Source organism: Mobula birostris, chromosome 13 (assembly GCF_030028105.1).
Source record: "Mobula birostris isolate sMobBir1 chromosome 13, sMobBir1.hap1, whole genome shotgun sequence".
NCBI classification, from domain to species: domain Eukaryota; kingdom Metazoa; phylum Chordata; class Chondrichthyes; order Myliobatiformes; family Myliobatidae; genus Mobula; species Mobula birostris.
Window position 1 is genome coordinate 57,915,203 of NC_092382.1, and position 141,642 is coordinate 58,056,844.

A 141,642-nucleotide genomic window follows, 5' to 3' on the forward strand; every position below is an offset into this window, starting at 1 on the left:
AGCAGTAGCAATAATAATAATAATAATATTACTTAATAAACTCCTCACAAATATTGCCTGAGACTGCCAACGTTCCAACGATGTAGATTGGGTCAAATGTGCTTTGTGCCTCCGGGACTGCTTTGAAAAATGAAATGGTGATGATCATACTGAAAGTCAGACCATTGCACTCGATCGCTTCTGGGGGAACGAGACGGTTCAAGAGGCTTCTGTGTCAGTGCGGACCTCGTTTGGGACCAATGATCATCACTCTACTTGTTTCAAGGTTGTTGGAGAGAAGAGAGAACAGACATTTTAGTCAAAAAATTTGGTGGCATAAGGAAGGAGCAATGGGATCAACATACACGAAACAGCGTACCTCAACGCTCTCACCAGCGTTTTGGAGGATGTTAACCGTGCTAATCTGAAAAAAAATCACGAAGCAATTACCATCAACAGATCACTTGCAATACCAGAGGAACAACACACTGGACCACTGTTACACCACCATCAAGAATGCCTACTGTGCTATTCCACGCCCTCACTTCCGGAAGTCTGATCACCTGGCTGTACTTCTGCTCCCTGAGTACAGCAGAGCCCGAAGACTGCAGCACCAGCAGTGAGGACCAAGAAGGTACGGTGAAGGGAAGCGCAGGAGCGCCTACAGGTCTGCTTTGAATCGGTGGACTGGACTGTATTCAGGAATTCATCTTCGAATCTGGATGAGTATAGTGTGGCTTTTACCAACTTCATTAAAACTGTGTGGCTGAGTGTGTGTCTACAAAGAATTACTGTACATTCCCAAACCAGAGGCCGTGGATGAACCGGAGGATACGTCGTCTGCTGAAGACTAGATCTGAGGCATTTAAATCTGGCGATCTGGTCTGTACCAGAAAACCAGGTATGATTTGTGGAGGGTGAAGCGACAATTTCCAGCGAGGTTGGAGGCGACATCGGATGTACGACAACTCTGGCAGGGTTTGCAAGACATTACTCCCTATAAAGCAAAACCCAATAGCATGAATGGCAGCGGTGCTTCACTACCAGATATACCCAACTACGCGCGAGTACAACTATAGCTGTGCAGACCCCTGCTGAACGCGGTGACGCTCTGGTCTTCGTCTCAGTGGCCGATGTTAGGCTATCTTTAAAGTGAGTGCATCTTCGCAAGGCGAAAGGTTTGATGGAATTCCTGGAAAGACTCTGAAAACCTGTGCCAAACAACTGGCAAGAGTATTCAAGGACATTTTCAACCTCTCACTGCTGCGGGTGGAATTTCCCACTCCTCCAAAAAAAAAGCAACAATTATACCAGTGCCGAAGAAGATTCATGTGAGCTGCCTTAATGACTATCACCTGGCTGCACTCACATCGACAGTGATAAAATGCTTTGAGAGGTTGGTCATGACTAGGGAAAACTCCTGCTTCAACAAGCATCTGGACCCACTGTAATTTGCCTATCGCCACAACAGGTGAATGGCAGAAGCAATGTTAATGGCTCTTCATCCGCCTTTAGACCACCTGGATAATACAAATACCTATGCAGGATGCTGTTTGGTGACAATAGCTCAGCATTTAACACCATCATTCCCGCAATCCTGATTGAGAAGTTACGGAACCTGGGCCCCTGTGCCTCCCTCTGCAATTGGATCCTCGAATTCCTAACTGGAAGACCACAATCTGGTGCGGGTTGGTGTTAATATCTCCTCCACGCTGACGGTCAACATTGGTGCACCTCGGGGCGGGGGGGGGGCGGTGTGCTTAGCCCACTGCTGTACTCTCTGTACACCCATGACTGTGCGGTTAGACATAGCTCATATACTATCTATAAATGTACTGATGACACAACCATTGTTGGTAGAATATGATATGGAGACGAGAGGGCGCACAGGAACGAGATATGCCAGCTAGTGGAGTGGTGTCTCAGCAACAACATTGCACGCACCGTCAGTAAGACGAAAGGGCTGATTGTGAAATTCAGGAACGGCAAGACAAGGGATCAGATACCGATCCTCATAGGGAGATCAGAAGTGGAGAGAGTGGGCAGTTCCAAGTTCCTGCGTGTCAAGATCTCTGAGGACCTAACCTGGTCCCAACATATCGATGCAGCTATAAAGAAGACAAGACAGCGACTATACTTCATTTTTAGTTTGAAGAGATTTGGTATGTCAACAAATACACTCAGAAACTTCAATAGATGGGAGAGCATTCTGACAGGCTCTATCACTGTCTGATAAGAAGGGTTTGGGGTGAGGCAGGCTACTGCACAGGACCGAAAGAAGCTGCAGATAGTCGTAAATTTAGGCAGCTCCATCTTGGGTACCAGCCTACTAAGTACCCAGCACATCTTCAAGGAGCGGCTCAGCGTCCATTATTAAGGACCCCCAGCACCCCAGGCACGGCCTTTTCTCATTGGTACCATACAGAAGCCTGAAGACTCACAGTTAGCGATTCAGGAACAGCTTCGTCCTCTCTGTCAACCGATTCCTAAATGGACTTTAAATCCGTGAACACTGCCTGAATGTTTAATGTTTCTATTTTGCACCATGTTTTAGTCTGTTCGATACTCATACACTGTAATTGATTTATTTATCTTTTTCTTCTATAATATGTATTGCTAAATTAACACATTTCACGACTCATGTCGGTGATAATAAACCTGATTTCGATTCTGTAAGTATCTGTTTGCATTCGGAGAGAGCGAAGGACATGTCAAGGCATAGATAACCTCACGGTTCTTCACTGGGAACAAGAAAGAGGTCAATTTGTGACGGTTGTTTGTACCACTGGACACAGATCTCTGAGGTCGAGACAGTGGAACTGTCCCAATGCAACTGATTTTGCACTTTAAAACTCTCTCTCGCTCCCTCTCTCTCTCTCCCTCCCGCTCTCTCTCTCCTCTCTCTCCCCCTCTCTCTCAGTCTCTCTCTCTCAGTCTCGCTCTCTCTCTGTAAGCCACTCAAGCCACTCTGCTTTACAATCATAATGTTTCAAAAGTAATTTTTTGAAACAAATATCCTTTTCTTTTAAACGTGATTAATGAGAGAAAGTACACATTTTACTTCATCCTTGAATTTTACTAAGCCTCATTTTTGCTAAATCTGCTGAAAAATATGTAAACAAATTATGAATATATAAAATTTTAATGCTCGAAATCATTTGACAACAACTCTCATACCTGTTGCTCAGCTGTAATGCAAAAAGGGTTAACTGCGTCTGTCATTTCATTAAATGCCAACATCGTCATTTCCAAGGAGGGTTTTGGCGCCACAAGAGAGTTCCCCTCTGCTATTAGTAATCATCGGAATCACTAAGTTATCACTGAACAGCCGCTCCGGAACTCACAGCGGTTCGATGATCCACACAGCGGGACAGGGAGAGCACACTCTGCGGAAGGAAGGTTTGTTCGTTCCGTAATGGATCAGAATCCGGGAACAGCATCGTGGAATGCGACAGAAGCTCCGAAGAATGTCTTCTGGGATGCTCAATTTATCTTTGCGAAGTATGAATGGATGACCTTGGATTTTCGAATCGCTCACGCATTAAAAGTCATTCAAGTGATTTACTACCCTGGTCTCGCTATCATTGCTCTTCCCGCTGAGTGTCTCTTCAAAGCTCATCTATACAATGTTAAATTTACAATTCTAATGTTTATCACCCATTTGAAATTACTGCTACTGCCGCACACTCCAGGTAAGAAATCTCCAAACGTTCAAATTCTGCATTATGCTGTTCACTGTGGTTCTTGAAATTCTGCGGGTGTAATGGACAATGATCCAATTGGTAAACTCCGTTCTATCGTTGCTCACATCAGTTCACGAACGAGGTTCTGATATTTTGCCTCTGGATGCGTTGCTTCCTTTCAGTCGCTCCATCGACCGCTCAAAAATATCGACTTTTGAATCAAGTTGCTTCAAACTCCTTGTATTTGCAACGGAATTTAATCTGACTTCCAAATGCGGATTATTCTCGCAGACAACCCGTCTGACTATCAACTACCCGCCAAAGTCACTGCACACCCAGCGCCGCCAAGCTCCGTATGTGCCTGCCACGGCATCGAACAGAACATCCCGCCTTCCCACTTCTCCCAGAACCGACTGTCTATTCTAAAACTCTCGGGCTGTCCAGGTAATCCGTTGTCATTTCCTCACGGTTCACCACTGGCATTCGTCCTGTTGCAGCTCCATCTCCGCATTATCGGAATCGGTGAGCAAATATCTAAATTGTTTCACCTCTGTCCTTTCCTGTTGTAATTCACGTGCTTTAAAACAATCCTTCATTCGCTTTTCAAATGTCACTCTGAGGCTTTCGCAGAATTGGGTTATAATAATGATAAAGAGAAACTGCTCATTACCTGTCTTCTTCTGAGGGAAGTTACATTATGGTGAATATTCTCGACTCGCTTATTCTCTGGTAATTTCAAACAATATTCATCTGAATAACATTGTGCAGCAGAAAATGTAGTTGTCTATATGGATTGAATTCTGCAATACCGTTCGAAGTTTAGAATTCTTCCTTGAATTACATTGGCATTTTATTCAAAAAAAAGGAGAGATCTCAATTTCTACTATACTATTGTTAAAATATTCTTGCGAGTATTCGCTGTCCTCTGACTATCCTCCAAACGATGTCTCTATCAGATGTCCATACTGTTGTTGTTTTGAAATTTTCGGCCTGCTCATTTGACTGTGACCTCAGTGATTTAGAGAACTCCTTGTACAACAGATTCCATTCAAAAACGTTCTCCACTAATGCTTTTATTACCGTCGGCGTTTACATTTGGCTGTGAACGCTGTCGGTGTTCTGAAGCGAAAAAAAAATCCACAAACTGGAAAATTACGAACAGGCCATAAAATTCTGACAGCGATGCATTGCTTTGGGGATAAAAGAGGGACATTACTGCGGATAAGTAACATTTCAGCAGGAATGGAATAAATGCAAAGGAATAGAGGAAAATCTCTTTTATAAGGGCAGGAATCTGCCGCAGCAAAATCACATCTCCCGCTCAAAGTGTCCCAGAGAGTCGACCAGCTTATCCGAGTTTTATGTCAGCAGCTTCGAATCGGTTACAGGGTTGTGCGAAACTTGGACAGATTCCGCTGCTCTGAATCACTCGCACGTTGAGAGAATTCACCGGAGCTACTGCAGACAGGATGATCATTGACAGTACTTTATGTATAGCGAGGATGCCTGAGACCTTTGCACAGTACCGTAGTAATTGTGTGCATTCCACTGTACTGCTGTCGCAAGAATAACTAATTTCCTGTCATAAGATGTTGATGATAAACCTGTTTCTCATATGGGTCTCTGTTGTGGACTGAGAAATGGAAGAGGTCAGGCAGAGGGGATCATAGTTGGGAAAAGTGGGAGGGAGCGTGAAACACCGAGGAGACATTCTGTAATTGTCAATAATTCGCAAAATAGTTTTCTCCTGCCAGATTTGCAAGCTGGTTCTCCGCTCCACGTTGACAATACGATACTGTATAATATTCTTAGGCTCCCTAACTCTCTCTCTCTCTCTCTCTCTCTCTCTGTCTCTCTCTCTCTCTCTCTCTCTCTCTCTCTCTCTCTCTCTCTCTCTATATATATATATATATATATATGTGTGTGTGTGTGTGTGTGTGTGTGTGTGCAAAAGTCTTTTGCATGGTAGGGTATAATGATCAGGAGAGGGAGCCTGCTGTTGATCTAAAGAGTCATTGTTGCGGAAAGTTATTTAAGTTTCTGTAGAGTTTGTGTTTGATGTTCCATTTGCATCTTCTCCCCAAAAACGCCCGAAGTTGCCAATTATCAGTGATCGTTATCTGTGCTTTTCGCTGTTGCTTTTGGGTAATATCAGTTCGGAAATATTGCGTTAGATTTTTTTTCTCTGATTTCACTTACGATTTGAATGTAATAATTGATTCCCTCGATGCTGAGGATGTTCTACGAGTCTGCGGTGGCCAGTGCTATCATGTTTGCTGTTGTGTGCTGGGGCAGCAGGCTGAGGGTAGCAGACACCAACAGAATCAACAAACTCATTCGTAAGGCCTGTGATGTTGTGGGGATGGAACTGGACTCTCTGACGGTGGTGTCTCTGAAAAGAGGATGCTATCCAAGTTGCATGCCATCTTGGACAATGTCTCCCATCCACTACATAATGTACTGGTTGGGCACAGGAGTACATTCAGCCAGAGACTCATTCTACCGAGATGCAGCACAGAGCGTCATAGGAAGTCATTCCTGCCTGTGGCCATCAAACTTTACAACTCCTCACTTGGAGGGTAGACACCCTGAGCCAATAGGCTGGTCCTGGACTTATTTCCTGACATAATTTACACATTACTATTTAACTATTTATGGTTTTATTACTATTCATTATTTTTGGAACAACTGTAACGAAAATCTAATTTCCCCCGGGATCAGTAAAGTATGACTATGACTATGACTAGACTTACAGATGACCAATGATTTACTAACATGACAGACAACAAATCCGATAAATTGTATGTCCACTTCACAGAGAACGCTCCCTGATGTGTGTCCACTGATTTTTTTTTATGCTTCTCGCAGTGAACCTGGTGTCGATTTTAATCTTGTCCAGAGGAACGTGCGGTCTCTCCAGAGTTGTCACTCGCTACCTGGTTGCCATGGCAGCTGCAGATCTTATGGTCGTTGTCCTGGACCTGATATTGAACAAGATTCCGTTTAATTATGTGCGTGTGGAGCTTTTTCTCGGGGCTAGGGATACACCAGTGTGTAGAATCCATAGCTTCCTGCTTTACGCCGCCACCGATTGTTCGGTCTGGTTCACCGTCATTTTCACATTTGACCGGTTTGTGGCCATTTGTTGCCAGAAGTTGAAAACAAAATATTGTACTGGGAAAACTGCGGCTGTGATTCTGGGGACAGTGAATGTAATCAGCTGTTTAATAAAGACTTACTGGTATTTTCGGCTGTCAGGGCGTTATGCACTAATAATTGCTCCATTTATTTGTAGGGACACCGCATATTATGTGCCTTCATCTGTCGCAATACCAATGGATGTATTTAATTACCTTCTCACTCCTGTAATCCCATTCCTGCTGGTCCTGCTGACGAATGGATTAACTGTCCGGCATGTTATAGTCACCAGCAGAGGGCGCAGGAGACTCCGGTGTACTGACAAGGGACAGAGTGCCAGAGACCCGCAGATGGAGAGTCGCAGGAAATCCCTCGTTTTACTGCGATCATCTCTAGCAATTTTGTCCTGCTGTGGGCACCGTTCACTGTTTATACTGCTTGGAACCGACTGTCTGCTTTGTCTGCCGTGACGCTTCCTGCTGATTCTCTGCGAGGACTGGGCTCAATGTTGCAGCTTCTGAGCTGCTGCACAAACACGTCTCTTTACACCGTCACCCAGACCAAGTTCAGGGAGCAACTGAAGGACGCGATAAAACATCCCCTGGCTCTCATTACTGAAAGGATGTCATGAATTAGTGATGTTTCCCTGCCTGGCCCAATTAATTCACCACCCATTGCAGGCAATCTCTGCACCAACTGAGCCCGGCGTTGTCCTTGTTTGTCTCATTACTCACCGCTTTATCATCGCGAATGATTTCTCACTCCGGCTCATTGACGATTATTTTAATCTTTTTTTCCTGCATTCGCAGGTTGCTATCCCCCTCCCTTCCCAGTGAAAAGACCTACATTTGTTAGTGTAGACCAGCGCCCTCCTTGTGACCCACAGCTCTGCCGTCAAAGTCCCACTGTTCGCCCGTTCCAGCCGCACTGCTCCGCTCCAGCGTGAAACCTCTCCTGTGTTCCCGAAACCTCTCCCGTTTAACAGTGACTGCGGACGGTCCGGTTCACCCAGCTCGCAGGTCGATACTGGAAATTAGCTCTTGTCCCGGGTATCGCTCTGATAAATTATAGGATTCCAGAAACATCTTGCAGTCACAATGTTAAGGACAGTTTGAAAAATCGATGTTAGTGTTGAGGAAATTCGAATGCCAATCCGCACTGTGGGCGGGGGGGGGGGGTGGCGGAATTGCTCTAGTTTTTTTTTTGCCTTATCTTCGCCGATGGGACTTAGGAGAATAGTTTAGCACGACTACACGGGCCGAACGGCCTGTTTCCGTGCTGTATTTGTCCGTGTCTTTAGAAATTTCCACCCAACTTATCAGACAACGCCGTGGGATAAGATCGTTCTTACTCCGAGAACGATTCCGGGACTAGTTCTTAGTAAACAGAGCGATCACATCGCTGATGACGCATCACTGGTGTTTTCATTGCGTAGTCAGACCGGTCATTGGCCACACAGACAAGGTCACTCCCTCAATATCGGCAATCATGTGAGAAATGTTTTTTATCGGGTCCATGAATATCCGCATAGATCATCTCATTGCTTATTCAGAACTTCCCTCACTAAACTAACACTATTATTACATTTTCTGTCCCAACTCGGAGACAGCAGTGACGTTCGTATCTAAACTCGTCAATTAACTCAAGTTTGCTGTCAGTAATAATACCCGTCATCATTGACCACGGGCTGTGACTGAATATCCGAACACGATTAGCACGTTAATATTAGATTTAGTTCTAAATGCCCGGCCCCTAGTCTGCATATTAAATTATTAATTTTCCATCAAGAGGGAAAGGGTACAATCACGGGATTAACTTGTTACAAGAATCACCCCTTGTAAAAATGATCAGTGAGGCATAGAGAATATGTATATACCGAGAAGTAACCTTTATTATTTTAACTAAAAAAAAACAGGTGGATTGACACTCTTATCTACAGGTCTGCACCCTATTTGAACCCCTTACACTCCATGAACAGTCAATGAAGAGAAAAGGTATTACCCGGAAAAGGAGTCCACGATCTACGTGATCCCGGTCTCCACATGTCCGTGCGGTCCTCCCGAGTCGCGATGGTTGGTCTCTGGCTGCTCGAGCGTTATCGCCCCTGTCTATTTGGACTCCCGAGTCTCATACTGACCCTCACAACTTGAACTGTTGGATTCCCATCCCGTTGGCTCAAGGTCATCTGCCGTACCTGGGTCGCCCTCTTACTGCTCATTGTACAGGGCTACAGCCGACATTGCTTCATGGCTCTGCCCACCCCAGCCTTGTGCATGTGTGTTCTCACACTCTGACTGGCCCAAACCAGTTAAATGAGGCAACCCAGACAGAGTCTAATGAGGTTACCGATTGAAGGTCTGGCATTTTACATAACAAGTATCAACTCCTCTGAGAATGGTCTCAGGTCCATTGCTCTGATTAGATTCTCCCTGAGTCAGGCGTCAGTTCTGAGTCCACGGCCTTTACATAACAAATGGCTACTTGTTTGAGAATGGTCTCAGGTTTAGCAGATCATTACCTGAAGCTTCCAATGTCCACATTCAGTTGCTCTGATTGGATTATCCAAGAGCAAGAAACTGTTCAGTCCACAAAATGGGGGATGGGGTGAACAAAGGCAACTGACTTGCCTGCTTCCCCTGTCCTTGATCAGACTGCAGTTTCCTCTGGCCAACATTTCCCTCCTCTTGATCCAAATATATTTATCTTCGGATCATTATCCCCTCTCATTTCAGTTGACTGGCCATAAGACTGCTATGGATCCCCAGTCGGTGTGCAACACTTATATTCTATAAAAGTATTGACATTTACCAACTAAGTTCACACACTGTATAGTGACAATGGCCCCTGCTGTTTCAAAAAAGCGTTGCCCTCGATTTTTCGCATTATTTCAGCCTTCCGGCTTTTCAGTTGACATACATTGAGCAATACAATTATTAAGGTACATAAAATTAGTATTACAGCAACATGTGATACTATTCTTACCCATGGATGTATTTAAACATTTGTCCCCCAATTCCAAAAGCCTGGGTAACTCAATAGTTCATTTGCCTTACCAGCGTGTGTTTAATAAGCTTAGTGTGTTTAGTCCATTGATGCATTATCTCCCTTGCCTCCTCAGCAACATTTATCCAGTCTGCAGTCAAGTGAGGAATTGGTGGCAATTCAGTAGCAACATAGCCCCGCAGATATTCATCTGTATCAGTGTGTTGGATCTTGAAGTTCTCCTTTATTACTCTGCCTCCTGCTGACTGATGCAAGGTTCATCCTCCAATGGTCTTATCTAAAGCCACAGTCCCAATGGCGACGTTGTGACATTCCAAAGGGCATTGTTTCCATCCCTTGGTATAACTTGTGGCTCCTGTTGCGATATAATATGTCTGTTCCACCAATGTATATTGTCAGAAGGACTGATCATTCACAGGGAAAATAGAAAAAGAACAATTGTGATAAGTAGTGAAACCACAATTTCTAAGCTTCTGCCTTGTCATTTCTTCTGGACAAGACCAGTGGTCTCCCCCTTGACAGAATCTTGATAAATCTATTCCCTTTCTCAGTACAATTCATAACAATAGCATGTACTGGTGAGTTACTTAAAGATATCTATGTATTCTCATGACATTTCCCAACATTGTGAACCCTTTTCAAAAGGTAGGTTGACTTATTTCAATGTTGGGGGATGTGGATTACTGCTCCAGCATAAAACCTTCCTTTTCCATCATCGATGCTCAGGATGTTCTACGAGACTGTGGTGGCTAGTGCGATTGTGTTTGCTGTTGTGTGCTGGGGCAGCAGGCTGACGGTAGCAGACACCAACAGAATCAACAAACTCATTCGTAAGGCCAGTGATATTGTGGGGATGGAACTGGACTCTCTGACGGTGGTGTCTGAAAAGAGGATGCTGCCCAAGTTGCATGCCATCTTGCACAATGTCTCCCATCCACTACATAATGTACTGGGTGGGCACAGGAGTACATTCAGCCAGAGACTCATTCTACCGAGATGCAACACAGAGCGTCATAGGAAGTCATTCCTGCCTGTGGCCATCAAACTTTACAACTCCTCCCTTGGAGGGTCAGACACCCTGAGCCAATAGGCTGATCCTGGACTTATGTCCTGGCATAATTTACATATTACTATTTAACTATTTATGGTGCAACTGTAACGAAAACCAATTTCCCCCAGGATCAATAAAGTGTGACTTTGACTACTGAAGGAAGAGTTAGTAAGAGATTTGAAAGTGGGAGTGGGAGGGGGATATCCAAAATGATAAGGGAAGACAGGAGGAGCAGGGATGGAGCCAAGAGCTGGACAGGTGATTGGCAAACGGGATATGAGAGGATCATGGGACAGGAGGCCCAGGGAGAAAGAAAAGAGGGGGGGAACCCAGAGGATGGGCAAGGGGTATAGTCAGAAGGGACAGAGGGAGAAAACGGAGAGTGAGAGAAAGAATGTGTGTATAAAAATAAATAACGGATGGGGTACGAGGGGGAGGTGGGACATTAGCGGAAGTTAGAGAAGTCAATGTTCATGCCATCAGTTTGGATCTACCCAGACGGAATATAAGGTGTTGTTCTTCCAACCTGAGTGTGGCTTCATCCTTATGGTAGAGGAGGCCGTAGATAGACATATCAGAATGGGAATGGAATGTGGAATTAAAATGTGTGGACACTGGGAGATCCTGCTTTCTCTGGGGGACAGAGCGTAGGTGTTCAGCAAAACGGTCTTCCAGTCTGCGTCGGGTCTCACCAATATATAGAAGGCCACATCGGGAGTACTGGACACAGTATATCACCTCAGCCGACTCACAGGTGAAGTGCCGCCTCACCTGGAAGGACTGTCTGGGGCCCTGAATGGTGGTAAGGGAGGAAGTGTAAGGGCATGTGTAGCACTTGTTCCGCTTACAGGGAAAAGTGCCAGGAGGGAGATCAGTGGGGAGGGATGGGGGGGACGAATGGACAAGGGAGTCGCGTAGGGAGCGATCCCTGCGGAAAGCAGAGAGAGGTAGGGGGAGGGAAAGATGTGCTTAGTGGCTTGCCCTTACACTTCCTCCCTTACCACCATTCAGGGCCCCAGACAGTCTTTCCAGATCTGGGCTCCCAATCCAGCCACACCGCGGTCACTATGTGTGTGTGTATTGACAACATGCAGTTTGGCCACGGGGAATCGAAGTCAGAATGGGTGTGCAGGCCAGTGCTGTGATTACTGAGTGCCGGTGTTAGGAGCTAGTTAGTAGTGGAAAGCATGTAGGAAGCGGCGTTTAACAGGAAACAAGGCGGAGGATCCAAAGCGTCCTCATTGGCCTCACGGGGCCGGGCTGTCGAATCCGCCAGTGGCAACGAACCGGAACTCCTGACTGAAAGATATAACAGAAAGCTGAGGGAAATGTTCCTGAGAGTGGAACAGCAGTCCCTTTAATGAAGGGGCTGCTCCCATCATCAGTAAACCGGTCCCCCCTCAAAAAAATCGGCTGAGTTTAACCGAGCGAGTGTGGAGCAGAGGCGTCAGAGATACGACCCGTAATATATGCCTATAGTTTTCAACAGAGGATCTCCCGTATCTGCACCATGACTTCCTTCTCTCATGGGATTCTTTTCTACAGCCTCCCAAGTTTTATCATACCCCTTCAATATTGTACTTACCACAAATGTACACAAGCAGACAGGTGTGGACTAACCAACGTGATGAAGTGTTTTAAGGTGACATCCCGACTTTGGGTCCCAATGATGTTACTGTTTCAGGTCAATGGGTCATACAGCTCCTTCACCTTCTCTTTGTCTCTGTTTCCAATTTCAGGGATCCATCTGGCTTTATCTAAAGGTATCCATTATCTGTATAAGTTCTCTCCCGGATTAACTGTCCATTTGCACCACATTCTTCATGCCTGAGCCATTCTGTAACCTGCTTTCCCTGTTGACCCAGTTCCCAATTTTCTTCACTATCGACCACACCAGCAATTCTGGTGTCAACTGCGTACTTACTGATCATTCCACCTGCAGGTCTCCTCTCAGAATAACATCCCTCGTTTCCTGTGAATCTTCTCAGAGGGCCTACGTTGTATGCAATTGTCCAACTCACAACGGACCTACGTATTCTCATCCTTCAGCTAGCTTACCATCTGAGACCTTGTAAGACCTCTTGCTACATGTTCAAAACACCTGATCATATTTATAAAACGTGATTTTCCTTATACACCTGGATATGCCAAATCATTTTTAACTTTCAAATTAAAGGTGGATGTTGTCTCCCAAAACCCGCATCAGTAACTATCGCGCTTTCTGAACTCGAGTGGCATCTTGCAGACAAGTTCGATGGACGTGGCGGGGAACGGAGTATATAGAATCTGTGAGGAGTAAGCGGCCGAGAGCGAGGGAGTAAAGAATCTCGGAGAGAAGTTTATTTTCTCCACTGCTCGGGCAAAAGAGGTTAGACTGCACGGGCGCGTAACGTAGAGCACCAAAGGTTTGGAAAAAAAAGACCACCATATACAGCGGGCAGCGAAGAGAGCGTCAGTGGAGTGAGAGGGAGCAGAATGGGACGGCTTTAGCTCAACAGGCTTCGGCGTGAACAGGCAGAGGCGAGGGTCGGTTCCGGTAAGCTTTGTTTTGTTTGTTTAGAGTAGAGAGAATGCCAGACAGGATGTTGCAATGCTCCTCTTACAGGATGTGGGAAGTCAGGGATCCCTTCGGTGTCCCTGACAACGACACCTGCAAGAAGTGCATCTAGCTTCGGCTCATAACAAACCGCGTTAGGGAACTGGAGCAGGAGCTGGATGACTTCCGGAACATTCGGGAGAATGGGGAGTTAATAGATAGTAGCTTCAGGGAGGTAGTTACGCTAAAGGAGCAGGGCACAGGTAATTGGGTTACCGTCAGGCAAGGGAAGGGGAAGGGGCAGGCAGAGCAGGGTTCTCCTGCGGCTATACCCCTCAACAAAATGTATACCGATTTGGGACCTGTTAGGGGGACGACTTACCTGGGACAAGTTGCGGCAGCCGGATCTCTGGCACTGAGTCTGATTCTGCAGTGCAGAAGGGAGGGTGGAAGAAGAAGAGAGCGGTAGTGATAGGAGACTCGATAGTTGAAGGTACAGACAGGAGGTTCTGTGGTCGTGACAGAGAATCCAGGATGGTTTATTGCCTCCCGGGTGCCAGGGTCGAGGATGTCTCTGATCGATTGCATGACATTCTGAAGTGGGAGGGTGATCAGCCGGATGTCGTGGTGCACATCGGTACCAATGACATAGCAAGGAAGAGTGAGCTGGTCCTTAAGAGTGAGTATAGGGAGCTTGGTAGGAAGTTGAAAAGCAGGACCTCAAGGGCGGTAATCTCAGGATTGCTACCTGTGCCACGTGCCAGTGAGGGTAGGAATAGGATGCTCTGGCGGATGGACACGTGGCTGAGGCAACGGCGTAGGGGGCAGGGTTTCAGATTGCAGGACCATTGGGACCTCTTTTGGGGTAGGTGGCAGCTGTACAAGAGAGACGGGCTACACCTGAACTACAAGGGGACTAATATCCTTGCAGAGAGGATTGTTAGTGCTGTTGGGGAGGATTTAAACTAGATTTTCAGGGCGATGGGAACCAGAGTGCCAGAGCAGATGGTGGAGCGGGATCTGATTGGTAAGTGGGAGGCCTTCAAAGGAGAAATTTTGAGAGTGCGGAGTTTGTATATTCCTGTCAGGATTAACGGCAAAGTGAATAAGAATAAGGAACCTTGGTTCTCGAGGGATATTGGAACTCTGATAAAGAACAAAAGAGAGATGTATGACATATATACGAAACAGGGAGCAAATAAGGTGCTTGAGGAGTATAAAAAGTGCAAAAAAGTACTTAAGAAAGAAATCAGGAAGGCTAAAAGAAGACATGAGGTTGCTTTGGCAGTCAAGGTGAAGGATAATCCAAAGAGCTTCAACAGGTATATTAAGAACAAAAGGAGAGTAAGGGATAAAATTGGTCCTCTTGAAGATCAGAGTGGTCGGCTATGTGCAGAACCAAAATAAATGGGAGAGATCTTAAACGTCTTTTTTGCGTCTGTATTTAGTAAGGAAACTGCATGAAGTCAATGGAAATACGGCAAAGAAGTAGTGACGTCATGGAATCTATTCAGGTTGAAGAGGAGTATGCTTGCTATCATGAGGCAAATCAGAGTAGATAAATCCCCCGGACCTGATAGGGTATTCCATCGGACCTTGAAGGAGATTAGTGTTGAAATTGCAGGGGGCCCTGGCAGATATATTTAAAATGTCGGTATCTCCGGGTGAAGTGCCGGAGGACTGGAGGATAGCTCATGTTGTTCCGTTGTTTAAAAAAGGCTGTAAAAGTAATCCGGGAAATTATAGGCCGGTAACTTTGACGTCGGTAGTAGGTAATTTACTGGGTGGAGCACTAAGAGGAAAGATCTACAAGTATTTGAATTGACAGGGACTTATTAGGGAGAGGCGACATGGTTTTGTACGTGGTAGGTCATGTTTAACAACTCTATTAGAGTTTTTCTAGGAAGTTACCAGGAAAGTGGATGAACGGAAGGCAGTGGATGTTGTCTACATGGACTTCAGTAAGGTCTTTGACAAGGTCTGGCATGGGAGGTTAGTTAGGGAGATTCAGTCGCCAGGTATACATGGTTAGGTAGTAAATTGGATTAGACATTGGCTCAATGGAAGAAGCCAGAGAGTGGTAGTGGAGAATTGCTTCTCTGAGTGGAGGCCTGTGACTAGTGGTGTGCCACAGGGATCAGTGCTGGGTCCATTGTTATTTGTCATCTATATCAATGATCTGGATAACAATGTGGTAAGTTGGATCAGCAAATTTGCTGTTGAACAAAGATTGGAGGTGTAGTGGACAGAGAGGAAGAGTTTCAAAGCTTGCAGAGGGATTTGGACCAGCTGGAAAAATGGGCTGAAAATGGGAGATGGAGTTTAAAACAGACCAGTGTGAGATATTGCACTTTGGAAGGACAAACCAAGTTAGAACATACAAGGCAAATGGAAGGGTACTGAGGAGTGCAGTAGAACAGAGGGATCTGGGAATACAGATACAAAATTCCCTAAAAGTGGCGCCATAGGTAGATTTGGTCGTAAAGAAAGCCTCTGGTATATTGGCCTTTATAAATGAAAGTATTGAGTATAAGAGTTGTAATGTTATGCTGAGGTTGTATAAGGTATTGGTGAGGTCGAATTTGGAGTACAGTATTGTGAGCAGTTTTGGTTACCAAATTACAGGAAGGAATTTAATAAGGTTGAAAGACTGCAGAGAAGGTTTACAAGGATGTTGCCGGGACTTGAGAAAGTGAGTTACAGAGAAAGGTTGAATAGGTTGCGACTTTATTCCCTGGAGCGTAGAAGAATGAGTGGAGATTTGATAGAGGTATACAAAATTATGATGGGTATATATAAAGTGAATGCAAGCAGGCTTTTTCCACTGAGGTTAGAGGAGAGAGAAAAAAAAAAACAAAGGAAATAGGTTAAGGGTGAAGGAGGAAAAGTTTAAAGGGAACATTGGGGGTGGGGGGCTTCTTTGCACAGAGAGTGTTGGGAGTGTGGAGTGAGCTCCCAGAGAAAGTGGTAACTGCGCGCTCATTTTTAACATTTAAGAAAAACTTGGATAGGTGCATGCGTGAGAGATGTATGGAAGGATATGGTTCAGGTGCAGGTCAATGCGACTAGGCATAAAAATGGTCCGGCACAGCCAAGAGGGCCAAAAGGCCTGTTTCTGTGCTGTAATGTTCTATGGTTCTATGGTTCTGTGGTTCTCACCCTTTACTGAAAATAAACCAGAGTGGATAGTCCATCACTGAACTGGCTCCCCAACCCATTGTTTCAATGACGGTACAGCTCACTTATTTCTTCATTTTAATTATTTATGTATATTTTAATTTGTATTTCCTTATTGGGTAGTTGTCTATCGTTGAGTGCAGCATTTTTGCAGCTTCCCTGGTGGTCTAGTGGTTAGGATTCGGTGCTCTCACCGCCGCGGCCTGGGTTCGATTCCCGGTCAGGGAATTAGAATATTTCTTACTATAATTTATTGTACTCACTGTAACTTACCGTGTTTACCAACCTACTGTAACAACAACAGCATTTCCGTCTCTTTTTTGCCTACATCCTCCTGAATCAGGATCATAGGACCATATGATACAGTAGAATTACGTCGCTTGGCGTATCAGGTTTGCTTCGCCATTTCATGATGGATGATCCATTGTTTTCTCAGCCCCATTCTCTCTGTACCGTTTTGCATCCTGATCAATGAAATATCTATGAACATCTGTCTTAAATATACATACAGACCTGAACTACACAGCTGCTCGTGGCAACAAATTCCACAGATTCACCACTCTGGCTAAATAACTTACTCTTCATCTCCGTTGAAAAAGTATTCCCTCTATTCTAAGGCTGCGTCTTCTAGTCTTAGACTCTGCCACCACAGGAAACATCCCCTCCACATCCACTCTATCAAGGCCTTTCCCCATTCCATAGGTTTCAATGAGGTCACCCCTCATTCTTCTGAATTCCAGACACCACAGGCCCAGAGCCATCAAACTCTCTTCATATGAGAAGCCATTCAATCCCGGAATCATTTTCATGAACCTCCTTTAAACCCTCTCCAGTGGCAGCACATGCTTTCTAAGATAAGGGACGCAAATCTGCTCACAATGCTCCATGAGGCCATAAGGTCTCAAAATTACATCTTTGCTTTTATACTGTATTGTTTTTTTGAAATGAAGGCTGATATCGCATTTGCCTGCCTCACCACAAACTCAACCTGCAAAATTACCTTCAGCGAATCCTGCACAAGGACTCTGAAGTTCCTTAGCGCCTTCGTTTTGTTTCTCTGCATTTAAAAAAGTAGTCTACTCTATCATCCCTTCTACCAAGGTGCATGTCCATACATTTCTCTGCACTGCATTTCATCTGCTACGTCTTTTCCTGCTGTCCCAAACTAAGTCCTTCCTTGGTCTCTCTATTCCCTCAAAGGATGCCCTGCTGCTTTCACTCTGAGGAATCTGTGTATGTTGATTGGGGTGAGTCGATCATTCCTGGTGCCTGCACTGGAACTGTTGGAATGTTTCATTAATCAGGTCTGCTTTAGCGCTGGGATCAAAGACCGTTTAATGACAATATTCTGTGTCCATTTAGCGCTCGAGTAAGTCTCTTCATCTGATCTCTTTGCCATCCATCTGCATGTGCACCAGCCGGACAGTTTCATTAGAAAAAGGACAGTCAACATGCCTCTGTCCATTCTGATTCCGCCTGCTGGCGGTTGATCAAACTCTTCTTGTTTGCACATGTGTCCCGGTGATGAAAGTACCACGTGATTCCATTGCTCTGCATGGCCCATAAGAAGCGGAAAGTGAGTCACAGACAATCTGATTGCTCAGCAAAATGACAGCATCTCCATCTCCTGATCACAGCAGTAGTTGGCTTCGCAACCAAGCATTCTCATTTACCATTAACTTCCATATCATGTCTATCCAATGATACCTGACGCATTCCACTGATGAGAGTCGTGAGGAAATTATGAATTGATACAGGCTCTTCGGCCTAAAATCCATTCCGACCAACAATACCACCAGCGAATCCCAGTTTCCTGCGGGCGGCCCATATTCATCCAACCCCAGGCCTTCCGTGAAACTGTTATACCTGCCTAATCTTACTTCTGGCAGCTCATTCCACATATTCATGAAACCTCTTTGTGAAAACTTTGCTACTCAAGTTCCTTTCAAATCTTCCCCTCTCATTCTAAATCCATTTCCCGCGTTTTGGTCTCCCATGCTCAAGAAAGACTGCTATCACTGTCCTTATCTCTGCCTTTCCTCATTTAAATCGCATCCTCCTCCTCTTGTAAAGAACTAATGACAAGCTTGGACAAACCCTTAATATAACCCGATTCTTCCTGCCCTGACAACGTCATTGTATAACTTACTCACATTCGTTAAAGATTGTCGGGATATTTTCTCTCATACAGCGTCCAAAACTGTACATGGCACTGTATCCACAAGCTCAACAACGACCTATACAACTGCATTATAATGTCTCAACTTATGTTCCTTCCTGTTGCCCTGGATCAGGAAGGCCGGCGTGAGAAAACGGTCTATTCTATCGACCTGTGACGCCGAAATCAGCGAACTGTGCACATGTGCCCTGGGCCCCCCGTGTCATTTGCACTCTCTAATGCCATGCCATTTACAACACGAGTGCTTTGTAAATTTGATTTCCAGAACGCACCACAGTGTACTTATCTGCATTGAGATCCATTCGCCACATCTCTAACTGATCTAGATAAGCCTGTAATCTGCAATAATCATCAACAGCACCGCAAGCAGCAGGAAATCTGCAGATGCTGGAAATTCAAGCAACACACATCCAAGTTGCAGGCCAGGCAGCATCTCTAGGAAGAGGTACAGTCGACGTTTCAGGCCGAGACCCTTCGTCAGGACTAACTGAAGGAAGAGCTAGTAAGAGATTTTGAAAGTGGGAGGGGGAGAGGGAGATCCAAAATGATAGGAGAAGACAGGAGGGGGAGGGATGGAGCCAAGAGCTGGACAGGTGATTGGCAAAGGGGATATGAGAGGATCATGGGACAGGAGGCCCGGGGAGAAAGACAAGTGGGGGTGGGAACGCAGAGGATGGGCAAGGGGTATAGTCAGAGGGACAGAGGGAGAAAAAGGAGAGTGAGAGAAACGATGTGTGTAAAGAAATAAATAAAGGATGGGGTACAAGACGGAGGTGGGGCATTAGCGGAAGTTAGAGAATTCAATAGCACCGCCTAATTTTGTGTCATGCAGAAACCTCCTGATCAAGACGTGATTTCACATCAAATCTGCCGACATAGATAACGAATAACGAGTAAAAGCGACCACTGTGGCATAAACAAGTCTTCGATATCCAACTGACTGCCGCACCTCCTGGCTTGCACTCTCCAGTTCCTTCCCAACTCTTGCCCCATTCCCAGCTCCCCACACTGGTCATCTACCCTCTACCTTCAGCTCAGAGTCAGTGTGTGGATCCGAAATGTGTACTATTTCCGTCCACAAATTCTACCCGACCCGCTGTCCACTGTACCTGGAGAGATTTGTTCTGTATGACATTTGTTTGATAAGGAGAGCATGAATTTGAAAAGTATCCCAGGTTCGGAGTCAATAAACCCCAGAATAACTGTGTGAGATCTTACAGACAGTAACCTTCAAGAAAACACATTTGATCTTCTTCACTACTCACTGCATCTCAATCCTTCGCCTACTGAACACTCAGAGATGCTGTCTGTCTGTAGACAGGATGACCATACATTGTCCACATTTGACTCTAGTCCTAATTACTCACCACGACTCCTCTGGCCTCATCTGCTGAAATCTCAGTGAGTGCTATCAGGTCCAGCCGAGTTTATTGCCGTGTGCCCAGGGACGGTGAGGTACAGGGACGATGAAACACTTGCACCCACATTGCAGACGCGTAGAGACAGACAGTACGCGTAACATAAATTATACAATGCTGCATCATTAACAAAGGATAGATATAGTTTTGTACCATTTTCAGACTAGGAAATGATTCCTCGACAGACTATTGACATAGATTGTGAATAATTCATCTCCAAGCATCTGTCCCTATTATATCCACTGGGATAGCATGCCGGCCCAAGAAAGGCCTGCTTATTCCTTTTTCTTTAAACACCCAGACAACAGAAAGAAGGGCAGGCCTATCGTCCTCTTCAGCCAGCCCTGACATTCAATAGGATCAGCCTGGCCCAAACATGCTCTCAATCCCACTCCCCATTCCACATTTTCCCGTTCAAAGTCTTCCGGTGTCCTCCACCAAGTCTTCTTCCTTCTCCTGAGATGAAAGCATATAAACTTCTGTCCTCCGTCTTTAATTCGATGCTCTGATAACGCCCCAAACTTTGGACAGAAGCATATAGATGGAAATATCATTAAAAACGGGACGTTGTTGAGTTTGAGTTTCGCTCCGGATTGACAGGACTTAAAGCAGGCAGAACCAGTCAGAGTCTGCGGGAGAAAACAAGACCTGGGAGAAACTATTTCCGCATTGGTTAACACAATAGATTGACATCCACACACACCAATTGGAGTAAGCAGGTTTCACATCATTTGAGGAGTGTTGCCTTGTGCGTTGTTGGCTGATGTCCGGCGCGTGCACAGTCTGGACACCGCATCAGAGACAACCTGCGAGGGTGATATTGACGGAAGATCAGCGAACCTGCTTTTGTACGGCAACAGGCGGGTGACTCGTCGCTCAAGGGAGCAATGGAGAGTCTGTAGAGTGAGTGACATGAAACGGGAAAAGTTCTTCCCGGTCCTGCTTGCACCGGTCTGCGCAGTTCAGCGACAGTGTCATAATCCAAACATTCCCCTCCCCTTCAACCTCGGCTGGACAGCATTTCTTATTTAAATATGTGGATAGTTTATTGGTTCAATATTCAAGTTTTTTCAGCTAATTGAAAATTTTACACGGTGGTCGTCTCCTAAGGGAGCACTGAAGCAAAGTTCCGGGAACAGATTTGTTGGAAAAACGCGACTCCTTCATGTCCTGTCTCCTGTTCTCCCCGACATTTCAACACCAGTTCACACCCTCTCCCCTACACTCAACCCCAGCTGTCTTGTTTTCTAAACCTTTGCTTCAGCTTGTGAGGGAAGTGTGGGTGTGAGGAATGTGTGTGTGTGGGGGGGTGGAGTTAGAGAGAGCGAGACATGGAATAAGGCAGGGAAGAGAGGCACATTGGAGACATGGCAAGATTGATAAATGGAGTAGTGTGAAAGGAGGAGAGGGAGAGGTACAGGGCAATTTCCCAATTTCATGTTCATTTTGCGCCACCTTTCTCCGCAGTGTTTTCCTGACTATCAGAGAGCAATATTTCACCCCAACAACAAAACGAAGTTGATCTTTCCGTCCCTTTATTCAAAGTCGGAGCTGGTGGGCTCGTAAGTATTATCACCCTTCGGACTGAGGAGGGGAAATGGCTCATGCGTTTACACATGACCGTCCAACAGAGGGAGCGAGTGAGGGCGCAACGTTATAGTTATTGATACAAATCCAGTTTCTTCAACTATAAAAGCAATTAACATTAAATTGGTGTCATTAATTCTTAAAATTCCAAACTCAGCGCTGATTTGGGTGCAAGATAAATCGTCCGCACTCTAACTGAAGGAAGTACCTTGGTGAACGAAGTGAGGCGCTCTGCATCCATACAGCTGTAGAACACACCAACGTCAGTCGTCCTGTTTCTACTCAAAATCAATGGTTAGACACTCGGTTGCAAATTTAAAAAATACCGTAGCTAAATAAAGAGTTCTGGCTTGTCCATTTGGCTCGTTTCCACGTATCCCCACCTATCAGCAAGTAGATATTTCATTGCACTTGTGCGTTCACGTAGATGTGTACATTAATATAAATTCGTGTTCGCTTTGAGGTAATCACCAATTACCTATAATACATGTCCCCCTCGATTAGACCCGTCACCAGATGCGGGTGAATTAAATCACTGTCATTAAATTTTGCGCAGTGGGAACTCATCGGGTCGACCAGCATCTGCGGGTGTGGTGTGGAGGGGTGGGTGGGGGCTGTAATATTCAATATTTTCCTTTGAAAAACTGGATCAGGAACCTCGGTAATCTCGTGTTCATTCACATGATTGAACTGACAGAAATATGGAATGGTTATCAACTCCACGAGTTCTCGACTCTCGCCAGCCGAAGGAACAGGATTTATCGAAGAACGTGTTACCGGCTCCAGTGTTGTGCTGGAACTCAATACATCGGCATTCAGGTCGGTAATGAAACTCGGATCGGGAAAGTGCCGCGTCGGACAGAGCTTCGATCTCATAACCTGAGACACCCAAGTTGAAAACTAGTATCTGGTGCTATCTGCGTCGACGTTGCTCCTTTGCAGATTTGATGAATTTTGATCGGGAAGCGTTAGGACGGTCTAGTATTGTCCCTCATTAATGAGCTGTCCGTTCTGCTGAGCGTGTGAGGCTGATGACGTGACGTAGCCGGACAACGGGCTACAATGAGAATATTTAGGCTCCGACAGGTTAGTTGAGTGAGGGGCTCAAACTGGACGACAGCGTTTATTGCAGGAATGTGTGAGTCACACGTACTTCGTTGGGACTGGTATTAAATAAGGACGTAAGGTTGCGGTGAGACTATGAAGGGAAACTGTTCACGAAACAGTGATGGCGAGCCGGTAGGTGGATCAGGTAGTTTTTCAAGACAACTGCAGATTGTAGTTTATTGTAACTAGATTGGAAATTAGAAATAGAGAAACCATTGTCATATATTTGTACGGGGTTGCTGAGGTCGGCGCTGGTGCGGCGACGATAATTTTACTTCGCTTATTTGCTGAAAGGTACGGTAGCACTGGAGAAGCTCGGAACAATTTGAGTGACTTACCTCCCGTGATGAAGGTACGTGCTCTACCGAACAACTGAAGTTAAAACTATAAACTGCAGAAGAGAGAATTAGGGCTGAATCTAGGGTCATGGCTGAGACGTGCAGTCGAGGAAAATTAGTTCAAGGTATGAGGAATTATCATTTAAAACCGAGTTAAATGAGAATAACCACACATAGATTCCTGATACAATAAAATACTCCGCGAGATATGGTTGTGGATATTATAACACAGGATGCTACTTCAAATAGGACATGGATGCATTTCTGAAATATTAAGGACATCTAGGATTGTGAAAAAGGCAAAGAAGACAGTTTGAAACGTGGGGAAGCGCAGCCATGATCACACGGGATAACCGCACGGAAGCCATCTGTAACTGGCTTGGACCCCAGACTGGAAGGAACGTTTCGGAATTTTCTATTCAGTAGCTAATTAAACTCATGGGACTGACCTCCCCGGCTGACGTTCGTACAGAACGGCGATTAAAATGCCAGGACCCTATTATCAATTAAATAACCTCAGGCTGACGAATAGTATTGTTGTCAGCAACTGTACTGCATGCAATATCAGGGTTTGGGTCACCTGTAGTCAATGACACTGTTTGCCACTCGCCACACATTGCTCGCTTCTACCGCTTGCTGCCCATGATCGGCAACATCTCCAGGCGCAGAGACGTACCGGAGATTTGATCAGGGGGATGCTCCAGCTGCAGCTGAGGGAGACGCTAATGCTCTTGTGTGGACTCTGCCAGACCTGCAGTAACACTGGAATTGATTAAAGTCAGAGTCTGACAGATGATGAGAAGACGTCGTCATGTGTATCGTAAAGTGAAAGGATGGAGTCCGCTTCTCCCCGCTGACGCTGAAGAATCTGCTCTGCATAGTTCCTTCATTCAGTTCTATGAGACAGTAAATCTCCAAATTGCAGAGAGTTTAAGCTGCCTCAAGGAGATTGATCAGAATTGGATAGAAATGAACTCTTTACGGTGAGTAGAAATGCATTGGACTGAATTGTACTAAAGATTGTAAAAACCAAGTCTTTGCAGGAGTCAGCTCAGGGAAGATGCAGCGCTCAGACAGCAGGCAGGGGTTTAAATTTTATTGGCAGGTATTTGGACTTCTGGTTCTTTGTGCCTATAATGTGAGCGCTGCGAGCAGGGTTCGAACCTGCGTGGGGAAACCCCATTGGATTTCAAGTCCAACGCCTTAACCACTCGGCCATCGCAGCTCCGTGTAGTACCGTAGTACTGCACCTGAAATGATGATTGAACATGGTTTATTTTCAGTAATCGAACTTGATGAATCATCACTCCGATACAAATAGTACGATTGGACAGTTTGGAAATTTGTTTCAACACCATTAGGTGAGAATTTGAGTGTCAGGGGATGGTATTGGCGTCAGTGTCGCAAATGAAGGAGATTTCCACGGTTTGAGATAAAGGTCAGGATCAGAATCAGGGTTATTATGACGGACATATGTCTTTTTGTTCAGATTTATAGTAACTATACCGTGTAACACATATAGATTAATTATATAAAGTCATAGGTCCATAAGACAGAGGAACAGGAACAGGCCATTCGCCCCATCAAGACTGTCCGCCAATGTGGCAGAGCTGATTTATTATCCCCCTCAAACCCATTCTATCGGACATTGGCATTGACATTGACATCCTTAGCAATCAATAAATTATCAACTTTTGCTGCTAACACCCAATGTGTTGGCCTCCGTAACCGTCTGTGACAACTAATCCCTCAGACACACCACCCTCCGGTTACAGATATTCCGTCTCATCCCTGTTCTAAACCATCATCGTTCTCTTCTGAGGCCCTGCTCTCCAATCCTACATTTCCCTACGAAAGGAAACACCCTCCGCATTTCTACTCTAAGTAAGCATTTCAATATTCGACCAATTTCAATGAGATACCATTTGCAGTGAGCACAGACACGGAGCTAGCAGAAGCGCCTCGTTTAAACATGTTAACCCATGCGTTCCCGGAATCATTCTCGGTAACCTCTCTGGACCCTCCAAGTGTTTTCTGACCAGTATCTTATATCTGTCAACATTACATTGTTGCTTTTATATTCTACTTCTCCTGAAATGAATATTGAAATTGCATTTCCCTTCCTTTACCACTGACTAAGCCTGGAAGTATTAATTAGGGAATATTGCACAAGGTCACTTTTCACCTCTGATTTCTAAAAACTATCTTCACTTAGAAAAGTTTTTTCAATCTTTTCTTCCAATATGCATTACTATACTACAGTACACGATTATCAATTTGACAAATCTTTGTTCATTCTCCTCAAATGTCTTTGATCTTAGATGTGCTTTGAATTTTTGAATTTTAGAACACGTTAAGGTCAGGATACCTGGCATATAATTTCCTTTCTTTAGCCTCCCTTCATTCTCCCAGAGTGGAGTGACAATCGCAATTTTCCAACCATCAGGATCTATTCTGAAATGTAATGATACATGAAGGAGTACGACAACTGCCTCCAGAATCTCTTCACTTACCACTTTCAGAACCCTGGGTTGTAGTCCAACTGGTCCCGATGACATATAACTTCAGACCTTTCAGCTTCACAGGCGCCTTCTCCAGAGTCATAACATCTACTCTCACTGATGCACTCTGACACACGTTTATCGGTGCCATTATGCTGGTGTCTTCCACAGCGCAGCCTGGAGCAAAATATTCATTCAGTTCGTCCATCTTTTACCCGCCATTACTACTTCTTCCGCGTCATTTTCCAGCTTTCTGATATCTACTCTTACATCCCTAGTATTCTTCATATGTTTAAAAATGGTATTTTCTCTATTATTAGCCACTAAATCTTTCCTCTCATCAATTTTTATTTAGAAACAGAGAAACATAGAAACATAGAAAATAGGTGCAGCAGTAGGCCATTCGGCCCTTCGAGCCTGCACCGCCATTCAGTATGATCATGGCTGATCATTCAACTCAGAACCCCACACCAGCCTTTCCTCCATACCCCCTGACCCCTGTAGCCACAAGGGCCATATCTAACTCCCTCTTAAATATAGCCAATGAACTGGCCTCAACTGTTTCCTGTGGCAGAGAATTCCACAGATTCACCACTCTCTGTGTGAAGAAGTTTTTCCTAATCTCGGTCCTAAAAGGCTTCCCCTCTATCCTCAAACTGTGGCCCCTCGTTCTGGACTTCCCCAACATCGGGAACAATCTTCCTGCATCTAGCCTGTCCAATCCCTTTAGGATCTTATACGTTTCAATCAGATCCCCCCTCAATCTTCTAAATTCCAACGAGTACAATCCCAGTTCATCCAGTCTTTCTTCATATGAAAGTCCTGCCATCCCAGGAATCAATCTGGTGAACCTTCTTTGTACTCCCTCTATGGCAAGGATGTCTTTCCTCAGATTAGGGGACCAAAACTGCACACAATACTCCAGGTGTGCTCTCACCAAGGCCTTGTACAACTGCACTAGTACCTCCCTGCTCCTCTACTCGAATCCTCTCGCTATAAATGCCAGCATACCATTCGCCTTTTTCACCGCCTGCTGTACCTGCATGCCCACTTTCAATGACTGGTGTATAATGACACCCAGGTCTCGTTGCACCTCCCCTTTTCCTAATCGGCCACCATTCAGATAATAATCTGTTTTCATATTTTTGCCACCAAAGTGGATAACTTCACATTTATCCACATTAAATTGCATCTGCCATGAATTTGCCCACTCACCCAACCTATCCAAGTCACCCTGCATCCTCTTAGCATCCTCCTCACAACTAACACTGCCGCCCAGCTTCGTGTCATCCGCAAACTTGGAGATGCTGCATTTAATTCCCTCATCCAAGTCATTAATATATATTGTAAACAACTGAGGTCCCAGCACTGAGCCTTACGGTACCCCACTAGTCACCGCCTGCCATTCTGAAAAGGTCCCGTTTATTGCCACTCTTTGCTTCCTGTCTGCTAACCAACTCTCCACCCACACCAATACCTTACACGCAATACCGTGTGCTTTAAGTTTGCACACTAATCTCCTGTGTGGTACCTTGTCAAAAGCCTTCTGAAAATCCAAATATACCATATCCACTGGCTCTCCCCTATCCACTCTACTAGTTACATCCTCAAAAAATTCTATGAGATTCGTCAGACATGATTTTCCTTTCACAAATCCATGCTGACTTTGTCCAATCATTTCACCGCTTTCCAAATGTGCTGTTATCGCATCCTTGATAACTGACTCCAGCAGTTTCCCCACCACCGACGTTAGGCTAACCGGTCTATAATTCCCCGGTTTCTCTCTCCCTCCTTTTTTAAAAAGTAGAGTTACATTAGCCACCCTCCAATCCTCAGGAACTAGTCCAGAATCTAACGAGTTTTGTAAAATTATCACGAATGCATCCACTATTTCTTGGGCTACTTCCTTAAGCACCCTGGGATGCAGACCATCTGGCCCTGGGGATTTATCTGCCTTCAATCCGTTCAATTTACCTAACACCACTTCCCTACTAACATGTATTTCGCTCAGTTCCTCCATCTCACTGGACCCTCTGTCCCCTACTATTTCTGGAAGATTATTTATGTCCTCCTTAGTGAAGACAGAACCAAAGTAATTATTCACTTGGTCTGCCATGTCCTTGCTCCCCATAATCAATTCACCTGTTTCTGTCTGCAGGGGACCTACATTTGTCTTTACCAGTCTTTTCCTTTTCACATATCTATAAAAGCTTTTACAATCCGTTTTTATGTTTCCTGCCAGTTTTCTCTCATAATCTTTTTTCCCCTTCCTAATTAAGCCCTTTGTCCTCCTCTGCTGAACTTTGAATTTCTCCCAGTCCTCAGGTGAGCCACTTTCTCTGGCTAATTTGTATGCTTCTTCTTTGGAATTGATACTATCCCTAATTTCTCTTGTCAGCCACGGGTGCACTACCTTCCTTGATTTATTCTTTTGCCAAACTGGGATGAACATTTGTTGCAGTTCATCCATGCAACCTTTAAATGCTTGCCATTGCATATCCACCGTCAATCCTTTAAGTGTCATTTGCCAGTCTATCTTAGCTAATTCACGTCTCATACCTTCAAAGTTACCCCTCTTTAAGTTCAGAACCTTTGTTTCTGAATTAACTATGTCACTCTCCATCTTAATGAAGAATTCCACCATATTATGGTCACTCTACCCAAGGGGCCTCTCACGACAAGATCGTTAATTCACCCTTCCTCATTGCTCAAAACCCAGTCCAGAATAGCCTGCTCTCTAGTTGGTTCCTCGACATGTTGGTTCAAAAAACCATCCCGCATACATTCCAAGAAATCCTCTTCCTCAGCACCTTTACCAATTTGGTTCACCCAATCTACATGTAGATTGAAGTCACCCATTATAACTGCTGTTCCTTTATTGCACACATTACTAATTTCCTGTTTAATACCATCTCCGACCTCACTACTACTGTTAGGTGGCCTGTGCACAACTCTCACCAGCGTCTTCTGCCCCTTAGTGTTACGCAACTCTACCCATATTGATTCCACATCTTCCCGGCTTATGTCTTTCTTTTCTATTGCGTTAATCTCTTCTTTAACCAGCATCGCCACCCCACCTCCCCTTCCTTCATGTCTATCCCTCCTGAATATTGAATATCCCTGAACGTTGAGCTCCCATCTCTGGTCACCCTGGAGCCATGTCTCTGTGATCCCAACTATATCATAATCATTAATAACAATCTGTACTTTCAATTCATTCACCTTATTACGAATGCTCCTTGCATTGACACACAAAGCCTTCATGCGCTCTTTTAGAACTCTCTTAGCCCTTATACAATTATGCTGAAAAGTGGCCCTTTTTAATGCTTGCCCTGGATTTGTCGGCCTGCCACTTTTACTTTTCTCCATAGTACTTTTTGTTTCTACCCTCACTTTACACCCCTCTGCCTCTCTGCACTGGTTCCCATCCCCCTGTAGTGAACTAACCTCCTCTCGCCTAGCCTCTTTAATTTGATTCCCACCCCCAACCATTCTAGTTTAAAGTCACCTCAGTAGCCCCCGCTAATTTCCCTGCCAGGATATTGGTCCCCCTAGGATTCAAGTGCAACCCGTCCTTTTTGTACAGGTCACGCCTGCGCCAAAAGAGGTCCCAATGATCCAAAAACTTGAATCCCTGCCCCCTGCTCCAATCCCTCAGCCACGCATTTATCCTCCACCTCATCGCATTCCTACTCTCACTGTCGCGTGGCACAGGCAGTAATCCCGAGATTACTACCTTTGCTGTCCTTTTTCTCAACTCCCTTCCTAGCTCCCTATATTCTCCTTTCAGGACCTCATCCCTTTTCCTACCTATGTCATTGGTACCTATATGTACCACGACCTCTGGCTCCTCACCCTCCCACTTCAGGATATCTTGGACACGATCAGAAATATCCCGGACCCTGGCACCAGGGAGGCAAACTACCATCCGGGTCTCTGGACTGCGTCCACAGAATCGCCTATCTGACCCCCTTACTATCGAGTCCCCTATCACAACTGTCCTTCTTTTGTTTTTTGAAAGTGTCCCAAACCTCCAGCTTCCCACTAATGCTTGTTATATTATAAGCCCTCACTTTTCCCTTTATGCTGTCTATACTTTCCAGTATCAGACACTGTTGTCTCATCCTTCCTACCGAATATTTATTCTTATTGGTGATGCATCGATCCTGCGCCTTTCCAGTTGCCCCCAGAACACCAGCCCTGTTGGTTCTGCCGTTAACTCTCCTGGTTCCCCTTGCCAATCGATTTGGCCAGCTCTAGACTTAAGTCGCTGTTGTTCTCTGCGAGTGACAAGGTCAAGGACTGTTATCGTTCCTGATTTTATTTCCGTGACTAATGGGGTTCAGGGCTGTTATAGTCCCTGATTGTGTTTTTTTTCTGTGAGTGACGTGGTCGGGAACTGTTATTGCCGTTGCTTTTCCATGCGACTGACGCGTTTGAGGACTGTTATCGTTCCTGATTTTATTTCTGCGAGTGGCGGAGTCGAGGATTGTGTTCATCCCTGATATTTTTTTTTCTGCCAGTGACGTGTTCGGGGACTGCTATTGTCGCTATTTTTTTGCTGCGGGGGAACAGGTATTTTGGGGTCTGCGAGATTGTTTTCTTTTCGTTTCTCGTGCCGGGGTCGATGTCTGTCCTTGCTTCAACACCCATGGCCTCCCTGTGTTTCAATGCAGTCTGGAGCAGACAAATATCAGAGCTGTATTGTACATACAGGTTTTGGCAATAAAATTAACCTTTTGAACCTATTTTTATTCTGCTCACTCGTGCCACTGCAGTTCCACTTGCTGCATGAAATACTCATATGTCTAATTTTATTTTCCCGCTCTCAGACTGCAGGATAAATTCGATCATATTACAATCACCGCCTCTTAAGCATTCCTGTATATTACTCTACCTTGTCAAAGCACAACGCAACACACAATCCACAATTGCCTTTTCCTAATTGGTTCAACCACAATCTGTTTTAAAAACGCCATCCAGTAATTACCTCTCTGGGGATCCAGCGCCCACTAGACTTTCCCAAACTACCTGAAATCCTACAATGATCATCGTAATATTTCCATTTTTACATGCCTTGTACATCTCCTGTTGTCATTTGTACTCAAATCGACTGATCGAGGCCTGTATATAACTCCCATCCTCCGATCCTCTGTTACCTCTCTCTGAGGATTTGATTTATTTTCAATATGTCACTACAATAAAATTAAGTAAATAGGCATTTACAAAGGGAATTGTTAGGGGGTGTTCATGTGTTGAGAAATGTCTAAGCAGAGGGGAAGAGGCTCTTAATAAATTAAAGATATTTTCTATTTTCAGGATACTATTTCCATCACCCCACTCCCCATCCCGAGAGCAGTAGTGTGAAGAGGGGATGTTTGGTCTGGCGAAGGACCTGAATGACGCACGCAGCCTTCTTTTGGCACCGTGTTTCGAACATGTCCTCGATAGTGGCGAGATGTGCCCGTGATGGAACTGGCTGAGACTACAGCACTCTGCACCTCCTATGGATTGGAGCACCGCCCCACATCAGACTGATGCAACGACTGACAATGCTCTCCACGTACGTCCATAAAACTTCATTTGATTCTCTAAATCTCGTTAATGAACAGTAATGGCGTCTGGTCCATGTTGGGACCAGGACGAATCCTCTGAGATGCTGAGGCCCAAGAACCTGAAGGTATTCACCCTTCTGAACCCTCAGTGAGGATTTGAGTTTGTTCACCTGAAGCATTAATTCTCACCTGACAATTAATTCCTATGCTTTGATAAAATTGATTAGAAGGTTGTTGCTTCGAATCCACCCAACCAACATATTAATCTGATGCTTATACGCCTATTGGTGTCATTAGAAGCAGGATTGCATGCAGAGTGAACCCAAACTATGTGTTCCTTCAAGTTCCCAGTGCGTTGTGGTTAGCAGGGAAAGTCACTGCCTCCTGGGTGCTTCACCCGTCCCGGTCATTCCTCAGCAATCCAGTCAATGCACTGGCTTTTCCGCTGGACTACCCGGTGTGAATGACTGTGAGTAATCTGTTCTCGGTTGTCGCTGAAATGGTTCAGTATCTACAGAATGTAGCAACGAGCGGCGTCACGGGGAACGACACGCTTCATAAAGGGTTTGCACATTTCATTGCAAACACAAGATGGGCTGAGATTCTCACTTTCACGTGAATGGTTTTAGCTCGTTATGTTGTCAGGTATTCCAGGTATTCGACTCAGAGTTGGCTTGTTATTAGTGATCACACCAGTAGCCTCCAAACGGAACACAACCTAGTCGTGGTTTGAAGGTTTGTGTGTCTCAGTAACCTGGAGAGCGAAGCTGGCTGAGTTAGGAGTTAATGCTTTGGCTCTTGGTAGGGTCACTCATGCCAAACAAGTGAAATGGTAGAGGGCAGACTGAGAGTGTTCCACCGGTCCTACAATTTCGAGAGTTTAGCTCAGAGCTGACAAGCCGAACTGGTCAATAAAACTTTAGGGAAACGAAAATGAAGAGCCCATATTCATATGTATCTGTCAGTATTTCTGAATCGGTACCCGGGACTTTGGAGGCAATTGTGCAAAGCGAGAGAAAGCTACTGACACGATAAATGAATCCCTGAACATCGCCAATGAGCGAGATGAAGGATCTTCATTGCTGCCCGGAAAAGCCAGCGGCGAGACTGGCAGTAAGTTATGAAATTAGTCAGCTCCACCATGGGGACAAGCCCCCGTTGTATCCAGGACATCTTTATGTAGCGGTGCCCCAGAAAGGCGGCGACAGTCATTAAAGACTTAATCACCCAGGACATGCCTCTTCTCATTGTTACCATCAGGAAGGAGGTACAAAAGCCTAAAGCCACAGACTCAGCGATACAGGAACCAATTCTTCCCCTCTGCCGTCCAATGTCTAAATGGACATTGAACCTCTGAACACTACTTCACTCTTTAATCTGCTTTTGCTCTTCTTTTTTTTATTTAACAATTTAATATACATAATATGTTTACTCTAATTGAATGTTTGATTTACTTTTTTTGGGAGATTTATCGTGTATTGATTGTACTGCTGCGGCTAAGTTAACAGATTTCCCGACTTATGTCCGAGATATTAAAACCGATTCTGATATTGATTCTGAAATAAGTCACATCCGTAAGACAAATGTTGGTGTCCTGCCTCAACGACTACCGTCCCGTTGCACTCACATCCATCATCATGAAATGTTTTGAGAGGCTCGTCACGAGACACATCAAAGTCCTGTTGCCCCCTCACTGGACCCCCTGCAGTTCTCGTACTGTCTCAACCGTTCAACAGACGACCTCATTGCCACGACCATCCACCTGGCACTAACCCACCTGGAAAAAAAAGACACGTACTTTCGAATGCTATTCGTAGACTTCAGTTCAGCATTTAACACAATTATTCCTCAGTACCTGATTGGAGAGCTGAGCTTGCTGGACCTTAACACCTCCCTCTGCAACTGGATCCTAGACTTCCTGACTGGGAGTCTTCAGTCAGTCCGGATCGGGAGCAGCATCTCACTAAGCACGGGGGCCCCCCAGGGCTGTGTGCTCAGTCCACTGCTGTTCACTCTCCTGACCCACGACTGTGTTGCAACACACAGCTCGAACCACATCATCAAGTTCGCCGATGACACGACCGTGCTGGGTCTCATCAGCAAGAACGAAGAGTCAGCATACACAGAAGAGGTGCAGCGGCTAACGGACTGGTGTAGAGCCAGCAACCTGTCTCTGAATGTGAACGAAACAAAAGAGATGGTTGTTGACTTCAGGTGGACACGGAATGACCACTCTCCGCTGAACTTCGAAGACTCCTCCGTAGAGATCGGTAAGAGCACCAAATTTCTTGGTGTTCACCTGGCGGAGAATCTCACCTGGTCCCTCAACACCAGCTCTGTAGCAAGGAAAGCCCAGCAGCGTCTCTAGTTTCTGCGAAGGCTGAGAAAAGTCCATCTCACCACCCCCAACCCCATTCTCACCACATTTTACAGAGGTTGTATTGAGAGCATCCTGAACAGCTGTATCACGGCTTGGATCAGAAATTGTACCATCTCGGATCGCACGACCCTGCAGCCGATGGTGAGGACAGCTGAGATCATCGGGGTCTCTCTTCCCGCCATCACAGACATTTACATCACACGCTGCATCCGCAAAGCAAACAGAATTATGAAGGACCCCACATACCCCTCATATAAACTCTTCTCCCTCCTGCCATCTGGAAAAAGGCACCGACGCATTCGGGCTTTCACGACAAGACTATGTAACAGTTTCTTCCCCCAAGCTATCAGACTCCTCAATACCCAGAGCCTGGCTTTACACCAACCTTCTATACCCTCTACTGTATCTACTGTCTTATTTATTATTTATTATTATTAAATGTAGTGCCTGCACTGTGTTGTGCATTTTATGTAGTCCTGGATAGGTCTGTAGTCTAGTGTAGTTTTTGTGTTTTTTTCTTACGTAGTTCAGTGTAGTTTATGTATTGTTTCATGTAGCACCATGGTCCTGGAAAACGTTGTCTCATTTTTACTATGTTCTGTATCAGCAGTTATGGTTGAAATGACAATAAAAAGTGACTTGACTTGACCAGACTTGACTTGGTGAAGATCAGAATTGAGACTCTCAATCTGGATCAGAGAAAGTGAATTCAGTGTTAAAATTGCAGCTCTCTAAATTCCAAGCGTTTGGCAAAATAATGTGACCGGAGTGAGCGGTTTCTTTTGACACCTAATTTCTGGTCGCACCGATTTGAAACCCTAGGAAATGTATATGCCGATATTGTATGCAAGTTAGAGGCGCTTGTGTCCTGGTCAGAAAAAGAGAAGAGTTTAAGCAATGTAAAATCACTTGCCGATTTCTTGTTCTTCCACATAATTGTCTGCAGCGCTCGTCGACATGCAGATCCATCGTTTTCCAAAGACTGTCTGTGCTCTTTCCATTTTACACCTATTTCCACAAGAGAGTGTAACAGCAACGCGATCTCCCAACTCCTACACTGACCACCTAAGACCAGCGTGCCCAACACCTTTCCCACAGTCTCTCTGCATATGAGACGGGTTTCAGCAAACTATGCCCGTCTACCACTCTCACTCCCTGCTGATTTGCACTCCCCGGTGCTCTACCATTCATAGAATGAATACGCAGCTGGTTTGACACTCCAAAATGTGATACTTCAAACTTCCCTGCCTTAAAAACTATTTCCAATTCCTTCTTCAGTGTTTCTTTTTCATACAGCCAATTATCTCGTGCGTCAATTCAAAAATAGTGAAGCAAATCGCTGATAATATCCAATAACGGGGCTCGTCCGGGATTTGAACCCGGGACCTCTCGCATATTGTATGCTCATTCACCCGAAGCGAGAATCATACCACTAGACCAACGAGCCCACGTTCGCAGATTGCGTCACAGCTGAACTACGAAGCCATTTAAAGTCAATTGGTAGAAAACTCATTGTCCTTTCCGCTGTTGAGAGGAGAGCCTGATGTCAAAATATGTTAGGCCCGTATTCCTATGAGATTACGAGTATTCGCTACTTGATTCAGTCAAAATTAGAATATAACGGACCCTGATATAGTGCACGTCAGAATGCGTTTGCCAGTGGAAGGGACCCAAACAAGGGACGTGTGTTTAAAACTCAATTCCGAGCAGACTTTTCTTGCACAGGGTGATGCTCAGCGATTCCCTGCCCCGGCGGCTGGTGGACGGCTGATAATTAGAATGATTTCAGGCGGGTGTACAGAAGTATTTGTTTCATGAACAGCAGAGTCGTTTGATAAATGGCACACAGTAAGAACTTTATTCAGGGCGAATATTCACACGTCGATTGTACTCTTTTCCAGAGATGTTGCCTGGTCTGCTGAGTTCCTCCAGCATGTTGTGTGTATTTCGCAAGTTCGTCTCACATTCTGGTGAGTTACTTTGATTATCCTTTCACTGACAAGCATTGTTCCGTCACGTGACCTTTCAACTCATGCCACGTCACCTTCCGAATTTACTATCTGTATTTATCTCTTTTCAGTCCATCAAAGTCAAAATTCACAAGAAGGTTCCCATTCAAACTGTACAACCTACCATACACTTTGCCCCACTCCACATTGAGTATGCTTGTTATGGCCGATGCCATCACCACATTGCTGTTTGGGTAAAAAATAGTATGGAGATGGAATGAGAGAGTGTGTGAAGGATGTTTCATGTCTTGCTAACAGCCGAGGGGAAAAAGAGAAGATCGTGAAAAACAACATGATCGAGATATCTGCTGAATGACAGATAAATTCCTTCAGCAGAATTGGGTGTAAAATGAAGAAAACAAAGAACGGAAGGGAGGAAGAATGCCGAACTGTCATGGATAGAAACATAGAAACATAAAAAATAGGTGCAGGAGTAGGCCATTCGGCCCTTCGAGCCTACACCGCCATTTATTATGATCATGGCTGATCATCCAACTCAGAACCCTGCACCAGCCTTCCCTCCATACCCCAAGATCCCCGTAGCCACAAGGGTCATATCTAACTCCCGCTTAAATATAGCCAATGAACTGGCCTCAACTGTTTCCTGTGGCAGAGAATTCCACAGATTCACCACTCTCTGTGTGAAGAAGTTTTTCCTAACCTCAGTCCTAAAAGGCTTCCCCCTTATCCTCAAACTGTGACCCCTCGTTCTGGATTGGAAACTACCTCTCCAGTGGAAACTGCGATCTAAATACAAAATTTTAGACCACTGATCTATCCTGGCCATGGTGGATGAACTTGTGGTTAATTTCATTACCACAGCCAATCAAAGGTTAATGTGCTTTCAAGTTTCCGGGGATGGGATCCGAGAAAGCATTTTTTTTTCCAGGTTGCTACTACTGTTTAGAATGAGATGTCGCTCGTTTTGACAGAGAAACTGAGAATGGAATCAAATGGACTTGGTGCGAGCAGTTAGGATTAAAAAAAAAAGTTTAGGATTGCCTTTAGAGAAGACGAGATGTTTTGAAAGGTCCCACAGAAAGTGTTGACGATGTTAACTAACTTTACACGATTAGTTCCGCATATGGTGTAAACGTCGGATACATTATCATTGTTTGAAATACTCTCAGCAAAGTGATATTTCTCACAGTTTCACAGCGGGACTGGGATAAGATACACGGAAACACAGTGGTCTCACACCTCACACTGAACTCATACATCTCCGATCGTCCTTCCTTGAAAAGTAACCATGTTTCTGGATTCCGGTGAGAATTCTTTGCATCTCAATCAGGACCGTCCCCGCGCACAGTGCTGATGGAAGGGAAACGTGCGTTAAAACTCCTTTCCCAATAGTTAAGAAGTTCAATTGTTTCCTCTACTGCGGCCTGACCTGTGAATGTGCACCACACTTCGCCTTCCAATCAGCAGCTGAGGGAGCTCGAACGTGTTGTTTATGAGGGTGCTTTCCTAAATATATCACAGATAAAATATATAAAATTAAATACTGCGTGAAAGGAAGACGCGATATTTGGTTACTTTTCCCAGGAAGGCGGAGTAACCCAGTCATCTTATTCACGGCGCGTGACACTTCAAAATCGATGCAAGTAGCCATGACCTTCTGGTTAGCCACTGTTACAGGATTCGAGCTTGCAATCTTCTGATAATCTCACACCAAGAGCCGAAATCGGACGCCTTATCCATCAAGCCACACGGTCAGATTATTTGGAAATTGCCAATAGTATTTAGCTGCCGCCTTATCGTGACTGCCCAATCCATGAAAAGTTCCTATTTTAGAATCAGCTGGTGAATTCCTATAACGTCTGTTTACGTGAAGTCAAATAGTGTGAAAAGAAAACAACTGGACTTTGTTAATTTAAAATAATTTTATATTTTTCCACTATACAGTATACTCACAGGTTCTCTGAGTTACTGTGCATGGAGTAGGACACTTCTGCTCAAAACGACCACAGCGCCTAAGGGGCCTGTGATAGCTACTTCCATTTTCCTGTGTTTGGCCCATATCTCTCTAACCTTTCCATATCCATATTCATGAATTTTGCTGAACATGGGCGTACAATATCAATAGACATAGAACATGAAACACATGCGCTGAACATAAATGGAGAATGTGTGTGTTCTAAAGAAATACAGAACGCGGAATAACCTTCCAGGTGGTGGTGAGGTTAAAACGATGGACTGGGAATCCATTCTGCTTTGCAATCGTGCATCCGAGTACCATTCTTCCCACTTGTTCTGTTTTCACATAAATCTCTTCAAACTTATCATTCAAGTTCAGCTTAAAATTTACTGCCACTTAACCATAAACATGTATACATCTAAACGAATCAACTTTTTATCTGAAACCAAGCTGCGAAACACAAAATCTATACACATAGAAGGCATAAAATATTGTTACCACAATAATATTACCAGAGAGTAAACATATATCCTGGAGATATACTGTACAAGTTGACATTAAGTGCATATCCGGTACAACATATAGTTAAACATGTGTGAATAACACTAAATACATTGCCATAAATAATGTCTAATGGATGCCAAATAGCTGTTCAGAAGTCTCACAGGGCGAAGAAGATGTTACCCAGCCGAACAGTCGTTGTTCTTAGCCCGTGGTACATTGTGCCTGACGGTATGAGGTCGAAGACACTGTAGAACAGCAGGACTAATGCGAGTTGCCTTTGATAATGTCGAGGTCTCGGTGACCGCAGCCCCAGACGATTTCCTCAGCCGTTCTCACAAACCATTACAAATCCGGGACAAAATGGTCAGCATTTTCCTCCCTTCCAACAAGTGTCCGACTGGGTAGGGTCCGTTTCTCTGGATCTTCTGCTCATGCTGAGAACTTGACTTTGATGGCAGAGGAAGCGTAAGCTGCAGTCTGATCCAGCACTGGAGGTGAGATTTACCGTGCTGTCGCTGAACAATTTCTGGATTTCCGTGATAGCAATGGACACTTCGTTGCAGTTCTTTATCTTACATGTGTAAGCAGGAATCCAAGCATCAACAGCAAGGATAACGTCAGGCAGAAATTACCACACATTGAAACCCACCGAATACTGAAAGGACTAGACAAGGTAGTTGTGGAGAGGAGTTTCCTATGGTGGGGGTATCCAGAACTAGCGGGCACAGCCTCAGATTTGAAGGGCGATCTTTTAGAATAGAGGTAAGCAGGATATTTTTTTCTTTAGCCAGAGAGTAGTGAGTCTGCGGAATGTTCTGTCACACACTGCAGCGGAGGCCAACTCTGTGGGTATATTTAAAGCAGAAGGTGAGAGTTTCCTGATTGGACAGGGCATTAAATGATATGGCAGTGCTGAATGGCCTAATTCTGCTCCTACGTCTCATGTTCTTATGGTGGTATGGTAAGCGTGGACGCTTTATTGTTTTAAGGCTATATTACTGTGTAATACTATAAACATATAACAATTACAGCACAGAAACAGGCCATCCCGGCCCTTTTAGTCTGTGCCGAACTCTTACTCTCACCAAGAGCACACAAATAACCATAAGACCATAAGACCATAAGACAAAGGAGTAGAAGTCGGCCATTCGGCCCATCGAGTCTGCTCCGCCATTTTATTATGAACTGATCCATTCTCCCATTTATTCCCACTCCCACGCCTTCTCACCATAACCTTTGATGGCCTGGCTACTCAGATACTTATCAATCTCTGTCTTAATTTTTCTTGTGTTTTATTGCCAGTCAAACGGAACAGATGACTAACAGTAGAGCATTGGTCTATGATGACAAAGTCCGTGGAACCAAGGAATGGACAAGATCAACAATGAGTACCATGCAACCGAGGTGTGACCCTTCGCAACAACATTCACTGACTTCTCGCATGTCATTTCTTCATCTTTGTGATTTTGTAATTTCGTCTCAAGCTCTCCATACCTCATCACAATTGGGATTTTAATTGAATGACATCATTCTTATTTTTATACCAGCTGTTGTAAGGCCCGTCAGCCTTATGTAGCACTGAATATTCAGTGTGCTGGAGCGAGTATGAATGACCGTGGAGATTCATCAGCTTAAAGTTTCTTCAGCGAGATCGCGGGCAGCTAGAAGACAGACTGAATTTCACACAGCATGCTTCAAACATTTTACCATGTGAGAAAGACATATTACTTGACCGTAGCCGTTATCGGTGTTTCTGGTAAGAATATCGGCGAACTATCATTTGCAGCCCTGTGTGCCTGGTCTGTGATTTCGTTCAGTTACCGACAAAGTTGTGATGCTGCTGTATCGATGCAAGCACTGTGTCTAAACATCGTGTTTTTTTTTCTTTCAGAAATTCCCTTGCAGATTTATCTGTGGTGTCAGCTGAAAATGAACCGGCTGTTGACACAGATGTGCAGTGGAAGTTCGGAGAGACGGATTCATTTTGTGGATTCAGAGCTGGCAGTTTTGATTTGTCAGTGCAAAGCCGCTGTCAAAGTAAACTCCGGTAAACTGCGCTCGGAACCTTTACGGGTTAATTGGTGTTATCCGCGTCAATGGCGATACTGTACATGTATTAAATTTAAATTTTAATGTATTGCACGGTGTTTTAAGAAACTGCTGCGAGCTTCAAAGGAACACGGGAAGCGAAACCCCGGTGAAAATCAGAAGAGAGCGATAGACTACACTTCTGAGTTAGACTCCGAAATATCGGGAGTTTTCAAAATTCATATAGGGTCTGTGTGCGTTTTAGTGTACCAGGATTTGTTTCCACGCCCTATTATTCGTCAGCTGAAGAAAGAAGTAAGAGTCAACTCAGCAGTGTCCGTGGGAGGTCAGACCGGGTAAACGCGATGCTCCGCTCTCGAAGAAAAAGCATCGAAGCATTTAGTAAAATGCTGCAGAAATTTGGAGCAACCCCTAAAAGTGACAAATGTTTTGAAGTATCTACATTGGCTTTCCTTTGAAAATTAGATGGTTTAATCACCAACGTGCAAAATATTTTAAATTTCAGCGGGTCAGGCAAAATCTTTAAAAGCGAAAACTGAAACTTTCTGTTAAGATCCATTGATATAGTGTGAAGGAACCACGAAGAAATGTAGTTGCAGAATACAAAAGAAGCGAAAATAAGACATGCAACTGCAGGAAATAAAATTGTCTTCAACATAGAACTTTGGAAGTGAACAGAGACGGAGGGAGCAGGCCTTGGCTCTATGTGGAGTTTGCCAGAACATAAGTGACGAGAACTCGGGAATCGGCGTCGTTGAGACAGTTCCCGAGGTATCCAGGCTTTACACGCTACTCGAGTACCTTTGATGGGAAATTTATATTGATTTTCCCATAGCTCCCTTGGCCATCAATTGACAATGCTTCCTTCTCAAACAGCGTTCCGTACCCGTTCACCCAGCAGTTACGCGCTTCAGACATCGGTCATTCCCGCTTTACACTTGTCAACATCCAAAAATTAGTTATCTGCAAAGTGCAATTGTTCTCATTTTCCAGGTTATCCTTGCCCTGAGACCCATGGAAAGGCGAAACAATAATGCACTCTATCTCTCTGCTGTTTCCCCAGTGAACTTAGTGGCTATTACGATCCTGTCCCGGGGATAATGCGGCCTCTCCACCTGCACCCCTCGCTACCTGGTAGCCATGGCGATGACGGATCGACTAATCATCATCTTTCGGGTCATATTGTGGAGGATCAGTTATTATTACTTCCCCGGGACTTTCCTGGACATCATCCCGGTATGCAGTGTGATTTCTGTCTTGGATTTTCAGCCACAGACTGTTCTGTCTGGTTCACTGTCACTTTTAAGTTTGATCGGTTTGTCGCCATCTGTTGCCAGAAGCGGAAAGCAATGTATTGCACTGGGAAAACTGCGGTTGTGGTTCTGGCAACAACCGGCCTTCTGTTCTGCTTTTATAATGTGCCAAATTTCCTTACATACCACCCTACGAAAGTGATTGACAATATACCCTGGGACTGTATTCCAAAGCCCAGCAACGATACGGATCCCGGGTGGTTGAGATATGACTGGATTACTACCGTTGTAATGTCATTACTCCGGTTCGTGTTAGTACTACTGTTCAACGCCCTGACAGTCAGACACATTTTAGTGACTAGTCGCATCCGTAAAGGGCTGAGGGGCCAGAGCAAGGCGGAGAACCGCAGTGACCCGGAGATGGAGAGCAGGAGGAGGTCAGTGAACTTACTTCTCAGCATCTCCGGCAGCTTCATCATCCTGTGGTCGGTGAGTGTTGCCGAATTCCTTTATAACACCATCGCCGGACTGGATCAAAATAATTACAACGAATCGGAGTACGTATTTCTACACTCCGGACACATGCTCATGACATTAATTTGCTGCACAAACACGAATATTAATGGGATAACTCAGTCCAAGTTCAGAGAGCAGTTCATCAGCGCAGCGAACTATCCACTCACGTCAATTATTCAACTAATTAATAAACAAAATATCTAAGTTCTTCTCAGAGGCGGTCTCCGTGATTTCATTCTTGATACTGCAAATCTGGCGGTCACTCGGTGTAAATGGCAGCGGTGAGAATAAAACGGACAGACACACAACACGGAAACAGATCCTTCGGAGTCCAGAATCCGCGACTTCCACCTCTAACCAAAAATTAATCTCATCTTACCTTTTATATTTATGTTTTAACAATATTCCCTCTTTCGTTTCCGCCGCTGCGCTTTCGGTACTAACAGAGCGGGTCAGGGTCTGACGATATTGAGGACCAAATCGGCAGGAATGCAACTCATTTGTTAGTTTTATCTTCTGCATAAGAATGAAACGAAAAAGAAAATCAACAGTCCAGGCAAACTTACAGTCAAGGTTACACTTGCCCTTCCTATTAGAAAAACCTGTTATGAAAAAAATAACGCCAGAAAACTCGTGTATTCTGTTCACAATTGTGGAAATTTCTACGGATAACCCCAATGTCCAGTCTGCATCAAGGAGCGAATGTCGTTTTCCTGATTTCTAAAAAAATCTCCATCGGAGCAAAATATATGTTGAATCTCCTTTGCATTTACTCCAGTACAATCGCATGTTTATACTACTACAACTACTAACAATAATAATAATAATAATAATAATAACAACAACAACAGTAATCATCATCATCATCTCTGTTCTGGGTCTCTGCCCATTTCCCTCGTTACCTCGTTACTCCGATTTGTCTTCCCATCCCAAATCACTCTCCCCAACGCACATCCCTCGACTCACGCAGACATCCCTCCTCCTGGTCTGTTTCTACCTCTCCCCTTCGGTTTCTTTGTACTACATCGGCCTCTCTCCCTAACTCTCAATTCTCCTACCCTCAGTATCTCTCCTTGGTGCTCCATTCTCCTTCTCCCAGAGCCTCTCTGCTTCAGTCTTTCTTCCTCATATCACTCCCTTTCTCGCCACTCCCTCCTGTATCTGCCCCAAATACTCTCCGACCACACTCACTCATCCGTCTGTTTCTCTCCCCCTGTTTCTCTCTCTCTCCGCCTTATCCTCCAGCCTCTATATTGCTCCCGGCGTGGCCTCTCTCTATTTCTCTTTCCTCTACCCTCGTTACCCCCACTTTCGCGCTCCCCAGTCTCCTTCCCTGACATTCCATTCCCCTCGACTCTCTCTCCATTGGTTCTCTCTCTCTCCCTGTCAAACCTCTCTCTGCCCTATTCTGTCTTATTCCATACTCGCTCTACTTTTCACTAGCTCTCTCACCTCTGTATGTCTCACTCTATCTCTCTCTCCCTCCCAAACTCTCTCACACCGTTTCTGTCCCCAGTCTTTCGCTCCCCCTGTCCATGTCCCTCCCCGGTCTCTCTTCTACCAGTCTATCTCCCCAGGGTCTCTCTCCAACCAGTCTCTCTTGCCCAGTCTTTTTCTCCTAGACTGTCTCGCTCAATCTCTCTGCCAGAAGTCTCTCTCACTGGCCTCTTTCTCCCCTCCCTCCGGAATGTTTCTCCCCTTTTCCAGTCTCTACCTACCGATTCTCTCTCTCCTGCAATCTCTCTCCCTCACTCACTCTCCACACTCTCTCTCTCCAGTCCATCTCCGCCCAGTGATTCTCTTCCCCAGGTTCTCTCTGTCTCTCTCTCCCAACTCTCTCCTCAAACTCTCTCCCTGTTTCTCTCTCATACCTGTCCACTTTCTTGTCCAACTCTCACCCTCAGTTCATCTCCCCCTCTGCCGTTTTTCTCCCCATAGGCCATCGGCTCCGTCTTCCCCTCAGCTGTCTTCTCTCCTACGTCCCTCTTCCCCATCCTTCTCTCCTTAGACTCTTCACTCCTTTTCTGGGCACATTCTGCAGTCTCCCTCTATCCCCCATCATCACTCCCGTCTCCCACAGTTTCTGACCCTCCCATCACTTTCGTTTTCCAATCCCGCTATCCCTCCCCACCCCGTGTCTCTCTGCTCGGGACTATCTCCCTGTTATTTTTTTTCTCCCTTATTGCCTCTCAAGTCCCCCAGTTTCTGTCTATACAGTCTGTCTTCTTCAGTCAACCTCTCCCTCTCCGTCTCTTTCTTCGCCCCGGTCTCTTGTGTGACCCCAGTCTCTCTCCTCGCATGGGCTCTCACCCCACTCTTTTACCCACATTCTCTCTCTCTCTTCCCCCAGTCTATCACCCCCCTCAGTCTCTCTGCCCTCTCAGCCTGTTGTTTCCCGCCCAGTCTCTTTCCCTCTCCTCCCTCTCTCTATCTCTCTATCTGTCTCTCTCTCTCTTCCTCCAAGGCTTTCTGTCACCCTGTCTCCCTCAGTCCCGTTCTCTTTCCTTCAACTCTTCCTCTTCCAGTTTCTCTCTCCTCGTCACTCTCCTTCTACCTGTATCCCCCTCGTATCTCTCGCCCCGTACCTGTCACATGCACCTTCTCAACCTCTCCCTCTCTCCCGTCTTTCTCCCAATCTCTATCTTCCTACTATTCTCTCCTTCGCTCCCCGTGTCTCTCCCTATCTCTGCAAGACTGTCTTCCACTAGTCTCTCTTTTCTCCCAGTTTGTCTTTCCTCTGCCCCCTCTCTCACTCTATAAATCTACCACCCACTCTCAGTCTCTCTCCAGCCAATCTTTCTCCGCCATAGTCTGTCGAACCAAAGTGTCTGCTTCCTTGAAATTTCTTTTCCCTCACGTGCGTGGTTCGTTCGCGTTCTCTTCCCTTGCTGATCCTCCGTCTCTCTCTCTCTCGTTTATATCTCAGTTTCTCTACCGATCTCTGTCTTCCCCGTTTGTCTCCACTCCACTGCCCCCCATGCTCTTATTCTTCCGTCATTGCCTCCCCCACGTCTGTTTTTGCTTGGACTCCCTCCAAGGATTTGAACATGTTTGGACACTCCGGATACATGCTGATGGTATTAATTTGCTGCTCAAACGCGTTTATTTATGGGGTAACTCAGTCCGAATCCAGAGAGCAGATCACCAGCGCAGGGAGTTATCCGCTCATGTCAATTATTCAACCAATTAATTAACAAAATTACTAAGTTCTTCTTACTGGCGGTAGGAGGATTTTATCACCCTGACAGTGCAAAAACTGGCGGTTATTGGAGAATGTGGCAGCGGGAAGAATAAAGCTGGTTTAGAGCCCGAGAGAGACACAACACGACAACAGACCCTTCGGCACCCGCAACCTGCGACCTTCACCTCCGACCACTGATTAAATTCATCCTACATTTCATTTTTATTTTTGAGCATATCCCCGCTACCGTCATCGCAGAACCACGTTCAATAATAAATCCCGCCTGACAGTGTAAACACTCACCTCTCCAGTGGCGTACATAGCCGATGCTCCTCGCAGACGGATAGGAAACGGAACAGTTGCTGGAGATATCGTCGTCACAAGGAGAACGGACGGAATTCAGAGTGAGCACCCCGACGGTCAGATCGAGAGTGGTCCGGGCTCGCAGTGAGGAGGCAGCACGGCAATGAGATTTAGCTGATTTCACCCAACATCGGACCGGCAAGTCCGTCAACACTCGATGAGCAGACAACATACACAGTACACAGTTTGGCAGTGTCCAGTGAGTTTGTATCAGCTCAAGTGATACGTTCACTGGCACAGACAATTTCTTCACAGTGTCCAATTATAATCCGCAGAAAGTTAATTTCTAAAGGGGGCTTGCATTACTTTATGAGAAAGGCACCTTTCCTCCCCATTCCCCCAGCTGTTTGTGGGTTTGGGTGGGTAACAGGGACTTTTATTGACTCCTTAATGACTTCTAATGACTCCTCAATGGCAAAAAAATATTCTGACAATTCCAATAGTATTTAGTATTGTGGTTTCTTGCTCAACACTACGGAACATTTGCATTTTTTTTACAATTGTGCAAATTTCAATGGAAAATCGCAATGCCTCAAGGAAAGAATGTCATCTCACCTGCCGATTTCTGATAGATTTCCATCCCAGAAAACTACATGTTGAATCTCCTCTGCTGAGGTATACTGAAGTATAAAAGCATGCTTATTATTTTTTTTTCTCAGTTGTAACTGGTAAAACATGTGGTATGGACATAGACAATCACACTCGTTTTTCAGTTGCTGGGATCTTTCCTGCTATTCCAGTGATGTCTGGAGATTCACACAAGTATTGCCGTGTAGATATTACAATTGGGACGATGTATACCCTGTTCATGTACCATAGTCTTACAGTTTTATTTTTCAAGTCGGCATATCTCTGGTGTTTTTTTTTTTCACGTACTGATTTCTCTAAATTATGTGCATTTGGAATGACACACACATACCTGCAGATTTTTCTCTTGTTTGTTATTGGATGACTATTAAATAAATAGTTTTTTGCTGGTTTGTCCTGTGATATTATATCTGGACGTTTATCATGTGTTGCCTTATCGCTAGTAATGGACTGGTCGTAATATAGTTGTAGCATTCTGACCATAAAACTCTCTCGGGATTGTATTTAGAGTAATGGATCGTTTCTTCCATGAGTTTGCAATTTAAAACAAGATTTTAGTGAATGATGCTTGCCAATTGATTGTGCCTGTGTAAGTAATCAGATTGCATTGAACTGTTTCAGGATCCTGTAATGTGTTCAATACTTCCTGATTTCTCTTAGTTTCCGCTTTTATCGTCTTGAACTTGTTAGTATTTTATTGCGTATTTTTGATATTTTCGTGTTACCCACCTGATCCTATATTACCACAGAAGGAATGGAACTCCCTCAGCACCGTGTCTGAATGTGTGAAGCTCCCTGACCATCTTCTGCTTCCCCTCTCCACAGAGCAATCTATTATTTCGTCCCTCCCTTCCTCACCTTCACCATTCCCTCACCACTCCCCAATCCCTCAGCACACCCTCCTCTCCCTCAGCCTCCTTCCTCCATCCTCTCCTCATTTTGCCGTCTCACTCCTCTCACCTCACTGTCCTTCACTGTCACCTCTCTTCTCCCCTTTCAGTCGACAACCCTGCTCAACTTAATTCAATTTATTTCAATTCAAGTTAAATTACCATATGCGAATAGTCATGAATACTGCCAAACGAGACAGCACTACTACGGGGTCAATATACAAAGACATATTACCAACCAGGCCCGCTAGGCGACACCGTGGATATCGGGGCTATGGCTCTTCTCCAATACCGACTCCCGCTAGACGAATCCGTGGCTGCGAAGCCAAGTCTCGCCTATAAAAATACAACCAGACAAATACGTATGTACATAGTTCTGACGAAGGGTCTCGGCCTGAAACGTCGACTGTACCTCTTCCTGGAGATGCTGCCTGGCGTGCTGCGTTCACCAGCAACTTTGAAGTGTGTTGCTTCAATTTCCAGCATCGGCAGAATTCCTGTTGTTACATATGTACATATTTCAGACAACTCAGTCCGTTTTCAATCTTCAGTCTTCAGTCGCCACGATTGCGCTACGCCGTCCCCAGCAGAGCGCGATGGATCAAACGCCTCTCCTCCCGCGGCTGAATAGCAAGCGACACCGCAGCTAGAGGCCCGAGACAATTGAGTGTCGCTAAGAAAAATCTGCAGGCAAGACAGAGAAACGGGATGAGAAAGACGGGGTTTGATAGACTAGGATGTAATGACGGTGGGGCATTGTCATCAGGGTGAGTATCAGTTCATTAGGGATGCAAAATGGACAAGTGTTGGGACCGCTTTTTGTGCTGCATATCAATGCCTTAGATAGTGGAATAGGTGGCTATGTTGCCCATTTGGTAGATGAAACGAAGGTCGGTAGTGTTGGGGTAACAGGTAGGTGGCAGAAGGATTAAGACATATTGGGACAATGAGCAAGAAAGTGGCAAATTAGATACAATGTTGGTAAAATACATGGCCATGCACTCTAGTGGTAGACATAAATGTAAATATGCAGGCTATTTTAACATGCAGGTTGACTCAGTGTTGAAAAAGGCAAATGCAATGTTAGAATTTATTTCAAGACCGCTTGAATACAGGAGCAAGGATGTGATGCAGAGGCTTTATGGGGCACCTGGTGAGGCCTGTCCTTGAATATTGTGTACAGTATTGGACTCTTCATCTACGGAGAGATGAAGAGATGTGTTGATATCGGAGAGTGTCCAGAGGCGGTTCACAAGGGCGGTCCCGGGAATGACTGGATTATCATACGAAGGACGTTTGACGGCTCTAGGTCTGTACTCGGTGGAATTTAGAGAAAAAAATGAGCGGGGGAGCTCATTGAAACCTTGATAATGTTGAAAGGCCTAGGCAGGGTAGATGTGGAAGGAATGTTTCCCAAAGTAGGGGAGCCTAGGACAGGAAGGCACAGCCTTAGGATAGACGGGCGTCTATTTACAACACAAGTACAAGGAAATTGCTTTAGCTACCACATGCCGCTGCGGAGGCCAGGTTGGGTGTTTTTTTTTTAACGCAGAAATTGATAGGTTCCTGATTGGACAGCATCAAAAGTCGTGGCCAAAAGCCCGGGATTGGGAGTGTGTGTGGTGGTTGTGGAGGAAGTATTATCCAGACGCAATGGGCCAAATGACCCAATTTTGCTCCTATGTCTTATTGTCTTATGGTCTTAATTGTCAGTCAGAAGAAAGGCTTATGTTCAGTGACCCGTTAGTGATCTCTCCCACCTGCAAGACATTCTGGGATTTCAATGAGGCCATTGAAATGTCCTCTGAAACAGCCAGCCCTTTCCATCTGAGTCACCCCTCTGATGCAACCCATTCTTTCGAAACCCATATCACGATCTTCCTCCCCAATCCATCTTCGCAACCATCACCCTCTCTTCCGCTTTCCACATCCACCATCTCTATGACCAACTCCCTCACCTCCTCGAACTGACTCTCACTCCCTCTTTCTCTTCGACTCTTCGCAGAGATCCACTGCCTGCGCACTGCGGCCTCCCTAGCGCTTCTCGGACGGGACGGGACCCAAAAGGTTCTCAACATCCTGCCTGGCCTTTCGGACCTGCCGCATGGGTCTCGAGTCTTCCCCCTTCGGACCCAGCAGGGGCAGAGTCAAAGGTAGACATTTACCTCAGCCTCAGATTCTCGGGTGGTAACGGAGGCTTTTGCAGGAGGGCCGGGACATTCTCCCACTTCCAGTCCGCTGGAACCGGAGCCGGTGGGCTTTCGCTCCCCCGAGAGAAAGGTGCTGATGCTCTCTTGCGAGGCGTTTCGAGTCAATAGGGTCTTGAGACCGAAGGGGCTGTGGGATAGTGGGGGTAAGTTGGAGACTTACCTCGCCTCCATGGGTCTGATGCATGGAGGAGCGGCGAAATGGTAGGTGAGAGCCCCCTAGTCCCGGCACTGGTGGGTTTGTTCGTGCTTCTAGGATCAAGGATTCCATGGACTTGAGGTCAAAGGAAGGGTGGCGTCAGAGCGCGGAAATGCGGGGTTAGGCCGTTAGGTGGAGATCTTCGATGGTTTTAATTTACTATAGTTCTGAAGATCAATTTAACTATTTATGCAGCAATACAGAAAAAAGACTTTGGAAAAAATATAATAAAACTTATATTTTATTGTGCTTCACTCTGAAATGAATTGACTTTATTTCTTACATCCTTCACATAAATGAGGAGTAAAAATCTTCACGTCACGTCTCTATCTAAATGTGCAATCATAGTAATTTATAATAATTTATAACGAATAAAACAGGCAATGTAATAATGTACACTCAAATTAGCGTAAGTTCATCAGTCTGTTGGTCTGGTGGAAGGAGCTGTCCCGGAGCCTGTTGTTCCTGGCTTTAATGCTGCGGTACCGATTGCCAGATGGTAACAGCTGGAATAGATTGTGGCTGGGGTGACCAGGGTACCCAATGATCCTTTGGGCCGTTTTTACACACCTGTCCTTGTAAATATCCTGAATCATGGGAATTACACAACTACAGATGCGCTGGCCTGTCCACACCGCTCTCTGCAGAGTCCTGCGATTAAGGGAGGTACAGCTCCCATACCAGTGTCGCAACCAGTCAGAATGCTCTCAATTGAGCCCCTGCAGAACGTTCTTAGGACTTCGGAGCCCATGACAAGCTTCCTTAACCGTCTGAGTTGAAAGAGGAGTTCTTGTGACTTTTTCACTTCACAACTGGCGTGTACAGACCACGTGAGGTCCTCGGTGATGTGACAGTAGACGATAGGTGCAGGAGTAGGCCATTCGGCCCATCGAGCCAGCACTGCCATTCACTGTGATCATGGTTGATCATCCACAATCAGTACCCCGTTCCTGCCTTCTCCCAATATCCCTTGACTCCACTATCTTTAAGAGCTCTATCTAACTTTTTCTTGAAAGCACTCAGAGAATTGGCCTCCACTGCCTTCTGAGGCAGTGCATTCCACAGATCTGCAGCTCTCTGTGGATGCCGAGGAACTTAAAGATGTTTACCCTCTCAACCCCAGATCTATTCATGTTAATAGGTGTTAGCCCGTCTCCACTTCTCCTGTAATCCAGAACCAGCTCCTTTGTTTTTGCGGCATTGAGGGAGAGGTTGCTTACTTGATACCACTGTGTCAGAGCGATAACTGCTTCCCTGTAAGCCACTTCGTTATTTTTTTTTTTGAGATTAGGCCAATCAATGTAGTGTCGTCGGCAATTCTAATTAACAGATTAGAACTGTGGGTGGCGATATAGTCATGGGCATACAGGGAGTAAAGGAGGGGACTCAGTGCATGGCCCTGAGGGGCTTCTGTTGAAATTCAGTGGGGTGGAGCTGAGGGAGTCCACGCTAACATCCAGCTGGCGATCTGATAGGCAGGGTCAAAGACGAGGTCTCTGAGCTTCCTGTCGATACTGGAGGAAATGATGGTGTTGAATGCTGAACTGTAGTCCAAGAATAGCATTCTCACATAAGCATACTTCTTCTCCAGGTGTGTAAGGACGGTGTGTAGAGCAGTGGCTGTTGTGCCGTCTGTCGATCGATTGTGTCGGTAGGCAAATTATAAGGGGTCCAGCACACTCCTTTCGTAAACGTGGTACACACACTAATCTCACCGACCCGCGTCAATCACAAAGATATCTCAATGCCCCACTGTGTCCCCACAACCTCGTGTCATTCCCCATCCCATCCCATTGCGCCACTCTCTGCCCACTGACACGTGTCAGTTCCCAAAGTTATTAACAGTGTAAGTGGAATTATGATGATAGTAGGCTGGAAAATCCTGTCTAACTATAATGGTATTAGGCTGGATGTGTCCTGGAAAATGCACAACTGAAGTGTGACGGTATTTTAGGCTGCACTAACATGAGGCTCTGGATAGGTTTGCCTCATTCAGGCAGGGAAAGGATGGCAGGGTGAAAGAACCATGGTCGACAAGCGATGTGAAACATCTGGTCAAGAGGAAGAAAGAAGCTTTAGGAAGCTGACCTCAGGATTAGAAAGCAAGGATCAGACATGACTGTAGATTTACAAAGTAGCCGGGGACACACTGAAGAATGGAATTAGGATAACTAGAAACGTCTACAGAAGGTCTGCAGTAGATTTAAGGAAAACCCCTAGCCATTGTGGATGAATGTGAAAAAAAGATGACTGGAATGAGTGCAGGACCGGTCAGGGATAGAAGATGAAACAAGTCTCTGAAGTCGGGGGAAGAAGGGGAGGTCCTGAATGAAGACTTTAGTATTCACCAGTCGGAGGGACATTTGTGAGGAGAGCGTTAAAAGGGCCGATGTAGGATCGATAAGTCGTTTTGTGCGGTCGGGAGAAACGCTGAGTGACTGCGGGAAGCGGTGAGTCCTACTTCAGTAATGGGCAACTTGGCTGGTGGATTCAGGACTGACGCCCAAGAAGGCAGAGGATAGTTGTGGATGGAGCGTTTTCTCTCTGTATGCTGCCAGTGGTGTCCTGAGATCTGTTTCGAAACCCCCGGGATTTGTGTGCTTTAGAAATGATGTAAATAAGGAAGTGGAATGGTGGGTTATTTTATTTACAATGATGTAGAAGTTGGTGAAATTATGGATAGTGTAGAAGGTTGTCACAGGTTACAACAGCACAGTGACGGGACGCAGAGCAGCGCTGAGAAGTTACAGATGCAGTTCAACCCGGAAAGTTACGAAGTGATTCACTTTGTAAGAATGAATTTGAATGCAGAATTGATACTTTCTCGGGTCAACCGAGGGCCGCATGTTATTAGGAGTTCCACAATGGAAACAGAGTGATGAGACTTGCCCCAGTAAGCCGAGGGCCGCTCATCGGTGCGAGAACCACAATAGGCTGGGACCGGTGCACTGCAAGAACAGAAGGAAGGTTGAGAGGTGAGATTGAACGCATCCGCTGTTCTGCACATACTTATATTGATGATCGAAAGGCAATATACCTGAAGGAAAATCAGGAGAAAAAAATACAAACTTTGTGGTAAAAAATAGAACAGCCTGAGAACCTGCGGACAGTTCACAGATTTCACTTGCTACTTTTATTCAAAGAGCGAATGGATGGAGAAATAGTCGTAGAACTGTGGCACGTTTGAGAAAATCTTTAAAGTTAAGTAGACTGCATAGCAAGTCACGGGTATGAGGTGTTCAAGTCATTCACCAACAGAGGTCAGGGTCCTGCCAATCAATGTGTGCGCTGGAAAACATCGTTCTTCAAACTGTCCACAGCCCTCGCTAATTTCCCCAAGACACGTACCCTTTTTGATCACAGGTCTCTGGAATATCGCCGTGGATCTTTTAAAGCGTTTGGAGGAATATGTGCAGTGTATTTTATTGTAACACCTGTCAGCTGTCACTGTAATTTCCAACACTCAAAGCTCCCGAAATGACTGGAACGAACGAAAGAAAAGAATAAAAGAATGTTCCCCTTTAATAAAGAAGTGTTCTACATTTTCCCTGCCAGAAGACACTCCTTCCTTCAATTTCAGAAGCGAATGTGCTCCCTCAAATGTTACAAAATAAATCGACTTCAAGATTAAATGCCTACTTTAAAAGCAACCCAGATACATATATAAAAAAAAAATCCTATTTAAAAAACTGAAGCCGGGTAGCATGAAAGACTAACATGGAAAATTCACATTGTATTTTGTTTCAAAGTAAATAGATTGCAATATCCCCTGAGGAGTCACATTCATGACACGGGGACAGTGAGTAAACATAGATTAACGTAAGCGTTTGTGCAGTTGGTTGTCAATAATGTCCCTGACGTGATAGCCACGCTAATTGCCTCAGTAGAATTGCTCTCACCTCAATAAAAGTCTGCTAAACCGATCACCAGTCCATCTGAGCAGCTGAAACGTTCTGTAGAACTGAACGCTGCTTCTGACGGAATATGGGATATCCGGCGATTTACTACATCGCGGCCATTTTCTATCCTGCACTTGTAGCGGTTGGTGTCCCCGGTAAGGTGCCGGAGCTGGTTACTTTATGTACGGTGCCGTCGTTACTCTGCTGCGGAATCCGCACTGTTACTGAGCGCAGGTGCTACCATCGGCTGAAACGTATTTCCCGGATGGAGAATTCAGGCATCTGATTGTTTTATTTTAATTTTCCACACTTTGATCGAAGTGATTTTCCTTTTGTCATTTATGTTCGTGCCGATATTGGCATTGTTTCATAATTTCACCTGGCTAGGCATTCTGAAGTGATGCTGGTCTATACTTTTCTAGGTCCGAGTTTCTATCAGAGTAGATCTTATTACAACGTGGCAGCTTATTTAAATGATTGTCCAGTCTATTTTCGACACGTAGGCCTGTTCTTACAAAAGTCACTAAATGATAACTTGTGCTTTGTATCTCTTGATTCCACTTTGTCATCACTGCAAACAATCCCTTCAACTCTTTCACCTCTAATAATGGAAATGGTGTTGTTTACTGGCACGATCGTCCGTTCACCGGTACGTGAGTCCCGGAACTCGGATGCCTCGCTCTAAACTGTGGGAAGGTCGCCAATCCACTGACACTCACATCCGTCAGTGTCCTCCAGCCGGAGCGCAGCGACCGAGACCGCACACACTGGACTCCCGCTTTCCACTTCCAAACAGAATTCCATGGGGGTATTCCGAGATTTGCTGCTGAACATAGGTCCATTTTGCTTTCTCATTTCTTGAGGTTAATTTATGATCCTATCTCGGGGAAAATGCGGAGTCTCCAAATGCATCACCCGTTACCTGGTCGGAATGGCCTCAGCAAATCTGATGGTGGTTGTCGTTATTGCTTTAGTGGAACAGACAAACAATATCTACATTTATTCTAGTTATAATTCCATTTTTTTTTCAATTTATTGCAGTTAATTTAACGGCGATTGTGATCCTATTTCGTGGAAAATGTGGACTCTCCAAATGCATCACCCGTTACCTGGTTGGAATGGCAGCAGCGGATCTGATGGTGGTTATCCTTGTTGTTTTAGTGGAACAGACCAACAATATCTACATGTATTCCAGATTCCTGTTCATCACTCCTGTATGCGCTCTGACAGTTGTAATTGGGAGGGTAGCGACGGACTGTTCTATTTGGTTTACGGTTAGTTTTACCTTCGATCGCTTCATCGCAATATGTTGCCGAAAGCTGCGGGAACGATACTGCACCGACAGAACAGCAACGGTGGTTATCGTGACCGTGGTTATAGTGAGCTGCGGGAGAAGTGACCCAATTTACTTTGCACTTGAACCTTACGTCATCATTGACAACACGCCGTGGCGGTGCACCGGCAGATATGAATACGTTACTTCACCCGTGTGGAGAGGATACGAATTGCTGAACAGTATTTTAACACCATTACTACCAATCGGCTTACTCGTGGTGTTTAACGGGTTAACCGTAAGGCATATCGTTGTGGCAAATAGAGTCCGCAGAAGGCTTCTGCACAGCAGCGACAATCAGAAAGATGCCGAGGTGGAAAACCGCAGAAAATCGATGATTTTGTTGTTTTCTGTATCAGCTAATTTCATATTATTGTGGATGCCCTACGTAGCCTTTTCCCTGAAATGGCAAGTGCAAAACTATTTTTACCAGGACAGATATTTGAGTTCCCCGGTATACATTCTCCAACAATTTGGGTACATGTTGCAATTTTTCAGCATGTGCACCAATACTAGTATCTATACACTGACACAGAGGAAATTCAGAGAAGAGCTGAGGAATGGAATGACGTATGTGTTTACATTAAATGGCCATTTGTGCAGATAACGCCCGCGTCTAATGATAATACCGCGGAGTTTTCAAATAAAGCTGTTTTACAATGAACTGCATTGGCAAATACGTCTTGAATTCAAACAATCATTTGCCTGGTCATCCGGAAAATGCAGAATTGATGGAAGATTGCTGACTTCATGCAGTTCAGGTAGTAACAATACTAACGTTGAATGCTGCTGGCGTGATTGTTACAACGGTTGAAGTATGATCCAAACTATCACAGACATTCGACTGTCACAAGGGCAGGAATGGCTTCAGGACTTTCCGTGTTTTAGATTTTGAAAAATGGACCGGGTTGGGTAACAGAGTGTGAAGGGATTGCGATGGCAGACCAGAGATAGTATCACAGCTGCAGAAAGGGAGGACGACGTGGAGCGTTCGTTTGTTAATAGACTGTGAGACGAACGCGGAACCATGATCAGCTCATTTGGAGTATTCTATACAGTCGCCCACCAGATTAACAAAACAAACATTCAAGAAGAACAGTGAGGAAACGATCGGGAGCGGAACTTGGACATGTTATTGGCACTGACAATTGAAACGTCCCTAATATTCTTCGGCACCTCCCCCAGGGTAAAAGTTTTTGGTATGGCATAATTTATCAGTTGTGTCCAGGATGGATTCATGTCACTATGAGGCGGGCTAGTGAACAGTCCATACGAGATCTAATAGTAGAAAAGGAAATGGATCAGGTGGCAAATCTCTCCGCGGGTCAGCATTTCAGAATGATAGAGCAGAACTCCCCAACATTTACCTTGCACAGGGACAGGACCAGAGTGCATGGACTGTGTTTAATCGGGGGTCTGCGATTTATGGTGCTACCTGGCAAGAACTTGGGAAGGACAATGGGAAATGGTGTTCTCAGGGAAATGCGAAAGAGATGTTGTTCAGGGAGCACTTACATAGGGTTCAATATAGGTTTGCCTCATTGAGGCAGGGAAATGATGATAGCTAAAGTAACCCTGGGTTACAAGAAATGTGGAGCAACCCATCAAGAGAAAAGAAAGAAAGATATTTACGGTTTAGGAAGAAAGGATCAGATAGGGCTATGGCGAGTCAGAAGGGGAGAAGAGAAGGCCTTGGCGAGTTGCTCTAACGTAAGTGAAGAACAGGAGGAGAGTGGAGATCGTGTGGGCAGATCAGAGGTGAAAGAGGAAAATTTGTGTCTGGAGTCCAAGGAGACATTGGAGCACCTCACTGAAGACTTTTGAATCGTGGCTTTATCATATCGGGTGTAGATACGTTCATATTTTGATCCCTTGAGCCCTGAATCCACATGGCTGGTGTGGAATCCGTGTCTCCCTCTGAAATCAATAATAAATGAAACATACAAAATGACACAAACTGACAACGCAGCGCGAGCAAAGTAAACATCCATACTCACACTTGTCTTCCTTCAAAACTATCGCAAGCAATTGCAGAATACAGAATAAACAACTTGTGAAGCAAAAGGCCTCAGCACGTATTCTACAGAACTTAGGAGAGTAAGATGTGGGGAGCTGAGGCTCCCATACACTAACACTTCATAGAATTTTGAAAAGTCTTGCAGGCTCCGAATTTCACATCCGTTCCTGGAAATCACTTCTGGCAAGGAGACACACAATTTCTGCCACATGTCTGGTGAAAAAGATGATGAATTCAATCATCCACGCAACACAAACTAAAGAAACACACTACTCCCAAAAAGTATTTCATTACCATAATCTTCCTCTTTCTCTTTCAATTGAACTCACTTATGATCCACACATTGTGGAATATTTTAAAACCGCAATGCAACCATATTTTAAAAATATCACAGAAAATGGCATGCTCTTATTTGTTCAACAGTTATCAAACATCTGCAATGGCAATCAGACAATATTTAATAGAGCCTTTCGATTCCAAGACAAAGAGACGCAGAAATTAATATTCAGCACAATTAAAATATGACTTCTCCACAACTCCAAACATTCAACGACTGCCAGGATTTCCCACCTCCAATTTCTGATCAAGAATGGCTGATCCCCAGCTGGGCTCCACCAGGAGCTGCTCTAAAAAGCCATCTTGTGGGCATTCTAGGAAATCACCCTCTTGGTATACAGCAACTACCTGACCTTCCCATTATATCTGCATGACTATCTCCCAGGAATACGGCAATATTGCTGTTTTGACATGCATTTTCCCTCTCTCGTTGCAATTTGTGGAAGATATACATACTACTGATGGGGGGGTCTCTATAAAAATCCCATCAGTGTCTTTTCACTCTTGCTATTCCTCTGTTCTACCCACAGTGACTCAACACCTTCCGACTCTAATGATTTGATTTTATTTTTTACCAACAGAATCATACAACCTTCTCTGCCTACCTGTGTGTCCTATTCAAGAAACATGCAAGTATATGGGACACAAGAGACCCTGCAGGTGCTGGGAAGCTACAGCAATACGCACAATGTGCTGGAGGAGATCAGCAGGTCAGGCAGTGTCTATGGTTGGGAATCAACATCTTGGGCCAAGACCCTTCATCAGAACTCTTGATACACAGGTATCTGGAATATCAACAAGCAGAGAAAATAGAAAGTAGTGTGAAAAAGCAAAAACATGTTTCAAAATTTACTTCAAGGCTTAAGAACATTTGCCAAACATATTTCCATGGTATAGCAAATACAACAAAGGCAATAAACTCTTTCACTATTCCCATATTAATATATTCCTTGGCAAAATATCTTGGTTCCATTCCAATCTGGAAACTTTACAAAAAAAAATAAGAACTGAAATGACAAATTCAGAAAAGACTATTTACACTCAAACACACTTAGATTAACACTACCAAGGACAGAAGGAGGAAGAGCTATAACAGACATTAAAAAAAAATCACTCAACAGTCTGGTAAGATTTCTAAAGTATATATTTTCATCAAAAATACAGGATTCAGCACTCCATGCGAGTATATACAATTCTGATAAGAAATACAGACCAGAAAACTTAAATGAGAGGCCAACCCAGAAAAATGAATCATCACTATGGAAGAAAACATTAACCAGTGGAATGAGTATGACCCTCCATGGGAGACATCCCAATGATCTGAGCAGACGAGATGGTGACAAGGAAGCTTCGAGAACCTGACTGCGAGTTGGAGACCTCTTCACAGAAATAGGGGTTTCTTGGGGAAATACAGAACAAGGTAGTTAACATTTTAAAATATCAAAATTACATTAAAGACAAACAAACCAGGCAATAAATGCAGAAAATGCCAAGGGAAACCAGACACAGTCCAAAACATTCTGGGATCCTGCAGGAATTTAACTCAATCTGATTACTTATATAGGTACAATCAAGTGACAAATATCATTCACCAAAATCTTGCTTTAAAATACAAACTTATGAATGACCACCGTAACATCATAAAGGCACAATAAATTCAAGCCTTATCCAGTTTTAGAGTCAAAATCTTACAAAGTATATGATAATCAATACATAACCACTAATAGGACAATCCGTAATAACCATCCGGATATAATATTACAGGATAAACAAGCAGGAACAACTCCCTCAATAGATAAAAACATTCCCCACACACACATGTTCCTCAACCAGAGGAGCACCTCACAACAGGCAGTGTTTGTGTCATCAGTCAGACAAACAAATTATTTTCCCTGTCAATCAGCTTCCAAATGTTGCTACTCTGACATATGTTGCCACGCTCCACTGCTGATACCCTTCTCCTCATTATACATTCTTACCCCGACCATCGTCCAGAGCCCCAAACTCTGCCCTGTGCCCGCCTCTGGTTTCTGACTCTTCTCCGTTGAACATCCAACTGATGGTTTTCCATTCTGTTTTCAGTCTTTAGAGGACAGTGGTGTTTTCTAACAACCCTTTAGAAGCAGAAAAAATGACCCATAATGTGAAAAAGAGTCATGATTAAGAAGGTTAACTCCCAATGTCATTCTCCCTCAGCCCAGAGATTGGAGGGGCAAAGAATATCTCAGACAGAACTGCAGTCAGCTCGACTTCTTCAGTCTGCAGAGAATTCAGGGGAAACCTCTTAATTCACAGAGTGGTGACTGTTTGGAAGCCATCACCACAGGGAGAGCGAGAGGGGAACAACAGGGGAGGATTTAAAAGGACTGTCATGGAACTGAATCACTGGCAGGGTCCAGATGGCCTGAGTTGACTCTCTTCTGTACACTAGTTGTGTTATAAATTCACTAAGTACTGGAGATAGAGTTTAAAATAGAACTGAATTATTTGTCTAGGATCCAGAATATTAAACTCCAGTCCCGTTAAAGGTGAATGTGCAGCAGAAGAAACTCCTCCCATGCCCAGTGACCAGGGTGCAGAACTGGGTGTGGTGAGCAGCAGCAATAATTGCAGAGTTCAGCACCGACAGTCACTGCTGAAATTGCATTGAGAAACAATGATGGACAAATACCAGCATGCAGCTTATTGAAACTTTCTCTCCAGTGTGAACCCGGTAGTGTGACACAAGTGTAACATGCTGTAGGTTTCACTGCTAACATAATAGCCTCTCTGTAATATTTCACTGCTGAGGTAATGGTTTCTCTGCAGCAGCAATGTTTGGGTTATGACTAGAGATAACAGGGTTTTGGAGTGTGGGTGATCCAACAAGAGAAACGTTCTTTCTTGTGAGTCTGGAAGAGGGATTTTCGTGGTCTTTTGCCGGGGAGAGATGAGAAGACGCGAATGGAGAGAGTGGGCCCTTTTTCTTATTTCTTCACGAACCGTATAGTCAAAGTAAGAATTATAAAGCGCAATCCTTTAATCACAGATTGTGTACTGTTTATTATTTCAGGGTACTGATTTGTAACAGGGGACACATCGTGCAGTATCCACCCAAACGAGATTTCTCAAGTTTTGCTGGGCTGGGGGGCTATCACCCCCTATATTATACTGCTAGCCAAAACAAGAGTTACATAAGGCCAGATGACTGAGTGAATCACTTCCCACATTCACAGCAGATGAATGGCCTCTCCCCAATGTGAACTCGCTCATGTAACTTCAGTTGAGATGAATGAGTGAATCCTTTCCCACAGACAGAGCAGGTGAACAGTCATTTCCCTGTGTGGGCTGACTGGTGTTTCTGTAGGCGATATGATGAAGTGAATCCCTTCTCACAAACTGAGCACGTGAATGGCCACTCTCCGGTGTGAACTGACTGGTGTCTCAGTAGGTGATATGAGGAAGTGAATCCCTTTCCACAGTCTGAGCAGGCAAATGGCCTCTCTCCATTGTGAACTCTCTGATGTTCCTTCAGTTGGGATGACAAAATGAAGCCCTTCCCACAGTCTGAGCAGGTATAAGGCCTCTTCCCAGTGTGAACTCGCTGATGTATCTTCAGTAGAGATGACTGAGTGAATCCCCTCCCACAGTCTGAGCAGGTGAATGGCCCTTTCCCTGTGTGGGCTGACTGATGTCTTAGTAGATGAGATGACCGATTGAATCCCTTCCCACAGTCTGAGCAGGTGAACCGCCACTTCCCAGTGTGAACTGACTGGTGTCTCTGTAGGGAGGATGATTCAGTGAATCCCTTCCCACACTCTGAGCAGGTGAATGGCCACGCCCCAGTGTGAACTCGCTGATGTACCTTCAGTTGAGATGACTGAGTGAATCCCTTCCCACAGTCTGAGCAGGTGAATGGCCACTCTCCAGTGTGAACTGACTGGTGTCTCAGTAGATGAGATGACTGAGTGAATCCCTTCCCACAGTCCGAGCAGGTGAACGGCCACTCCCCAGTGCAAACTCGCTGGTGAGCCATTAGGTCAGATGACTGAGTGAATCCTTCCCCACAATTTCAGCAGATGACCAGTCTCTGCCCAGTGTGAAATGACTGGTGTGTCCACAGGTGGGAAGAGTGACTGAATCCCTTCTCACCCACAGAACAGGTGAATGGCCTTGTCCCAGTGTGAATTTGCTGATGTACCTTCATGAATTGACCTTGAATCCCCACAGTCTGAAAAGGTGAATGGCCTCTCCCCTGTGTAAACTGACAGGCCTGCCAGTTAGTCAGATGATTGAGTGAATCCCTCGCCACAGTCTGAGCAGGAAGGAAGGTCGAGTGAATCCCTTGCTCCACTTCTTAAATATCTGGACAGAGACAGCAAAACTGGTGTGTTGTGTTTGAGATTCCTGTAGATATATTCCTTGTCGTTTTTAACCTGAAAAAAGATTTATAAAATCCATCAATGAGTGGAGGACAACACTTAAGAAGAGATCACTCGAGTTGTCAAGGTGTGATCTGGCATCACACTGTTACAGTGAAGTTCAACGCAAGTTGGAGAGAGAAATCATCTTCTAACTGGGCACAGTACTGGTATCTGGAATGACCATTAAACTCTCTGAAGCTCTTCCTGTCTCTATAAGAATCGGGCATTTCTGCATCTCCAATCTGTTACTTGGCTCAGTTTAACACTCTCCATTGGTATTATTCCCTGTTCCCACTGAGCTGCATGGGTGCCTGGCCCCACACTAACTGAAACACTGTCAGACAAATCGCCTTTGTTGACGTGCAGCTGGGATTTTCTATTATCTACTGTCAATGTGAAGTGCCACAGTTTTAAAGCCATGTAAACATTTCCTGACCAGATGAATGGTTGGTCCACACAGCTGTTAAAAGGAATTACATTAATATTAGTACTATTTCATGTCACAGAGTCATAGAAAAGTACAACATAGAAACAGGCCCTTTGGGCCTTCTAGTTTGTGCTGAACTATTTAAACTGCCTACACCCACACCCATACCATCCAGGTACTTATACAAACCTCCTAAATGCTGAAATTGAGCTCGCATGCAACAGTTGGACTGTCTGCTCATTCCACACCTGGATGACCATCTGTGTGAAGAAATTTTCCCCCATTTTCCCCTTAATGTTTCACCTTTCACCCTTAACCCATGACCCTGGTTGTAGTCCCAACCAATCTCAGTGGAAAAAGCCAGCTTGCATTTACTCCATCTATAACTCTCATAATTTTTTCACACCTCCATCAAATCTCCCCTCAATCTCTACATTCCAAGGAATAAAGCCCAGACCCGTTCAATCTCTCCTTATAACCCAAGACCTCCAGACCTGGCAAAATCCTTGTGAATTTCCTCTGAACTCTTTCAAACTCTTTTACATCTTTTCTGTAGGTTGGTGACCAAAACTGCACATAATACTCCAAATTATGCCTCACCAATATCTTGTACAATGTCAACATAACATCCATCTCCTCTACTTACCACTTTCGTTTATGAAAGCCAATGTGCCAAAATCTTTATTTCCATCCTGTTGAACTGTGCCACCAGTTTCAGTGAAATATAGACCTGTATTCCCATGTCCCTTTCTTCTACAACATTCCTCAGTGCCATACCAGTCACGGTGTAAGACCTACCCTGGCAGCTCCAACCAAAGCACAACACCTCACGCTTGTCTGCATTAAATTCCATTTTCCATTTCTCAAACCATTTTTTTCCAGCAGTCCAGATCGCACTGCAAGCCATGATAGTCTTCCTCACTGTCTACTGCACCACCAGTCCTGGTGTCATCCTCAAATTTGCTGATCCAGTTAACCACACTATCATCCAGATTACTGATAGAGATGACAAACAACAACAGACCCAGCTCTGATCCATGTGGCGCTCCACTAGTCACAGGTTTTCAGTCAGAAAGGCAACTATCTGCTACAACACTCTGGTGATGAAGTTTTAAGGGTATTGGAGGATGTAAGAAATGATTCTTGGATTCTTGTAAATAACAGGTTAAAACAAAGTCCAAACTTATGTGTGCTGTGTTCTGGATAGTGTGCAAATTTCTGTTCTGTCCTTCACTGAGGAATCTGCTTGCAGCTTGTTTAGATTAACGACTCACAGATGTCTCTTGGGAACGTTATGTAGAGTTGAGTTCTCATGAGACACGAATTGAACAAAGTGTCTAACGAAAGAGAATAACTGATAAGGATTGGACAGAACATTCATTTGTAATTAAAACCCTGATTTAGTGGACTCTCTTATCTAAGAAATGAAGTTTTGCTCCAACAGCCTTGGTGGGAATACCAGTTGAACTAAAGTGCCCTTTGTTTCGCTAGTTCTGTAACTGTAATGTTTCTGCACGTTAGACAGAGATTCATCATGAGCCGCCAGAGGGAGAGGAGTTGTGTCCCTCTGATGCTTGGCCCCGAGCTTCTTGCCGGCTGAGTTCGAACAAATAAACTGGGGAAAAGGATAAAGTAAAGAACTGTTTGTAGTGTTGCTATTCATCTAGCAAATTTAAGTTTACACCATAAAAAAGTATCCCATCCGGATACTTCACACCTTTGTACGGCTACTTTCTTCTTTTGACTTCAAGAAATAGAAGAGAACTGTGGACACATCATGAACACAAGTCTCCCCTCCATGGACTCTCTCTATACTTCCTGCAGCCTCAGTAAATCAGGCAACATAGTTAAAGATTCCCAAGCCTAGGGACATTTTCCATTCTGCTGTTATAAGCAAACTGAAAATTCCTCAGCATTGTTAGATGGACTCTTGATTTCATAATGTAACTCGATGTGACCTTGCACCATATGTCTACCTGCAGTGGATTTTCTCTGTAACCATAATGCTTTGTTACACTCTGTTAATGAATTACCATAACCTACTGTTGTAATGTGTTGATCTGAGAGGATGGTATGCAGGACAAAATTTTCATTAAACCTTGGTACATGACAATAATAAACAATTTCCTACTTTAATTGCATGGAAATATTAGACAGACTGAGCTTTTCCTTTGGAACTTCCGGAGGGATATTTAACCGATGTGTACAAATGTTTGAGAAGCCCAGAAAAACAGAAAAGGCTTCCTTCTTGCATTAATAGGGTTATATTCCTCGAAACATTGGCTGCACTTCGGCAAGTTGTAACAGTGGAATAGAGTCAATGAAAAAAAAAGTGCCCACCCACAATGACAGAACGTGACAGATCTGGATCTCACTCCCTTGTCTGAATGGAAGAAAGATTAAACTGCACAACCACGAGAAACAAACCTGCACACATGAAGTCAGACCCCAGTGTAGCAAAACCATGCATGACATCAGGCATGTGGAGGGGGAGGGAAGGAGAGGGGATAAGATTTTTGGTTCCATGGCTCTCTTCCAGGGAAGGTGGGACCTGTACAGAAGGGACCACAGCAAGAGAGAAGGTTCTTTGGAAACTGAAGATCTGAAGGCAGGTAAGTCACTTGGACTAGATGGTTTGCACCCACTGTTCTGAAAGAGGTAGCCGGAGAGATTGTGGAGGCATTAGTAATGATCCTTCAAGAACTACTAAATTCAAGAATGGTTCTGAAAGACTGGAAAGTTGCAAATGTCACTGCACTCTTCAAGAACGGAGAGAGGCAATGAAAGGAAACTATACACCACTCAGTCTGACAGTGGTTTGAACGGTGTTGGAGACGATTGGTAAGGATGTGAATTCAGACACTTGAAGGCACAAGATAAAATAGGCCGGAGTCAGCATTGTTTCCTCAAGGGAAAATCTTGTCTGATAAATTTGTTGGAATGCTTTGAAGAAATAATAAGCAGGGTAGACAAAGGAGAATTGGTTGATGTTGTGTGCTTGGATTTTCAGGCCTTTGACAAGGTGCCACACGTGAGGCTCCTTAACGAGCTCTGAGCCTATGTTATTACAGGGAAAAGGTAGTGACTGATTGGCAGGAGGAAATGAGTGGGAATAGAGACAGCCTTTTCTGGCTGGCTACTGGTTTCTAGTGGAGTTCTACAGGGGTCTATGTTGCGAACGATTCTTTTCATGTTATATGCCAATGATTTGGATGATGGAATTGATGGCTTTGTTGCAAAGTTTGCAGGAGATGTTAAGATAGGTAGAAGGGCAGGTCGTTTTGGAGGAGTAGGGACGCTACAGAAAGATCAGGAAAATGGCAGATGGAATACTGTGTCGGGAGGTGCATGATTATACACTTTGCTAGAAGAAATGAAAGGGTTGGCTATTCTCTAAATGGAGAGAATGTACAAAAAAAATCTGAGGTGCAAATGGACTTGGGAGCCATTGTTCAGGATTCCCTAAAGGTTAATTTGTGCATTCAGTCTTTAGTGAGGAAGGCAAGTATGATATTTGCATTCAGTTCAAGAATATAAAATATAAATACAAAACTAAATATAAAAGTGAGGATGTAATGTTGAGACTTCACAAAGCTCCTGGATTATTCTCAGCAGTTTTGGGCCCCTTATCTCAGAAAGGATGTGCTAATACTGGAGAGAGTTCAAAGGAGGTTTACGAAAATGAGTACAGAATTGAATGGCCTGTCATATGAGAATATTTGATGGCTCTGGACCTGTATTCAGAGGAATAAAGGATGATTTCTTTGAATCCTATCAAATGGTGAATGGCCTTGATGGAGTGGATGTGGAGAGGATGTTTCCTGTGTTGGGAGAGTCCAGGACCAGAGGACACAACCTCAGATTAAAGGGGATAGGCGGGCATTCTTTTAGAAAGGATATGGGGGAAATTTCTTCAGCCAGAGAGTGGTGAATCTATGGAATTCTTTGTCATGAGATGCTGTGAATGCCAAGTACTTATGGATATCAAAGGCAGAGGTTCCTAGATTCTTGATTGATGACGGTTTATGGGGAGAAGGAGGGAGACTGGGAATGAGGAAAATTGGAACAGGCATGAATAAATGGCAGAACAGGAGCAATGGGCCAAATGGCCTAATTTTGCTCCTATGTTTTATGGTTTTATGTGGGGGCATCAGAATGACGTCACATATGGGTGAAAGTTTGTACTTAAAAGCTGTTTAATTGAGTTTTTTAATGATTTTGGGGAGTGAGCGAAGGAAACCTAATGGGTTTCATCAATGAACCAACATTGTGTGATTTAAAGTCCCCTGCAAGATACCCTGCTCTGCCATGTTGTCCGTAGAGTGGGCAGTGTGGTGCTTGTCTCGAGTTGGGTCACAAAGCTCCAATGTTTCTGAGGAGGACTTCCCAGAGTGATCTGGTCTGGGGTGGTTCAGTCAGTGCAGTGTCTCGTTGTTTTGTATTTTCAGGATCAACAGCTTTACTGATATAAACCGGAATTGCCAGCAGGATAAAGACAGGTTCATATCAGTTAACTGAAGACCTCTCGTCCCTGTGGTCCTTGTCTCCCAGCAATCTAAACACCCCAACCGTGTAGGTACCCGTTCATCTAAAAGTGAGTGAATCATTCCGATAGTTGATCACTGAGAGGAATTATATTTGTTGGGAACAGCTAGACGATAGGAAGCAGATGATGATGATAGGAAGCTGTTTATTGGAGTCGAGGCCCTGTGCCTCGTGGAGTTCTCCAGAGTTTGGGTAGTGAGTTTGCAGCAAGTAATTTCAAAGAATTACCTCTTTTTGCAAGATAGTAAATATAAGCACCCATCTTTCCCTCTCCACACTTAGAACTGGCCAAAAGCTACTTCAGAAGATGCAAGTTCTTCAAATGAGCAAACACTGAGAGAATGTGCGTGAGTTTAAAGAGCTGGGATACTGACAGAATATTACCAGACCTGGAGTGATTGCAACTGGGTCTGACAAAGGCATAACTGATATTTCTGGGCACATTCATTCTCACCTCAACTATTCCCTACCTTACTTTGTACAGATATGTAATTTCTAAAGGACCAGTGTCTGAGTAAATGAGACTCACCAAACTTTCTCCTGGTGAATCAATGGAAACCCTGAGTCAGATGGGTTCTCTCCAGTTTGTGCTCTCAGTCCTCGGGCTGGTTCACTTGCTGCTGTTCCCTCGTCTTCAGTCGTAGTTCACTTCCAGTTGTGGGTTTTTCTTCCAATAAAACTCTCACCGCAGGTCTAACTTTAACATGAAAGATAATGAAGCATGTCAACAATACAAAGGAGAACAAAATATTTCTGCTCACTGAAATCTAAACATTGAAGACAAATATAATGATCTCAGTGAACAAATCTGTAATTGTCCCTGACAAGTCACAAGACTTGATTTGGGATAGGAAGGACTCATCGTTCAGTCATGGTAAGATATGAGATGGAGGAACAGAATTAGGTGATTTGATCCATCGAGTTTGCTCCAGCACTCAACCATGGCTGAGATTTATTCCAACACCATATTCCTGCCTTCCTCCTGTAACCCTGAAGCTACTTAGCAATCATGAATATATTAATCTTTGCCCTAAATATACACAAATGGCAGCCTCAACCACACTCAGTGGCAACAAATTCCATGCATCAGCCATCTTTTGGCTGAAGAAATTTTTCTCATCTCAGTTTCTTTATTCTGAAACTGTGCTGTCAAATCAGACTCTCTGTGTAATGGAAACGTCCTCTCCATGTCCACTGTATCCAGGCTTTTCAGCATTCAGTCAGTTTACTTAACCACACACCTGCTTTCACCACCCCGTTAAATGCTCCTCATTCATAAAGCCGATCATTTCTGAGATTACTCATGTGAACCTTGTTAGCAACAACCACACTGAACACATTTTCACGTATAACAGACAATCAGGAAATGTAAACCATTCCAGTGTGAACGTAATAAAAAGAAACTGGAATCACCAGAATCGCCCAACAGGAGAGGAGCTGCTGTGGGCAGAGCATCAAATTTAACGATTCAGGTTCACAATCTTCTGTCAGAATGCATTCACAATTTTCCATTTTTAGTGCAGACTGCCAGCAATGTGAGTTCCTGTTTGATTTCCACTGCCTGACAGACAGGTGACAGTGAGGAGGAATTTCCATACACAGTTTGAACACTGAACCCCCAGGTCTATTTCTACTGGTGTAAACACAGAACAGCCCATTTGATCACAGCCTCTCCTTGTGAGGGATGGAATACAAACTCATTCGCTCCTCAGATTAACAGCCATTTCTTCCAAAGGAACTCCAGATATGAACATTTGATCCCAGACCAGAAATATTCGCTCGACACCTCATAAACCTGGGTCCATTTTACTTGGATCTAAAACTGCGATATCCCAGGACCCAACCTCACAGAGCCACACAGCTGGACGTGCCACTTACCCACATTGAGAGTCTCACACATCGTCCCCACATCTCAGACTGGGTGGTGCAGTCAGGGATTCCCCCACAACCAATGTCCAGCTGCTTGAAATTTCTGCTTCATTGCAGAAGTACGACCACCCAGCCCCATCTGTAGAAGCAGTGACCAATGTCAAAGCCAAACCACCAATAGTTCCATATCCCTGGAATGCCGATCACAGAATTATATCCCAAGCACTAACTCTCCCAGTACTCTTTGCTACCAGTAAAATGCTGCAGTGTGTCAGCCAGTCACGGTTCACAACTAGCACCTCCACACCAATGCACAACAGTACTGGAACCTGATGACCCTTTGGCATTCCAGCTCACAAAAACTGATTCCAGAAATAACTCAGCGAGGCCAAAGCTGTAAAAGAACACATTGCAATGAAGACAAGTGTTAGAAGAAAGATTGCTGATATATATTATTGAAGAGGTGTAATGCAGGGTGGACCAAGGTTGACCCAGATGGTTGATATACATCACTAAAGCTGGGGGGGAGAGAGACTGGACAGAGGTTGAACAAGATGGGCAGGGAATGAGCAAATGGAACCAGGTGGAGAAGAGTTCAAGGAGGATCAGTGATGGTTCTCCAGCAATACATAGATGCAGAATTAATAGTACACACTACCGTATAAAAGATCTTAAAATGACAAAGTTAGAACAAACAATAAGAACTTTGGCATTTACAATTTGACCCTCACCAAATTTTTATCAGCACACCATAGAAAGTTTCCCATCTGGGCACTTCAACCCCTTGCATGGTAACTACTCTGCCCGTGACTGTAAGGAACTGCAGAGACCTTTGGATACAGATCAGCACATCACAGAAACCATTCTCCCCCCTAGACTTCCCAGTCCCTCGGTAAGCAGGCAGTGAAATCAAACATCCCCTCAACCTGGGACGTCCTCCCTCACCCACCCCAGTCAGGGAGAAGACACAACAGCCATAATGCTCAAGGACTGACGCGAGGAGCCTCAGGAAGCGAGGCGAGTTGGGGGAAGTTAACGGGACTCAGTGGCCAACATCAGATTCCCCAACACAATGTGGAGGAAGCATCACCACACATCCTGGGATTATCGAAACATACCACGTGATCGTGCGTCGCAAAGCGGAGGGCGGGGCAAATCTGCTGGAAGCAGCCTCACGTGACCTGTTGGCGGGACTGCTATTTCAATTCTGCGGAAATAGACAGCCTGGATCAAGGTTTGAATCGTTCAATGCAGATTAAGTGAAGTCTACACATTTTTGACGAGCCCAGATAACTGGGTACTAAATGAGTAATCGGCCCTCAGTTCCGGGCTCACGGCCAACATCGGATCTTCCCGCTCAGGATCTATACTCACCAATGGGAAAGTGATATCTTCGGCCCGCAAACAGTGATCCCGACGCCCGGGTCCCCAAGCGAGGAAGCGAGGACACTTTCCCGCACTCACAGACGATCCGCTTCAGCACTGGAGGAGAAAGGTAAACACCGCTCACTCGGAGACTGTGAGCATGCCCGAAGTGATTATTGCATCATCCGGAGGGCGGGGCTTCGGAAACAGACGCGCAGATGCTGCCCATCTGCGGTTAAATGGGAGGGGCGAACGGGGTCACGTGACGTGTGTGTGTGTGTGTGTGTGTGTGTGTGTGTGTGTGTGTCTCTCTCTCTCTCTCTCTCTCTCTCTCTCTCTCTCTCTCTCTCTCTCTCTCTCTCTAACTCTCTCTCTCTCTTCCCCACCCCCCAACCCAGGCAGAGCATTCCAGCTACCCACCACTATGTGGAAATAAACAAACTTGCCCCTCACATCTCCTCTCACCTTGAATGTATTAGACATTTCAACCCCCTGGAAAATTATATCATCTGTCCACTCTATCTATTCCTCTCGTAATCTTATAAACGTTCATCCAGTCTCACCCCAGCCTGCGCCGCTCTGTACAAAACAAAATAAGTTTGTCCAACCTCTCGTTATAGCTCATGCCCTCCAATCCAGGCAGTATCCTGGTAAACCTCCTCTGCGCCCTCTCCAAAGCCCCGACATCCTTCCGAGAGTGGGGGCGACCAGAACTGTATGAAACACTCTAGATGTGGTCTAACTAGTTTTATAAAGCTGTGTTACAAACTGTAACGTTTTAGAAACGAACCAGCAGCAATAGAGATCACACTAGAGTCTGGTTTTGATGTTAAAATCGTTATCTTTATTAATACCTACTTATTACATAGTAACTTAACCGTATAAAGGAAAGTTAACAGTGTTATGTGTATATATGTGTAAATATAACTCTCAAACTATCGAGCCTGAGGGAACAAAGCTTAGAGTCTTGAGACGGTAAAGTAGGAAAGTTCAGTAATCCACGGAATAAATGATGGGAGAGAGATATTTGTAATCCAGGGTGAAACGTAGAGAAAAGGCCGTTACACCAAAATAACCGTCGTCGAAGTTCTTATCCGTTGAATCCGTCCACATACAAGTTATCAGCGAAAGTGACCTGTCACAGGAATACGGTTTTCCAGGGGTTACCACACAACATACCCAGGCAAGGGTTAACACAAGCGGTCCCCCAAGATATTCCAAAATCCACTCCTGTGGATATTATGAAGTGATAGCTACACGCATTCGTTGTGGTTCCGTGTACCGATGATCAACCCACTCCTGCGGGCATAGGAGAGTTCCAAGCCTCAGCTGCGACAAACTGAAACTATCAGCTTTTCCAGTCTCTCTCTCTCTCTAGACTGGCCGACTGCCTGTCTGCAGATCGCTCTCTCTCTCTTATGGTTAAATCCACAGTCAGCGCCGTCAGCCTGTGACTGACGTCATAGTCCCGCCTCCTCACTCCGGCGCTCTTAAAGACACAGTCACAGTCCGACCGCAGGCTCGCAACAGCCGCAACACAACTTCCCGACTTTTCAACTCAGTGCTTCAACTAATAAAGACAACCACACCATTTGCCTTCTTAACCACCCAATCAATCTGTGCAGTCTCTTTCAGGGAGCGATGAACCTGGAGTCTAAAATCCCTCTGATCATCAACACTGTTCAGGGTTTTGCGTTTAACAGTGTACTGTCTCATACATTCGACCGACCGAGCTGCCAAGATGATCATCACTAATCAAATCTCACTGAGATTTCTCAGGTCCTGTTGAATTTATTGCCAAGTGCACAAGTACGGGAAGGTACAGGTACAGAGAAACACTGACTTGTGGCAGCATCACAGGCAAGTACATTCAGATAACACACGGAACACAAATTATACGATTCTCTGTCAGTCACAATCTATAAATACGTTTTATGTCATTAACAATATATAAAATACATTGTGTCAGGATCAATATTAAAATGTGAATTTTGTGTCAATAACAAACTTGGAAATGTTGAATTTGGTCCCTGTTTCCATTCCTCCTGTAGTCCACAACCAGCTCCTTTGTTTTTATCACCATGAGGGAGAGGTTGTGTTCTTCACACCACTGTGTTGGGGTGATGACTTCTTCTCTGTAGGCTGCCTTGTTATTATTTGAGATTAGGCCAATCAGTGTAGTGTCGTCAGCAAATGTAATTAGCAGATTGGAGCTGTGGGTGGCGACACAAGTCATGGGAATACAGGGAGTAAAAGAGGGGGCCAAGGAGACAGCCCTGTGGGGTATGTGTCCTGAGGATCAGAGAGACAGGGGTGAGGGAGCCCACTCTTTCCACCTGCCAGCGATCTGACAGGAAGTCCAGGATCCAGCTACACAAGGCAGGGTGAAGGCTGAGGTCTCTGAGCTTCTTGTCAATACTTCACGCCTTCGTATGGCTACTGCTCTGCCCATGACTGCAAGGAACTGCAGAGAACTTTGGAGAGCAGAGAACATCAGAGAAACAAGCCTCCCCTCCATGGACTCTTCCTGCACTTCCCCTGCATCGGAAAAGCAGGCCATGCACTCAAAGATCCTCACAACCTGGACATTTTTGCTGCATTCCTCCCCATTTTAATTGTGTGGAAATATTAGACAGACTGAGCTTCTGCTTTGGAACCTCAGAAGGAAACTTAACTGAACTATTGTCATTCCTGAGGAATGCAGGTAAATAGAAAAGGCTTCAATCTCACATTACGATCTGCGGTAACTGGGATCAGGTGACCGGTGGTGCTTCTCCCATATCAATATCAGAATCAGGTTTAATAGCACCGGCAAATGTCATGACATTCGTTGTCTCTGCGGCAGCAGTAGGACCTGATTCATAAAAATAGATTTTAATAATGATGAATTACAATAATGTACATATTAAATAGGTAAATTACGTAAGTGGTGCAAAACAAAAATTAAAAAAATGTAATAAACTCTTTTAATTGTGTGGAAGTTCTGGAGCAATTCTTAACTAAACTGTACACATTCATGAGAAACTCAGAAAAATAGAAAAGGCTAAATTCTCAAATGAATGGCTCTGTGTTAAATGTTTGACCAACATGGTGACTGAAGGCAGCTGCAGGTTCATGAGGGACTGTTACTGTCAGATTCTACAGTTCTTGCGGATGCTCATCGCACCCAGGACTGAACCCTGATCACTGAGTATTGGAGGAGTCCGTTCTGCTGATGTTAGCCTTAAACTAGACTGGTGTTTAATATTGTGGATCTGTGAAAGATAAATCAGTTCTGTATCAAATCCCGTGTCTCAGGTACTTACTGTCTCTACCACACTCACAATATACACTAGAGAGTCCTCTCGGCCCATCTGGTCCCTGCCCATGTTTCTGTTCCATATCAGTATATCAAAATCTATCCCTGCCGTTCCCCTCTCACTCTCCCTGTGATGACAGGGTGCAACTAGTCACCACTCCATGGGATAGGAGATTTCCCTTGAATTTCAGAGAATCATAGAAATCTACAGCACATTACAGACACTTTGGCTCAAAATGATGTGACAACCATGTAACTTACTCTAGAACCTGCCTAGAATTACCCTACCACATAGCCCCCTATTTTCTTAATCTCCATGTACCTATATAAGAGTCTCTTAAAAGACCCTATTGTGTCCGCCTCTATCACCGTCGCAGGCAGTACATTCCACACACACACCACACTTTGTTTAAAAAATGTAGCTCTGACATCTCCTCTGTACCTACTGCCAAGCACCTTAAGCCTATGTCCCCTTGTGTTAGCCGTTTCAGCCCTGGGAAGAAGCCTCTGGCTATCGACACGACCAAGGCCTCCCATCATCCTATACACCTGCATGAATTTCCTGCATGCTTCTGTCCAGGCTGAATAACGCGATGAGCTCTCTGTGGTTTTAACGTTCTTCGGGGCTCTGGACTAAGGTGGTTAAGCTCCTTCTTCCCTGATCTTTTCAATGTTTTGTGTCATTTTCACTCATTTCAAAGGTCTGTGCCTCAGACAGCTGGGTTACTTGAATGAGCCTCTAAAGTCTGACAGCAGATGAGCGAGTGAATCTTCGATGGTGTAGAGTCAGAAACCAAAAAGTTAACAGCCTGAGTCAGGCCTTTGGGGCTCCAGGAAGAGATGGGAATTAAGAGTTTACAAGGACAAGGAGGAAGAGGAATCCAACCAGCAGAATATGGCTACAAATGAAAGATCAGAAACACTTTGAAACTGTTTGATTGAAAAAAAAGGTGGTTAATTTCAGCAAAGTACTGGAGGAAATCAACAGATCAGGCAGCAAATGTGGAGAGGAATAAATAGACAACGTTTAGGCCGAGCCCCTTCAGCATGCCCAGACTGTGTACTACTCTGCTTAGTTGCTGCCTGAACTGCAGAGTTCCTCCAGCATTTTGTGTGTATTTGTTTACATTTCCAGCAACAGTAGAATCTCTTGTGTTTCATATCTGCATTTGTCACAAGGTTCTACTTTGGCATTAGACACGCGGAAAGCTTGTTGATATTAAGTGTATTGCTTATGGGAGCTGCTTTCTGCATTAAAAGAGCTGCCGAGCTTCCTACACAAAAAAACTACTGAGGTATGGACATGGAACCGGTGCTTGCAGATACTTTTAATGGCTCCGTGATTACCCAGAAAGCTCTGCGAGAATTTTCGCCGTCGCTGAAGCACCGATTGAATGCACAGGCTGTTCCCGAATATCGCGCATGCGCGCGGTACACAAAGGCCTTGAGAAATCGGCACCAGGTAAGAGATATTCCCCGGCTGCGGGTAAGGGTTTTCAACACCGAATTCGGGACAATTGCTGTGAGCTCCGGACACCGTGAACCGTAATCCCGGGACAGTCCTGTTCTCTTCCCTCTCTCTCAGCACCACGATCCGTACACGGGCCCCGGGGAGCTTCCGGCTGATGAGGGAATGGGATCCGATGGATCTCTCAGACAGAGCTGAGCTCCAGCTGTCTAAATGCAAGGATTAGGAACTCGGAGAAAGGGAACAAAATCTTTTTCATCAGCAGGTGAGAAAATCACCTCTGTTCTGCCTTCAATCACAAACGAGAAAACCTGCAGATATTGAAAATCCAAGCAACACACACAAATTGCTGGAGGAATTCAGCATTAGTACTCTTTTCCATAAATGCTGCCTGGCCTGCTGAGTTCCTCCAGCATTTTGTGTGTGTTGCTTGTTCTACCTCCTCTTGTTCTGGACCTCTCTACCCGTGGGAACATGTTTTGACCCATTCTCTCTGGGTACATAATGATATCAAACACCTTTGTCCTGGGCAACAAGTAGCTTTCACATCACAAATGTGCCAGACTCCAATGAGACAGACTACTGCCCTTTCCTTCATATTCATTGGCTGCCAGTCCCCTGGGGGAGGGTTCAGGGGAAATATTTATGTACAAGACAGAAACTGGTGTTACCTGTGTGTATTGAGGCAATGCAAAAGTTGCTGGAGAATTTGCAAGTGGGAGGAAGTGGAGTAATATTTGGAAATCTGACTTTTTAAAGCATCATTTAGCGAGCAAATCAGGTATGGATGGTGTGCAAAAGGTCTGGTGAGAAAATCCTTCATAACCCTCTACAGGCCTGCTATATAGGTTGTGTGAGAGTGGAGATGAACTCGATCAAACCCAGAGGAGATCAAAGTTCTCATTTGCTAGCTGTTAAAATAAATACCTCTCTATTTAAAGTTCAGTGTGCACATGTTGTTGTCAATGGGTAAAAACTGCACAGGCAAGATTTTTTGGCACACCGGTCATTACAAATTAGATGGGACATTGGTGGGAAGGTGGGGAGACTTCCAGTGTCCTTGACACCCTCACCTGCTAGGTATGCATCCAGCTGCAGCTTGTAACCCCGCACGTTAGGGAGTTGGAGCTGGAAATGTTTGAATTCCAGATCATCCAGGAGTTGGTGAGGGTGATAGATATGACATGAAGAGAGGTGAATTCTCACCCACAGGAATCTGGGTGAGAGTCAGGAAGGCAAATGAGGTTAATTAGCCATTGCAGAGTACTCTTGTTGCCATCCCACACAACAACACTTTAGAAACTGTTGGGGGGGGGGGGGATAACCTGGCAGGGGAGTGTCAAAGAGCTGATAGGGGATTTGTTAGCAGAGATCAAATATCCTAGTGGTAAGGCTTGCTAGTGCTAGTGTGTGGTGGGGGAGGGGGGATGGTGGTTAAACTAAATTTGCAGAGGGGATTGGAGTCAGAATGCCAGAACAGATAGTGGAGAGGGTGAATTGAAATGACATGCATCTTTAATTAACATGAGGAGTAGAAATCTTTACATTACTTCTCTATCTAAATGTGCAATGTGTAATTTCTAGTAATTTATAATAAATAGTACATAGGACAGTCATTAAAACATAGAAATACAATTGCATCAGTATGAATTAATCAGTCTGACGACCTGGTGGAATGAGCTGTCCCGGAGCCTGTCGGGCCTGGCTTTTATGCTGTGGTACCGTTTCCTGGATGGTAGCAGCTGGAACAGTTTGTGGTTGGGGTGACTCAGGTCCCCAATAATCCTTCGGGCTTTTTTACGCACCTGACTCTGTAAATGTCCTGAATAGTGGAAAGTTCACGTCTACAGATGCGCTGGGCTGTCCGCACCACTCTCTGCAGAGTCCTGCGATTGAGGGAAGTACAGTTCCCATACCAGGCAGTGATGCAGCCAGTCAGGATGCTCTCAATTGTGCCCCGGTAGAAAGATCTTCCATACCAAACTTCATCAAGCATCTGAGGTGGAAGAGGCGCACAGCCACATGACACACAGCGGGTATGTACAGACTATGTGAGATCCTTGGTGATGTTTATGCCGAGGAACTTAAAACTGTTCACCCTCTCAACCCCAGATCCATTGATGCCCATAGGGGTTACCCTGTCTCCAGTCCTCCCGTCATCCACAATCAGCTCCTTTGTTTTTGTGACATTGAGGGAGAGGGTGCTTTCTTTACACCCAGACAGATGTTGTTCAGACAAAGTCAGCAATCAAATGGTTGAGCATGGTGTGATGAATGTGCTGAGCTGTGTATATCACAATGCAGGAAACGTCATAGGAAAGCCAGATGAGCTCAGGACAGGGAATCATGATATTGTAGCCATTACTGGGACTTGGTTGCACCCAACAGTCTGAGGGATTTAGAGGAACACATTTCTAGAGAGATTGCACCCCATGCCAAGAAACAAAGGTGGATTCAGTAAGTGATTATAACTTTCCATATGTTGACTGGGACTCCCATACTTAAAAGGACTAGATGGGGTAGAGTTTGTCAAATGTGCCCCTAATTAGGGCTGGTGACAGAAATTAGTGATTATAATGCTATTAGATCTAAAGTAATTATGGAAAAAGAGAGGTCTAGACCATGAGTTGAGATTCTAAATTGGAGAAAGGTTAATTTTGATGGTATCAGGAAGGATCTAGAGGAACAGATTTGTCGAGAGATTGCAGAATATGCCAAGAAACAAATATTGATATAGTAAGCAATTTTAACTTTCCAAATATTAACTGGGTCTCCCATACTGTCAAAGGTCTAGCTGGGGTAGAGTTTGTCAATTGTGTCCTCAATCAGCATGTAGAGTTCCCAATGTAGAAGTGTGCAATAAGCTGTTAGGAAATGATCCAGGGCTGGTGATGGAAATTAGTGTATGGAAACACTTTGTATCTAGTGATCATAATGCCATGAGATTTAAAGTAAATATGGAAAAAGAGAAGTCAGGACCACGGGTTGAGATTGTAAATTGGAGAAAGGTCAATTTTAATGGTATCAGAAAGGATCTGACAAGTGCGGTTTGTGACAGGCTGTTTTCTGGCAAAGGAGTACTTGGTAAGTGGGAATTCTTCAGAAGTGCAATCTTGAATGTGCAGAGTTTGTGTGTGCCTGCCAAATTAAAAGTTGAAAGGTCACTGGTGCAGGGGTCCCTGATTTTCAAGAGATATTGAGGCCCTGGATATCTTGTTCCTCTAAATGCCTCAGACTTTTGGGTGCAACCAAGAAACATTAATGGTTACAAATCATAATTCAATGCCCTGAGCATATCTCATTTTTTTTTTTTTAGTTGTCTTCTGTAAGTTTTAAAAATCTTTGCAATAGTTTTTGTTCTATTATTTGCCCTCTCTGGCTTTTATGTTGGCTTTGGCTTCTCATTTCAGCCATGGTTGTGTCCTCCTGCCTTTACAATGCTTCCATTTCTTTGGGATGTATCGATCACTCAGCTCCCAAATTGCTCCCAGAAACTCCAGCCATTGCTGCTCTGTTGTCATTCCTACCAGTTTCCCTTCCAATCAAGTTTGGCCAGCTTCTCTGTCATGGGGACATGGAGAAGTTCCATGGAACAGGCCATTAAGCCCATTTAGACAATGCCAAAAATACTTAAACTCTAATGCAATGTCCTACACTGGGACCACAGCCCTCCATACCCCTACCATCCAGGTACCTATCCAAACTTCTCTTAAATGGTGAAATCGAGCTGGCATGAATCACTTGTGCTGGCATCTCATTCCACACTGTCACGAGCATTTCAGTGAAGAGTTTTTCCACATGTTCCCCTTGACTTTTCACCTTCCTCACTTACCCATGACCTCCAGTTGTTGTCCCACCCAACCTCAGTGGAAAAAGCCTGCTGCGTTTACCCTATCTCTACCTTCATAATTGTGTATACTTCCAACAAATCCTCAGAGCAATGTATAATTTCCTTGTTTATGTTTAGAGCGTTTTTTACGTGTAGAAGATGATGAGGGGTATTGATCATGTGGATAGCCAGAGGCTTTTTCCCAGTGCTGAAATGGCTAACGCGATGGGGCACAGTGTTAAGGTGCTTGAAAATATGTACCAATGGGATGTCAGGGGTAAGTTTTGCACACAGAGAGTAGTGGATGCATGGAATGCACGGCCAGCAGCGGTGGTAGAGGCAGATACAATAGCGTCTTTTAAGAGACTCGGATAGGTACATGGAGCTTAGAAAAATAGAGGGCTATGATTTAGGGAAATTTCAGGCAGTTTCTAGAGTAGGTATGAGGATTGGCAGAACATTGTGGGCCGGAGGGCCTACAATATGTTGTAGATTTCTCATTCCTATGTTAAACAGCAAAACAACATTGGCGGTTCTCCAATCCTCTGGTACCTCCCCCTATCACCAAGGATGATTTAATTATCTCTGCTAGGGGCCCCGACAATTTCTGCACTTACCTCCTGTAGAGACCGAGGGAGCACCTTGTCATGCCCTGGAGATTTATCCACCCTAATCTGCCTCATGATAGCAAACATCTCCTCTTTTAATCTGTACAGGGTCCATGATGTTAATGCTGTTGCCCACACTTCCATAGACTCTGTGTCCATCTCCTGGGTAAATAGAGATGATCTTCCCCATCTGCATTGGTTCCAAACATGGATTACCATTCTGGTCTTCCAGAGGACCAACTTTGTCCCTTGCAATACTTATACTCTTAATCTATCTCTCGAATCACTTAGGATTATCCTTCATCTTTCCTGTGAGGGCAACCTCATGCCTTCTTTCAGCCATCCTGATTTACTTCTTCTTTGTTCTCTTGCATTTATTCTTCATAAGAACCTACCCGCTATCCCTATTATGTAACTCCATTTTGTGCTCAATACCAATGTCTCAATATCTCTTGGAAACCAAGGTTCCCTATAGTTTCTGTCTTTACCTTTTATTCTGACAAGCACATACCCGCTTTGTACTTACAAAATATTGCTTTGAAGGCCTCAATTTACGAAGTACACCTTTGCCATAAAGCAGCCTGTCCCAGTCCACAGTTGCCAGATCCTAGTGTCATAATTCAGATCCATACCCTGAACACATCCACCTTTCCTACGATGCTCCTTGTATTGAAATATACAGGGCTCAGCATATTCACTGCACCATGCTCAACTTTTTCATTCCTGACTTTGTCTGAGGTCTGAACAACATCTGTTTCCACAACCCCTCCATTATCTGTTCTGTTATCCAGGCTCCTATTCCCCCTGCAATTTCAGTTTAAACACCACCCTACCCCCAACTCCCACCATACAACTCTTGTCACCCCTTTGGCTTTCATCTCCCAGATCAATAAAAAGGAGGTGCATTCCAGGTACAGGTAAATAGGAACAAATGGGGTACTTATGAAGTACAGGAAATTCACGTGAACACTTATGAAAGAAATAAAAGAAGGCATGAGGTTGCCCCCCAGCAGACAAGATTTAGGAGACTCCTCAGGGATTCTGCAGACATGTTAAGAGCAAAAAGATTGCAAGGGGAAAATTAATCCTCTGGAAGATCAGAATGATAATCCATATGAGGAGACCAAGTAGATGGGGGAGATAGTTTTTTTGCATCCGTATTTACACAGGAGTTGGACACAGTCTATAGAAGTGAGGTAAAGCAGCATCGACTTCATGGACCCTGTACAGATTACAGAGGTGGAGGTGTTTGCTGTCTTAAGGCAAATTACCATGGATAAATCCCCAGGGTCTGATAAGTTGTTCCCTGGGACCCTGCGGAAGACAAGTGCAGAAATTGTCAGGGCCCAAGCACAAATATTTAAATCATCCTCAGTGTCAGGTGAGGTACCGGAGGACTGGGGGACAGCCAATGTTGTTCCACTGTTCAAGAAAGGCTCTAAAAATAAACTAAGAAATTATATGGTGGTGAGCTTGACATCAGTAGAGGGAAAGTTATTGGAACGTATGTGCAGGAACCAGATATATAAGTATTTGGATAGATGTGGACTGATTAAAGATAGACAGCATGGCTTTGTGCACGGTAGGTCATGTCTAACAAATCTTATAGAATCTCTCGAGGAAGTTATCAGGAAAGTGGATGAAGACAAGGCAGTGGATGTTGTCTACATGGACTTTAGCAAGGCACTTGACAAAGTCTCATATGGGAGGTTGCTCAAGAAGGTTCAGTCACTCAGCATTCAAGATGATATAGTAAATTGGATGAGACACTGTCTTTGGGAGAAGCCACACTGTGGTAGCAGATGGTTGTCTCTCTGACTGGAGGCCTGTGACTAGTGGTGTGCAATAGGGATCAGTTGGATCTGTTGTTGTTTGTCATCTATATCAGTAATCTGGATGATAGTGTAGTTAACTGGATCAGCAAATTTGTGGGTGACACCAAGATTGGTGGTGTAGTGGACAACGAGGAAGACTATCATGGCTTGCACTGCTATCTGGACCAGCTGAGAAAATGGTTTGAGAAATGGAAAATGGAATTTAATGCAGACAAGTGTTAGTAATTGCACTTTGGTATGATCTACCAAGGGAGGTCTTTCACAGTGACTGGTCGGGCATGGAGGAGTGTTGTCGTAGAAAGGGACCTGTGAATACAAGTCCTTAATTCACTGAAAGTGGTATCACAGTTAGATAGGGACGGAAAGAAGGATTTCAGCCCATTGACCTTCATGAACCAAAGTACTGACAACAACAGATGGATGTTATGTTGATTTATAGAAGACATCGGTGAGGCCGAATTTGGAGTATTGTGTGCGGTTTTGGTCACCTACCTGCAGGAAAGATGTAAAAGAGGTTGAAAGAGTTCAGAGGAAATTCACAAGGATGTTGCCAGGTCTGTAGGACTTGGGTTATAAAAAAAGATTGAACAGGTCAGGACTTTATTGCTTGGAATGTAGAAGATTGAGGGGAGATTTGATTGTAATGGAGGGGCATAGATAGGGTAAATGCAAGCTGGCTTTCTCCACTGAGATTGGGTGGGACCACAACCAGAGACCATGGGTTAAGGGTGAAAGGTGAAACATTAAGGGGAACATGAGGGGAAACTTCTTCACACAGATGGTTATCCAGGTGTGGAATGAGCAGCCAGCACAAGTGGTGCATGCGAGCATGATTTCAACATTTAAGAGGTTTGTATGGGTACCTGGATGGTAGAGGAATGGGAGTAGACAGTTTAAATTGTTCAACACAAACTAGGTGGCCCAAAGGGTCTATGTTGTAACTTTCTATGACTGTGACAAGAACCTGAAATATTACAAAAAATCACTCTAAGTACTTTTAACAGCTGTGCGGACCAACCATTCATCTCGGCAGGAAGTTTTTATATGGCGTTAAAACTGTGGCGCTTTAAGTTAATAATACATAAAAGAAAATCCCAGCTGCACGTCTTGAAAGACTATTTGCGTGATAATGTTTCAGTTACTGTGGGGCCAGGCACCCATGCAGCTCAGTAGGAACAGGGAATAATACCAATGGAGAGAGTCAAACTGAGCCAAGGCATGAATTGGAGATGGCAGAAATGCCCCATTCTTATAGAGACAGGAAGAGCGTCAGGGAATTGATGGTCATTCCAGATACCAGCATTGTGCCCAGACAGAAGATGATTTCTCTGTCCAACTTGGGTTGAACCTCACTGTAACAGTGTGATACCAGATCAAACCGTGGCAACTCAAGTGATCTCATCTGAAATATTGTCCTACACCCATTGATGGAATTTGTAAATCTTTTTACAGGTTAAAAACGAGAAGGAATTTGCTCCAGGATTCTCAAACACGGCATGCCAGTTTTGCTGCCTCTGTCTAGGTATTTAAGAAGTGGAGCAAGGGATTCAAACAACCATCCTTCTTGCTCAGACTGCGGGGAGGGATTCACTCAGTCATTTGACCAACTGGCATGCCCAACATTTGACAGAGGGGAAAGACCGTTCACCTGCTCAGACAGTGGGAATGGATTCACTCGGTCATCTCAATTGAAGGTACATCAGCAGGTTCACACTGGGCAAGGCCATTCATCTGTTCTGTGTGTGAGAAAGGTTTCAGTCGGTCTTCCCACCTGTGGACACACCAGTCAGTACAGACCGGGCAGAGGCTTGTCATATGCTGAATTTCTGGGAAAGGAATTCACTCAGTCATCTGACCTAGTGGCTCACCAGTGAGTTCACACCGGGGAGCGGATGTTCAGCTGCTCAGACTCTGGGAAGGGATTCACTTGGTCATCTAACATAATGGCTCACCAGCGAGTTCACACCAGGGAGCAGCCGTTCACCTGCTCGGACTGTGGGAAGGGATTCACTTTGTCATTTAAGCTACTGACACACCAGTCAGTTCACACAGGAGAGAAGCCGTTCACCTGCTCAGTCTGTGGGAAGGGATTCACTCGGTCATACAACCTGCAGAGTCATCAGCGAGTTCACACAGGGGACAAGCCGTACACCTGCTCAGAATGTGGGAAGAGATTCACTCAGTCATTCTACCTACAGAGACACCTGCGAATTCACACTGGGGAGAAGCTGTTCACCTGCTCAGTCTGTGAGAAGAGATTCACTCACCCTTTCACCCTACAAAGACACCAGCGAGTTCACACTGGGGAGAAGCCATTTACCTGCTCAGTCTGTGAGAAGAGATTTACTCACTGTTTCACCCTACAAAGACACCAGCGAGTTCACATTGGGGAGAAGCCGTTCACCTGCTCAGAATGTGGGAAGAGATTCACTGATTCATCCACCCTACAGAGTCACCATCGAGTTCACACTGGGGAGAAGCCATTCACCTGCTCAGTCTGTGGGAAGAGATTCACTGATTCATCCACCCTACAGAGACACCAGCGAGTTCACACTGGGGAGAAGCCATTCACCTGCTCAGAATGTGGGAAAGGATTCACTCAGTCATCCAACCTACAGAGTCATCAGCGAGTTCACACTGGGGAGAAGCCATTTACCTGCTCAGAATGTGGGAAGGGATTCACTCAGTTACACAACCTACAGAGTCATCAGCGAGTTCACACTGGGGAGAAGCCGTTCACATGCCCAGACTGTGGGAAGGGATTCACTCGGTCATCCCAACTATTGTCACACCGGTCAGTTCACACTGGAGAGAAGCCATTCTCCTGCTCAGAATGTGGGAAGGGATTCACTCAGTCATCCCAACTACTGGCACACCAGTCAGTTCACATTGGAGAAAGGCCATTCACCTGCTCAGTCTGTGGGAAGGGATTCACTCAGTCATCCCACCTACAGAGTCATCACCGAGTTCACACAGGGGAGAGGCCATTCACCTGCTCAGTCTGTGGGAAGAGATTCACTGCGTCATCCCAACTGAAGGTATATCAGCGGGTTCACACTGGGGAGAAGCCGTTCACCTGCTCAGTCTGTGGGAAGGGATTCTCTCAGTCATCCCAACTACAGACTCATCAGCGCGTTCGCACTGGGGAGAGGCCATTCACCTGCTCAGTCTGTGGGAAGAGGTTCACTCAGTCATCCCAACTACAGATTCATCAGCGAGTTCATACTGGGGAGAAGCCGTTCACCTGCTCAGAATGTGGGAAACGATTCACTCAGTCATCCCAACTACTGGCACATCAGTCAGTTCACAGTGAGGAGTGGTCTTTCACCTGCTCAGAATGTGGGAAGGGATTCACTCAGTCATCCCAACTACTAGCACACCAGTCAGTTCACACTGGAGAGTGGCCACTCACCTGCTCAGACTGTGGGAAGGGATTCACTCGGTCATCCAACCTACTGGCACACCAGTCAGTTCACACAGGGGAGAGGCCATTCAGCTGCTCAGAATGTGGGAAAGGATTCACTCATTTATCCAAGCTGCTGGCACACCAGTCAGTTCACACCGGGGACAGGCCATTCACGTGCTCGGTCTGTGAGAAGAGATTCACTCAGTCATCCTACCTACAGAGACATCTGCGAGTTCACACTGGGGAGAAGCCATTCAACTGCTCAGAATGTGGGAAGAAATTCACTCACTCTTCCACCCTACAGAGACATCAGCAGGTTCACACCGGGAAGAAGCCATTCACCTGCTCAGAATGTGGGAAAGGATTCACTCAGTCATCCCAACTACTGGCACACCAGTCAGTTCACAATGGGGAGTGGCCGTTGTTATGAATCCCTGGGTTTCCTTTGCTGTGGACTGTCATCTTAAGAGAGAGAGAGAGAGAGATATTAAGGCGAATCAGTCTGACTTACGGCTTGTTTACATCGCTCGCAGCTTGTTTAGTTTTAACTGAGGACACAGACACTCAGAGTCAGACAGAGATGAAGGAGAAAAAAATGGAAGGATCGACATAAGGGAACTGGTGGCCAAGGGTCACTGTTTAGAACTTTCCAATGCCCACAAGGGTGGGTTAATTATCGATTCAGCGAACGTTGAATGTGTGGTTGTCACCTCATTTGATCCATAGGAGTGGATCGGATTTGGGGTATCCTGTGAAGACCACACCCTTGCCTAGGTGTGGTGTGGTAATTCACTTGAAGACGATACGCCTTGTGACAAGTCACTTTTGGAGATAATTCGTATGTCGATTTGGAACGACAACGGATAAAATCTACAGCGGCTGTTCTCCACTTTTACCACCATGAACCTGTGGAATTCGACATAATTGCCTTCTCTCGATATTTACCCTGGATTACAAATATCTCTCTCTCATCATCTATTCTGTGGATGAACAGAACTTTCACACTTTACCATCTCAAGACTCTTAAGCCTTGTTTCCCCAGAGCTCAATAGTTTGGGAGTTATATTTACACACATATATACACGTAACACTGTTAACTATTGTTATCTTGCTTAAGTTACTATATTATAAGTCAATACTAATAAAGATAGTGGTTTTCACCTTAAAACCAGACTCCAGGTGTAGTCTATTGTTGCTGGTTCATTTCTAAAGCGTTACAATTCGTAACAAAATTGGGGCCTGCATCCAGGATATGAACAAATTTGGTGGTGTATTGATTGATTAGTTATCAGTTTCATTGGGGAAATCTGTTTAGATTTATTTGTGTGTGGAAAATCAGCAGCAATGGATGTTGATAGATTTCTGGAACCGCCAACATCTGAGGCATTAGAGGACGTCAGTAGCATTGAGTTGTTGAGTACTGCTAAAAGGTTCAAACTTGTTCCGGTGAAATCAACAATGAGGAGGGCACAGATGCAGAGGATAATAGCTGAGCATTATGTATCTGAGGGTGTGTTTAAACCGGAGGAGTTGGAGGTGTTTCATGAAAGTAAACCTAGTGAGCTTGAGCTCCCGTACAAGTTAGAAAAGTTAAAGATGGAGGCTGCGGAAAGGCAGAGGCAGTTTGAGGCTAGAGAAGCAGGAAAACAGAGGGAGGAAGCAGAAAGAGGCTGTTTGAGCTGGAAAAGATAGAGAGATTGCTGCAAAGGGGTCTAGTGTTAGACTCTAGTGATAAGTTTGAGGCCAGTCAGGAAGTTAAATTGGTACAGTACCTCCATTTGACGAGGCAGAGGTTGATAAATACTTTCAGCATTTTGAGAGGGTTGCTCAGAGTTTAAAATGGCTAAAAGAGGCTTGGCCTATTCTCTCACAAAGTGTAATTAAGGAGAAGGCTCAGCAACCCTATTCTGCTTTGACAGTTGATGAAGCAGCTGATTATGACATTGTGAATGAGGCTGTGCTCAGAGCTTACGAGTTGGTCCCAGAAGCATACAGGCAAAATTTAGACATTTGAGGAAATCTGTAAACCACACTTATATATAGAATTTGCTTATGAGAAGTTTGTGTGTTTTGATCACTGGTGCACATCTAAAAATGTAAATGATGATTTTAACAGCTTGAAAGAGTTGGTTTTAATTGAAGAATTCAAAAGGTGCATCCCTGATGACATAAAGACATACTTAGATGAAAAGGATGCTGCCACTTTGCAGGAGTCTGCTAGATTAGCAGATGAGTTTTCTTTAACTCATAAGGTTAAATTTACCCTGAGTAAAAGCTTCCAAAACAGTATCAGGGATAACCAGGGTAAACTGGAAATTAAAGCTGGGACTAGTGACAAGAGTAAGGATGAAGGGAAGCAGTTGAAGGAGAAATATTGTGGTCTTACTATTTACTTGCTACTATTGTAAGAAGGCTGGTCATATGATGCTAATTGTTCCATCCTGAAGAAGAAAAAGGAAAAGGAGGCAGCCCCAAATGCCTGTGATCAGCAAGTTGAAGCACTGATAAATCCGCAGGGTTCTGAACATTCTCTTGAGGCTCAGTTAAGGACTGAGAGGTCTGACCGAGTTGAGAGGGATTCGATCGTTTTATGTCAGATGGGTTTGTATTAGCGAAGGAAGGGTCAGCCCTGGTACCAGTGAAAATTCTTTGAGATACTGGGGCTTCTCAGTCACTTATATTAGACAGCGTTCTAAAGTTTGGTGATGAGACTGACATTGGTGAGGTAAATCTTATTAAGGGTATTGGGGGCAGCATGGTTTCTGTGCCATTGCACAGGGTAACTTTACAGTCAGGGTTGGTTTCGGGACCTGTTAAGATCGGATTATGCTCCAGTTTACCAGTGGAAGATGTTACAAACGTTTGTAATTTGCTGTTAGGGAATGACCGGGCAGATGGTAAAGTTGTTCCTGCAGTGTAGTTGACAACTAAGCCAACCACTGACGATCCACAGATGGATTTTAACATTTATCCTTCCTGCACAGTAACTCGAAGTATGGCTAAAAAGTCTGCTAATGGAGACGGTTCTGTGCAGCACGATTCTGGTACCTATGACAGCCAAAATCGGGATCAGGTTATGATGACTTGTAAGGGTCTTTTCTGCCTTCATTGTTTCAACAGGATTCAGGTACTAAGTCTGATGAGAAAGATTTATCCCTGTCTAGGAAGGAGTTTATAGCAGAACAGAATTGAGACCCTGAGACTGAACTTTAAAAAAAAAACAGCTGTCTCAGATGATGCGAATAAGAAAGTGCCAGTAGGGTATTATCTCAAGGATGGAGTGTTAATGAGGAAGTGGAGGCCACCTGCTATACCTGCGAGTGAGGAATGGGCAATTGTTCACCAAGTTGTAGTCCCTAAAGTTTATTGGGCTGAAATTTTAACTTTCCCCCACAGTATGCCCTTAGGTGGCCATTGAGAACCTAAAACAGTTCAGGCCCTATGGCCCACAATGTTGTGCCGACCCTTAAACCCTGCCTCCCACATAACCCCCCACCTTAAATTCCTCCATATACCTGTCTAGTAGTCTCTTAAACATCACTAGTGTATCTGCCTCCACCACTGACTCAGGCAGAGCATTCCACACACCAACCACTCTCTGAGTAAAAAACCTTCCTCTAATATCCCCCTTGAACTTCCGACCCCTTACCTTAAAGCCATGTCCTCTTGTATTGAGCAGTGGTGCCCTGGGGAAGAGGCGCTGGCTATCCACTCTATCTACTCCTCTTAATATCTTGTATATTTTGGAGTGAATAAAACTGTAAGCAGGATTATGAAATAATTTTACTGGCCTAATTTGAGGAAAGATGTTGTGACCTATTGCAGAACCTGTCGCACTTGTCAAGCTGTGGGTAAACCCAATCAGTTCACCCCAGTGGCCCCACTCCGGCCTATACCTGCTTTCAGTGAACCCTTTTCCAAAGCTATAGTAGATTGTGTTGGCCCATTGCCAAAGACTAAAGCTGGCCATCAGTATTTGCTAACTATTATGTGCACTGCATCCAGAGTCTCAGAAGCAATACCTCTCAGAAATATTAAAGCTAAAACTGTGGGGAGGGCTCTTATCAGTTTTTTTTACTTTATTTGGTTTGCCTAGAGAAATCCAGTCTGATCAATGAAGTAATTTTACATCTGGATTGTTCCAGCAGGTAGTTTATGAACTGGGAACTAAAAAAATTACATCGTCTGCATACCATCCAGAATTACAAAGGGCTTTAGAAAGATTTCATTCTACCCTCAAAACAAAGATTAAGACATACTGTGTAGAAAATGGAAAAGACTTGGATGAAGGCAAACTGTCTTTTTTGCTTTTGTTCGCAGTAAGTGTCTCGGTACAGGAAAAACTGGGCTTTAGTCCATTTGAACTTATATTTGGTCATAGACTGAGGGGAACTTTGACCTTGTTAAAGGAACAATGGATTGATGGGGATGTACATGTTAACCTGTTAGACTATGTTTTGAAGTTCAAAAATAAACTACACCAAGCCTGTAGTCCAGCGAGACAAAACTTAAAGATTTCTCAAAACAAAATGAAGTGTTAATTTGATGAGTGGGCTTGCAAAAGAAAATGTCAGGTGGGGGATAACGTGCTTGCCTTATTTCCAATGTTGACGAATCCACTTCAGGCGAAATTCAATGGACCCTATGAAATAGTCTCTCCAAGTAATGATGTGAATTATGTTATTAAAACACCTGACTGACGTAAACTAACACAGGTGGTACACATAAATATGATAAAGCCTTATTTTGACAAGCAAACCACGGTCACAGTACATGACGCAGATATTGGTCAAGCCAAACCAATTAAGCAACAGCCGTATCGCATGAACGTAGAAAAGCATAAATTGGCTGAGCAAGAAATTGAATATATGCTGAAAATGGTATTATTAGGCCTTCAACATCAGATAGGAGCTCACCCTGTGTTATTGTGCCCAAACCTGATGGTAGTGTTAGATTTTCCACTGATTATAGGAAGGTAAATGCAGTAACATAAACAGATGCCTATTCTATCTCTAGGGTGGATGATTGCATGGATAAGGTTGGAAGAGGTAAATTTCTTACAAAGATTGATCTGTTGAAAGGGTATTGGTGTGTTCCATTGATGGACAGAGGTAGAGAAATTTCTGCGTTTGTGACACCTTCTGGGTGGTATGAATACAATGTTTTGCCATTTGGAATGAAAAATGCTCCAGGAACATTCCAGGGAATGATTGATTCTGTAATTTGAGGGTTAGAACACGCAGTTGCCTATATTGATGACTTAGTCACAGGGAGTGACACTTGGGAAGAGCATATCTCTGCAGTAGAAAAGCTGTTTGACAGGCTTTCCCAGGCCAACCTTACAGTTAACTTAGCTGAGAGTGAATTTGGCCATGCCACTGTGACCTATCTTGGCTATGTAGTAGGTCGAGGCAAGTTGTCACCTGTTCAGGCAATTTCTGAAGTTCCTATTCCAACTGGTAAGAAGCCTCTTAGAAGGTTTCTAGGAATGGTTGGATATTATCATAAGTTCTGTAAGAACTTTGCAGATATCGCTCTTCCTCTGACTAATCTCCTGAAGAAGGGTGAAAAGTTTGTTTGGACCGAGCCCTGTCAGGAGGCATTTGATCGATTGAAAGTTATTATTTGACATTAGGCCAATCAATGTAGTGTCATCAGCAAATTTAATTAGCAGATTGGATCTGTGGGTGGCGACACAAGTCATGGGTGCACAGAGAGTAAAGGAGGGGGCCAAGGAGACAACCCTGTGGGGTATGTGTCCTGAGGGTCAGAGAGACAGAGGTGAGGGAGCCCACTCTTACCACCTGCCGGCGATCTGACAGGAAGTCCAGGATCCAGCTACACAAGGCAGGGTGAAGGCCGAGGTCTCTGAGCTTCTTGTCGATACTTCACGCCTTCGTATGGCTACTGCTCTGCCCGTGACTGCAAGGAACTGCAGAGAACTTTGGAGAGCAGAGAACATCAGAGAAACAAGCCTCCCCTCCATGGACACTTCCTACACTTCCCCTGCCTTGGAAAAGCAGGCCGTGTTCTCAAAGATCCTCACAACCCGTACATTCTTGCTGCAAACCCGCTCCCCTATCGGGGAAGAGATACAAATGCCTTAAAGCGCATACCACCAGGCTTAAGGACGGCTTCCTGTCTGCGGTTATAAGCCAAATGAGTGGTCTCCAGTCCGATAAAATGGACTCGACCTCACAATGTAACTCGACGTGACCCTGCACCATATGTCTATCTGCACTGCACTTTCTCTACAGCCATAATGCTTGGTTACAGTTATTGTTTTGACGTATATCAGCTCAATGTACTGTTGTAATGTATCGATCTACGTGGATGGTACGTCAGGCAAGAATTTCACTGTAGCTCAGTACGTGATGATAACAAACAAATTCCCCATTTTAATTGTGTGGAAATATTAGACAGACTGAGCTGCTTTGGAACCACAGAAGGAAATTTAATTGTTGTCATTTCTGAAGAATGCAAACAAATGGAAAAGGCTTCAATCTCGCATTACGATCTGCGGTAACTGGGATCAGGTGACCGGTGTGGGTCTCCCACATCAATATCAGAATCAGGTTTAATAGCACCGGCATATGTCATGAAATTCGTTGTCTCTGTGGCAGTAATAGAACCGAATTTATAGCAATAGATTTTAACAATTGTGATTTAAAATAAATATATATTTATATAAAATATTTAAATTATGTAAGTAGTACAACATAAAAAAATGTAATAAACTATTTTAAATGTGTGGAGCTATTTGACTCCAGCATTGGAAATTCTGGAGTGAAGCTTAACTAAACTGTACACATTTATGAGAAGCTCAGATAAATAGAAAAGGCTAAATTCTCACATAAATTGATCATACACCCAGAAACATTGGCTGCACTTCAGCAGGTAAAAACAGTGGAATGAAACATGCTGAAAATTTTGCAGATAAAAACATATTGTCCACCCACAACGAGAGGACGTGACAGATCCGGATCTCACTGCCTTGTCTGAACGGGCGAAAGATGAAGCTACACGGACACGTAGAGCAGTGACCGGAAGATGCTGCAGATCTGCGGGAAAACGTGAACAGGAAACGGGATCAGGTGACGGTGGATGGTCTCCCACCTGAACCGATGACTCTGCTCCTTGCCCCTCACATGCTGTCCGACCCATCCGCTGCATTTCCCACATTATTTCATATTTACAACAAATACATAGTTACCTTTTCTCTCCATATCTTCTCTGTCCCTTTCCTTCCAGGTCACAGAGTCACGGGCTCGATTCCCATCCCGATCCAACACACAATTCAGACCTAAACAGGAAATGTGCAGGTTTCATTTAAATCAGTCTGTGTTTAAAAACACTCATTTCTATTCACATTCCTCTGGCCTCACTGGACAGCAACACTGAGAAACAGCAGGAGGTGGCCATTCAGCCCCTCGAACCATCAACAAGATGGCGGCTGCTCTCCCATCTCAGCCACATGTTTCTGTCTGATCCTCATTTCCTCGATCCCTTCGGTCTCCACTCATCTGCCAGCCTCTGTTTTCTGTGAGGACAATCACTGAGTCTTCACCGCCCTCTGTGGTGGGAATTTACAGACATTCACCACCCTCGGAGTGGAGACACTTCCCCCTCATCTCAGTACCGGACAGTCCACCCCCTTTTTCAGAGACTGGGATCCCTGGTTCAACCGGTAATGATGTTGTGCATTTCAATGTGTTCACCTCTCAGTCCTCGATTATCTAAATGAAAGGGTTATCACATTCGATCTTTCTTCATATGATGATCCCAACACCCCAGGGATCAGTCTGGCGAATCTTCATTGCACTCTCTATAACAAATACTCTCTAACTCTTTGTTAATCCTCTATGGAATTAATTTCGATTTTCTGCAGCCCCATGTTGCCCCAACCACTCACCTCCCACCCCTGTCACTATTTCCACCTTCCCACCTCCCCCTCACCTGGATCCACCTCTCACTCCCCAGCTCTTGCCCCATCCCCACCACTCACCTCTTTTCTCTGACTATTTCCCGTCCACTCTCAGTCCAGAGGGAGGGTCTTGGCCCGAAATGTTGATGGTCCATTTCCCTCCACAGATGCTGCCCGACCCACTGAGTTCCTCCGACAGTTTGTTCTTTGGTCTGTATAACCCGTGTTAGTGTGGGGAGCGGGATTTTACACCATATTCCAGGTACAATCTCAACAAAACACAAATAATTGTTACTTTGCCCGGACCATTGGTCCCACTTGCAGGACAACAGTCTGCCGGTGTTTGCCCCCCAATGTGGTGAATCCCTCTGCTCGCCACCACCATGGGCTCAGACATTTCCACAGATGAGCCCCTCCTGTCCCCACTGGGACAAACATCCTGTCTGCCCCCTCTCTCACTGTCTTCATCCTTTCAATAAAATCCCCCTCTCCCTCCCCGGGGAACCGGCGTCAAACCGACGGGCCGAGCAGTCTCCTCCTACCTCTCAGCAATATATCAGACTCCGGCCGCAGGAGACACTTCACAAACGCCCCAACTTCCCTCGGAGGGAAATGGAAATAAATCAGAAAGCTGACATTTACTTTGGGGTTATGAGTGGGTGTGGGTGTGGGTCCCGGGACAAATTAACTTGTAAACATGGAACCATCTGGTGAATTGGATCAGACAGCTTCGCTCGCCTGTCCTTTCAGGAAACAACAATTCTCTCTTCATATTAATGACTGTCTAAACTTGCTGTGAACAAGATTATGTGTTACAAGATTGTGAGTTACAGAGTCTAGGACAGCTGTCACCGTCATGGGCTGCGAGTGCAGACAGGGATTGGGGTCACTGAGCTGTGCATCAGAGAAGGACACGGGTTTGTACAGCCTCTGTGAGGTAGAAATGTCCACATGGTGAATTCGGATCTGCTGGCACAGCGGGAGTCTGAAAGGGAAAGGGAATAGGGAAGGGGCTGAGCAGAGAGTTTTAACAGGGGAACCTGTTCAGGGGTGGAGGGGTACAGGAGCTGTCTGATAGATCATTTTAATTGTTTTTTATAATCTGACAGATGGTGACTGAGGAAGAAGCTTGTTGACGGAGGATACCCGGAGGCGAGCAGCTCAGACACAGAATCAGGAATTGAATTGAATTGACTTTATTTCTTACATCCATGAGGAGTAATAATCTTTACGTTACGTCTCCATCTAAATGTGCAATTATCAATCATAGTAATTTATAATAGTTTATAATAAATAAAACAGACAATGTAATATAGAGCACACTCAAATCAGCGTGAGTTCATCAGTCTGACGGCCTGGTGGAAGAAGCTGTCCCGGAGCCTGTTGGTCCTGGCTTTTATGTTGCGGTACTGCTTCCCGGATGGTATCAGGAGAGTGACAGTGATGTGATTTCCTGTGTCACGGGTACAGACAGTCGTCTCAAGTGAGGAGTTTGTGTGCAGATGCAGCTTCCCTGGAGGTGGAGGAAAGAGGACACACCAACAGGCGGAACCAGCTGTGGGAAGACATGGTTTGTCAGGTCTGACGACGAGCTGAATGTACCATAACCTTCAGACTGAATCAGAAAACCATTCTGAGGGTATTTGAAATGTAAGAATCAGGGGAGATGTGATCACATGTGCAGAGGGCAGGGGTTGTGTCTCCATCAGACCCTCAGTGAGATGGTTCAAGTTACAATGTGCGGGGATGAAAGCAGAATGTTTGGGGCTGGATTTAATCACTGATTCTGACAGTGAGAGGGTTAGTTTTGCTGTAAGGAAGCAACATTAATGGAAGACGACACAGGGACTTCATCAATTGCCAGTTGTTTGGCAGAAGTGACCAATTTGTATGTTACCTCGACAGAAACAGATATTCACAGTGGTGACAAAGGGGTTCAGTCTGGTTTATTTCAGGTTGGATAGGGGTGAGGGGTTTTGAAATCAATGCCTTGCGGTGCCACCATCGTTAATTTGTCATGTCCGGAGTGGTGGATCACACAGCACGGAAACAGGTCTTTGGCCGGCCATACCTGTTCTGACCATCCACTCACTGTCCACACTGGTCCCATTTATCAGCACTCGGTTCATAGCCGACTGTATCTCGACAGTTTCAATGCTCATCCACTTCGTAATGTTGTGAAGGGACCTGTCTCCACACCACCTCGGACAGTGTGTTCCAGATTTCAGCTACCCTCTGAGTGAAAAATCTCTTCTTCAGATCCCTCTAAGCCTCTTCGTCCTCTGTTTAAATCTGTGCCCTCTGATCAGTGACACCTCTGTCCCAGGATTGTGTGCGATATGGGCATCAGTGAGGCCTTTGACAGGGTTCAGCATGGTAAGTTGCTGTGGAAAGTTAGATCACATGGGATCCAGGGAGAGCTGGCTAACTGGATGCACAGTTGTCTTGATGCTAGGAAGCAGAGAGTAATGGTGGGAGGCCGTTTATTGGACTCAAGGCCCGGCCTAGGTGGGTTCCCCAGCGTTACACCCCATTGCTTTTGTTATTTGTTGATATTTAATTATATTTGCATTTACACAGTTTGTTGAATTCTCTGCTCTACTTGATCTTTCATTGATCCTGTTTCTATTCTATAGATTTGCTAAGTGTTCCTGTAGGAAAAAGTATCTCAGGGTTGTATGTGGTGACATATGTACTCTGATAATAAAATTTACTTTGAACTTTGAACATTGCTACTTGTCATCTCGATCAATAATTTGGTTGAGAATGTACAGGGTATGGATAATAGGTTTGCAGCAAGTAAGTTTAAACAAGTACTTTTTCTGAAAGATATTAAGTATAAACTCTCCACTCTGTTTCCCGCTCCGCACTCGACCACCCCCTCCCATTACTGTCCTCCCTCTCACCTCCATATTGGACATAAGTTCAGGGTGAAAGTGAATACTTTTAGGGGAGTCTGAAGGGGAATTCTTCACTCAGAGGTTGGTGGGAGTGTGGAATGAGCTGCCAGTGGAAGAGGTGGATGTGGGTCCAATTGAGACACTAAAGAGAAATTTGGGTGATGACATGGATGGGAGGTGTATGGAGGCTATGGTGCAGGTAGTTGGAACTGGGCAGTAAAAACAAAAGGTCAGCATTGACTAGAAGGGCTGAAGGGCCTGTTTCAGTGCTGCTGGGCTCTGTGACTCTAATAATATTCTGATTTGTAATTTCCACAGTCAGTGCTTTGCTGCTAATGACTGAACCCAGAAATTTACCCAAGCAAGAATTGAAAGACTCTTAGCTGACTACAAAAAGTGTTTACAAACTGTAATACTTGCCAAAGGGGGTGTTACTAAGTACTGACCATGCAGGGTGCCCAAACATTTGCTTCGGGCCTTTTTCCTTTTTCATTATTTTGAAACTGTAAAAGATGGAAATAAAAATGTAACCTTGCTTAAAATATTAAAGAAATGTGCCATGTTTAACTTTATGCCTTTTGGAAATCAGGTCATCTTTTACTCACTTAGCTATTCACAGTAACAGAAATTTAACCAGGGGTGCCCACACATTTGCATGCCACTGTATATATCCTGTGCCTTCCAAATTGCTTCCAGAAATTCCTGCCATTGCTGCTCTGTTTTCATCCCTGCCCGTGTTCTTTTCAAATCAATTTCGACCAATTTTTCTCTCATACCTCTCCAATTCTCTTTATTCCACATCTGACTTTTGCTTCTCCTTCTGCAATGTCAGGGTGAATTTGATCATATTAATATCACTTGCCTCTAAGGGTTCTTTGAATTTAAGTGACCCAATTAATTCCGGTTCATTACAAGACCCAATTAATTCTGGTTCATTACAACACCCAATCCAGAATAACTGATCCCCAAGTGGTCTCAACCCTGAACTGCTCTAAAAAAGCATCTTGTAGGCATTCTAGGGATTCCTCCTCTTGAGATCAGCACTATCCTAATTTTCCTAATCACCTGCATGACAATCCCCCATGACTATTGTAACATTGCCCCTTTAGCACGCACTTTCTATCTCCCATTGTAATTTGTGGATCATTTTCTCACTACTGTTTGGAGGTCTCTATACAATTCCCATCAGGGATTTTTTTTACATTTGCTGTTCCTTAATTCTACCCACAGATTCTACACCTTCCAACCCTATGCCACCTCTTTCTAATGATTTTATTTAATATTTTACCAACGGAGCTACACAACCCCACTACCAGCTTGTTCTTTCAAGAAGCATGAAAGTATCTGATAAGCAGTCGTGATAAGAAAGTTAGGCCAGAAAACTTAAATGAGAGGCCAACTCAGAAAAATGAATCATCACTATGGAAGAAAACATTAACCAGTGGAATGAGTATGACCCTCCATGGGAGACATCCCAATGATCTGAGCAGATGAGATGGTGACAAGGAAGCATCGAGCACCTGACTGAGAGTTGGAGACCTCTTCCCAGAAACAGAGGGGTTCCTAGCAGAAATATAGGTTTCCCCCGCCATCCGAAGGTACAGCATTCCTATGAAATGGTTCGTAAGCCGAAATGTCATAAAGCAAAGAAGCCATTACCATTTATTTATATGGGAAAATTTTGTGAGCGTTCGCAGACCCAAAAACAACCTACCAAATCATGCCAAATAACACATAAAACCTAAAATAACAGTAACATATAGTAAAAGCAGGAATGATATGATAAATACACAGCCTATATAAAGTAGAAATACTTTTCCACAATCATTGCCGGCACTGTTCTCCGTAGCGAAAATCTCACACAAACACTCTCGGCAGAAAATCTCATGCAAGCGCTGTTGGCAAGAACACTCTCTCCAGTAACCTGTAAGCTACGAAGCTGCCAAATCATACCAAATAACACGTAAAAATACACAGCCCATATAAAGTAGAAATAATGTCTGTACAGTTTGGTATCACTCATCAGAATCGGGACAGCGCCGAGCACACTGATGGTGCTGTGTTAGGCTGAGTCGTCGCAGGTTGGGATGGTGCAGTGGCCCCCACACTCTGAGCCGCCGACCGATATATTGCCGCGAAGAATGCAGCAGTAGCCGGGAGGCATCTAGCACATCTTTAAGAAAAAAAGCCGAAATAAACATGCAAATTAATTAGGTGCCGCCCGACACATAATTAATTAGCATGTTTATTTTGGCTTTTTTCTTAAAGGTGTGCTGTGTGCCTCCCAGCTACCGCTGCATTCTCCGCGAATCACTATCTATCCGAGGTCTGGGGGTTGGGGTGATGGGACACTGGGGTGTCGTCTGTTTCCATCAGGCAGGCAGCTCATCTTCTCCTATGTCTGCCCGCCTCGATGTTGAAGGTCAAGGTTTGTCGTCTGCTGTGGCTGATGTGGAAGGCTTGCTTGACTGCTGAGCCTCGCACCTTTTTAGATCATACAGTTCTTTGTAAGCACTCAAATCATCTTGCAAATATCCCCTAAACCAACGTACCCTTTCAAAATTAAAGTTGTACATTATCATTGCAGCGAAAATCTCACGCAGTTGCTTCACGTTCATTTCGTTAATGAATTTGGTTTTGATTGTTATCCTTTCCTCTTCCAATTGCATCAGCTCTTCATCTATCAGGTCTTGGTCATGGGATGCCAAAAGCTCTTCAACATCATCTTCGTCAGCTTCCACAAGCCAAACTCACGTTGTCCTTACTTCGTTCACCACGATCACAACGCTTAATTATGTCTAATTTTACGCTAAGTGTAACACCCTTACGAGCTCTTTCAGGCTTTTCCGACACCTTAGAACTCATCTTGCTAACGGCTGCTTAATGCAACGTATTTAAGCAATGCCAGCGAGAATGCCATTCCGAATCCAGGGGGAGAGGGGCCGCTCGGGGCGCGCGCTGCCTTTTATTGCTCGCTGATTTTTTCGTGCACTGATTTTTTTGTAACAGTGAAAACACCTTCTGTTAGTGAAAACAGGGAACTAATATAGGTCTTTCGTAACAGTGAGGTTTCGTAAAGCGAACGTTCAAAAAGCGGGAGACACCTGTACAGGACAGGATGGTTAACAAAAGGAAAAAAAAACAAAAGTAAATGAAGTACAAACAAACAAGGCAGTAAGTGCAGAAAATGCCAAGAAAAACCAGACACAATCCAATACATTTCAGGATCCTGCAGCAGTTTAACTCAATCCGTTTAATTACAAAGGTACAATCAAGTGGTAAATATCATTCACCAAAATCTTGCTTTAAAATTCAAACTCATGAATGCCCTCCATCACTTCATAAAGGCACCATAAATTCAAGCCTGATCCAGTTTTATAGTCAAAATCTTACAAATTATTTGATAATCAATACATTATTACAGATAGGATAATCCATAATAACCATTTGGATATAATATTACAGGATAAACAAGCAGGAACAACTCCCTCAATAAATAAAATCATTCCCAACACACATATTCCTCGACCAGTGGAGCACCTCACCACAGGTATTGTTTGTGTCATCAGATAGACAACCGAAAGATTTTCTGTGTCAATCAGCTTCCAAATTTTGCTACTCTGTCATTTGTTGCCACGCCCCGCTGCTGATTCGCTTCTCCTCGACTTCTTCAGTCTACAGAAAATTCAAGGGAAACCTCTTCACCCACAGAGTGGTGACTGGAACCTATCCCACAGGGAGAGCGAGAGATGAACAACAGGGGAGGGTTTAAAAGGACTGTTGTGGAACTGAATCACTGGCAGGGTCCAGCCAGCCAAAGTTGACTCTCTACTGTACACTAGTCATGTTATGAATTCACTAAGTAGAATAGACAGAGTTTAGAATAGACAGAGTTTAAAATAGAACTGATTTATTTGTCTCAGATCCAGAATTTTAAACTCCAGTCCCATTAAAGGTGAATATGCAGAAGAAACCCCTCCCATGCCCAGTGACCAGGGGCAAGAACTGGGTGTGGTGAGCAGCAGCAATAATTGCAGAGTTCAGCACCGACAGTCACTCTCGAAATCACATTCAGCAACCGTGATGGCCAAACATCCAGCATGCAGCTTATTGAAACTTTCTCCCCAGTGTGAACCCGGTAGTGCGTCACAAGCTGTAAGGTTTCACTGCTAATGTAATGGCCTCTTTGCAATGTTTCACTGCTGAGGTAATGGTTTCTCAGTAGCAGCAATGTTTAGGTTACGACTAGAGACAACAGGGTTTTGGAGTGCGGGGCTATCCAATGACAGAAATGTTCTTCCTTGTGCGTCTAGAAGAGAGATTTTCATAGTCTTTTGTCGGGGAGAGATGAGAAGACACGAATGGAGAGAGTGAGCTCTTTTATCTTCTTTTGTTTACATCACTAACCATATAGTCAAAGTAAGAATTATAAAGCTCAATCATTTAATCACATATAGTTTACTGTTTGTTATTTTGGGGTACTGATTTGTAACAGGGAACACATCACGCAGCATCCACCCAAACAAGATTTCTTAAGTTTGGCCAGGCTGAGGGACTATCACCCCCTATATTAAGCAGCTAGCCGAAGCGGGGATTATATAAGGTTAGATGACTAAGTGAATCGCTTCCCACAGTCAGAGCAGGTGAATGGCCTCTCTCCACTGTGAACTCAATGATACACATTTGGTTCATTTGGCTGAGAGAATCTCCTCCCAAATCGTGAGCAGGTGAACAGCCTCTATCCAGTGTGAACTTGCTGGTGTCTCTATAGTTGACATGACCGTGTGAATCCCTTCCCACAGACTGAGCAGAAGAACGGCCTCTCCCCAGTTTGAACTCGCTGATGTACCTTCAGATGAGATGACATAGTAAATCCCTTCCCACAGTCTGAGCAGGTGAATGGCCTCCCCCCAGTGTGAAGTCTCTGATGTATCTTCAGTTTAGATCAGGAAATGAATCCCTTCCCACAGACTGAGCAGGTGAATGGCCATTCCCCTGTGTGGGCTGACTGCTGTGTCACGAGGTGAGATGACCGATTGAATCCCTTGCCACAGACTGAGCAGGTGAACTGCCACTTCCCAGTGTGAACTGACTGGTTTCTCTGTAGGACGGATAATTCAGTGAATCCTTTCCCACAGACTGAGCAGGTGAATGGCCACGCCCCGGTATGAACTAACTGGTGTCTTAGTAGGTGAGGTGACAAAGTGAATGTCTTCCCACAGACTGAGCAAGTGAATGGCCTCTCCCCAGTGTGAACGTGCTGATGTACCTTCAGTTTAGATGCTGAAATGAATCCCTTCCCACAGTCTGAGCAGGTGAACAGCTGCTCTCCAGTGTGAACTCGCTGGTGAGCCATTAGGTCAGATGACCGAGTGAATCCCACCCCACAAATTCAGCAGATTACCAACATCTGCCCAGTGTGAACTGACTGGTGTGTCCATAGGTGGGAAGACCGACTGAATCCCTTCTCATATACAGAACAGGTGAATGGCCTTGTCCCAGTGTGAACTTGCTGATGTACCTTCAGTTGAAATGACCGACTGAATTCATTCCCACTGTCTGAGCAGATGAATGGGTTCCCCCCTGTGAAGTGATGGGCATGCCAGTTAGTCAGATGATCGAGTGAATCCCTCCCCACAGTCTGAGCAGGAAGGATGATCGAGTGAATTCCTTGCTCCACTTCTTAAATATCTGGACAGAGACAGCAAAACTGGTGTCTTGTGCTCGAGATTTCTGTAGACAAATTCCTTGTCCTGTTTAACCTGTAAAATTATTTACAAAATCCATCAATGGGTGTAGGTCAACATTTCAGATGAGATCACTTGATTTGTCAAGGTGTGATCTGACATCACACTGTTACAGTGAAGTTCAACCCAAGTTGAAGAGAGAAATCATCTTCTATCTGGGCACAGTGCTGGTATCTGGAATGACCATCAAACTCTCTGATGCTCTTCCTGTCTCTATAAGAATGGGGAATTTCTGCCATCTCCAATCTCTGACCTGGCTCAGTTTGATTCTCTCCATTGGTATTATTCCCTGTTCCCACTGAGCTGCATGGGTGCCTGGCCCCACAGTAACTGAAACACTCTCACACAAATAGCTGGCAGTGCATTCCACGCACCCAGCACTCTCTGTGTAAAAAACTTACCCCTGACATCCCCTTGGTATTTATTTCCAAGCACTTTAAAACTATGGCCCCTCTTGTTATCCATTTCAGCCCTGGGAAAAAGCCTCTGGCTATCCACAAGATCAATGCCCCTCATCATCTTATACATCTAAAAAAGGCTCTAAACATAAACAAGGAAATCATGCATTGAAGATTTGTTAGAAGTATACAAAATTATGAGGGTATAGATAGGGTTAATGCAAGCAGCTCTTTCGACTGAGGTTGGGTGGGATGACAACCAGAGGTCATGGGTGAAAATTTAACGGGAACATTTGGAAAATCTCTTTACTGAAATGGTCATGAGAGTGTGGAATGAAATGCCAGCACAAGTGGTGAATATGAGCTCGACTTCAAATTTCGAAGAGGGTTGGATGGAAGCCTGGATGGTAGGGGTACGGAGGGCAATGGTCCCAGAGCAGGTGGTTGCATTAGACAGCTTAAATGTTTTTCGGCATTGACTAGATGGGCCAAATAGGCTGTTTCCGTACTGAACTACTCCATGTTTCTATGACAGAGAAGCTGGCCAAACTTGTTTGGAAGGGATACGGTAAGAGTGACAACGGAGCAGCAATGGCTGGAGTTTCTGGGAGCAATTCCGGAGCTGAGTGATAGATACATCCCAAAGAAGTGTAGGCTGTGGAAAGGCAGGAGGACAAAATCCTGGCTGAAATGAGAAGCCAAAGCCAAAATAAAAGCCAAAGAGAGGGCAAACAAAAGAGCAAACACGAACAGGGAATGGACTTGCACAGTGTGAACTTGCTGATGTACCTTCAGTTGAGATTACTGACTGAATCAATTCCCACTGTCTGAGCAGGTGAATGGGTTCACCCCTGTGTAAAATGTTGGGCGCGCCAGTCAGTCAGATGATCGAGTGAATCCATCCCCACAGTCTGAGCAGGAAGGATGATCGAGTGAATCCCTTGCTTCCACTTCTTAAATATCTGGACAGAGACAGCAAAACTGGCGTGTTGTGTTCGAGATTCCCATAGACAAATTCCTTGTCACTTTTAACCTGTAAAAAGATTTACAAAATCCATCAATTGGTGAAGCACAACATTTCAGATGAGATCACTTGAGTTGTCAAGGTGTGATCTGACATCACACTGTTACAGTGAGGTTCAACCCAAGTTGGAGAGAGAAATCATCTTCTAACTGGGCACAGTGCTGCCATCTGGAATGATCATCAAATTCTCTGATAGTCTTCCTGTCTCTATGAGAATGGGTTCAGAGGAGATGTGAGGGGTAAGTTTTTTTACGCAGAGAGTGCTGAGTGTGTGGAATGGGCTGCCGGCAACGGTGGCAGAGGTGGATACAATAGGGTCTTTTAAGAGACCCCTGGACAGGTATATGGAGCTCAGAAAATTAGAGGTAATTTCTCAGGTATGGACATATTCGGCACAGCTTTGTGGGACAAAGAGCCTGTGTTGTGGGGTAGTTTTTTTTCTATGTTTCTACCCTCCCCAATCTGTGACCTGGCTCAGTTTGACTCTCTCCATTGGTATTATTCCCTGTTCCCACTGAGCTGCATGGGTGCCTGGCCCCACAGTAACTGAAACACTCTCACACGAATAGCCTTTGTTAATGTGCAGCTGGAATTTTCTTTTATGTATTACTAACTTAAAGTGCCACAGTTTTAACACCATATAAACAATTCCTGCTGAGATGAATGGTTGGTCCGCACAGCTGGTAAAAGGACTTAAAGTGAGTTTTTGTATTATTTCAGGTTCTTGTCACAGTCATAGAATAATACAATACAGAAACAGGCCCTTTGGCCCATCTGGTTGGTGCCGAGCTACTTAAACTTTCTACTGCCATACCCCTACCATCCAGGTACCTGTACAAACCTCTGAAATGTTCAACTTGAGCTTGCAGGCACCAGGTGTGCTGGCTGCTCATTCCACACCTGGATGACGGTCTGTGTGAAGAAGTTTCCCCTCATGTTCCCCTACCGTTTCACCTTTCACACTTAACCCATGGCTTCTGGTTGTAGCCCACCCAATCCCAGTGGAGAAAGCCAGCTTGCATTTACCCTATCTATGCCCCTCTATCACAATCAAATCTCCCCTCAATCTTCCACATTCCAAGCAATAAAGTCCTGATCTGTTCAATCTTTCCTAATAACCCAAGTCCTCCAGACCTGGCAACATCCTTGTGAATTTTTTCTGAACTCTTTCAACCTCTTTTACATCTTTCCTGTAGGTAGGTGACCACAACTGCAAACAAGACTCCAAATTAGGCCTCACCAATGTCTTCTACAAGTCAACATAACATCCATAAGACTGAAAGAAGCTGCAGAAGATCGTGAACACGGCGCAGCGCATCACACAAACCAATCTTCCGTCCTTGGACTCACTTTACACCGCACACTGTCGGAGCAGTGCTGCCGGGATAATCAAGGACACGACCCACCCAGCCAACAGACTTTTCGTCCCTCTTCCCTCCAGGAGAAGGTTCAGGAGCTTGAAGACTCGTACGGCCAGATTTGGGAACAGCTCTTTTCCAACTGTGATACGACTGCTGAACGGATCCTGACCCGAATCTGGGCCGTACCCTCCAAATATCCGGACCTGTCTCTCGTTTTTTTTGTACTACCTTACTTCCCATTTTTCTATTTTCTATTTATGATTTATAATTTAAATTTTTAATATTTACTAATTTTAACTATTTTTAATATTTAATATGTGTAATCCAGGGAGTGTGAAGCGCAGAATCAAATATCGCTGTGATGATTGTTCGTTCTAGTTCCAATTGTTTGGCAACAATGAAGGATAAAGTATAAAGTATAAAGATCTATCATTGTCACTACTTTGGTTCATGAAGGCCAATGGGCTGAAATCTTTCTTTCTGTCCGTATCTAACTGTGACACCACTTTCAGTGAATTAAGGACGTGTATTCCCAGATCCCTTTCTTCTACAACACTCCTCCATGCCTGAACAGTCACTGTGAAAGTCCTCCCTTGGTAGGTCCTACCAAAGTGCAACACCTCACACTTGTCTCCATTCAATTCCATTTTCCATTTCTCAAACCATTTTCCCAGCTGGTCCAGATCGCACTGCAAGCCATGATAGTCTTCCTCACTGTCCACTGCTGGTCCAGATCGCACTGCAAGCCATGATAGTCTTCCTCACTGTCCACTGCACCACCAATCTCGGTGTCAGCCACAACTTTGCTGATCCAGCTAACCATGTTATCATCCAGATTACTGATATAGATGACAAACAACAACAGATTCAGCACTGATCCCTGTGGCACACCACTAGTCACAGGCCTCCAGTCAGAGAGGCAACCATCTGCTACCACAGTCTGGCTTCTCCCAAAGACAGTGTCTCATTCAATTTACTATCTCATCTTGAATGCTGAGTGACTGAACCTTCTTGACCAACCTCCCATATGAGACTTTGTCAAGTGCCTTGTTAAGGTCCATGTGGACAACATCCACTGCCTTGCCTTCGTCCGCTTTCCTGATAACTACCTCGAGAGACTCTATAAGATTGGTTAGACATGACCTACCGTGCACAAAGCCATGCTGCCTATCCTTAATCAGTCCACATCTATCCAAATACTTATATATCTGGTTCCTGCACATACATTTCAATAACCTTCCCCTACTGATGTCAAGCTCACCAAAGTACAATTTCTTAGTTTATTTTTAGAGCCTTTCTTGAACAGCAGAACAACATTGGCTGTCCTCCAATCCTCCAGTACCTCACCTGTCACTAAGGTTGATTTATATATCTGTGCTTGGGCCCCGACAATTTCTGCACTTGTCTTCTGCAGAGTCCTAGGGAACAACCTGTCAGGCCCTGGGGATTTATCCACGGTAATGTGCCTTAAGACAGCAAACACCTCCACCTCTGTAATCTGTACAGGGTCCATGAAGTTGATGCTGCTTTGCCTCACTTCTATAGACTGTGTCCAACTCCTGTGCAAATACGGATGCAAAAAAACTATCTCTCTCATCTACTTGGTCTCCTCATATGGATTATCATTCTGATCTTCCAGCGGATTAACTTTCCCCTTGCAATCTTTTTGCTCTTAACATGTCTGCAGAATCCCTGAGGAGTCTCCTAAATCTTGTCTGCTGGGGCAACCTCATGCCTTCTTTTATTTTAACTTGAATTTCCTGTATTTCATAAGTACCCCATTTGTTCCTATCTGCCTGTACCTGGTGTGCACCTCCTTTTTATTGACCTGGGAGAAGAAGCACAAAGGGGTGATGGAGTGGCATGGTGGGAGCTGGGGGAAGGGGTTATTTAAATTAAAGTTGCAGGGGGAATGGGAGCCTGAATAACAGAACAGATAGTAGAGGGGTTGTGGAGACAGATGTTGTTCAGTCCTCAGACAAAGTCAGGAATGAAAAACGTTGAGCATGGCGCAGTGAATATGCTGAGCCCTGTATATTTCAATACAGGGAGCAGCGTAGGAAAGGCGGATGTGTTCACGGCGTGGAACAACACTGGAATTATGACACTAGGATCTGGCAACTGTGGATTGTGACAGGCTGCTTTATGGCAAAGGTGTGCTTGGTAAATGGGAGGCCTTCAAAGCAAAATTTTGAAAGTACAAGGCGGGTATGTGCTTGTCAGAATAAAAGGTAAAGTTGGAAACTGTATCTCTTGGTTTTCAAGAGATATTGAGAACCTGGTGAAGCACAAAATGGAGTTGCATAACAGGGATAGGCAGGTAGATTCTTATGGAGTATAAGAAATGCAAGAGAACAAGGAAGAAATAAATCAGAATGGCTAAAAGAAAGCATGAGATTGCCCTCACAGAAAAGACGAAGGATAAGCCTCACAGATTCTAGAGATAGATTGAGAGCAAAAGGATTGCAAGGCACAAAGTTGGTCCTCTGGAAGACTGGAATGGCAATCCATGTGTGGAACCAAAGCAGATGAGGGAGATCTTAAATATTTTTTTCATCTTATTTACTCAGGAGATGGACACAGTGTCAGTGAGTGTGTGGAAAAGCGGCATTAAAATCATGGACCCTGTACAGATTAATGAAGAGGAGATGTTTGCTATCCTGAGGCAGATTAGGGTGGATAAATCTCCAGGGCATGACAAGGTGCTCCCTCGGACCCTACAGGAGGCAAGTGCAGAAATCGTCAGGGCCCTAGCAGAGATAATTAAATCATCCTTTGTGCCGGGAGAGTTATCAGAGGATTGTAGGATAGCCAGTTATTTCGCTGTTCAACATAGAACATAGAAATCTACAGCATATTCCAGGCCATTCAGCCCAATGTTTTGCTAAACATGAAACTTACCTAGAAACTGCCTAGAATTTCCCTAGCACACAGACCTCTATTTTTCTAAGCTCCATGTACCTATCTAACAGGCTGTTAAACGACCCTATTGTATCTGCCTCGACCACCACTGCTGGCAGTGCATTCCACACACCCATCACTCTCTGTGTAAAAAACTTACCCCTGCCATCCCTTCGGTATCTATTTCCAAGCAGCTCAAAACTATGCCCCTCATGTGAGCCATTTCAGCCCTGGAAAAAGCCTCTGGCTATCCACACGATCAATGTCCCTCATCATCTTATACACCTGAAAAAGGCTCTAAGCATAAACAAGGAAGTTATACATTGCTTTGAGGATTTGTTCAAAGTATACAGAAGCTTTTGCATCACCGCAATACACACAGTTTCTGTATTGTACATAAATATTTCCCCTGAAGCCTCCGCCAAATGACTGACTGTGGTGAACTCATTGATGGTGCAGTAATGCCAGTGAATATAAAGGGAAGCGCAGTAGTCTGTCTCATTCGAGTCTGGCACATTTGTGATGTGAAAGCTATTTGTTGCCCAGGGCAATGGTGTTTGATATCATTATCTTCACAGAGTGAATGGGTCAAAACATGTCCTCACGGGTAGAAAGGTCCGGAACAAGAGGAGGTAGAACAAGCAACACACACAAAATGCTGGAGGAACTCAGCAGGCCAGGCAGCATCTGTGGAAAAGTGTACTAATGCAGAATTCCGGCATTTTGTGTGTGTTGCTTGGATTTCCAGCATCTGCAGAATGTCTCTTGTTTGTGATTGGAGGTAAAATAAAGGTGATTATCAGAACTGGCGATGTAAAAGATTTTGTTCCCTTTCTCCGAGTTCCTAACCCTTTGATAGCTGGAGCTCAGCTCTGTCTGAGAGATCCATCGGCTCCCATTCCCTCATCAGCCTAAGCTCCCCGGGGTCCGTGTAGGGATCGTGGGGCTGAGAGAGAGAGAGAAGAGAACAGGATTGTCCAGGGATCGCGGGTCACAGTTTCCGGAGTCACAGCAATTGCCCCTCAGTCGGTAGTGAAAACGGTCTCACGGAGAAACACTTACCGGCAGCGATATCCGAGGCCTTTTGTGTACTGCGCATGCGTGATATTCGGGACCATCCGCAACCCTGACGCCTGCGCATTCGATCGGTGCTTCAGCGACAGCGAAAAGTGTTACCCAGAGCTTTCAAGTTAATCACAGAGCCATTGAAAGTTTCTGCAAGCACCGGTTCAAGTACATACCTCAGTTTTTGTGTGTAGAAAACTCAGCAGCTCGTTTAACACAGAATGCAGCTCCCATAAAACATTACACTTAACATCAGCAAACGTTCCGCATGTTTAATGCCAAAGTAGAACGTTCTTACAACTGCAGATATAAAACACAAGAGATTCCGCTGTTACAGGAGATGTGGACACATTCACACAAAATGCTGGAGGAACTCTGCAGTTCAGGCAGCAACTAAGCAGAGGTGTACACAGCCAATGCATGCTGAAGGGGTTCGGCCTAACCGTTGTTTATTTGTTCCTCTCCACATTGACTGCCTGATCTGTTGATTTCCACCAGTATTTTGCAGAAATTAACCACTTTTTTTTTGATCAACCAGCTTCCAAATGTTTTTGATCTTTCATTTGTAGCCACATCCAGCTGATCTGATTCCTCTTCTTCCCCCTCCTTGTAAACTCTCGGTCCCATCTCTTTCTGGAACCCCAAACCCCTGACTCAGGCTGGCAACCCTTGGGGTCTGACTCTGGTCCATCGAAGATTCACTCTCTAGTCTGCTGTCAGACTTCAGCAGTGCATTGCAACAACCCAGCTGTCGATGGCACAGTCATTTGAAATTAGTGAAAACGGCCCAAAAAGTTAAAAAGAGCAGGAAAGAAGGAGTTTAACCACCTTAGTCCAGAGCCCTCGGGAACGGCAAAACCACAGTGAGCTCATTGTCTTATTCAGTCTGGAGAAAATCATGCAGGAAATTCATGCAGGTGTATAAGATGATGAGAAGCATTGGTCGGGTAGATAGCCAGAGGCTTGTCCCAGGGCTGAAATGACTAACACGAGGGACATGGTTTTAAGCTGCTTGGAAGTAGGTACAGATGAGATGTCAGAGCTAAGTTTTTTAAACAAAGAGTAGTGTGTGTGGAATGCACTGCCAGCGACGGTGGTCGAGGCGGATACAACAGGGTCCTTTAAGAGACTCTTAGATAGGTACATGGAGATTAGGAAAATAGAGGCCTATGCAATAGGGTAATTCTCGCTGTTTCTAGAGTAAGTTACATGGTCGGAATAACGGACCCAAAGGGTCTGTAATGTGCTGTAAATTTCCATGATTCCATAATATTCAAGGGAAATTTCCTATCCCACGGGGTGGTGACTAGTTGTAAACTGTCATCACAGGGAGAGTGAGAGGGGAACGACAGGGATAGATATTGATATACTGATATGGAACATGAAACATTGGCAGGGACCAGATGGGCCGAGTGGCCTCTCTAGTGTACATTGTGAATGTGGTAGAGACAGCAAGTACCTGAGACACGGGAGTGAATATAGAACTGTTTTATCTTTCACAGATCCAGAATATTAAACACCAGTCTAGTTTAAGGCTAACATCAGCAGAACGGACTTTTCCAATGCTCAGTGACCAGGGTTCAGTCCTGGGTGCGATGAGCAGCCGCAAGTACTGCAGAATCTGACAGTAACAGTTCCTCATGAACCTGCAGCTGCCTTCAGTCACCGTGATGGTTAAACATTTGACACAGAGCTGATTTGAACTTCCTCCCTGATGTGAAGTTGCTGCTGTTGCAGCAGCTGGGATGATTGAATAAAACTCTTTGTTCACTCCGGACAGAAATGTGGCCTCTATTTATTGTGAATTCACCGGAGTATCACAAGGTGGGTTAACTGAATGAGCCTCTTCACACACACGGAGCAGGTGAACGGCCGCTTCCCAGTGCGAAGCTGTTAGTGTATCTGTGATGGCATGGTTTTCCCTTCACTTTGAGCAGATTAGGTTCCTCTGATTTGCAGAGTAGGAGGTTATCTGTGTACCTGTTGAAGTGTTTCCTTCAATTTTGGAGGGACAATTATCTCCCAATTTGTGTAAAGGAAATTACAGTTCTACTGGATTTGCAAATGCAATATGCAGTTATGGGTGGGCTATTGATGGGAATCCAACTCTTTTGAATTTTGGATTTCCTGTGGTGTAGAAAGATGGGTGAGAATGCACACAAAAAAAAAACTGGAAACGCCCTTCAGAACAGGCAGCACTGGGAAGGACAACCAGACTTAATGCTTCATCTCAAAAAACCTTTGTTGGAAGTATAAAGGAAACAGGAAGGTATGGGGAAGACAAGTGTGGCTCTATTTGAGAGACGAGAATACATTGCAATGAGAAACGCAGTCTGATGTAGGAAAATTAATTTACCTGTCTGGAGGGGCTTATGGAGTATCCTATATTAAGGGAGTAGGAAATACTCCCTTGTTTTTTTTTTCTGGGGAGGGGGTTTATGGAATATGCTATATTGAAGGAGTAGGAACTACTCCCTTGTTTTTTTTCTGAATAATTGGTTTGAGATGGAGATCCGTTTTCTCCCGAGTCAAGGGAAATTGGAATACGTATTCCGTAAGAAGGAGTTAAATTACATCTAGTTTTTAAAATTATTATAAACAGGTTTGCTCCATCTAACACACGGACACCCCAAACATGACTTGCTCTGCTCACTCACCAGGAACTCCAGTGACGGCAATGACCGTGTACAATATTTTCTGCAAAGTGCCGTACCTAACCCACATTTCAGACATTTTGTCCATCTAGTGATTTGACCCCAGACACCACAGACGATCCCTATGAACAAAATATTAAGTCTATGATTTTAAATACCACTTAGCCACTCCAAAGTGACAGATTTCAACAGATTTAAAAATAAAGATTTTGAACAAGCCATTACGTCACACGAGTGTAATCCCTGCACTGACAGATTGTGATTAATTTAGTGAATTATTTTAGGTACTATTTGTGTGAGTTGGTTTGTTCCAACAAAGATTTGTGTCTGATTACAGAGGAAAGGATAGTCTTGTATGCAGAGTGAGGGATCTTCACAGGTTTGGAAAACAGGATTCCTTGGTGTGATGTGGAAGTTGATTCCCCTGGTGTACACACAGGGAGATTTCCATGAACCGTGAGGGAGGGGTGTTCTCTAGTGTTTTGGAAGGTGATTTGCTCTGGTGAGGGAAAAGTTGGTTGGTGATTAATGAGGAACATGAATAATCTGATTTGGAAGCAATTAAGTCTCGCAGTGTTTTGGGGATGTGGGTCTTGGTGTGAAGGAAGGGGATTCTCTTGGTGTTAAATGATAGATTTCTGTGGATGATGGTGAGTGGAGGAAAGCTCTCTGCTGTCTGGCTGGGGGTCATGAGCCTACGAGTGCAAATTAACCATGTTTCTTCACCCATTTCTCATCATCAATTGCCCTGATCCACAGACAGATACGTGAGATGCTGATAGAGCAGACACCCTGTAAGTACGTCCTGTCTAAGTGCAGAAGATAAACGGAACAGAGAAAGCAGGAAGATGGAAAAGAGTTGATACAGAAGATACTGGATTATGGTCATGCATGTATTATTCCATTCAATGTATTGATGGGGTGGGGATGGTGGTGAGGAATCTGGGACAGTGGGGTAATCTAAGTAAAAAATGCATAATTATCCATGCAGTCTTTCTTCTGCATTTCCTACATCTTTTTGATAAACAAGTTATTTTTTTTCCAATTTTAAAGTAAATTCTATTATTAAACCACATATATGTTACCATAAACAATCCTGAGATTTACTTTCTTGCATATCAATAGAATAACAATCATAACCAAATCAATGAAAGACCGCCCAACTAAGGTGTTCACCAGAGTGCAGAAGACAACAAACTGTGTAAATACAAAATGAAGAGATGATCATAATAAATAAAAACGTACTGAATATTGAAAACATGAGATGAAGAGCTCTTGAAAATGTATCAATTGGTTCAGGAAACATTTCACTGATGGAGGAGGTGAAGTTGAGTAAAGTTATCCCGTTTGGTGCAAGAGCCTGATGGTTGAAGGGTGGTAACTGTTTCTGAACCTGTCCTTGATGTTAGGTGTTCCTGTTGACAGCGGCAGCTTTCCTGCCATAGCACTTCATGTAGATGTGCAGAATAGCTGGGAGGCCTCTATCGCTGACTGATTAGACTGTATCCTTTACTTTTTGTAGCATTTTTTGTTCAAGTGTTTCCATTCTGCAAAGGCCAGTAAGTTGTCAATGATGGAATGCAAGGACAGATGCATTCATGACATTCTTATCTGTTTCAGTAATTGTTTCTGCATCTGTTGATACAAGGCATATGTTCCCATTTTACTTCAGTGTGACATTATGCTTATTTATCTACTTTGTGAAAGTCAATGTAGTAAAGACACAGAATAATGCACAAATGTTTCCAGATAACTTTATGACAATGGGAACCAATCTAAACAGATTGCAGATAACATAATATATGGTGGCCATGTCCATCGGTAGGATAGTCTTGGGTTACAGGATGATATTGATTACTGGGGAAAATCGACAGAAAAACTTGCCCAACTCTTCTTGAACTCTCCCTCCCATCCCCTGCATGATCACGAACTCCTTGGTTAATGGTTTTGGCTGTTAAGAAAAAAAAAGTTGGCAACCCCGGTCTACATGATAATTTCTCCATAATTTTATCAAGTTCTATCAAGATTCCTCTCAGCCCCGAGCATTCCAATAAAAGCCCATGATTGTTGAAACTCTAAACTCTGTTTATAAACCTTGGGACAGGCAACATCCTGGTAAATCTTACCTGTACATTTTGAAAGTCACCTTAGGAAGATCGGAATTGCACAACTGTATTCCAAGTGGAAACTGGAATGTTTCATGGAGCTGCTGTTGACCTTCTCCAACCAATAATGACAGGCGTGTCAATAAAAACAGGCCTTCACCATTTTGTTGACTTGCATACCTTTGTTCACTTTTAACCTATTCTAAAATCAAACTGAACTCTTCCTGCATGGTCATTAAATGTTTAATGGGGTAGTAAGTCTGGAATTTGATTGTAAATAAGATGGGGCACCAGAAAACTGATTGAATGAGGATGAACCAATCAGGATGGATGGACGACGGAGACCATGCTGTCTCCCTTTTTTGGGGATATGCTCCCATGGTGGAGGGGGTGGGGTAGGTTAAGCATCTGCTACTCGTTGTCCAAGGGTGACCTGCAGACTAGAGAAGGGAAGGAGCACATCAGGAAGAAGCGTGTGGGGTTCAAGTTTAGGGGTTCAGGCTCAGGTGTTGTAGGAAGGATCTTTGTTTCGTCAGCCACTCCTGTCACCACTCACAGTCCTGGCAGTGAGGCAGTGGGATACATGTGCTTAAACACCTGGGAGGGTAGCGGATAACAGTCTATTAATCCCGAGCTTCTAAATAATCTGGAATAAACCAGCAATGGCAGACAAGAAGGTCAATGCGCCTTGATGTACCTTGCAAGATTGGTTTATTGTTGACACCTGTACCGAGGGACAGTGACAGTCTTGTCTTGAGTACCGTACACAACAATCAGAACACTACACTGTGCACTGCGGTAGAACAAGGTAAATCAATAACAGAACGCAGAATCGAGTATAACTGCCTCAGATAAAGAGATAAAGTGCAGTGCAGTTAAACAATAACGATATTGTGGCGCACCGGACGGCAACTTGTTAAACGGCAATACGGAGTCGAACAGCGATTCCCGCCACGACTCAAAGTTTCTTCTCATCGAGGTCGTCCGAGTGCGCGCTCCTGTCACAGAATCTTCTCGGAGCCAGCAAAGCGCTGGATCACTCAAACCATCTCCAGGCTGTAAATCGCAGCATTTACCTGTCCCAGAAACACATTAAAGATAAAAAAAAAAACAGACATAAAAGAAGTAAAAAATATATATATATATTTGTGTCCTATGAGAGATGTCGACCGAGAGAGCGTTTCTCCAGCATTTGTGTCTGTTTTGGAAGAAGATGGTTGGATCCTAATCCAGGATCATTCCTCCCCCGAAGTCCAGTGCGGATGCCACTACATCACTGGCCAGATGGACAATAAGGTGCAAGATGCTAATCCAGTACATTGAGGTCGAGTCCATCTAGTTATAGTAGGGATATTCTTATCGCATAAGGATATTATAAAACATAATCATTGTCCTTATAACAGACTGTCCATGAGCCTGGCAGTGTGAGCTTTCAGGCTTTGGTATCTTCTGTCCGGTTAGAGGGGAGACAGGATGTCCGGGGTGAGTGATTATACTGGCTGCTCTACAAGGCAGTGGGAAGTGAAGACAGAGTCCACGGAGGGGAGGTTGGTTTCCGTGACGTGCTGAGATGTGGTCGTAACCCTCTGCAGTTTCTCACAGTCACAGGAGGAGTATTTTGCTGTACCAAGCCATGATATCAGGATGCTTTCCACCAAGGTCAAGGTGGACGTGGCTACAGGGGCGTGGGCTGCCACATTTACCTGTCTGGATAGGGGGAGGAAATCGCGATGTGGTCCCACAGATGTCTCCACGGCCTGTGGTGGGGAGGTGGGTGATCTTACGTCTGGCTCTGTGTATGAACCTCTCAGTCCACGACGGGAGTCCAGCTCCTTGTGTTCGAGGGAGGAAGTGCTGTGGCCATTCACTTCGGCTGATCACTGTATCCACCTGTCCGGGTGCAGAACAAACATCCTCCAGCAGTTCTCCCACCTATTGCTTGTCGGGACATCGCAGACTCAGCCCACCCGTAGGTTCCTCTTGACTGGAAAACTCTGGTTTTCTATGGAACTCTGGTCAGATTGCACGTGGGGTATTGCATTTAGTTTCGGTCACTCCATATCAGATGAATGCCGAGGATTTGGAAAAGGCATAGAAGAGGTTGTAATGAGGACCTTTAGGAGGGGATCTAGAAGGTGGAGTTGCACAAAGTTGGATTGTTCTTTCCGGAGTGGTGGGAGCCAAGGGGAGAACTGAGAGGATCATTAATGTCATAAAAGGAAGTGATGTTACAGCTTTATCAATCTCTGGTTAGGTTGCATCTGGAGTTTGCAGTCACCCCATTACAAGAAGGAGGCCAAGGCTTTGGAGAGGGGAAAGAAGAGGTTTATAGGGAGGAGATCTATAAGGAGGATTTGCAAGAACTTGTGTTATTCTTTCCAGAATGGCAGCTACCAAGGGGAGATAGAGAGGCCTATAAGAGTCATAAATGCGGTAGGCAACTGTGATCTTTCTCACAATATCAAAATACCGTATAACAGAGGACACGCAGTTAAGGTGAGAGAGGAAAATGTTCAAAGGAGGTCTGCGGAGAAATGTTTAATATAAAACAAAGCCGAGAGTTGCGGTTTCTGGAATGTATTTCTAGCTTGGTAGTGAAGGCAGTGGTGTGTTTCAGATTCTGTGATAGACAAACAAACACACAGAGAAAGGATGGATATAGACAACACGCAGGCAGGGTGATTAGTATAATTAGACATCATCGGCTAAATCATATCAACCCAACATCACAGACTGGATTGTCTCTTCCTGTCCTACAATGTCTAACTGGAGAAATAATCACTGATGAGGGAAATTTATTTTCCACTTCATGTTGAATATCAGTTCCTTCATTCTGAGTGTGTGACCGATGGTAATAGAATTCTCATTCAGGGGAAACGTCCTCCCAGCCATCAGTCCGAATTATCTGGAAGAATCCATCAATTCTCCTCACAATTCCAGAAAATACAGGCCTAGCTCATTCACTCTCCCCTCAGACAGACAGCTTGCTATCTCTTGAAGCAGTCAAGTCAGTGTGAGGAACTGTGACTAGACCTGGAAATAATATTCAATGTGCATTCAGGCAGAGGGATTAGTTTAATGAGGCTTAATTACATCAGCCCAACATCACAGACCAAATAGCCTTCTCCTTTCCTGCACTGTTGTATGTTTTAACTGGAGAAAGAATCACTGATTAAGGACATTTGTTTTCCACTCCTTCCTGAATATCCGTTCCTTCATTCTGGGGCTGTGACACATGGTATTAAAATTATCATTCAGGGGAAACATTCTCCCTGCAATTGGTCTGAATGACCTGAAATAAGCCAGCAATTCTCCTCACAATTCCGGAGAATACAGACTCAGTCTCCCCGCACGCAGCAAGTGTGTCCTCCCAGGAACGAGACCTGTCAGTGTGAGGAATAGTCTCCGCACCCTCTCTTCAATAGGGATAACTTTCCCAAGGAAATGCGGCAAAACCTGGAACTAATATTCAACGTACATTCTCACCACACCCTGTAGGACCCCTCCCAGTCAGACATCTCTATACCTCTTCTCCAATCCTCCTGTATCACGGCACAGAATATCATTTGGCTCCCTAATTATTTGCGATACGTGAACGTTAACTATTAGTGATTTGTTGACAAGGACTGTCAGGTCCCTATGAACCGGTCACTCTGTCCCCATGTAAATGTGGATTTTCTAGTTTGTTCCTCTGGGAATGAATGGCCTCGCATTCCCCCATATTCTGTCTGTCTGCCACATCTTCACTCCGTCACTTCTGTCTGCATCCCCAAACTCTCGCTGCGTCCTTCTCAAACCTTGCCTTTCAGCTCTGTACAACAGCCAACATGGATATAATAAAGTTGGTCCTCACATCCAAATCGCCAATGTAGACTATGAACAGCTGGGGTCTCAGCCACAAACCCTGAGTCACCTAAATGTTGAACGTGTTCCATTTACTTCCTCTATCTGACCTTCACCTGCTAACTAATTCTCACACAGGCATAGTGTCCCGAACCCCATGTGCTTATCCGATCCTTTCTTAGGTTCTTCTAATACCACATTCATCAGCTCTCAATTAAACGTCTGTTTGTCCAACCCTGAATCCACACTGACTCTGCCAGCCCCAGTGAGTATTTGGGGATTTGGTCTGTGTCTCTACCTGTAAGATACTGGTATAGAATACAATGGGAATATTACCCATCTGTGGTTCAGTGTAACCGTTGTATTGGTGACCTGTGTCGGGGTCTTGGGTTCAGTGTGGGACTGAATCTGAATATCTCTGCTGTCTGAAACTGTGGAACTGATGAGCTGTTGGTGTCTCTGTGCTCTGTAACGTACCTTCTGTGTCAGACAAGAGCGGCTGATCTGGTGCCTCGACAGGAGGGAATATCATAGTTGATTGCAGTTTGTTTTTTCCTGTGGGTACGAGAAAGAAACTCGGTCAGTGAGGGAGAGGTAAATGTCATGTGGTTCTGTGAAGCGGCCATTGCAGCCTGTGCCATTGTCAGTCTGTCGGTCTGACTCTCTCTCTCTCTTTCACACATATATAACATTGCATCTGATGCTTGTCTTTCTTTCATTCACTTTCAGCCATCCTGCGTCGATTCACCTCCCAATTTATTAGATTATGAAGACATGCAGTCCTCTTTTACTGTCATTTAGTAATGCATGCATTAAGAAAGGATACAATATTTCCTCCGGTGTGATATCACAAAACACAGGACAAGCCAAGACTGGAAAAAACTGACAAAACTGCAGAATTATAACATATAGTTACAGCAGTGCAACAATACTGTAACTTGATGAAGAAGCCCATGTGCACAGTAAAAGTTCAACGTCTCTCAAATGTACCTCATCTCACGCAGACGGGAGAAGGAAGAAAAACTCTCCCTGCCATGCCCGATCACAATCCGTCTCTGAGTCATCCGAAAGCTTCGAGCCTCCGAATCAGCTCTCCGACACCAAGTACTGAGCGCCATCTCTGTACGAACGATTCGACCTCAATCTCGGTCGCCAACAGCAGGCAAAGCCGGGGATTTTGAGGTCTTCCCTCCGGAAGATTCCCGACCGCGCCGTAACAACAGCAGCGAGCGAGCGCTTCTGAAATTTCTCCAGATGTTCCCCTGTGCTTTCACGTCCGTCTCCATCAAATCAGAATTTGGAGTCCTGTTTTTAATATTTAAGTGGTCTTCTCATTCCTTTGCCGATCGAAGCATTTCTTCGTAATTTTCATTTGATGCTCTTAAACGCCTATTACATCAGTAACATGTCAACATTCTTGAGCTTTGCCAGCACTTTGCATGTGTTGCCTTGAATTTCCAGCATCTGCAGATTATCTCATGTTTTGTACATCAGCATTGTGGTCATCTGATCGCCGCCATCTTGTGTGTGTGTGTGTGTGTGTGTGTGTGTGTGTGTGTGTGTGTGTGTGTGTGTGTGTGTGTGTGTGTGTGTTTGGCCAGGATGATGTTGAAAGTGCAAAACCGCAGGGACAGAAGTTGGGAGTTGGACGTGTCATTGACCTCTGTTTACAAATGGATAATTAGCGAAGACAAAATTGAAATCTGTAAATGTGGCTGCTTCGGGTCTTTGTCAATAGAACTCCGACATTCTTTTCAATAGAACACACATAAATGTTGCTGTTGAATGCAGCTGGCCAGGCAGCATCTCTAGGAAGAGGTACAGTCGATGTTTCAGGCCGAGACCCTTCGTCATGACTAACTAAATGAAGAGCTAATAAGAGATTTGAAAGTGGGAGGGGGAGGGGGAGATCCAAAATGATAGGAGAAGACAGGAGGGGGAGGGATGGCGCCAAGAGCTGGACAGGTGATTGGCAAAGGGGATATGAGAGGATCATGGGACAGGAGGCCTAGGGAGAAAGAAGTGCGGGACGGGGAAGCCCAGAGGATGGACAAGGGGTATAGTGAGAGGGACTGAGGGGGAAAAAGTAGAGAGGGAAAAATAATGTGTGTATATAAATAGATAAATAACGGACGGGGTACGAGGGAGAGCTAGGGGATTAGCGGAAGTTTGAGAAGTCAATGTTCATGCCATCAGGTTGGAGGCTACCCAGACGAAATATAAGGTGTTGTTCCTCCAACCTGAGTGTGGCTTCATCTTTACAGTAGAGGAGGCCGGGGATAGACAAATCAGAATGGGAATGGGACGTGGAATTAAAATGTGTGGCCACTGGGAGCTCCTGCTTTCTCTGGCGGACAGAGCGTAGGTGTTCAGCGAAATAATCTCCCAGTCTGCGTCGGGTCTCACCAACATATAGATGGCCGCATCGGGAGCACCGGACGCAGTATATCACCCCAGCCGACTGACAGGTGAAGTGTCGCCTCACCTGGAAGGACTGTCTGGGGTCCTGAATGGTAGTGAGGGAGGAAGTGTAAGAGCATGTGTAGCACTTGTTCTGCTTACAAGGATAAGTACCAGGAGGGAGATCGTGGGGACGGATGGGGGCCGGGGGGGGGGGACGAATGGACAAGGGAGTCGTGTAGGGAGCGATCCCTGCAGAAAGCAGAGAGTGGAGGGCGGGGGGAGAGGGAAAGATGTGCTTAGTGGTGGAATCCCGTCGGAGGTGGCGGAAGTTACGGAGAATTATATGTTGGATCCGGAGGCTGGTGGGGTGGTAGGTGAGGACGAGGGGAACCCTATTCCTAGTTGGGTGGCGGGAAGATGGAGTGAGAGCAGATGTGTGTGAAATGGGGGAGATGCGTTTGAGAGCAGAGTTGATGGTGGAGGAAGGGAACCCCCTTTCTTTAAAAAAGGAGGACATCTCCTTCATCCTGGAATGAAAAGCCTCATCCTGAGAGCAGATGCGGCGGAGACGGAGGAATTGCGAGAAGAGACAGGGTGAGAAGAGGAATAGTCCAGATAGCTGTGAGAGTCAGCAGGGTTGTTTCCACTGCCACATGTCCAGTCCTGGTATTCAGCATTCTCGGAATGGAATCGAAACCAGCCTCTGTGGATTCTGAAATCTGGATCTAAAAATAAACTGCTGTAGGATTCATCGATAGACCTCAGTGGGTCACGCAGATTTCCTTTCCCGAGGTGAGTACCGCTGAGGTAATGCCTAGGAATTTAGAAGTGCTTGTCTTCAGTCGGCTGAATATTGACATCAGAGACAATGAATGGTGTTGAATTACCATGTTTATTCAAGTGACTGTTGTCAGTTCGTCAGCGGCATAACCGTATCTCTGGAGACTGATCCTTTGTATAAATCAGAGCCGGTTTGAATGCATTAGCTCAGAGTTGCTGAAGGAGCTGTGAGTTCAGAAGCAAGACAATTGGCAGATTATTACTGAAATGGGGTATCCAGTCCTTTTACGGATAGGAGAAGTTTACTATCCATTTATTTCAGCCTTTGGAATTCCCGGTAAGCCGCAGAATCGGCTGCCGTTGGTGGGAATTGAAGTTAAATGCCAACGTAGTAATCGTTTCTGTCGCTGGTTTCCACGGTCACACGTTCAGTCCTAGTGTTCGGCATTCTCGGAATGGAATCGAAACCAGCCACTGTGGATTCTGATGTCTGGATCTAAAAATAAAACGCTGTAGAAATCATCGGTGGACCTCAGTGGGGCAGGCGGATTTCTTCCAGCGGTTTGTGTTTCAATGATGTAATGCTCGGGTCTCTGTGCTTTTGGTCTCGAAGCAGCTACACTGCATTTGCCAATATTGTGTTTATACTGCTGTGGAGATGATAACAATTGATTGTCTGCATTGGTATGTCAGCGGTCGTGTGAGGTACGTGTAATGATCAAACCATCGATTAGTGATAACGATTTAGGAAATGTGATGAGTTCTATGCTGCAGCATGGAACTTGAGGATTTTTAGTAAATGTGTGCGGTGTGACAGAAAATAAAACAGTTGATGGACAACACAATGACGTCGCTGCTGATCAATACTGTGAAGTGTATTCTATCATATCCACATCTGACCCCTCTACAGACATTGCACTGCGTCACCGAGTCTGCTACTGGACGTTGAATCCCTCTCCCCGGCTTCCCTGTGATGGATTCAGTCGGAGGCTTCGAGTATATCTGTGAGACTGTATCAGTCTACGCTGTGACTGCTGCCTCGGACAATGTTCTGTTGTAAAATCAGCGAGGTGAGGAATGCTGGAATAGGGAACAAACACGGGGCATGCTGGAGGCACAAAGTAGCATCTATAGAAAGAGAAAGTCGTGTCATAGGGGCTCTCTGTAAACAGTTCCAACAAAATACACGCTAACTGCTTTCCCACATATTCTATTTTGCCTGGATGAGTGGTTCCGGGATTTCCTGTTTCTGTTTCGTCCTTCGGCTATTCTGTCGCTGACAGGGAGTTGCATGGAAGTTGATGATTGTCTAATGCCAGAATCCCGCCATCAGCGTCCAGATTTATTAATTTCATTCATATCAGACGCGGATGACGCCGATAGAAAATGTTTCAACCAGTACTGACTCTGAGGTTACCTTGCTTTATCTTTCCGCTGCCTCTTCACATTTTGGTCATCAGAAAGGAATCTGAATTCAAATCATTTGGCTTTATTTTTATGCATAAACTCAGTCAGCTCTTCGACATTTCTTCACCCTTCTACCGCTAAATGCAGCATTAAAGTCCAAATATTACATGATCCCCGAAAACTGCTGCATTGGGTTCTGCTCAGTTTTTTCTCAAATTGCTATTTCCTGTCTCTCTTCCAGCGAACCTGGTGGCGATCGTGATCCTTTCCCGGGGGAAGTGCGGTCTCTCCAAATGTGTTACTCGCTACCTGGTGGGAATGGCAGCGGCCGATCTCCTGGTCGTTATCTCGCAACCGCTGTTGATGTGGACTGCTTGGATTTATTTTCCACAATCATTCCTGTTCATTACTCCTGTGTGCAGTCTCGCCAGATGGTTGATTTTTGCGAGCACCGCGGCCTCTGTCTGGCTAACTGTCGCTTTCACCGTCGATCGATTTGTGGCTATTTGCTGTGAGAAGCTAAAAACAAAATATTGCACCGAGAGAACGGTGGCTGTGGTTATCGGGACAGTGAGTGTGCTGGCCTGTTTGGAGACTGTCCCTTGGGGCTTTACTTCTGAACCTCTTGTAATAATTGATGGTGTTCCCTGGTATTGTGTTCCTACATCGAGCTACAAATACTCTTCTTCATGGGCGGTATTTGAGATGCTTCACCGCATTTTTACCCCTTGTGTCCCATTCTTTCTGATTTTGTTGTTCAATATTCTGACAGCCAGGCGGATTCTAGTGGCCAGTCGAGCCCGCAGAAGGCTCCGGGGACAAAAGAGTGGAGAGAATGACAAGGACCGGGAGATGGAGAACCGACGCAAATCCATCGTTTTGCTCTTCAGCATAACCGGTAGTTTCATATTGTTGTGCGGAACACGTTTGGTATTTTATATCTATCAACGGATTTCAATGAGTTTTGTTTATTATTCTGTCATGCATCCTGTTTACATTGTACAAGAGACATCGGGAATGCTTCAGATCATCAGTTCCTGCACCAACACGTGCATTTACGCCCTGACTCAGAGCAAATTCCGACAGGACCTCAAGAATGCGGTGATATACCCACTGAACTGGATTTTGAAACTCATTAAACGATATAAATAAATGCTGTGCAGTAGTACAATTCAGCTGCTTTCATGTCCCTATTCTGTACTCCCACTTGTGAGCAAACGGAAACAGTATGATGAACACAGTTACTGAAGGTTGTCTGCCTGAATAGTTAGATGTTCACTCTTTTCCAAAGTTGCTCCCTATCTGCTCAGTTGTTCCAGCATTTTGTGTGTGTTGCCTTACAGATACAAAACGGCTATTTACAGCCGATCCCGACGGTACCCTAGCCTCAGCATCCCAGAAAAATCCCCTTTGCATCTCACCCTCGCCATGCTGAAATTGAATGTTGAGGCGAACCTGTCACTCCTTCTTCCCAATTCGGACAAAACTGTCTGTTTTTGGAGTATAATTTCGTCACTATCAATTCTCCTGTTCTCATCATTACCCTTCCTTTCCTTCACGCTCCTTTTCGCCTCTGTCTCTACGTGTAGTTTTCCTTTTGTTTTCCCGTTTGAACTAATTTCCAGTAACAGAATTTTAGCTTTCAGAGAAAGAGTTGCCGGGGGGGGGGGGGGGGGGGTGGATGGGGGGGCGGAGGTGGTGGTTGGGTGGAAGAGGAGATGCTGTGAACCTAAGAACAAAAGACACAGTGAAGAGAAATGGGAACTGATGTGGTCTAATCCTACACAAAGTGCTGGAGAAAAGCTTCAGCAAGCTCAGGCAGCGGGACTGGAGAGAGAGAGAGAGAGAGAGAGAGAGAGAGAGAGAGAGAGAGAGAGAGAGAGAGAGAGAGAGAGGAAGGGAGAGGGAGAGGGAGAGGGAGAGGGAGAGAGGGAGAGGGGAGAGGAAGAGGGAGAGGGAGAGGGAGAGAGAGAGAGAGAGAATCCAATTCTGCTGAAGAGTCTACAATTTACTCTTTTCCATAGATGCTACCTGGTCTGCAGAACTCTGCAGGCATTTTGGATTTGTAGAATCCGCAGAATGTCTTTTGTTTATGTTTGGTCTAATCCTAGTCAGTGTCAATGAGATGTTTGGCTGTGCCAACACAGACCCGACCCTGGACAAAGAACAGGTGTATAATGGTTGAAAAGGACAGCGTTGCAGAAACAGACACTTGATAATTAATGGAACAAAGCCTCAGTTAATTTTGAACTCATGCAACTGGAAAATTGGAGGATCTCTCTAAACAAACGCGATCGGGGATATTATTGTTTATACAATTAGAAAGGTGGTGAAAATAGCAGCAGTTTGTATTGAGATATTACATACTCCAGATGAAACTGAATTGAGGAATCAATCTGAATCATTCAATGGTTGGTCCGTGATGTCAATTAATGTTCATTGTGAGGGGGTGATATCTAAATATAAACTCTAAATGTAAGCTTGGTTAAGACGGGTAATAGGTAGTGAGGATAATCCTGTTAATTGTATAACCATGACTCCTGGCATTAATGGAGGCTAAATCTTTGAAGGGAATTCTTCACAATAGGTTTGACAAATATTTGTAGAAGCATAATTAGAGACAGTCAAATGGTTTTGTGAGGGGAAGATCATGCCTTACGCACCTGAATGACTTTCTGAGGGGTTGACAAAACAAAGGCTAGAGTGGTGGACGCTCTGTGTATGGAATTGAGTGAGGCGCTTGACAAGAGCCCCACAATAGATTCACCCAGAACGTCGGGAGGCATGGGACTGATGGAAACTCAGCTGCCTGGGTTTAGACTTATCTTGCCCAGTGAGTATGGGACTGGCAGTAGATGGGGAATTTCCAGGAGATCTGATTTTTCTCATATTTGTAAATGACTTGAAAGAGGAAGTGGATATGTAGGTTAGTAACTTGCAGTTTGAACCTCCACGTAGCGTAGCGCTTAGAATCCGACTATTCCAGCTCGGGGCACTGGAAATCGGAGTTCAATGCCGGTGTTTTTCTGGAAGGAGTTCGTACAAAATCCCCGTGTTTTTTATGGGTTTTCTGCCAAGTTAAAAAAGGAAGCAAAACTTAGTGATTAGGCTCGGGCAACATTGAGGTTGCTGGGCGCGGCGGCTCATTGTTCTTCGCTTCATCTCTAAATGAATCAAGGACACCTATGTGCTGTAGCTGTGGATAGCGTAGAATTTCATCATAGGTTACAATGGGACATCGACACGGTGTAGAGCTGGGCTACGATGTAGCAGATGGACTTCCATGAGTAACAGTACGAGCTGATACACAATAAAAATTTAAACTGGATTACAGAGTACAAATGGCAGATTTTATCGCAGTGTGGAGGATCAGGGGAGTCGTGCTATGCAAGTCTATAGATCCCTTAGAATGTTCAAACAAGTTAATTGAATAGTTAAGAAGAATTATGGCTCAAGAACTGGCGACTCCGGAAAAGTGATCTCACGATCACTTCCAGTGTCACGGGCTTACGAGGGAAGAGATGCTAAGGAAGAACAGGTAAATGTGTGGCTAACAATTTGTGCAGGAGGAAGGGCATCGTATACACATATTATCGGGCTCTCTTCCAGGTTTGGTGCGACTGGTGTAAGGAGCATGGGTTTTACACCTGTGCTGAAGGGGTGTTCATGTTCTAACTGGGAAGTGTGCTGCAGCTGCCCTGCCATTAAAATGTGGCATCCGCAAGCCGGGTGTTGAGGGGTAGGCGAGAGAGTGGGGACTAGAACTACAGGTATGCAAACAGCATTGAGTAAAAGGTAGAGACGAGGTCAAGGAATGCCAAAATAAGCCCAGACTTGACCCCGTTAATGAGTCCGGTGTCTCCGAGGGGCTGAGGTGAGGTTATGTCAGTAAAAGTGTGTAACACTTAAGACAGACGCGTTTAGAACCTGGATTAGTACGTGACGCAGTGAGCCAGCTATTACAGAGCTCTGGTTGAGAGAAGGTCAGAGCTGGTCGCTAACCATTCCAGAATTCAGATGATTCAGGCAATCCCTCCAGAAGGGGTCAAAGAGGTTGGGGAGCTGCACTGCTGATCAGGCAGAATGTCCCAGGTCCGAGATCATCCCATAGGCTTCATCAGTAACACGATGCAGGTAGAGCTCAATAATAAGGAATGTGCAATCGCTCTGATGGTGTTCTACCTGCAGCCTGTAAGAGAGAGCAACAGACAGGTCGGGAGGTTATGGGCTGATGTAAAAGCAATCATGCAGTTATTGCGGGTAAATAATCACTCCAACATTACTGGCATTCCCTTATCCCTTGAGGATGGATGGGGCTTTGTGGTTCAGATGGGTCCTGGGATGCTTCCTGAAAGAGTATTTAGATGGACGACCAGGGAGGGAGACGTGCTTGACTTAGTAGTATCAGTAGTATAATTCTGGAGCTTCGCAAACAGTTTTTGATAAGGATAAGACTGGAGCTGCAGGGGGATAAATGTAAATTCGGTGAAGGCTAACTACAGTAAAACTGGACAAGAAATCTTAAATAGTAGTCATGGTGCCGATGGTACAGATTAAATCAATGTCTGGCATCTGAGTGTCACTTAACATTCAGCTGGTCATAAATCAGGGCTTCACTGTCCCTGTGAGGAAGGTGGAGAAGGTTGAGAACATTCATAGACTTTCAATGATGAGAGATAGCGTATTTTTTTCTAAAAAAGTAAGAAGAGTCAAATGTGAGGTTCAGGGAGCTGAAATGTCACCGGGTCTTGGAGGATCATTTAGAAATAAAGAGCCAAGTCATAGTGCGAATCAGCAGAGTGACCAGGAAGTGTCCTCAGTGAGAGAGAATCCAAAAGAATTTGATGCAAACAGTGAAAAGAACAGTATACTGGGGAGAGCACAGGACAATTCAGGGAGAAAGAAGGGAATGTATGCCTGGAGCCAGAGTTAGCATACGATGTACAAAATGAATACTTTGTTTTCGTTGTGTTCACTAAGGAGAAGGTCATGGAGTACAGCGAGATCAGGAAGGGGGTATGATGATACTCACAGTTGTGTTAATACTAAGGAGGAGATGGTGTGGAGTCAAAGAGCATTAAGGTGGGTAAATCTGTCGGTGGATTTTGTCGATTGGGAGACACAGTCCACATGCAGGCAAACATGCAATCTAAACTGTCTTAAAGGTCAACACACACACACACACAGGAGAGGGGGCTGTTCCTCTGCTGTGCTCTGCACTGTTTGCTGGTCGGTGATTTGAGGCCCAGTGGGCAAAGGATCACAGGGGCACATGACGATTTCCTTATCTGCACACTGACTGTGGTTCTCATCTGAGACACGCTGCCTGCAGGGGTGGTGTGAACAACCAGTCAGAGTGTTCAAAGAGGAAATGGACATGTCATTCAGGAGAATTAATCTTCCGAGCTGTGGGAAAAGAGTAGAAAACGGGACAGTGAGAATCTTATTCTAGGAGCTAGATTAGATACGATGGTTTGAATCGTCTACCCCACAATAATCCCGTGGCCGTTAATAATAGCAAAAACTAAAAATGGTGTTCAGGAAGCTTCGGTCCAATCTGTAACATGGGCACACTTCCATAAAAATGCTGGAACTGCATTTTACCCACACTGAGCTGGCAGAGCACAATACTGGCCGGTGAAGGCGCTGACCAGTACAAGATTCTAATACATGACAGAGATTTAGCAAAACATCGCACTGATGACCAGTGCTGGACCATCCCAGTTCTGCATCGTAATGCTGACTTTTAAACATCATTAGCACTGCATTGAAAGGGTAGCGGCCTTTACAACACCGAATGCAGTACTCTGTGGATGCAGACTATTACAGCAGTTGCCTCCAGACAAAGGTCAGTGATCTTCACAACTATTGGCAGCATACTGTAAGGACACAGGCCTCTTCAACAGCTGGTCTTAGAAACACCTGCACAACCATGGAACAGTATCGGAAGAGCGGAGATTCTTATTACACACAGACACTTTGCACAGTGTGAACAGAGACCTGTATGATGTCTGCGACGAAGGGAAACTTAACAGTAATACAAACATCACTCTATTCTGCACACCATGACAAGCCCACAGAACTGAATTAACACTGCAACAAAATGGAGGAATACAAATCCCAGCCAAAGCAGGACAGCTCTGTGGTGCCACAGATTGCCAGCACCAGTCATTACAGAGAAAGTAATGAACAACCTCACATTGTGTTCTGAGGACACATGCCAACACAGACCATACTCGGCCCGCAGAGTATACGAGCCATCAGCAAAACTGGAAGAGCAGAGACATGTAAAAGACAGCTCTGGACTGTGTGTACGCAGTGCCGTAGACTACACACAGTTCAGCAGAGCTCCAGGACTGCACAGCAGGGAGGTAGACAACAGGAAACTCAACAGAGCACTACAGGGACACACATTGATGCTGAGACAGTGGAGGGTGCATCTCTGGTATAAGCATGATCTGCATTTGATATAGTAGAAGGACAGTCAGCAGATGGCCCCAGGGACAATGATCTTTACAACATCTAGACCTTCACTACGAGGACACAGAACTATAAAACTCTGTAGTGAGCACACAGACCAGTGCACACCCAGCAGAGTACTCCACATTAAAAACCAGTAAACCCCAGAACTTCAAAGCCAGAGATTTGTACAACCCTGACAATGGACTGCAATTCACACTATCAATAACCTCCACGCCTCCCCCCGCCCCCCCCCCCCACTGGGCTTCTTTCAGGTTGCTGATATAGGAGAACCTTGATATGTTGGGCGCTTCAGTTTCCAAAGGTTCTTGAAATGTCACCAGCAGAAAGAGTAGCTGAGATGTAGGCAGGTTGTGGAACATTGTTAAAGCAACAGATCAGTGTGTGACTAATTCCTCCAATATTGACTGAGATTCTTAGTGTAGAGCCTCACAGGAGCAGTAATCGTTGGCATTCTGAAAAGAGTAACAAGCATTTGCAGCATATACCTTGTACGTTTAATTTAGCAACAATCTGAAACAAACTGGTACAGACGTACAGAGGAGAATATCTTGACTGGTTGCATCATGGTCTGGGGTGGTGACACTAATGTCCATGAATGGAATAGCCAATGAAATAATGTGGATGCAGCCAGCCCATCACAGGTAAAGCCATCCCCACCAGTGAGAACATCTACAAGGAGAGCTGTCACAGGAAAGCAGCATTCATCATCAAGGACCACCAGCATCAAGGAGATGTTCGCTTTTCAATGCTGCCATTACGAAGGAGTTACAGGAGCATCAGGTCCCAGAGCACCAGGTTTAGAAATAGCTTTTGCTAGTAAATGATCAGGCTGCTTAAGTACAGGGGATAATTTCACTCATTCCTACAAGGAACTCACATTCCAGGACTCCACGACTCCTGGTCCCGATATCAACTTTCATATTTTTATTATTATTGAAACACCCTGGTTTCCTTGTCGACGTACGTCTGGGGAAGGCAAACCTCAGCTCCGGCAAATTAGTGAGATTGAGGTGCTCTCCCACCACAATCCCCAGTTTGTAATGATGCTAAGTAATTTGCTACCCTGTTACAAATTGGTGCCATGAAATAACAGACGGTACATTGCATACGATGAAATTAATTGTATTTATGAATCTTAACTTAACTAGAGGGTTAGTAAATGACAACAAAAAGAAAAGTGCCCATTCTAATTAAACAATCAAATGTGTACAGGTTGGAGATCATCTTGAACTCTCTGTCAATCAGGAACTGGGCTGTCGATCAGTGTGAACACCTACACCGCCTTCCGAACGTCGCTCGGAATCCGTCTCGAACAAAGGGGTCTCCCACCGGATCGTATGCTACGACCGGTCCTTCCCAGCGTCTTCTCTCTTCATCTCCCGCGCAAGAAAAGCCCAGGACCAAGCTATTGTCCGTCACCACAGAAAACCTCCTGCTGATTGGGTGGCATACATTCCACATCATCTCTTCAACAATAACCCCAAAAGGCTGGAAACACAGCAGGCTGCTCTTACAGAGCTGCTAAATAAATTACCTGCTGCATAACAGTAAAAATATGAATCTGGGCATTACACTCTCCCCCCACCACAAATAGTCATATCCTCATGACCTAGAAATAATTTGTCATCTCCTCATGAATAACAACGTTTTCAAATGAATTTCGCGATGTCAGAACCTCCATTTCATTTCTAAATGGTAATGACATATCTCACTAGGGAGATAGTCACAACCCTCTGTTCCCCCGGTGCTATATAGGGGAGCCTATCTGGGGGTCTTCTGTCCTTTTAAGACCTAGTTATCCCATTATCTGCGCCTTCAGTTTCAGACACCCTTTGGGATACTTCTGGTCTACATGGCGAGGCCTTAATCTGTTTATCTCTTGTGCCTTCCGACAATACAGGTCCCTTGCCACTTGACTGAGCTCAGCTTCATTCCCGGTTACTTTACTGCCCAACCCCTCTTCGTGGTCCAGCTGCAAACCTGCCTGTCCACAGATAGTCCCCCCAGTTTCATCTGCCTCAGCTTCTAAAGGGCTGGGAATCTCCTCCTCAATTGGTGGGGAGTTCGCAAAAGGCAACATATACCACAGCCCCTTCTCCTCATCCTGCGAGTCCGTATCCCAGTCAGGGGCGTGGGATGGTGTAATATTTCCTGCCGCTGGTCCTTCAGTCTCTCCACGTCGCCGCAGAGTCCTCTTACTCTGTGTAGGGTCCAGATCAGGCTTTGGGTCAACACGTACCTCTTGTCCCAAAGAAAGAAGGTGGTTCCAATATAGAATCTTGACAGGATCATTCCCATCCTACAGTCTCACCAGGAAAACTGGTACAGTTAGTTGGCTTCTGACTCTCCACTACATAAAGCGTAGCCGCCCTGCGTCAGCCAACTTATACTTCCCAGGTAGCCTCAAATTCTTTATGAGAACTCGGTCTCCAGGCATGAATTGAGAGAACCTAACCTTTTAATCATACATCCTCTTATTTACTTGATTCTGCTTAACAGCTGCAACCTTAGCTAATTCATCATTCTTTTTCAGCTCCCTTCTCATATCGAACGTCTTGCGTGGTGGATCTTCCTCTCCAGTCCAAGACCAGAGATCGATGGGCAACCCCGCCTCGCACCCAAACATTGGATAACATGACAAGTACCTGGTAGCTTCATATCGTGTATAGTTGTAGTAGTGGACCAGATGTGCAATATGTTGACATTACTTGTTCTTTTTGCTGAATATCTGACAGGTTCAGATTAAACCTCTCGGGCTGGGGATCACCCTGCTGGTGATAAGGCGTAGTCCCCGTCTTCTCGACTCCAAGCATGTTCAGTAGCTCATGTATGAGCCTACTCTCGAAAATCCCGTCCCTGATCACTATGTATCCGCCTGGGGAGGCCATAATAAATGAAATACTGCTCCCACAACACTTTAGCCACATCGGACGCCCTCTGATCCTTGGTGGGGAAGTCTTGCGCACTCTGCTGTAGTGATCCGTAATGACCGAGACTTTCGCCATGTTGCTATCATCTGGCTCTATTGAGAGGAAATCTAGGCACACCACGTCAGCGGATCGCGCACTACAAGCGGGACAATGGAGCGGACCTCGTCGGCAGTGTCCTCTTCCGCATACAGCGAACGCAGGATTTTCAGTACTCTTCATCCTTTAGCTTCAATCGGAGACAGTAGATCTGATCTCTGAGCAATCCATAGGTCTTGTCAGCCCCGAAATGGCCAGAATCATCATGAAGTGCCTTCAATAGAATCCACCGATACTTCTCAGGCACACCCAGTACGGAACGCCGAGGCCGCTCGGGAGGCTATGTGACCCAGTATAGGATCTGGTTCCTCAACTCCAATCAGTAATTGAGACACTGAAGCGTGTTTTGTCCTCTCCGCTTGGGCAATGCCTCCTTTTTCAACCGCTGACCAAATGATACCGGAGCCCGGGTCATCTCGCTGAGCAGCTGCCACTTCCTCAGGACTCAATTCCGGCCACTGTTTTCTCTTCGGAGCAGTCAGGTAGCAGTAAGCTTGTGGAAAGAACCGTCAGAAGCTCCCAATTGATCTACCGCTCGAATTTGCTCTTGCCTTTGCTCTGCCTTCACCGTGATGGCAAACTGGCACATGGCTTTCACATCCGGGGCAGGAGCATTCTTCCACTCTTCGTCCCCGTCCAGCCCTTCATGCGCACGTCGGGACAAAACATCGGCATCCCTGTTTCTACTTCCCGGCCGTATGTCAGGCTGAAATCATTGGCAGACAACGCCACTAACCACCGATGGCCTGTGGTATTCAAGTTCGCCGAGACCAGGATATAAGTTATAGGATTGTTGTCTGTCCTCATCTCAAACTTGGCACCGTAGAGGTAGTCGCTTTACTTATCCACCATAATCCATTTCAATGCCAGGAACTCCAACTTGTGCGTGGGTGATAGACTCCGGCTGACAAACACAACAGGTTCAACCCTGTGCCCTGATCCTGATACAGGACGCCCTTAAGCCCTCTCTGCTGGTATCCGTATGCCGTACATACAGCAATCGGGAGTCTGCAAAAGCCAGCACAGGTGCTTGCGTCAACAACTCCTTCAGCAATTGAAAGGTTTCTTCACATTTCGCATCCCATCTCGCTGCAAAAGGCTCCGAAGTGCTAAGATAATCTTTATCCTCCTCTTCTTCTATCCTCCTCCTGTTCTTCCTTCAGGGAGGGTAACCGGACAGAAGCTGATTTAAAGGATGACTCACTTTCGTGCAGTCCTTCACGAAATTCCTGTAGTATCCACAGAACCCAAGGAATGAGCGCAAAGCGCTCGCAGTCAGATGCCTTGCCATATGTCACCACCTCTAGCTTAGACGTATTCGTATATACTCTATTCCATGAGACTATGTTCCCAATATATTTGACAGATGTCATGCAGCTTGTCCAGGGAAGGTTTTATCCTTTCAGCTTTTAGGCGGCCCAGCAACTTTAGCAGCCTGGCTTCATGTTCTTCCAAGGTGGACCCGAACACTATGAGATCATATCCCCCATCGTTTTCTACATGACAGGCTGGGAAGTGGCAGGGGCTCCCGGTATGCCATATGGCATTCTTTCGAACTGGAAGAATGCCAGTGGACATATAAATGCCGTCTAATGGATATCTGGTAATACCCACCCCTCAGGTCCAGCACACTGAACCACTTCGAACCACTCAGACAGGCCAGCGCATCTTCGATCCTGTGTCGGTCTACTGTTCAGAGTCCTATGGTCCACACAAAGGGGCGGCGCTGAGGTGGTGCCAGCTGGTGCTATAGCACCAGAAGAAATTACAATAGCACCACCAAGAAATTAATTGAAATTTGACATAAAAGTTGCTGCTGCTTTGCTTTCTTTGTATAGTTTTGAATACTGCTTGTTTCTCCAGTTGATCTCGTGAAATAGCGCCCCCAATTACCACAGCACCCATGTAGCAATAAAGTTACAAGCTCTGTCTCTGTGCTGGGCTAAGGGCAGATCCATTCTGCACTTCTGCGTATTCGTTCGTTGTCAATGTCTTGCCGTTGCCATCCTCAGATCAGTTAAGCTGATCTAAGATCACTTAAGGTAGTGATGTCATTCACTCTCACTCAGGCGAGAGATTGATAGTATACACACACACATTGTGCTTTTACAATCTAGCGTCGGCCTGGCACGTGCATGATTTTGGCCGGCGTGCAAAATGGATCGATTTTTAGTGAGAAAACAACTTCATCCAGATGAATCAGTGGTGATCAATGGTGTTTCAGCCTGAGTCTGTCTTAATTGAAAGCGACATGCAGAAAGAAGTAAGTGGGAATGAGGACAACAGCAGTTCATGGAAAGAGTGTGAGGGCGAAGTAGAGGAACAAGAAATAGAGCGGGATTCGGAAGAGAACGTGGATGAAGCTGCTGTTAGTGCTATTGGGGATACTGTTAGTGATGTTAGCCAGCAGCCTGTGGAAGGACCCCGTCGGCCAGCATTAAAAAAACTACCCTTCACAACAGTTTTGCAATTAGCAAAGGAGTTTAATTCGTGGCTGGTTTGACCAGTACTCCTGGCTGGAATATTTGATCACGAAAGACACTACGTTCTGCTTTGCATACAGGCATTTCCTGTGTGGAGGACATGGGTTCCATTCTGAGTCCACCTTCACTGTCACTGGTTACCGCAACTGGCGGAAAGCTACAACAGCTTTCAAAACCCACCATGTAATTGCAGCTGATAAGTTTGCTATGGAGGCGCGGGCCGAATTCAGATTGAGGAAACTAGACAGTTCAAGATTGGGAAATATGCTTGATAAAGGACATGCAAAGATTGTCCGAGAAAATCGTGAGTATATGAGAGCAGTAGTTGAATCTCTACGCTATACTGCATTTCAAGGCATTGCCCAGCGAGGACACCGGGAGGATGATGGATGTGGCAATAGGGAAAACTTTGTTGAGTTTCTCAGTGCAATGTGGCAGTTTGATAAGACTGTAGCTAAAGAAAATAGAGAATAATCCTGGAAATGCAAAAAAAAGAAAACACCCATCACGATATCCAAAATAAAATTTTGGGTATTATGGCAGATATGGTCAGACGTCAAATAAGTTGACTGGAAAGGGACACTGGCGGGAAAGACAGCAGAGCAGCAGTGGCTCAAGTTTATGCGAGAAGTGAGGAAGGTGCAAGACAGGTATATCCCAAAAAAGAAGAAATGTTCGAGTGGAAAAAGGATGTAACCGTGGCTGACAAGAGAAGTCAAAGCCAAAGTTACAACAAAGGAGAGAGCATACAAGGAAGCAAAAATTAGTGGGAAGACAGAGGATTGGGAAGTTTTTAAAAGCTTACAAAAGGAAACTAAGAAAGTCATTGAGGGAAAGAGATTAACTATGAAAGGAAGCTAGCAAACAATATGAAAGAGAATACTAAAGGGTTTTTCAAGTATATAAAGAATAAAAGACAGGCGCGAGTAGATATAGGACCGATAGAAAATGATGCTGGAGAAATTGTAATGGGAGATAAGGAGATGGCGGAGAAACTGAACGAGTATTTTCACTGAGGAAGACATCAGCAGTATACCGGACACTCCAGGGTGGGAGGGAAGAAAAGTGTGCGCAGTCACAATTACGACAGAGAAAGTACTCAGGAAGCTGAATAGTCCAAAGGTAGATAAATCTCCCGGTCCAGATGGAATGCACCCTCGTGTTCTGAAGGAAGTAGCTGTGGAGATTGCGGAAGCATTAGCGATGATCTTTCAAAGGTCGATAGATTCTGGCATGGTTCCAGAGGACTGGAAGATTGCAAATGTCACTCTGCTATTTAAGAAGGGGGAAAGGAAGCAAAAAGGAAATTATAGACCTGTTAGCTTGACATTGGTGGTTGGGAAGTTGTTGGAGTCGATTGTCAAGGCTGAGGTTACAGAGTACCTGGAGGCATATGAGACAAGATAGGCAGAACTCAGCATGGATTCCTCAAAGGAATCTGACACCTGACCAGGTTCATTTCCCAGTACCAAATCAAGTACAGTCTCTCCTGCTCTAGGCTTATCTACGTATTATGTAAAGAAACCTTCCTGAATACGCCTAACAAACTCCACCCTATCTAAACCCCTTGCCCTAGGGAGATGCCAATCGATATTTGGGAAATTAAAATCTCCCATCACGACAACTCTGTTATTATTACACATTTCCGGGATCTATTTCCTATCTGCTCCTCGAGATCCCTGTTACTGTTGGCTGGCCTATAAAAGACCCGGTAGAGTTATTGACCTCTTCCTGTTCCTAACCTCCACCCACAAGACTCCGTGGATAATCCCTCCATGACGTCCATCTTTTCTGCAGCCGTGACATTATCTCTGATCAACAGTGCCACGCCCCCATCTCCTTTGTCTCCCTCACTGTTCTTTGTAAAACATCTAAAACCCGGCACTTGAAGTAACTATTTCAGTCCCTGACCCAGCCAAGTCTCTCTAATGGCCACCACATCATAGCTCCAAGTAGTGATCCACGCTCGAAGCTCATCCGGTTTGTTCACAATACTCCTTGAGTTAAAATAGACACATCGCAAACTGTCCGTCTTATTATGTTCCTTCTCTATCGCCTGCCTATCCTCCCTCACACACTGTTTCCAAGCTTTCTGTATTTGTGAGCCAACCGCCTCTTCCCCAGTCTCTACAGTTCGGTACCCATCCCCCAACAATTCTGGATTCAACACTCCCCAGTAGACTTAGCAGACCTCCCCGCTAGGATATTGGTCCCCCTGGGATTAGTCATAGTCATAGTCATACTTTATTGATCCCGAGAAGGAAATGCAACTCATCCTTTTTGTACAGGTCACACATGCCCCAACATCCCGGAAGTCATAGACTGGTGAGCCTCGGTTCAGTGGTGGTTTACCACTTTGTCTTGGCTGGAGATCACTCCTGATGATCCTCGCCCTTCAATAAAATTGTTCAACCACACACTTTCAGAGAATATCCTCTCTCGGATTAAACCAAAAATTGTTCCCAATTCAGCAGCATCTGTAGAAAGAACTTCACTTTTCTGATGCAGGTTAGTTTACTAACGGAGAGAAATAATAGGAGAACAAAAAGGCATAAAGGGTAATTTTATTTTGTATATATCAGTAGAATATGTAAAACCGTCGATACATATTTTTCCCAAAGTTTTCAAACATCGACTGATGATTGAAAATATACATGACCATCTCTTCAATAGAGTGTCCAGGATTATCTAATACATGCTGTCAGGATGACAGCAGTGACACGAATACATTTCTATTCAGCACTTAGTTAGTATACAAAAAAAATATGAGCATAAGATTAAATAAGACAAGATAACTATTACACTTTATTTATCCCGATGGAAAATATTGTTGCAAAGTTGCTTAGTCGGAGATATATAATTTAAAATATGTACATTAAAAAGTAATAGTGCAAACTACCGATGCGCAATGAAACCAGAAAGTATATACTTAAGGGTGGGGGGGGGGGTGGATTGTAGATTTGCATAGCCACAAGGAAAAAGGATCTCGTGTGGCGTTCAGTGGTGCAGCTCGGTGGAAACAGTCCGCTACCAACTATGCTTCTCTGTTGGTCCAGCATGTCAGGGAGGCGGTGAGAATAATTGTTCATATTGCTCCGTAGCTTCTGCAGAATCCTCGGCTCAGACACAACCACCAGGGAATCCAATTCCATACCCTTATCAGAAAGTATCTTCCTTACGAGCTTATTAATCTTCTTGGCGTTAGCTGTTCTCACCCTGTCGCCCCAGCAGACGACGGCGTGCAATATAATGCTGGCCACCACTGAGTCGCAGAACATCTGCAGCATAGTATCGCGGACAGTGAATGACCGGAGCCTCCTCAGGAAGCACAGCCGGCTCTGCCCCTACCCGTTCTGGTACAGAGGCTCTGTCTTTTTAGTCCCGTTAATTGCCGATGTGAGCTCTCTGGTACTGGTAGTCCCGAACGATTTCCACATCTGTTCCCTTGATGGGGATGGGAATGCGGGTGTTTTCAGCTTCCTGAAGTCCAACACCAACTCCTTTGTCTTAGTGATGTTGCGCAGCAGGTGATTCAGCCCACGACACTCAACAAAGTTGTCCACCTCTCATCTGTATTCAGCCTCTTAACCCCGTCTGTTACAGCCCACAATGGCAGAATCTGCAGGTTGCAGGACTCCGAGTTGTATCGGGATGTCCGAGGTAGACGGTGAACAGGAAGGAGGACTGGACAGTCCGCTGAGGTGCCCCTGTGCCTCTAACCACAGTAACTGATACACAGTTCTGCAGTCTCGCATACTGTGGCCATCTGGACAGCTCGTCTGTAATCCAGGACAGTCATGAAGCATCCACCTGCATCTCCGTAAACTCACACCCTAGTAAAGCAGGCCGTGTGGTATTTAAACACTGGAGAAATCAAGAAGCGTGATTCTCAGCGTGGCCTGGCTCGCCTAGATCGGTGTATGCCCGTTGAAGCAGGAAAAAATGGTGTACTCGACTCCAATATGTGATTAGTAAGCAAACTGCTGGGGACGTCCAGTGATGGATTTACGATGGTCTGGATGTGTGTCAGAGGCAGCATTTCTAATGATTTCATAACATGTGAGATCAGTGCCAGTGGCCTGCAGTCCCTGGGCGTGGTGTGATATGTCTTCTTCGAGTTCTTGAACTAGTCAGAGTGTTTTCCACAGCAAAGGAATCCTCTGCAAACTGAGGCTCAGATCAGAGATGTATCGAATGACTGCACCCAGCTGAGTAGCACACACATTGCGTGCCCTTGGGCTGATATCATCCGGGCCAACAGCCTGGATTGGATGAAGCCTGCTGTTCTCTCTCTTTACCTGTTAAAAGTGACAGTCCACGTGTCTGTGATCATTGGTTTTATGGTGTCCTTGGAGAGAGACGGAGGGAAAGGGATGAGCTGCGGATTTAGATTGGTTGTAGAGGGTGAACAGAAGCCTCCCCATCAAACCTGTTGAGAAAACAATTCAATTCGTTGGCCCTGTGCCGGACCCTTTCAATCACTTTTCTCTCGTCCTTTTGTACACTGTGATCGTTTTTGTACCAATCCACACGTCCGTTGCGTTGTTCTGTTGTAGTAATTGTCTGGGAAGCATCTGTTAAATGTCAAGTTTCTGAACGATTATTGCTGTGTACCTTTAAAGAAAACATGACTTGACAATAGGAAAACAAGACATAATGATATCAGTACTATGTGGTAAACACTTCGTGATTTAGGGGAACGGGATGATGTTATTTTAGGAAGGAACCAGTCAGGTATTGCAGGGACACCAGAGGAGTAACTGCTACAACGTCAATGCAGATACATTTTGTAAATTAAAAAAGCAAGCCAATATATGAAACATCAACAATAGTCTCGGACGAGCTGTCATTTCAATGTTAGATCTCTTCCGACTGTACCTCACCACCCCGTACTACGACAGTGAAACCGTTTCGCTTTTCTTTATCTATCAGCACAAAGTCGGCAACAGGTGATTTGTCAGCTCTACGCCGTGAAGCTCTGGCAGTCTGCATGTCAAAATCTTGTATTCACAGCATTTTAACACATTGGGATAAAAGCAACATGTTTTAGGATTCAATTGACAGTCCATTGAATCCCCCAGACAAAGCTGTTTATCGCTACTGCACCGTAGGAGTCGCAGTGTCGAAGACGGCCCATTTCCTCTTTTTCTCTCACCCCATTCCCGTTGCAACACAACAACAGCGCGTTTTCCTTCATTTCTAATTTTACTGAAGGATTTATCGACTTGCATCATCAACCGTTTATTTCCACATCTTTCGCGTGACCAGTTAAGCATTTTGCTTCTTTTTTCAATATTTCTTATCGGACGTCTGCAATATTTTCGAGTCCGATGCACCCCAGCATATTCCTCCATGTGCATTACACCTCCACCTTACGAAGCATTAGTCAAGTCTGATATTCGCATCCTGAATTCTTAAGCGCAAGTACGCCGGTAAAGCAGATGATTGGTGTGTGCTCAGAGCAATCAGCATCTTTCTCACTTATTAATGAGGGGGAAATGATTCGTCTGAACTTCTCTAAAGTTAACCTCTGCTTTCTCTTTATATTGCAGTGAATTTAATTGCGATTGTGATCCTGTCCCGTGGAAAATGTGGACTCTCTAGGGGTGTCACTCGCTACCTGGTGGGAATGGCTGCGGCAGATCTCATTGTTGTTGTCATTGTATTTATTGTGAAGGATATCAATAATCTCTACATGTACGCCAGATTCTTGCTCGTCACTCCGGTTTGCGCTCTGACGCTTGTGCTTACAGTTGCAAGCTTGGATTTCTCCGTTTGGCTCACAGTGGCTTTCACATTCGATCGCTTCGTTGCGATCTGCTGTCAAAGTTTTCGGAAACGATACTGTACAGAGAGAGTAGCGACCATCGTCACAGTAATAGTGGGGGTTGTGGGCCTTGCGCGGTGCATCCCGTTTTACTTTGTAGTGGAGCCTCATGTAATAATTAACAATGTACCGTGGCGTTGTGTCCTCATACCTGAATACTCCACTTCTCCAGCGTGGAAGGCCTACGAATTGCTTGACAGCATCACCACACCGTTATTACCCATTTGCTTAATCCTTCTGTGTAACGGTTTAACAGCGAGACACATTATAGCGGCAAATAGAGTCCGCAAGGGACTCCGGGGTAACAGTGAAAATCAAAAAGATCTAGAAGTGGAGAACTGGAGAAAGTCTATTATCCTGTTGTTTGCTCTGTCAGGTAATTTCATTTTACTGTGGATGCCCTACATAATACACTCTATGAACTGGCAAGCGGTGAATTATCCCTTCACAGACAAACATCTGAATACTCCGATTTTCATCTTTCAAACATGTGCTATTATGCTGACGTCTCTCAGTACCTGCACCAACACTTGTATCTATGGGCTGACGCAGAGGAAGTTCAGAGAGGAGCTGAGCAATGGAGTGAAATATGTGGTGACTTTAAATGGGTTGCTATGTAAATAACAGAAATAATATCCGACTAGAACATGGTGGAAATTGCAAATAAATATCCCAAAGACTTCATTGATTTCGTTAGCGTTCCATAAATCTAGTAATGTATATTCGCAGTATTGAAGGAAAAAAAAACACTCTAAGCAAATGGAATAAATTGTTTCATTGTTGTAACTTTGCCACCCCAACAACATTAGTCACGGGGTTGGTTATGAATAAGAGTTTTTCATGCTGGTAACATTAACGCCCGCAGTTGCAATACGATATGTCTTATTCTCTAATTCTACGATTCATTGAACGTCGTCATTAAAATGTGCTTTTTAAGAATTCATTTTATAATAATGAGGATAGAGATTGCTATCAAATTCCTAATAATCATTATTCTCTGTGAATTCGCCCCCACTGGAGTGGCCGGTTGCTTTGCTGCATTGTTTTATGCTCAATGTGCTACGTTCAGGACTGAGCACAGTACTCTAAGTGTGCTCTCTCACAATTGTTGTGTAGACCTGCAGCGTTACGTCACGGGAAATGGACTGGCTGTGGAGATAGTGCCGAGGAATTGATTGTGGAGATGACGGGGTTAACCCTATGAATCTCCTGGGAGTAAACTGACTGCAATCCAGAAGAAAGAGAGGGGATCGGTCGGAAATGTAACAAATGAACCTGTTGACTCCTCTGTAGTTGAGGCTACTTCAGTAAATACGCAGTCAGTGGCCGGGTGGTCAGGTACAGGAGTGGAAGCCTTTTGCCGCTGCAGCCCAGCCACTACAAGGTTGGACGTGCTGTGCGCTCAGAGATGCTCTTCCGCACGCCGCTGTGGCAACGTGCGTTTATTTGATTCACTGATGTGAGTGAAAATCCCAGAAGATTAGTCGCTTGAGAAATTCTCAAGTCATTCCGTCTGGCAGCAATAACTATCCCATGCTCAACGTCAGTTCAATCACATTTCTTCCCTTGTCTGACGTTTGGTCCCAACAGGAACATCTTGATCATGTCTGCATAACTGTAATGTGTTAAGGTGCTGCCGGATGATTGACTGATTCGATATTTGCATTAACGAACAGGTATACAGGTGTACCAAAGGCTCTGTGTATTTTAGACACGGGCAGATTTCTGCATAGCGGGGAATTGAAGAGTGCAGGGTGAAAGGCAGGTAGCGTCACTGTGGCCGCTGGCAGGACATTGGAGAAATGACAGACTTTGTCACGGCGAGCGGGGACACCGACTCAACACAGGAGCGGGGTAATGGCAGATTCCTCTGTAGAGACAGAAACCAGAGGTCAGACAAAGGAATACAAGCAGACAGCGGAGGCAGGACTAAGCGGCAGCGCGAGGAAAGGAAATCTCCCAAATACAAGGATCCCGCTGCAGCGCAATTAATCAATGCAGAGAGCCCTTTAAATAATCGAGGTACCTGGGAAACCGGTTCAAATGTTCAAAAAAGGTTCAAAGGTTCGTTGGGAACTGGGTGGGTGGAAGCAGAGCCAGACGGAAGTGTTGGGGAGTGTGTGGTGAGTCCTCACTCTCTCCAGACGAGGGGAACCAGACAATCGTTCCCCATGTAGTTTCCTTTCAATGCGATCAACAGCGGGTCTCCACAAAGCGGAACAAACATTTCAAGTTGGAAGTACTTGTGTCAGTGTGTGATATCGACCTCTGGAGCAGAGAGGGGAGGAGAGTCGGTGAGAGATGGGCATTCCTTCGTCGGTCCTCACCATTTCTACCAACCCTACTCGACTTCCCATATCCTCCACCCGCCTCCACAAACCTCCCCATCTCGGTCACCCTCATCCTCCCCTACGCCACACCGTCTCCGAGAACTCCCTCCTTCCCCTAAACAGTTCCCACTCTCCGTCATCTCCTCCTCTCCTGGCACGCCTTCGTGCGTTCGTCACTCTCTCGCTCCCCTGAACCCCTCTCCAGTTTCCTCGTTTCTGCGCTGAACTAAGACAACAGTGATGACTGCCTTGTGGCTGTGGACGCTCGTACACTGTAGCTGTTTGCACGATATTTTTCTCTCTGCAAATTTGGTGTATGATTGTCTTTTTTTCTTTGCTTTGCAGAGAGTTTGATATTGTGCCCGAATGCCTGAACTATGGCCAGTTAGAAGATGGGGTGTTGTTCCTCTAAGTTATTTGAAGCGGTGACAAAGTTTGTATCAGACATCACCATGGAGACCAAAATTATCTCAGCTGAAGTGTTGTCCTTGACCAACTGGCCATGCTTTGCAAACTTTTAACAGGCTGGAAAGGTGAAGGATTTGTGTACGCGAATCTCAATCACGTTAGTTCCGCTGTTTCTGTCAGTTCACCAGCGCTTGAATGCCGCCGATCCTTGAATGTGGAGGCGGAGATGCTGGAGAAGACAGCGCCCCACTCGCTACAAGGAGAGCCCGATCACGTGTCCATGTCCGTGATCTGATTGGATACGTTGTCATGACGTTGATAGCAGTGTGACGTCATTCACTGGCTCTCATTTTGGAAGGGATTCAGTCGGCCATTGCAGAGCCATCCTCCCGCCACCCAACTAGGAATAGGGTTCCCCTTGTCCTTACCGACCACCCCACCAGCCTCCGGGTCCAAAATATAATTCTCCTTAAGTTCCGCCACCTCCAACGGGATCCCACCACTAAGCACATCTTTCCCTCCCCCCTCTCTCTGCTTTCCGCAGGGATCGCTCCCTACGCGACTTCCTTGTCCATTCGTACCCCCGCCCCCCACTTCCCTCCCCACCGATCTCCCTCCTGGCACTT

General features: G+C 44.9%; 2 protein-coding genes, 1 long non-coding RNA gene, 3 other non-coding genes and 1 pseudogene across 6 annotated transcripts; 3 read left to right on the forward strand and 4 right to left on the reverse strand.

The window, feature by feature from the left end:
- The first annotated feature begins 16,723 nt into the window (after positions 1-16,723).
- On the forward strand, positions 16,724-16,795 carry trnae-cuc (transfer RNA glutamic acid (anticodon CUC)). The gene has a single exon. It is a non-coding gene; the product is annotated as a tRNA-Glu (tRNA).
- A 7,544-nt stretch (positions 16,796-24,339) lies between these two features.
- trnas-uga (transfer RNA serine (anticodon UGA)) lies at positions 24,340-24,421 on the reverse strand. Its single transcript has one exon. It is a non-coding gene; the product is annotated as a tRNA-Ser (tRNA).
- A 10,569-nt stretch (positions 24,422-34,990) lies between these two features.
- On the reverse strand, positions 34,991-35,079 carry trnap-cgg (transfer RNA proline (anticodon CGG)). The gene is given in 2 exon segments: positions 34,991-35,026; positions 35,044-35,079. It is a non-coding gene; the product is annotated as a tRNA-Pro (tRNA).
- Positions 35,080-53,265: 18,186 nt separating this feature from the next.
- Positions 53,266-56,577, forward strand: LOC140207627 (probable G-protein coupled receptor 139). Its single transcript, XM_072276179.1, has 2 exons — positions 53,266-53,363; positions 54,250-56,577. Exons 1-2 carry the CDS (start codon positions 53,294-53,296, stop codon positions 55,146-55,148), a joined length of 969 nt encoding a protein of 322 aa, XP_072132280.1. The 5' UTR covers positions 53,266-53,293; the 3' UTR covers positions 55,149-56,577.
- A 1,443-nt stretch (positions 56,578-58,020) lies between these two features.
- Positions 58,021-101,944, reverse strand: LOC140207953 (uncharacterized; annotated as a pseudogene).
- LOC140206872 (uncharacterized) lies at positions 74,235-85,106 on the forward strand. Its single transcript, XM_072275136.1, has 2 exons — positions 74,235-74,263; positions 81,994-85,106. The coding sequence occupies exon 2, from the start codon at positions 82,434-82,436 to the stop codon at positions 84,375-84,377; it is 1,944 nt and encodes a 647-aa protein (XP_072131237.1). The 5' UTR covers positions 74,235-74,263; positions 81,994-82,433; the 3' UTR covers positions 84,378-85,106.
- Positions 90,936-92,003, reverse strand: LOC140206873 (uncharacterized). The gene is made up of 3 exons (XR_011888413.1): positions 91,953-92,003; positions 91,161-91,250; positions 90,936-91,008 (listed from the first exon to the last, which is right to left on the reverse strand). It is a non-coding gene; the product is annotated as an uncharacterized lncRNA (long non-coding RNA).
- Positions 101,945-141,642: the final 39,698 nt, after the last annotated feature.

Bases quoted from the DNA above. Each gene is read 5' to 3' on its own strand.
- LOC140207627 (XM_072276179.1), top strand. From the start codon at position 53,294: ATGGGATATCCGGCGATTTACTACATCGCGGCCATTTTCTATCCTGCA. The intron at 53,364-54,249 runs GTAAGGTGCCGG...AATTTATTGCAG, and splicing joins TGTAGCGGTTGGTGTCCCCG to TTAATTTAACGGCGATTGTG.
- LOC140206872 (XM_072275136.1), top strand. From the start codon at position 82,434: ATGTTCAGCTGCTCAGACTCTGGGAAGGGATTCACTTGGTCATCTAAC.